Below are 144,179 nucleotides of genomic sequence, written 5' to 3' on the forward strand. Positions count from 1 at the left end.
TTGCACGTGTGTGGCTGAGCATATGTGTGCATGCTAATGTGCATGTTTTGTATACATGTGAAGGTGTGTGTGACCATGCATGCATGTGCATGAACACATGAGCACCTTGCACATATGTGTGCAGGTATGTGACCAAGCATTTGTGTGTGTGCACACATGCCTGGGCATTCCTTGCATTTTGTGCTCTGGTATGTGTCCATGGAGTTATGTGCACACATACATGGGCACATCTCCACATGCGTGTGCAAGTGTGTGTGACTGTGCAGATGTATGTGTGCACCCAAATGTGTGCATCTCTCATGTATGTGTGCAGGTGTGTGTGACCACGTATGCACGTGTTTGCACACATGGGCACCTTGCACATATGTGTACAGGTGTGTGACCAAGCATGCAGATGTGTTGATACATGCATGTATGTGACTTGCCCATGTGTGTACAGGTGTGTGACCATGCATGTGTGCACACACACAGAAGTGTGCGCTGGCTTTGCATGTCTGGCATTTGTGTGTGCAGGTGTGTGATTGTGCAGGTGTGCATGTCCAGGTGTGCATGAAGTATGCAGGTCTGTCCACACATGGGCCACATGGGTGTGTCTTCTCGTGTGTGTTCAGGTGTGCAGCTGTGCAGGTCTGTGGCAGTGCAGGTGTGTGCACACACACATGGGCATGTCTTACATGTGTATGTGCAGGTGTACATGTGTGTGTAGGCCTGGGATCAAGCATATGTGTGCGCACATGTATGAGTGCGTTTCACATGTGTTTGCAAGTGTGTGCGGCCGTGCAGGTCTGTGCACACACATAGCCATGTCTCACGTGTGTGTGCAGCTGTGTGGCTGTGCAGGTGTGGGCGCACACATAGCCATGTATTGAATCACGCCTCAACCGGGCCAGGAGACACTTCAGAGACAGAGTCAGAGAAGCGGGTATTTGCTTTATTCGGCGCGCCGGGTGTGTGGGGATTGCTCCTCCAAACACACACACCTGGTGCTCTCTACAACACAGTATTAAGGGTTAAATTATGAATATTCATCACATTCCTTGGGACAGGTGTGGTTATACAAATTATTTCTCGGAAATTATTAGCATATGGGCCACGCATGCGCTGTGTGTCCTGGTGGTCGCGCTGAGGAAGACCTCTCCTCTTCCTCAGGGGTCTCTTCTGATGAAGGCCAGTAGTCTTCCTCGCAGTGAACTTTTCGCCTTTCTCCCTGGGCATGCGTAGTCCTTTGAGGATGATTCAGCAATCTCTGAGATGATCCTTGTCCCCTCTATCTTGACAAGATTAGGGTGAATTCAGCTTCTCAGGCTTTGTAATTAACATCTTCTGTCTGAACTAACATTTGCTGTCTCCCAATAGTTAACTTGTGCTTACATGAGTTAGTTAATGACTGCTCCTTCTTCAATCCCCCCTTTTCTTTGGTTATTTGTAATTCTTTACAAATCTTGTATGTCTTTAAAGTAAGAACCCTTCTCTATCTTATTTCTAAGTTTATACTTGTTTATATTGAGCATAAGCATCACAATTCCAAGTACATAATATCATACAACAGTAACTACTAATACAAACAATAAGTAAGAATGCAATAACACAAATAGCTATTACAAACAATTGTTTAAGCCAGGATAAGTTGGGTAACCGTGATGTAAGTTTGTCTCATACCTCTTTAAGCCTTCAAGAAGTGTCATCTAAAGTGATTTGATGCAATGTTCACTTTGGATAAATAATTTTAACAGTTTTCTGGATATGACTATGAGACCTTTTTATCTTAGCCCACCCATCTGTGCTAATAATTTTTTTTTTTTGTATCTAATTTAAATCATAATTAAGAGTTAGGGCTTGGATCTGAACCCTACTGGCCACTGCCTTTGCTGTTTTGTCTGCCATAGCATTTCTCAGTTCAGGGATAGTGTTACCCTGGGAGTGTCCCTTACAATGCATTATAGCCACTTTTGAAGGTTTTACCACTGCTTCTAGTAACTGCATGATTTCAGTAGCATGCTTGATTTCTTTCTTCTGTGAGGTTAATAAACCTCTTTCTTTCTAGATAGCCCCGTGAGCGTGTACCACCCCAAAAGCATACCTTGAATCAGTCCAAATGTGGATAGGTTTTCCTTCAGCCAACGCCAAGGCTCGAGTTAGGGCTGTTATTTCAGCCTTTTGAGCTGATGTCCCCACAGGTAACGGTTTTGCCTCAATGACAGCGTCTGTGGTTGTAACTGCATACCCAGCGAGCCGCTTACCATTCTTGACATAACTGCTCCCATCAGTGAACCAGCTGTCTGCATTTTCTAGTGGAGAGTCCTTTAGGTCCAGGCAGCTGGAGTAAACTGCCTCCATGGCTTTGATGCAGTCATGCTTTCCAGGCTCCTCAGTAGCTTTGCCTTGGAGGTAAGCTGCTGGGTTTAAAATGTTAGTTACTTCGATACTCACATCCTCCGATTCTGCCAGGTCAGCCTGGTATTTGAGAAAGCGAGATGGGGTTAACCAGTGATTTCCTTTTTGTGTGAGCACTGCTGACACTGTGTGAGAGACAAAAACAGTTATCTGCTGGCCCAGTGTGAACTTGTGAGCTTCTTCTATGTTCAGGATCACAGCTGCCACTGCACGCAGGCAGGGGGGCCATCCTTGGCTGACCACGTCCAGCTGCTTGGAGAAATAAGCCACTGGCCTTTTGTAGGGTCCCAGCTTCTGTGCCAAAAGTCCCAGAGCCAGTCCTTGTCTCTCATGTGAGAACAACAGAAAAGGTTTAGTGACATCTGGTATGCCCAGTGCTGGAGCTTGCATCAACTCACGTTTCAGAGTTACAAATGCATTATTAGTCTCTGGTGTCCAGCATAGGTGAGTTCCCCCAGTCTCTTTTAGGAGTTGGTATAAAGGTTTCACAATGAGTCCATAGTTGTAGATCCATAATCTACACCATCCTGTCATTCCCAGAAAGGTTCTTAGTTCTTTGGTTGTGGTTGGCCTGGGCAGTTGACAAATTGCCTCTTTCCTGTTGTCTCCCAAGGCTCTCTCCCCTCCTGCCAGTTCATACCCCAGATATGTAACTTTCTGCAGGACTAGCTGAGCCTTTTCAGGGGAGATTCTATATCCACTTAGTCCCAGAAAATTTAAAAGACTTACAGTCCAGTTCTTGCAGTCTTCACGGGTCCTTGTTGCTATCAGTAGATCATCAACATACTGCAGAAGTGTACCTTCTCCAAGTGGCAGTGTCCAGGCTTCCAGTTCCTTGGCTAATTGACTTCCAAATATTGTGGGGCTATTTTTGAATCCTTGTGGCAATACAGTCCATGTGAGCTGACTTTTTCTCCCTGTTCTGGGGTTTTCCCATTCAAAGGCAAAAATTTCCTGACTGCTTTCAGCTAATGGCAGACAAAAGAGAGCATCTTTTAAATCTAAAACTGAAAACCACACTCAGTCACTTTGTAATTTTGTGAGTAAAGTGTCCTCAGGTCCTGAACTAATCAATAACTTTCATTTGGCTTCTGTACTGGTAGAATTGGGGTATTGCAGGAAGGTCTACACTCTCTCAACAACCTCTGATTAATAAATGTAGTAATTATTGGTTCTATTCTTACTCATGTTTCATGCCTTAGTGTATATTGTTTAATTGACACTGGTTGTGCCCCTTCCAGTAGTTCAATAATCACTGGGGGAGCCTGTTTTGATCTCTGGAATTTCAACATCTCCTACTAATGGGATCACTTGATTTGTTATTTTACTATCTCTGGGTATTTCTCTTTCCTTTATCTAATCTTAGTGGTTTAACTTACACTTTAAAGTCTTAGTCAGGTATCTTCAGGAGGCTTCTTTGGTTGTAGCTTCTTTATACAGTTTTTGTTATAATAATATTCTTACTCTGCTGTATAATTCTATACATTATGAAGGATTAGTTTTTATGATACAAAACGAACACACAAAACATTTTCATACAAAATGTTCTCATGCAAACATATCTTTACATTAGGGATATGCTCTGTTTTCCAGGAGACAGATTATAGCACTCTTGTCATTTAATCTTGACACAAACTACAAACTGTGGCTTTATTTTGGTGGGATTAAAAATTAAATGAATTCTCTTTCAAACCTAGGGGTTTTTGTTTTTTGGTTTTTTGGGGTTTTTTTTTGCCTTCATCTCATTCTGCACCTACAACTGAGATTGCAGAATGTGCTATAAATCCTCTTAAGACATATGGCATGAGATTGAACAGCACTTTAGTTTGAGAGCTGGTAGAAGGCTTTTCTGTATCCCTCTTGGTTTAGGAAGGGGGATTCAATCATTTCTCATGTAGCATTTGCTTGTGTTTTGTCAAGATTCTTTAATTCACTAATTAGAAAATCCAAAAATTTAGCTAGATTATAATAATTTTGAAGCCTTCTGAGGCAGAACCAGGAAGGTTAGTTCATATTTGTAGGATTTCAAATATGTATAAATTCTTATACCAACTCTCAGGATAATATTGGTTGAGACAAATTATACATCTATAAGACTTTAACCACACCATTTTTCAGTAAAAAGACAAAACAAGTTAGACAAAAATTAAACTCAAGAATATGTAGAATGCTTTAACTTCTATTTGATCTCTCACCAAGTCACTTGCAATGAAAACACAAACAAATTACAAACATTAACCAACTGACAATGCGAGCAATTATGGTGACACTTTACATTTCATTGGTTTTCACACAGCTCCATCTCATGTGTTGGTAGATTCCTATAAAAGAAAAGTGAAAATTTGGCCCACTACACTGATTATTAAAAAGTAGTAAAACTTTTTGGGGCTAACACAAAGTGACAGTGAAGCAATGGTTATCACATTTAGATGTGATTTTGCTGCTTGCAGTTTCCTTGCTCTCAAACTGCTTTCTTTACCTTTGATGTCGGGACATTTGACATTCCTAGAGAAGAAAAAAGAAACAAACTTCCCCCCCCCCAAAAAAATGAAAAATATGTCTGAGTGAAACAGGAGTTTAATTGCATTAACTTATTCAAGTGGAGTTTTAGTATTTATTCTATGAAGTGCTTGTTGCACCACTTTTGTTGTCTCCCACAGGTTTTCGGTGGGGTTTCTTCCAACTGATTCTTCAGTGGAGGGAGTGAGACTGCTTTTAAAAGTTTTGCAAGAGTTGCAGTCTGTGAATCAGGCATTTGGATTGCCTTTTTTTTTTTTTTTCTTCAGGGTTTTAGTAGGCTTCTGCTTTTCGCCCTGGAGCAGTTTGCCTTATCAGTTTGCTCCCTTTGTTCTAGTGATTTTCCCTTTGGACAAGATCAAGTTCGGCAGCAAGCAATGCTACTGCCTAAAACCCCTTTTTTTTTTTTTTTTTTTTTTTTATTACCAAGTCCACCCCAGGAGTAGAGAGGTGATTAACAAATTAACCACGGAAGAATAGCAAAACATTTTCTCCATAGGTCTCTCTACAGCCCGCGCAGATGAGGCTGCATGACAAATACCTGGCCCTGCACAGGGACAGCACCATCCCCACAAGGCAGCAGCTGCAGAATTGGCTTCAGGATTAGAATCTGCCAATTCTAGTTTTCCACAATAAACTACAGACTGGTGGCGGGGTTCCCCACAAGATAGGAGCTCCGGATTTGCCTCAGGTCTGAAACCTGCCAATTTTGGCTTTTCACAACAAAACACGAAAGGCACAGGGGCACGGGTCCCCTCCAAACAGGAGCCTTTCAGCTCTGCACACCCAAACCTGTTAATCACGTCCACAATTCTTACAACTTCTGCCATCACCTTTGCCATCGCTTTTGCCTTTTCCTCATCTCTTCTTACATACACTTGCTGTACTTTTCTAACCAGTTTCTCTCAAATTTCTCACTATTCTCTGCCACTCTCCCCTTATTCTAACATTATCTGCACTTTCTTTTTTTTTTTTTATTCTTGCTCTTTCTAGTCTGATACCAAGCTCTCTCCTCTGGCAGCTTGGACACCACCCACTCCATCTAGTAGAAGTACAATACCACTTTCTCTCACAATTAATACATGCACAGAAATACAAGCTTCACAACTGTTTTCATACACTAAACACAGGATTTCAAAAGGGAAATCAGATGGAGCTACATTAGAAAGGCATTAGGGTCTGGATGTTTTCAATTCAATAGCTAAAATCTTTTCTCCTCTAAAATCTGCCCCCCCTTCGGACAGTAAGGTCCAATGGTTTATATGATTTATCCTCATTCACTCTTTGCCAAACGCTTCGCTTTTCTCTGGCCGAGCCCGTCGCCGGGGTACGGAACCGCAGATAGAGCTCCTCACTCGCTTCGCACTTTGACAGCACGTCTCATCCACTCTCACTCACACAGCAGCAGAATAGCAACAGACAAAACGCAAATAGCCGTAAAATATCGCATAACAGCGGGGCCCAACCCCTTAAAGGTACCTTTTGCAGTGGGGTCCAACCCCGGGGGGGTCCAACCCCCTTAAAAGTACTTTTCACAGCGGGGTCCAACCCCGGGGGTCCAACCCCTTAAAAGTACTTTTCCTCTTGCCCAGGACTAATTTTGGGAGACCCAGTCTTCCTCGGGACTTTCAACCCACCCTCAGGGACTCGAACCCTGGACCTGCAGGTATTTTGTGTTTAAAAGGAATAGCAAATACCTTAATTTGGTGCAGATGGTCCTTGTCTGCCCCCGCCGTGAGCCAAGGGACAGCTGAGCTCCCCCTGAAAATTCAGGGTCGCGACTGGGAGGTCTGCTTACCCCTGGATCCAGCAGCCGGGCAGAGAGGGTCCCATCTCGGGGTGCCAGATGAATCAGGCCTCAACCGGGCCAGGAGACACTTCAGAGACAGAGAAGCGGGTATTTGCTTTATTCGGCGCGCCGGGTGTGTGGGGATCGCTCCTCCAAACACACACACCTGGTGCTCTCTACAACACAGTATTAAGGGTTAAATTATGAATATTCATCACATTCCTTGGGACAGGTGTGGTTATACAAATTATTTCTCGGAAATTATTAGCATATGGGCCACGCATGCGCTGTGTGTCCTGGTGGTCGCGCTGAGGAAGACCTCTCCTCTTCCTCGGGGGTCTTTCTGATGAAGGCCAGTACTCATCCTCGCAGTGAACTTTTCGCCTTTCTCCCTGGGCATGCGTAGTCCTTTGAGGGATGATTCAGCAATCTCTGAGATGATCCTTGTCCCCTCTATCTTGACAAGATTAGGGTGAATTCGGCTTCTCAGGCTTTGTAATTAACATCTTCTGTCTGAACTAACATTTGCTGTCTCCCAATAGTTAACTTGTGCTTACATGAGTTAGTTAATGACTGCTCCTTCTTCAGTATCACACGTGTGTGTAGGTGCGTTGATGTGCAGACGCGTTGCGCGTGTGCATGCCTTGCCCCTGTGCGTGTGCAAGCTCCGCCCCCCATGCCCCGCCCACCTGGGGCGGGGCGGAGCGCGGAGCTCGGTGCGGAGAGCAGTGCGGTGTTCGGAGCGCGGAGCGGTTGTTCCCGGCGCGGGGCCGCCATGGCGTGGCCCTGCATCACCCGTGCCTGCTGCATCGCCCGCTTCTGGAACCAGCTGGACAAGGCGGACATCGCCGTCCCCCTCGTTTTCACCAAATACTCGGAGGCCACCGAGCATCCCGCCGCCCCCGCGCCCCCGCCGCGCCCCGCGGCCCCCATCGAGACCCAGCCCGGCGGCGAGGCGGCGGCGGGGGCCGCAGGGGGTGAGCCGGCTCCCGGTCCCGCCCGGCCCGGCCCGGCTCCGCACGCCTCTCCCCCGGCCGACTCGGTCATGCGGCACGACTACAAGCCTTGGAAGGTGCAGCGGCCGGAGCCGAGCTGCAAGCCCAAGAGTGAGTACCAGCCCTCGGACACTCCCTTCGAGAAGGAGACGCAGTACCAGAAGGATTTCCGTGCCTGGCCCATCCCCAAGAGGGGCGATCATCCCTGGATCCCCAAACCGGGACCTTCCCCCGTCCTGGCCCTGGACCGCGATCCCCCGGAGAAACCGGCTCAGGAGAAGCGGCGGAAGGTGCACCTCGCTCCCGAAAAGAAGGAGGAGCACTCCGAGGTGGAGGATGAGCATCCCAAAATAGTGCGGCCCGGGGATGGGAGAGAGAAGGGTCGGAAGAAGGTGGAGGAGGCGGGTGGGCAGCCGGCGGAGCCGAGTAGAGGCCGGGCGGCTGCCGATGCTGTCAACAGGCAGATCAAAGAGGAGGTGGCGGCGGGGGTCAGTTCGTCCTACAGGTGAGAGGGCATCTCCCCCTGCCTCCCATCCATGTAGATCCCCAACCTGCCGGCCCCTCTCCAGCTCGTATCCAGTCCCCTTTGCGCATCCCCGGAGGAGCATCCCACCTTGGGAGTGAGGCTGTGAAACATTCCAGGGGGGCTTGCAGATTTCCTGCCGGGGGGGAGGTATCCTTAAATTCCTCATTTCTCTGGGGATCGATGATGGGGCAGTAGGTATTGTGCAGGTAGTAAATACATGAACACTTTTTGTCGGGGGTTTGGCAGCAGGTTTGAGTTTCTCTGTGTCCCCCCTCCCACTGCATTCCAAAATTCAGAGACACCCACCACCTTGGATTTCCACAGGGGTAATGTTTGGGGTCACCTCCTTAGGATGTGCAAGTCGCCTCTGGTCCTTTCCAAGCACATCCCTGGCTGCCATGCTGCAGCCAACCCCCCGGCATCCCAGGGGTCCCATGTACGAGTGGGGTGCCCCACACACAGGAGCGTCCCAGGAAGCATCCCAGGCTGACCCAACCTCAAGACAAAGCATCCCGGGGGTGGGGGATGCGCCAGGATGAGGAACACGCATCCTAGGCCGCTTGGGTGGGGCAGCCTTCAGATGCTGCCATGTTCTAACGCAGCGCAGCAGGGGATGACACATCCTTCTGTTCCCCCCCCCCCCCCCCCCCACCTCCCCAACCAACTAGAAATGGATGCCTTTATTTCAGCTCAGCAGTAGACCTTGTTTGGGATTCAGAGCGTGAAACTCATTGCAGTGAGCTGCTGCTGTTGTTTCTCTCCGTGTCAACGGGTTCAATGTGTTGGGAATGCAAAAACAAAAGTGATGGGGTGGTTGTCCTGCATGTACGTTTGCAAGGAGGGTTTGCTGCAGTTGTGTTTTCCAGCACTTTCTTTGGCAGAGCCCACCGCTGCTGAGACCAGGGTTGAGGCGGCAGAGAGCAAAGCTGGGGGTTGCGGTGACAAAAGTGTGATTGCAGCCTTTTTGCTTTTCCCTATAGCTGTGTGAATGCTGAGGTGTTCATGCCTTTGAATGATTTATTTTCCTCATTGGGGAGATTTAGAGGTGACACCTGGCCATCAAACAGGTAGTACATTCATGCATATTTAAGATGAAGCTGGGACTTGATTCCTCTGTTCCACTGGTGGCACAGCAAAGCTGACAGTCATCTGCTTTGCCCCCTTCCTGAGTGGGAAACAGTTGAAGCAGTAAGATCTTGATTTTTGCTGTCATTTGGCATCAGCTCTAGCTCTCACTGGCTGATGCTGGAGGCTCAGGTGCATCCAGGTGTGATGGTGGTGCTTGGCTGAGACACAAGAAAATGGCCAGGGATTTTTGGGGCCTCTGTTTTGCAGGGGTGGAGAATGTGGGGAAAGGGGTTTCACAGCCCTTAAATCTGCTGTGATCTGAGAGACTCAGCTTTTTGTCTGCTCACCTTGCAAGGTCTGTGTTCATGCTGGAGATGGCAGAGCTAAAGCAGAAAGCTCTCCTGGAACTGGAGAGCCCTTGTGTTGCTTCTCTTCCACTGCTACAAAGGATAATTAGACTTATTTGCATATTTAAATACAGATAGCTCAGCTTCCTATCCCTCCAGTCTGCTCCAACAAATTCCTAAGGCACTGGGCTAGGATTCCTCCCCAAGGCTGGGTCAGCTGGGATGTGAAACCTAAGAAGAACTAGAAGGGTTCAGCTTTCTTTGTGTTGCTTGTTGGCTTTCACGATACTCTTAGGGCTTTTCTTTACACTTGGGAAAGTGTTCTCCCACTTCCATGTTTTTCTTCCCTTGCCGTATATTGCAGGAGAAATGTTTGCTCTGACGCTCAGCCCTAAAACGTAAGCACCTTTTCATTAATGCATAAGTGATGTTTTGGCTAATTGTTCTCTTTTCTGTTCCAATTAGGTATCTTATAAGTGTTGTTTATTGTTTGGGTTCTTTTTAAAAACCAAATTCTCCAAGTCTTTATTACTGCCAAGAACCTGGCTGCTGACATACTGAGTGGGTATTGAACATCTCCAAGGATGGAGACTCCACGGTGTATTGGGACAACCTTGTGGGCCACGCAACAGCCCAAAATTACCTCCTAATGACTTCTTGCTAGAGAGGAGCAAGGATGGCTCACATGGGGCTTTTCTTCCTTGTGCATGGATGAAGGCTCCCCATCAGCAGAGTCAGGGGGAGATTTCCTTACAGTCCTCTGCCACTGCTGCAAATCAGTGTCTCCAAGGTTGGGAAACAATTCCTTGGTGAAATCAAAAGAGCAGACCAGCAATAGTTTTTAAGCTCGCTCTGTCCCACTGGGTATTATTTCCATGTGAGGAATACCTGAGAGCATGGGATAGAGTAAGCAACTCACCCAAGGTCATGGGGGAAGTCCATGCTAAAGGGACTTTTTAACCTCTGTATACTAAGACAGATGAATATCACAAAGACCATGTGCCTGTGATCTCCTCCCAGGTCTGCCCAGAGTTAGAGAGCAGAGGTGGTACCAGATGGTGATGTCCATGAAAGATGGAGGTTCCTCCCAGCCAGAGGGATGAATGATTTGTTTGTATTAGCATTTGAGCCAGAAGCCTTCGGTGAGGCCAGAGTGGCAGGACTGTGGATGTCTGCCAGAGACTGCCTGTGCCCAGGGATCCTACAGAATAAATAGGATTTATTTCCAATATTTCTAGTATTTCTTTATCTTATTCATAGTATTTACATTATTTATATTTTTATATTGATATATTTATTAACAGTAATTTATTAACTATTTGCTTATACATGGAATTTATTTATGTACTTATTCCCACTGCTGTCACTGGGTGGGGCTTGGCATGACACAGGTTCCAGCACTGAGTTCTTGTCTCATTTTCCCTCCCCAGCACATGAGCTGCCCAAGTTTACAGGTAACCAAGAAAGGTTACATCTCCTTCACCCCCCCCTCTTCCCTGTGGTCCTGCTTCTCAGGGTGGCCCATGGACCCTGAGGGACCAAGGACCAGGGAATCCTTCAGTCAGGTCAGTGACCAATCCCTTGAAAAGCCGCTGGTGGTGGATGGAGCTGTTTCTTGTTCAATTTGTGATGTGGTGGCATCATTGAGGGCTTTATCTGTATTGGGCAAGGGGATTTCTGCCCCTGAACTTCTGGACAGGATGGGCAGAGCACTTCTCCCTGCTGCACCAAAGGATGCAATGGGCTGGACTTGGCCCTGGGGGTTTGGGACCAGAGAGAGCAGGCGACAAAATGTGCAGACAGTGGCATTTGCTGGTGGATGTGAAACAATTAGAAGCACATTTGGCAAAAATAAAAGAAGGAATGAATGAATGCTTTCCCTTTTTATTTGGAAGTTGTGGAAAAATGCCAGAATTAGTTGTTTCTTGGGTGTTTTTTCCCCCCTTCTTTGTCTTATATTCTGCCTTCTCTTGTTACCTTTATTCCCTGAAGAAAAAAGATACAAAAGGGAAAGGAACCACTTACCCCCTTTGTAAGATGTCCAAATGAGTACTAAGAAAATGCATTTACCCCTGAGAAGTAATATTGCAAAACCAGATTTTTTTTTTACCAAACCAATTATTTTTTCCATCCCACCAACTTCCTTTCCTAGCAGAGGAAACAAAACAATAAAGGCTTCAATGGAAAATTTTGGACTGCCTCTTGTATTAATGAATTGCCTGTTGCTAATGTTCTGTCATTCATCTCAAACCCTGGAGGTACTAAAGATGTGGAGCAAATGAGGATTTGTAGTAGCTATAGAGATGAATGAGTCAGCACTGGAGACTTGCTGTGTGGTTTTCAGAGATACAGCAGAGATAATTTAGGGAGGGATGCCCACACAGGAAGGCTGGACCAAGATACACAAGGGCAAGAAATTCATACTTCTCCTTGTTCTGGAGACAGGCTGGGAGAGCTGGGGGTGTTCAGACTGGACAAGAGAAGGCTCTGGGGATACCTTTAAGCCAGTGTCTAAAGGAACTGCAAGAGCCAGAGAGGGACTTAGAGCAAGGGCCTGGAGGGGCAGAACAAGGGGGAATGGCTTCCCACGGCCAGAGGGCAGGGTTAGATGGGATATCAGGGAGAAATTCTTGGCTGTGAGGGTGCTGAGGCCCTAGCACAGGTTGCCCAGAGAAGCTGTGGCTGCCTCATCCCTGGAAGTGTTCAAGGCCAGGTTGGCCACGGCTTGGAGCCACCTGGTCTAGTGGAAGGTGTCTCTGCCAATGGCAGGGGGTCAGAACAAGATGAGCTTTAAGGTCCCTTCCAACCCAAGCTGTTCTGTGTTTCTGTGATTTTATCTAACCTATTCTTGAAAATCTCCAGTGGAGGACATTTCCTGTCTTGGTGAGAATGCTAATAGCACTGCTTATGCTGTAAGATGGGAAATTTTCCATTGCCTTCTGAAATTTCTGATCAGATCTGTAGGCTATGTCTGTACTAGTAAATTAGAGTCCCAGGACATGTTCCTGGGTGTGGAAGCATCATGTTCACTCTAGTGCTTGGAACTGTCTCTAGCCCTCTTCTCACACTGAGTTTGGTAGCACCCACTCCCAAGCTAAGCTAAGCTAGCACCCACTCCCAAGCTAAGCTATCCCTACAAGCAGTTTGGATGCAACCACCTTGGTTTTAGAGGTTAAAGAGGTTTAATAGCATGACTGAGGGTATCCTAGACTCCACTGCCAGAGAACATTCCTTGGGAAATACCATTCTCCAAATCCTTGTTGTTTCAGCTATGAGAGTGTTTATTAAAGTAACTGCGTAGGCAGATGGGTCCGATTTTCTTCTCAGGTGGAAGGAAAGGGGCAGAATGTTTTCTTCTATCCAGAAAAGGCTGTTCAGAGAGGTGTTTGGCAGCTTTGGCTAAGGCTGAGCTCTGTCTCAGGGGTCACTTGATACATACCTTTTGTAGCAGGAGGAGACACAATGTCTGCTGAGATGACAGGGACTGGCTGCCCCAGTAACTAATGACCCTGGTGTTCACTAAGACACAAAGAGCAGGGAGATGGATGATGCAGGCTGTGTTGGTTTTGCATGGCCTAGTTTTTGGTAGTGGGGGGGAGGGTGGAGGCCACAGAGATGGCTTCTGTGAGAAGCTGCTGGAAACTTCCACTGTGTCCAGCAGAGCCAATCCCTGATGGCTCTGAAGATGGACATGCTGCTGGCCAAGGCTGGGCCAGTTAGAGATGGTGGTAACGCCTCTGTGATAATGTATTTAAGAAGAAGATCAAAACAAAGTGGGGCACAGGTTTTTTCTAGCCAGAGAAGAAGAGGAGGTGAGAACATGTGAGGGAAACATGGAGACACCAAGGTCAGTGGAGAATGAGGGGGAGGAGGTGCTCCAGGTGCCAGAGACGAGATTCCTCTGCAGGCCGTGGTGATGACCATGGTGAAGCAGCTGTCCCTGCACAGCACATTGGGATCCGCGGGGGATGCAGAGATCCACCCACAGCCTGTGGGGGAGGTGCCCATGCCAGAGCAGGTGGATGCCTGGAGGAGGCTGTGATCCACTGGGAGACTGGGTGGAGAGAGAGAGGGCCCCTGCTTCCAGGCTGGAGCAGCCTGTCCTTGGAGGACTGCACCCCGTGGAAGAGTGACCAACACCGCAGCAGTTTTGGGAGGACTGTCTGCCTGTGGGAGGGACTCACGTTGCAGCAGTTCTGGGAGGACTGCTGCTCATGAGATTGGAACCATGCTGGAAAATTTCATGGAGAACTGTCTCCTGTGGGAAGGGACTCCATGGCATCGCAGGGGAAGGACTTCTCTCCCTAAGCAGTGGAAGAAGATCTTGGGTGATGAACTGACCAAAGCCCCCACCCCCCATCTCCCTGCGCTGTCGGTGGGAAGGAGGGAGGGGTTGAGGAAAAAAGGTGTTTATAAGGGCTATTTTACTTCTCATTATCCTCCTCTGGCTTGTTAATAATAAATTCACTTTGTACTTCTAAGTTGAGCCTGTTTTGCCCTTGGAGTGTTTTCTCCCAGTCCTTACCTCAACTCATGAACCCTTTAATTTTTTTTCTCTCCTCTGCCCAGCTGTAGCAGGGGAGGGTGAGTGAGCAGTTGTTGTGGGTGCCTGGCATTTGGCCAGTGTCAAACGACAACATGCAGGCAGAGAGCTATTCTACCATGCTCTTGATTTCCTCTGGATGTAGTCCATCAGTTGAGAAAGACTGGTGGTGTCTCCAAGCTTGGGACACTTGGGGGTAGGTAGCTCCAAGCTGGAGTATGTGGCAGTGTATTCCCTGCAATCAGTTTAGGGGGACAACATCCAGCCCCAAAAGCCAACGGGGAGGTTCTCAGCAGTGTAGGCAAGACTGAATTTTGCTGCTTTGTGTGCAAGCTGGAACTGGTCTGTGCATGCCTTAGGACTGGGTGGAGCAGGAGGAAGCGGTGGAAGTGGCATTCAGGTGATGGAGTCAACATACTTGAGAACCTGTTCATCTGCTTTTGCTCAGCTGGGTCACCTCAGAGAGACCTTTAGGCACATAGGGCTGAATGGGACCCTCTGAACCTTGAAGTGCAATTATCTGTTTTGTTATTTAGTCTTTATGAGTAACAACCAAGACTCTGTCTCAGAAATGCAGAGTTTTTAGCTGCATTATGCCAGCAGGAAGGCTGTGCCAAGACCTCAGTGTCTGATAATTTGCAACTCATTTCCAGTCTGGATCAATGGAGAGGTTGTAGTTTGCTGTTTTATTTGGTTTATTTCTCTCTTATTTTTTTTCTGTTTTATTGGCATACTTAGTGACTTTCTCCTGTCCAAATGTCACTGCTCAGTGTCTCCAAGTACAGTATCCACATTGTTTGGCTCTTTAGCTAGGAAGTAAAAATTTTTACTTCCTGGGTATCAGCCTTTTCTCTCTAGCTCTTCCTAGATGAAATCTGTTTCTTAAATGGAGATGCAGACTATTGCCCTTTGGAGATGAGGTCCCCATTTCTACTGAAGACTCATGAGCCATATTTTTGGGCATCATGGATTCATTATGAATCCCTCATTTACTCTTTGATAACAAGGATGTCCATACTGTTCTCCTTCTTAGGCAGTCACATGCCATAGCAAAAAATCCTGGTGATTAGTATCAAGACTAGAATTAACTACTAATTTTCATCCCATTTTCAACATGACAGTCAAGGTCAATCCCCTCCTTCTTCTGTGATTTCCCGATCCTCCTGCACATTGGTGCTGCATATTACATTCTGTCATTAGGAGGTCCCATCAGTGTTGCCCTACTTTTTTTGTGCCAAAGTCAACCTTAAAAATATTAAACACTGCTAACCTCCTTCTGGGCTGCTGCTCAGCCTTCCAACACTCATCACCATCATTTTCCTTGCCTCGTTTTCCATTCTGCCAATGTTCATGTTCACTGGCTTAATTAAGAATTTCCCACATGGCCCTGGATAAAATGCTTTGCTGAAACCCAATAGTTTTCCACATTTCTTTTGTCTGTTAAGTCAGTTATGATGTCAAAGGACATGTCAAACATCTCTCCTCCTCCCCTTCCACACACTTCTGTGTCTGGTGAGACCACCAGCTTCTTTGGGATGCAGGAGCTGATGCTGTAGGGCAGATGCCACTTTTACTTGGTGACTTCAAGTCACCACTGTAACACAAAGAGTAAATAAAGAGGAGAGTGATCAACTACAACTAATTTAGATTACCTATCCTTTCTTTTTCAAATAAATCAGTAAGAGCTGTTATAAATTTGTCTCCTCTCACATTTAGAGACCTTTCCTTTTCCTGTCTCCTACCAGCTAAAAAAGCTTTCTAAGTACTTCTGCACTCAATCTTGCATCAATCTCACTGTTCTTTGCTCTGAGCTGAATGTATTTACATATATATATGTACATATATATATTCATATGGTGTCTTCAGCTAAGCCTTGCCCAACTGGGCAGAAGAGCATGGATGCTCTTCTGCTACCAGGATCAGCACCAGCCAGGAGGGAAAGGGCCATTTTAGGGAAGTTTTATAGGATGGAAGTTTTAATTCTCATGATGTAAAACTCAGTATTCTGGATATCCTTCCAATGTCATTCATATATATATATATGTATTATTATATAAAGGACATTGGAAGGAGATAGATATATTTGTAATTATATATTGTTTATTTTTTAGATTAATATATTTTATATACTAATATTTTATATCATATGTTTATATACATGTATATCTATTTTTATATATTATTAAAATACTATACACAAAAACTGGGCTGTTCACCAAGTTTTAATCCTTTAGCCTCCAATTCATTTCTCCTCCCCAAATCCAGCACTGCAAGTGTTCTATTGCAAACACATTTTGCTTTCTATTAATACCTGCTTTATTTTGATTAATAGCTCATTATATGGCAAACTTTTCTTTCAGTTAGTAATTTTTTTTTGATCAAAAATTGCCTCCAGCTGTGGGGACCCCACAGCACTTTGCACACACAGTGTGCATATAGAGAGACTATTGCTGCTTTGGTGAGTTGGCTGCAAGCTGTGCTGTTAACACTACGGAATAGGAGGTTTTGGTGCTGAGAAGGCAGGGAGGCTGGTATTCTTAAAAAAATTATAAATGTTTTTAAAATTTTAATTTAAAAATAAAATTTTACATTTTTAAGAATTAATTTTAAAATCCAATTTAATTTTAAAATTTTTTAAGTTTTAATTTTAAACTATTTTTTAGTTGTTTGATAGTTTTGGTTTGGGTTTTGGTGGGTTTTGTGAGGTTGGTTTGTTTTTTGGTGGAGCTGTGATTCAGCCTGGAGGCGAGAATATTGCGTGGAGACCTCACAGCACCTTGCAGTGTCTGAAGGGGCCTACAAGGAGCCAGAGGGGCACTATTCATCAGGAACTGTAGTGACAAGACAAGGTGGAATGAGTTCAAACTGAAGTAGAGGAAACTTAGATAAGATATTGGGAAGAAGTTCCTCCCTGTGAGGGTGGTGAGGCCCTGGCACAGGTTGCCCAGAGAAGCTGTAGCTGCCCCATGCCTGGAACTGTTCAAGGCCAGGTTGGACAGGGTTTTGGAGCAACCTGGTCTAGTGGAAGGTGTCCCTGCCTGTGGCAGGGGGTCAGAACAAGATGATTTTTAAGGTCCCTCCCATTCCAAGACATTCTGGGATTAAATAATTTGATTGATTAGTGTATAGCTTCACTACAGAAGGCCACTAGTTTTTTTAAGACCATCGCCTTCTATTTTTTTCCCCTTTCTGAGCAGCAAAGCACCCACACAGTGTCACACATCTTTAACCCTTTTAAAACACAAGAAAAGAAAAGCAGCAACCAAGCACCATTAATCAGGCACCAGCAACCTTGCAAAGTATTCCAGTGAGAAATCTGTTTTCTAAGACAGCATCTGCAAGGCTGGGCAGATAAACACCCTGAGAGAGCTAACAGTGTCTTTGTGCTGGATGAATGGGAAAAGGAGAGGTTATCCAGATGCAGGAGAAGGAAATTCTTCAGACCTGACAGCTGAGCTTCAGGCTCCCTCCCAAATTTCACTTTGCCTTTCACCCTGAAGGAGGCTGCGTGTCTGCTCTTGTGCAGGGAGCTTTGCCTGAAAGGAATCAGCATCACACACTGATGGGCTGGAAACACAGGCAGGGGTGTGAACCCTGACTAGACCCATTCCCAGGTTTAGGCAGCAGTCGGGCTGTTGGATGGTTATTGGACAAGACCTTAAAGGAAAATTTGCAGATGCCCTCAGGATACCATTTCACTGCACAGGTGGCTCCTCTCCCTTTTCACATCCATTTTGACTGTGTAGTTTCATCACTGTGAGCCTCAGCAGGAAGCTGAAAGGACCCTTGGTATCTTGCAAACTCTTTTGCAGCCTGAGCCACACTTCCACCAGTGCATCAGAGCAGACTATCAGTGAAGTTCCTAAAACTAGGGAGGGAACTAGCTGACAAGGCCTGATTATTCCAGTGTGCTGGATTTGTGGACACCAGCATGCTGGGTTGCAGATTGGGACTTTGAACATGTTTTGTGCTCTTGTTACTTGGATATAGATGGATGTGCAGAAGATCTGAGATGAGGGAAGAAAGGTGGGATTGGAGGTTGCCCATGAAAGGTATGAAAGCCCTGGGTTGGGTTTGCCATGGCTGGGTGATAACCCCCAGCCAGGTACCCTGTGCACCCAGGGGATGAAGGCACCGGTCTCAGCCAAGCAGCAGAGCTTGTTAGAGTCAACAGCTATGGCAACTCAGAGAGGATTCCCAGAGAGGGAAGTGTTGGCAAGCAGCCCAGTGGAGGGAGGACACAAGGAAGACCATGTGTTCGCTTTGGGGAACTGGGATGGGTTTTGACAGCATCATCATGCAGAGAGCAGTGAAGGTGGTGTTGGAAGTTGCAGTGATTGAGCCTTCCTTAGTGCGTAAAAGCTTTTGACAGCATAGCAGCAGTGGAAGCAGAGCAGGATCAGGAATCCAAGCTCAGAACAGGATCACAGAATCACAGGGACCTTTAAGCTCATCCAGTTCCACTCCATGCCATGGGCAGGGACACCTTCCACTAGATAAGGTTGCTCCAAGTCCCATCCAACCTGGCCTTGAACACTTCCAGGGATGGGGCAGCCACAACTTTCTTTAAGGGGAGAGGTGATTTCCTGCTGTCTCATAGAAATTCTCCCTTGGCTCTGTGTAACCCACAAGGCTGAGAGGGTCTGCAGCATTTGGCTGGTGTGAACTCTGGGATGACACAGGACAGGTTGTTTCAGCCATTGACTGTCTGTAGCATCTCCAGCAAGCCAGCCAACCTTCAGAGGAGATATAAAGGTCCATTGCTTGATCCTGACTCCAGAGCTTGGGATGAATTGAATGTGTTCTTGAGATTCTCCCCAGCCCCGTTTCCCAAGATTCCCTTTCTTGCTTGTTCTAGGACTGCATATTAACATGGCATGCTGATCCCTGTACATGGAGGATTTTCATCCTCCCAAGAGAGATTTTTATGACCAGTTGCAATTTGTCTCCCTGGCTGCTCTGAGAATTGGAAACCCTCAGAAAACACAGGCACATTTGTTGCCTTAGAAGATGATTTTCTAGTTGGTTTTCTGCTGGTACCTCTAGTCATTGAAGTCTTGGCAATACTTTCATTAAGTGTTTGCAAAGCCCAGCTCTTGGAGTTAAGTAGTTTGGAGAAGCCCTCAGCTTCCTGTAGAACAAGGACCTTGCAGGGTTGTGCAATATCCAAAGCTGGCAGTGAACAACTGAAAACTCAACACACTGTGGTTGTGAGTTGTAGCCAGGTGTGTCGGTCCAGCCCTTCTTATCTCAATCTTTGGTCTTCCAGTGGATCTTAATGTCTAGTAGTCCATCAGTGGTGACATACGTATCATCATCTTTTTCACACCCTCTTGGGCAGTAGGGGTGCTCCAAGGAGTTAGTCCTGGGATCTAGTAACCAGGCTTCAGACTATATCACATTGATGTTTGATAGGGAAATTGGGTGGGAAGTCCTGGGATCTAGTAACCAGGCTTCAGACTATATCACATTGATGTTTGATAGGGAAATTGGGTGGGAAGTCAAACTGGATGATTGTGTAAAATTGGTCTTTTCATGTCAGACTTAGGACATGATGCAAAATAGGAGGAAACAGAGGTTGTCTTGCAGTTATGGCCTGGGAAGAGTGAAGATGTCTGAAGGTGGTGCACTGCTGTACCTCACTTTCATACCTGTGTTGCTCTAATGAGGGGAGGTGGAAGCACTGAAATAGAGGCTGTATTTAGTTTTAAGGTCTCAAAACACTTGCCAGCAATTCCAATTTAACCTGGTCCCCAGTCTGGATTTCAGCAGATACTATATTCCAGCCCACAGGAGTATTGCTGGGTACTAGACCAGAGCCTGGCAGTGTCCAGGTTCAGGACTATGCCCTTGATATAGAAACTGCCTGGATGTGCTATGCAGAAGGGGAAATGAGGGGAATCACCATGACCCCAATATTTGTGCACACTCTATCCCCTCTTTGCTGTGTGGAGACATCCCTTGGAAAGTTGCACAGGTGCTGGAGATGTGTTCAGGCTTCCACAGGAACAAATGATCAAGGATATTCTACTTATGAAATATTATAGGATATTACTGTATAATGTTCAGTGTAAGATCTCGTGGAAGAAGATAATAATTTACAAAATACATTAAAAACTAGCTTTTTCCTCTTTTTTCCTTTGATTTTACTCATTTAAACCCACCCTGCAGGTACAGAGATGTCCATGTTCAGGTGATCTGACAAGAATCATTGGTGGACAGCCTGACGGACACCAGCTTTCAAGTTCTTATGTCATTCCTTGGGTTTTTCTCAGCTGATGACTACAAACTCAGTTTTGGGCAGGTCTTTCATATCACTTAGGGGTTATTTATTTCAGATTCATCCTTGAATAGCCCATCAATAGGACTCTCTGATGCTGAACACTTCCAGGAATGGGGCAGCCGCAGCTGCTCTGGGCAACCTGTGCCAGGGCCATACAAGGAAGAATTTCTTCCCAACATCCCATCTAACCCTGCCCCCTGGCAGTGGGAAGCCATTCCCCCTTGTCCTATTCATCCAGATGCTTGTCCAAAGTCCCTCTCCAGCTCTCTTGGAGCCTCTCTAGGTGTAGGATGCCTTAAATATCCCACATGCAATTTAAATTTGCAGCACTATGTTCCTCCTGTAATTCTAACTGATACCTTATTACAGGTAAGAGATTTGTAAGGGCAGAATGTGGCATTAGGACTCTCCCTCCTGAGGGCCTGTCCAGAGCCGTATTTCATCCATGTAATCTCGTGCTGAGTCCTTCACTTATGTTTGGCTAAATCATTTTGCATGAATTGGAATTCAAAGAGATCTTGACATATTGAAGAAATAGCTTGAAACAAAGAAGTGGCAGTTTAGGAGAGGTGAGGGCAGGGAATGACAGAGAGGTAGGGATCAGCAGTGGTGCCAGTGCATATGGGAACAGCTGGTGGAGGAACAGTTCTGCAGGGAATCACAAATCACATGTCAGTAATGTTATTTCATCTTAAAAAACAATAAATTAACAACAAAAGCACTCAAAAATAAATACTTTGGGGCAAGTAATGTACTGAGATATATGGAGAGGATGTGATATCTTTCCACATTAGTCAAGACTCATGTAGATTTTTTTTGTTCAGGTTTTGATTTTGTACTTGAGCAGTCATGGATCAGAGAAGGTTCTGAGGACACCCATTAGAGAGGCCAGGAGTGCAGCAGACATGGTCGTTGCAGGAAGCTGGGAAGTATGGAATGGTTTTGGAAGAGAGAAATGGATTATTATCTTTGCATCTATGAAATGTAACAGTGGGTTAGGATGCTCAAACCTGCTGTTGTCACAGCCAAGAGGAGCAAAACTTGGATGTCAAAAGTTAAAAATGTATTAAGTGCATTCCTGGAGAAAGTCCAAGGGGATATGGCGTATCTCTGGAGATGCCAGGAGGATATCTCCACAGTCCTTCTCTGTGAATCTAGGAGAAAAGAAGTCACTATCACTCATTCTTTGCATTGATTTTTTTGTCTGCAGTGACCTTGGTGCTGCTAGCTTTTCTTTATGCTCCCCAGGGCACAGGTTGGATCAAGCAATTAGAGTTTTAATAAAAGCTGCCTGGGTGTATGCATGGTGACATTTGATTTCTATTATTTTGATGGCTTCTGCTGATCATCAGTCATTGTCCCACTGCCCTCTCTCCTCCCTGCCATGTTCTTCATCCTCTAGCCCATGTTGGGGTCCAACTGTTGGGAGTCTTACCCCATGCTGTTGGACCTTGTGTATCTTTGCAACCAAGACAAAATAACCTGTTAGTGGGCTCACAGCCTCCTCACATTCATGGTGCCTTGAAATCAAAAGCATCATTTCTTGACAGCAGAGCTTAATATGGGACCACTGAACCTGCCCTGCTTGGCTGGAAAACGTCTTGTGGTGTTCAGAAAGTGTGTGGATGTGGCTCTTGGGTCATGGGTTAGTGGTGGGCTTGGCAGTGCTGGGTTAATGGTTGGACTTGATGATCATAGAGGTAATTTCCAATATAAATGATTCTATGACTCTATGACTCAAGAGCAGGCTTCATGTAGCTGTTGCAGAGATCAATGGAAAACACCCTATTCAGAGCAAGATCAGGATTTGACCCAACAAAGCAAGAATGACCCCATTTAACTGCTTTAGCAGAGGAAATCCAACGTGACGGCTTCCAAGCAATCATTTCCCCTATCTTCCTTTGGGTTGATTTTTCTCTTGCCTAGCATGTTAGTTTGGGGGTTTTTGCAATGCAAAATTGAATTATTACTTAATATAAACATTTTATGAACTGCTGCAGGAGGTGAATTATTTATGGGAGGGGAAGGAGTGCTTTTTCTGAACCTTTCTGCTCTGTCAGTTGCAATAAATATCAGTCTAAGAGTGTGTTTAAAGCTTGCATGCTCTGCCTGGGAGATGAGAACTCTGCCTTTTTCCATCATCTCTTCTCTCAATTAAATACCTGCTGCATACTTTTGTCCCTAGCATGTTTTATTTTTCGATTAAGCTTGGAACAACTTCAAAGGAAGAAGTATTTGCAGATTGCCTCATTTTCAAATGAGACAAATTATTAAACCCAGCAGGATACAAATGGTTTGGAGAGGCTGTAAACATTTGCTGTGTGGAAAAAGTGCATTGTAACAACAAATCCTCCTTCTAGTTCTTCTCAGAAGACTTATAAAAGTGGTGCTTTTAATTTTTAGTTCCTAAATTTACTGCCTGGGAGCTTTGTTTTCTTAAGGAAAGGGATTGCTGGGCACCCTTTTGTGTGCTGGCAGCTGTGTTTGGCAGGTAGGTCTGGCATGGGTGGTGAATGTGGAGAGCGTGCAGTGGAGGAGTATTTTTATTCAGTTCTATGTTAATGATACCTTTCTTGGAAAGTGGGTTTCCATGATCCAAATATATTTTTAAGGCTATTTACAGCTGCATTACAATGGCACCATCCTCTAGACCAGGTGAGGCACCATCCTCTGGCCACATGAGCATCAGTGCAGCACTGTCTCAAAGCAAGTGGCCCATTTTGCAACCTCCTCTGGATTTTTCAGGCTGGGCCTGGATGTGCCAAAAGACCCCAGGACATCCCTGCATGATAATATCCCATCAGCTTTGCAAATCATGACAATGCAAGATGCTCCCCAAAATGGGAATAGGCTCTGAATCTCTTGAGTGTTTCTGGGGTTTTGTCCCATCCTGTGCAGCTCTCCAGGCTTTGTTTCCTGCACACAACATGTCAAGAGCCCCTTTGCTGGCACAGGTAGCTGTGCACATAGCCTGGGATTTTCTTTCTCATGTGTGTGTGAATGGTGTGTCTCCCTGATATTTTTGGTGTGCTCAGCATGATGCTTTTGATGGAGCACAGTGGGGCCCTCTGAACATGAGCACCTTTGATATAAAGACTTAATCCATTTGGTCTGAGCTTTGTTTTCAGAGCTTCACACTCCTTGCAAACACTGAAGGAGCCCTTGAAAATAACCAATTAATTATAAAACAACCTTCTTCCACAACATGCTTTCTCACCATTTTCCATATAAAGCTTTCCTACAGTCATCCTTACCCCTTTATATTTCACTGTGACAGCTTTGGTGTGGACAGCGTGGTACCTGCAGATACCACGAGCTGCTTCGTTCACTCATATCAGTCCTCCTTTTTAAGTAATTAGGAGGAGATTTCACAATAGAGCCATCTGTTCCAGTGCCTTCTGCTGTCTCTTCCCCATACTCCCCAGACACAGCTTTGGTGGTCCCAGTATTTACAGATTTGGTACCATGCAACTAATCCAGTTCATAAAGAGCTGGAGTCTGTGAGTCCTCCCCATAACATGATTGATGCTTAAGTGATCCTGGCAGTTTCCCAAGCTTGGGGTGGAAAAATGCAGAGCATTCTATCATTTCCTGCAATTCATCTAACTTTTGTGCCTCCCTCTGGCAGGGATCACTTCTAAAGAAAGATACGTTATCTGGAAGTGGAATGAACTGAGTATTACATGTTAAAAGTGATAAACTTTAATGACCCTTATTCTGCTCCCCATTACACCAACACAGTCCCAGTGACTTGTGCTGGTGTGTTGTATGGTTTCCTAAAAGGATGCATGGGCATTTTAAGCTTTGTCTCTTCCCAAAGCTTTCCCACCTCCCAGTTCTCCCACACTGTTCTCTGAAACTGTCTGCTCATCCCACTTTAGTCACAGAGTCACAGAAGGGTTTGGGTTGGAAGGGACCTTAGAAGGCCACCCAGTTCCATGCCCCCTGCCATGGACAGGGATACCCTTCGACTAGACCAGGTTACTCCAAGCCACATCCAGCTTGGCCTTGGACACTTCAGGGATGGGGCAGTGACAGCTGCTCTGGGCAACCTGTACCAGGGCCTTAACACCCTCACAAGGAGGAATTTCTTCCCAATATCTAATCTAAATCATCCTTCTTTCAGTTTAAACCCCTTCTGCCTTGTCCTAGACTTTCATGGTGCTTTTTACAACAACCTTCCTCATACCAAGGGCAATTTCAATGGAATAATCCACATTTCCTCTCCAGTAATTCCACGTTTGTTATGCAAACACTGCACCTTAATGTCTACAGCACAAACCAATTTTATAACTGGATTTTGCAGTCTTTGCAATAACACAGTATTTAAGGGTAAAGATGGGAGGGGAAATCCAACTCAGCCTTTCTCTTAGGTTAGTAATCCTTTTTTTAAAGATCTTTGCTCAAACCTCAGCTCTCTTCTTTCATCTACTTAGATCACACCCAGATCTGTTACAGTTTTTCTAGTTGAAAAGAATTAGTGTCTCTTAAGTTCAACAACAGAAACATTCAATGGGGGCATTGCGCAAGAAAGCATAAACTGACAAGCAGAATTCAGTCAAAGCCAGTGACTGGCTTGACACTTTTGAATGTTAAAAAATACTTTAGATTCATTATATATATAAAATTTTGTAAAGAAATAGGACAAGCTCAAATACACACACACACACACAAGCATGGCAGAGGCAGGCGATCGGACCAAATGTAGGTTAATCTGCATTCATCCACATCTGTATTGCATTATTCAAGGCTGTGTTGTTGTCACACTGCCTATGTTGTGTGTAGCATGTCTCACTATTCCTGACTTGTGTTACACACTTGGAACATGGCTGAAAATGGGGAAATGCAGCTAATCAAGCTGCAAAAATGTTTGCTGTGGAATATTCATTGTGTTGGACCTGGTGCCCCAGTGGATGGATTCAAGGGTTTTCTGCCAGAGTAGTTCTTGCAAAAAATATCTGCAACAGTATTTTTATTACTATGCATTTTATACAGTATGTATAAATATTTATATTGTATATTTAAAAAATTATGCATTTTACTAGTATTATGCTTTTTTTAAATTACTTTATTTTTATTTATCCCCATAAACCATGACCTGATCTGGGCAAGCTGATCTAGTTGAAAATATCCCTGCTCATTTCAGGGAAGGTGGACTATATGATCTTTCTCTTCCAACCTGAACTATACCATGATTCTATGATTTTAAACCTCTGCACAGTGGGAGTGCCACTAGAAGATGTGCCTTGAGGATGGATAAAGCATCATGGATTTGAATTCTCTTTCCATTTCGAAGAACATGATATTATGCATCCAAAGCATATATAAATACAAGAAGTTGTGATTATATGTCTGTATTGTACTTTATACACTAAAATGGGATAAAATTGGGTGTCTTTGGACCCTAAGCATGTGTGTGTGCTTTGCTTTCACAGGAGGTACTTTTGGCTTGGAGGCTCTGAGATGTTAAAGATGTTAAGATCACTTAGGTGGTACCTGGTTGTTAAAACAACCCCAAGTTCAGTGATCAAACAGAAAACAAGAGGCTATCCTGGTTGCTTGGTCTCTGAGCCGAGCTGCAGGCTTGTCCATCCTGTAGGCATCCATTGGCACGAGAGCAATTAGAGCTGTGACCTCACATCAGCATCTCCCTCAGCTCTGCAGGGTCACTGAAGGTGGAGGCAGGAATGCCAGACCACTGCAGAGTTAGACGATAAATTTACCTGTCATGAGCAGTATGGACAGAAGAAGTAGGTGGTATTCAAAACTCTCTTTGCATTGGACTTTCAGCAGTGTGTCACTGCTCCAGCCCAGTGCCACGAAAAACTTAATTACCACAGGGTCAAGGCTCTGGGGAGACCTTAGAGCCTCTTCTAGTACTTAAAAGGGCTTCAACAGACACAGAGAGGGACTTTAGACAAGGGGTGACAGGACGAGGGGGAATGCCTTTACACTGACAGAAGGCAGGGTTAGGTGGGATATTGGGAAGAAATTCCTTCCTGTGAGGTGAGGCCCAGGTCGCCCAGAGAAGCTGTGGCTGCCCCATGCCTGGAAGTGTTCAAAGCCACGTGGAATGGGGCTTGAAGCAACCTGGTCTAGTGGAGGGTGTCCCTGCCCATGGCAGGGGGCTGGAACAAGATGGTCTTTAATGTCCCTTCCAACCCAAACCATTCTGCAATTCAATTGATATTCTGGGTGCTAACTTTGCCACAGGACTTGATTTACTGCTTCTTTTGTTGAGTGCTCAAGATCCTTGTTCCTCAAGGTCTCCGCCATGAATATTCATAGTGATCCCTATCCATTACCTCCCTTTTCCTCTCATTTGCCTTGTTGCCACCTCGGACATGTAAACTGTTTGAAACCAGGTGACTAGTTCTTCTGTGAAAGCCCATACTGGAATTGCTTTCATATATTAACTGAAACTCAGATTGTGATGTCTCAGTTTTGAGACAAATTTAGGAGAAGACACCCCTCTAATGAGTCGTCTCCTCTAAAAGGGCTCCCTTTCCACCAATAGGAAATTAATATTAATAGATGAAAGTAAAAAAAACCTCAAACCCAATAGTTTATTAACAAACAGAATGCCCACAAGGCAAGGGGGAAAAAAGTAAATAACTGATAAATATTAAACTGTCAGACCTTACCCACATACACACACCGAAACAAAAACCCAAAATGCCAAGGAAAATACCTGCTCACGACATGCAGTACAAAACGGCAGCCGGCTTCTCTCTCAGGGGAAAAAAACCAAACAGGAGCTTCACACAGCAGTTTGAGCAGCAGATGAAAATTCGGTGACTCTCTGGCACTAACCTCCTCTCCACGGCAGACAAAACAGCTGGGCTGGAGCCTCTTGCTGTGCTTTCTCTCCCCGTCTCGGCTTCCCGAAGTTTGGGGGCTGGAACGGAGCAATCCGTCTCCCGGCGCCACCGGTCGCGCTTCTCTGGTTTCGGTCTATCAGCTGTTCAGTTCACCTCAAAGGCAGCTGAAAGATTGCTGCTGCAGATTCTCCAAGGCCAGGGAAGGAGAAAGATTCTCTCCTGGGCCAACAGAACCAAGCTAGCCATGCAAAACCAAACCGCACAGGCCCATGGAAAGCCTGGGTAGTAAGGCTTTGGACAAACCAACCGAAGAGCCCAAAGCTCCCCCCTCCCCGGTCCCGCACACACCCGATCCCGGGCCTTAAAGATACAACAACTATTTTTGGGCGTAAAGGAGAGGATCATGGAATAGACGATCATCATAAATCACTACAAGACATGTGATTAACTAATTTCTTCATTTTTAATTTCTTCATAAATTAGGACACCTGCACAATCAGCATTTAAAAGATATAGAGATACAGTCCTATAGTAGCTACTGCAGTGAGGAGCAAATAATATTGCCCAAATCATCAATGGAGTGGCAAAACAATATAGCAGCTATTTAATTTTCACCATCTTTCTTCTTTACCCACTTTACTGGTTAATCTATTTCTACTCCCATGTGAGCAATTACACTGTCATGCAGACTAGAAATGAAATCAAAGAGCAACACTGAGGAAGAAGGGAAGTAATGATTCCCTGCAGGGAGCAGCAAAATACAGCAAGTCGAATTATATTGCTGCATCAGAAAAGCTACTTCTTGTCAAACAGTGATGTCCTGACCTTTCTCCAGGGAGACCCATCCTTCTGTATCCATGATTTGGATGATAATTGAAGAAATTCAGACAAAATCTTACTGGTGGTCACAAACCCCAGCCATCTCCATCTTTTGTCTCAAGGACAAACTTCGCAGTTCCCATGCAGTGGACTGCAGTATCACATATTGGAGAAGGGCCAGGATTTAGGAAACAGGAGCTGACAATGGGCTCAAGCAGCTTCACAGCAGACCTTCCCATAAAGTCTCGGCAGGAGGGTATCCCCAGCAGTCCCTGCCCAGCACTATAAGAGTAAGTGGACTTAATGAACTCCCCCCCTAGCAGTGTGAATGGACACTGGCACAGGTTTCCCAGAGAAGCTGTGGCAGTCCCATCCCTGAAAGTGTTCAAGGCCAGGCTGTGTGGGACTTCTGGCAATCTGGTATAGTGGAAGGTGTCCCTGCCCATGGCAGGGCAATTGAGTGACATGAGCTTTAAGGTCCCTTCAACCGTTCTAGTATTCTATGAATTTCGACCAGAGCTGTTGTCAGCGCTGCCAGTCAGTGAGATGCACTTGTCCTTCATCTCCTTGGGCAGTAGTTCTTCAATTCTTTAACCATCCATCTGTCCTGTCTTTGCTGAAAGGTGATGCCTTTGGCTTCTCTCCCCCTCCTGCTGCTGGATCTCTGTCAAAGACTGATGACACTATGAGTTTGTGAAATGCAATTGCTTCATTTGGCCTAACAATCTTCATTTTCCTATGTGTTCATTAGCACACCTTGCTGCACCAGATTCCCTTCTTACAAGTCACATCATGGATTCACATGTAGCTTTTGCAGTATGAAGCTCGATTCAGGAAGTTGTTTATTGTCCATATTTACATCTATGGAGCGGCTAAGGGCCACTATGCATGTGCTGAAGTTTTTTGATGAACTGAAATAAGGCATTTTTAGTTCATCTGCAGTTTGTGTCTTCAGACACTTTAAATGAGGTGCTGAAAACATCTCTCTGCCAAGAATCCCACTAGAACCAAAGGCTCACAAGGCCATCAGATAAGGGTTGTCCAGCCTTGGCACACGCTGCCCAGGGCAGTGGTAGGGTCCCCCTCCCTGGAGGGATTTAACAGATAGATTTAACAGGGCCAGGTAGATATGGCACTTGGAAACATGGGTTAGTGGTGGACTTGGCAGTGCTGGAGGACTGGTTGGACTCAATGATCTTAGAAGGCTTTGTCTTTCTTAAAGATTCAGTGATTCATTGTGCCCTTTTTGCATGGGGATGAGCAGAGGCAGGCAACTGACAGTTTCTCTGCATCCCATTGGATATTTGAATTAGTTCATTGCATTCACCATGAATTGCACTAAAAAATCTCTGCACTTAAAGAGGAGAAGAATTTCCAATGCTATGTTGTCTTTGCAATTTCTTCCACTTTTCCCAACATGAAGGTTTCTTCTCAAGGGTTTTTATCCCTGGGACCCTAATAGATGAGCCTACTTAATTCACATGTCCGTATTTCTGTGCAGTTGTGTGTGTTGTCTTGAACAGAGAGTCATATATGTGATGCTCTTTGGCCCAGCAAACTCTCAAAAGAGCACTTTGGCTCTGTTACGGATCAAGTGAGAGTGTTAGACAAGCCCTGCCTTAGGTTCAGATTTTTGGCAGCAGCTTTACTCAGGTGACCTCCACCTAAAAAGCTCTGGCTTGCAAGTTCTTAAGAATGGCCAATCAGGTCTATTATAAAATTAGTTATTTATTGAATAGACAGGAGATTAGCAGACAAAAGGCCTTAAACAGAGTTACTTACTACACAGGATAAAACAAAGAACTACTACTAGATTACATAAAACAGTGCATTATATAAATGTATCTATATTATGGCTAGCAAAGAAATAGTATAGATTAGGAATCAATGTAACTTACCACCAATTGATGATGTGGTACATAAAGTCCTTTCACTCAACCCCCAGGAGAGTAACCATGAAAGTCAGCATCCCGACTTCAGGAGAAGACTCCACACATTCTGAGGAATGTGCAGAAGATTTCTGCTTTGTGAAAATACGGTGTAGCTTTTATAGTTTGTAAAGTGAAATGCCTGTCAGTCAGAAATTTCAGCTTATCTTCCCACATCTGCTTCCACAGCAAGATGTTTACTGTCAGCTGAAAGCATCAATCCTATGGCACCAAAATAACTCACAAGGCAAAACTGTCTTTCACCAAGGCTTATGTGGTGCTCTGAAGCAAGATGCCCTGAGTTATTGCGCCTGCTAACAAACAACAGATAAGCTTTCCTGTGGCAGGGGCAGAAGTCCTGTTACAGGCTCTCTTCATGCTCTTCAGGTTCCTGCAGCCTATCCAGATCAGCCTGTGGCAACACTTTTCCCAATCCTACACTCTGTCAATAAAGATGCTGTTGCGTCAAAGCATCCATGCTGTGAACTGCTTTGTTTGTTTGTGTGGCAGATTTTAGTCATTTGTCCTTTTGGAGGACATGGGGGCTGAGTTGCTGCTCCTAGACCAACCCACTGGAGAATAGACATACAGGCATTTAAAGGGGATGTTGGCAGAACTTTGACCTGATCCTGACCCATTTTCCAGGGGTGAACATGACATTTGCAGATGGATTACTTCTGCAAGCAAGCTCAGGCTGTGATCACCCTGGGAGCTTTTCCAGCAGGCTGGATGGGCTGGCTTCTTTGTTGACACCAATATCGAGTTTATCATCTGTACACTGAAGAAGGGGCAGTCAATAACTAACTCATGTAAGCACAAGTTAACTATTGGGAGACAGCAAATGTTAGTTCAGACAGAAGATGTTAATTACAAAGCCTGAGAAGCTGAATTCACCCTAATCTTGTCAGATAGAGGGGACAAGGATCATCTCAGAGACTGCTGAATCATTCCTCAAAGGACTATGCATGCCCAGGGAGAAAGGTGAAAAGTGCACTGTGAGGAAGACTACTGGCCTTCATCAGAAGAGACCCCTGAGGAAGAGGAGAGGTCTTCCTCAGTGCGACCACCAGGACACACAGCGCATGCGTGGCCCATATGCTAATGACTTCCGAGAAATAATTTGTATAACCACACCTGTCCCAAGGAATGTGATGAATATTCATCATTTAACCCTTAATACTGTGTTGTAGAGAGCACCAGGGTGTGTGTGTTTGGAGGAGCAATCCCCACACACCCGGTGCGCCGAATAAAGCAAATACCCACTTCTCTGACTCTGTCTCTGAAGTGTCTCCTGGCCCAGTTGAGGCATGATTCAACACGCTTGAGCCTATGTGGAGACAGCATGAAAACTACTGTATGGAATGGCCAACATGTGTCCCTTTCTTAGCAGGACCCATAAGCTTATAATATGCAGGGAAGTTCAGAGTGGTATAAACTGCAAGATTTCCACAAGGTGGTGATTCACACCAGGAGGTCTCAGTATTGTTTAGTTTAACCTCTCTCCAGATCCCCAGATACACCTTGTCCTGGTTTCTGGGATTTCTGCTGTGGGATCTCCCAGTGTTATGCTCCCAGAGTCCATGCTGCTCCCTTTGGCAGGTGTTTAGCTGCCAGGATGTAGGGATGGCTTTGGGCTTCTGGGCTGTTGCAGGTGCTGATAGATATCTTTTATGAGGCTCAGACTACACTCTCCCTGTGGCTGGGGAGCACAAGGAACTGGGTGCAGGGGAAGCTGGAGAGCAGATCTAACGTGAAGTAGTGGAAAGAAGGAAACAATCTGGGGGGTGCTGGTGTTTACCCTGAGGTTCACAAAGTTGATTTTGTGTGACAAAGCTGCCTAGATGAGTCTGAGTGTGAGGATTTATCTCACCCTTTTGCATCATACGTGCACCTCTCCACACTGGCTGGGCCGTTACTCATAGAGTTACTCACCCACAACTATGTTTCTCACTCAGCTCTTTGGGCTTCTGCAGTGTTCACCATCACCTTCAGTCCTGGTTTTGTGATGTTTTAGTCATGACAACCTGCACAATAATTCTTCCTTCTTGAAAGCCCACATTCCATGTTCCTCAGGTATAGGAGAAAGTTTCACGAAAGATGTCTGGATTTCAGGCGGCTCTCTTGAAAGCTGTTTATTGCATAGGCGAAGTTACAGCATTTCAGGGAGTGGGTATCCAGAGCCAGCCCTACAGCTGCCAGCTCCAGCTGTAGGCATACCTGAAGCCGCTTTCTGTTCAAGTTACTAAGCATTATATACTTTTCTTTGCAGAGTATCTTAATACATAACAACCAATAAGCACCATACACAATACCTTTACATTTGCCTATAGCCTATCATAACTACTACCATCACCATATTACAGTCATTATTATCCAATCACAAGAGTAAGTAAGTTACAATTTAAGCTTACAATGGAAAATCTCAGACCTTTCTTCTTGCTACATCAACATTTCTTGTTTGCCTGCCATATCTCTCTTTTTGGTAAAGACATGTTTTCTATTTACTTATGCTCTACTTGAGACTTATTTACTTGGTGAAAAACATGTCTTTGTAGTCACATACCTTTGTCCTATTCATAAAAATCTCCTTCCAACTCATCTCCAACCTTTGCCTTTTCAGTTACTCAGCGATCAGTGTTTCAGCAAAACATCTTTTACTCTATATCAAAACTTGCTTCCTTTTCTACCTCATCCTCAGTTTCTACATTCACAGATCTTTCTGCCAAGCCTACATATCTGTGAAACTTTCTTACCAAATTTTCATCCTCCCCAGCACTCAGGCAATGCAATATCCATGATTAAATGGTTGGATCACAGAATCACAGACTAGTTTGGGTCAGAAGGGACCTTAAAGATCATCTTGTTCCAGCCCCCTGCCATTGGCAGGGACACCTTCCACTAGACCAGGTTGCTCCAAGCCCTGGCCAACCTGGCCTTGAACACTTCCAGGCATAGGGCAGTCACAGCTTCTCTGGGCAACCAATGCCAGGACCTCAGCACCCTCACAGCCAAGAATTTTTGCCCAATATCCCATCTAACCCTGCTCTCTGTCAGTGGAAAGCCATTCCCCTTGTCCTTTCACTCCAAGCCCTTGTCTAAAGTCCCTCTCCAGCTCTCTTAGAGCCTCTTTAAGTACTGACAGGGGCTCTAAGGTCTCCTGGAGCCTTCTCCAGGTGAAAACCCTCAGCTCTCCAGCTTGTCTCCAGAGCAGAGGAATTCCAGCCCTCACAGCATCTCTGTTGCCTCCTCTAAACTCATTCCTACAGCTCCAGTGTCTTGGGGTGCAGGTGACGTGTTGCAGTAAAATGTCAGGCTGTCAGCAGAAGCAAGGAATCACTCCAGCCCCAAATTTAAGGTTTATTTCTCTGGGAGGCAAGAGCACGTTGCACTGTTTACTATGGCATGAGGGACCTCAGCATGGGGCAGCATTCCTTTGATGCTGGAAATGAGTTAGGGGGCAGGTTTTGGCTCTTTCAGAGCAGAACTATTGATCAGGCTGTCTTTAAAATCAGTTGTGTTTGCAGGAGGATGCACCTGTTTATGTTGAGTCCAAATGTATTTCTTCCTGTTCACATTAGCAAAGAGAACAGCTTTAGGATCAAAACACAAGCCTGCTCCTCATCTGAGCAATCCTTTCTGAGCTGAATTTGCCTGGAATCCATGTAGTCTGGCATCTTCAGTCAATCACAGCCAGAACCAGACAACCCGAGAGAGGTTGGAGGAGATTCCCACATCATGGAATAACTCCTGCTTTGGCCTGTGGTTTTTTGGGAGCAGTTAAATGCTGAAGACAACTCTGAATACCCCAATATCCATCTAAACAACCATGACTGAATTAAATCTCATTATATACTGAAGTTCAGTGTCCTCCTTTAGCACTGAGTTCAACCAGCCATTATCATGGATTTGGGTTTCCCACTATTTCATTTCACCAAACATCTCTTTTCCTGCTTTAAGAGCTGGAGAATACTTAAGAGCAAGTGACACTGTATTCCAGGAAGGCAAAATAATTTGAAAATCCCAGACATATTTTCTACTTAGTTTGGCCCAAATGTATCTTCTTTTCATTGCTGTTTTTTTTAGAGAAACATTAAAGAGAAATCTGATGTTCTGAAATACTCCTTGTGAAGCACTTTGATGTTTTGCATCATAAGAGGATTCATAATCTTTGGTGTTGTCCTGAGTAGAATAAGGAAAAAAATATGGGACGGTAAAGAATTAAAGAAACTGAAAAAGAAAATTAAATTTTCATTTTAGAATTAATTAAATGCTTCAGGCCTAACATTTTGTAAAGTATCTTCTTTTTCAGTGAAAAATTTTTTCATCGAGATGTACTTTTCCAGATTAAGCTAGAAATATCCCTCCTGTGCAGGACTCCACCATGAAGTCCTCCATCTCCTTTTTCTGCATTATTCATTATTTCATATGTGTGCATCAAGAAGAGGGAATTGGCCTGGCTCAGACAGCAGAGCTGCTGTCAGGAGAATACATTTAAAACCCTGTGCTGTTGCTGAGCAAATGTAGCCTCTCTTTAAAGTTCTTCAAAGAAGGTGGAAGCCTTGAAGTGGTTAAACCTTGCCCTGTCCTGTTGTGCCTTCCCCCTTTTGGCTTTCCTCTGGCATCAGTAGATAAAGGCAATCCATGCCTACATGGGGCCTTGACAAGCATCTCCAGAGACAGCTGGGAGCTCATTTCAACCCCAATGCACCCTGGCTGGGCTGAAAGAGGGTGTTTATGTCACCTTCATCTGCCCCCACCTTCACCAATCCTCAGTCAAGGGGAAAATGCAATTAAAACAACCAGGGTGGATGAAACCTCACTCAAGAGCAGTGTTGTGTTCACTGATACATGTGGTGAGCAGGCTTGGCTTTAATGGATATAGATCAGGCCACTATCTCCGGAGGCTACTGTCATCTGATAAGATCTGCTGCCTATACATTTGTAAGGCGTCTGCCCTGTCCTGTACAGCCTTATGCTCTCATCAGGTCTGTAGATGGATAAACTCTCTTTAACCTCACTGGGAAATTTTCATGTTGAACTTGGCTTGCTGAAGGTCATCTGATGCCTCATACTCTTTTTCACTGAGTTTTATTTCAAGTTCCATTTCAGGTCAGCACTGCGTTCCGTGTAGATTCTAATTATTCTTTCTAAGGCTGAGACCAGAACTAGGCAGAAAATCAGGAGACCTGTAATTTTCCGCTATTTCAGTTCAACCCTCCATTTCATGCCAAGAGAGCAGTTCTTAAAATCTTCCTCAGCAAAATTAAGAGCATTTAAAATCCCTTTGATAAAGAATTTCAGAGCTGGACAAAGCTGTGCCTGTTGGCTACATCCAGACTGGAGCTGGTGCATGGTTCATATTTGCTGCTTGAGCAAAGGTTTAAGTGAGCTGTGAGACCGACCTCTTTTGGGATGGGTTCTAGCACATTCCTTGAATACTTCAAGAGCTAATTTGATGTGCAGAATTCTGCAAAGCTCCAGACACCACTATGACCTGCTGTTCTGAAAATAGGGGGAAAGCAATATTTTCAGGGCTTGTTTGAGATTGCCTAAGGAATTTGTAACTTTTGGGCACCTCCCCCCAAACTGGTATTGAAATGTTAAACAATAATGAGGGATGTCTCAGAGTGACAGGATCTTTCTCCAAACCAGCATAAGGTTTAGTGTTACAGGAGCAACCAATATGGTACCTTGGAGTACAGATATTTTTACTATACCCAGAATAAAAACTTTTTTAAAAAAACCTCTTAAAGCTGCTAAATTTCCTCTCACTTCTTTGCTGCATATAAGAAGTTTTTAAATGTATAACACAACATCTCTGAGTGACATAAAGATCCTGGTGAATCAGGCCAGTTCCAGATGATAGACTTACAGAATGGTTTGGGTTGGAAAGGACCTTAAAGACCATCCAGTTCCAACCCCCTGTCCTGCAGGGATACCTTCCACTAGACCGGGTTGCTCCAAGTCCTGTCCAACCTGGCCTTGAACCCTTCCAGCAATGGGGCATTGCACAGGAAGTACAGCCTTAAAAGAGTGTAGCTGTGCCATGCACTGTTTGGACAACACTACGTCATGGCGACATCAAACAGTATCAGACACATTTGATTGAGAGTCATCAGACTTGGAAGGGGGATTTAGGTTACCTTCCTGAGACATCCCCTTCATCTTTACAAGCAATAGAGATGCAGGCCCCAAGCAGGGCACCTGCCTCCTCATTCATACTCTGCGTTAGGAAATTCCCTCTTCCTGACACTCAAATATGGTGATCCAGGTTGCGAAGTTGCTAGCACACTCTTGGCTACAATTTTGGCCCATTGTAACTGATGCTTTTCCAAGCAATTGTTGGGTTGGATTCAGGAGCTGGGATATTCCAAGGGCACTTCCCAATAAGTTGTTTTCCCTCACTCATCTGTGGTGGAGATGAAGAGACTTAGGAATTAGTTCTAATTAACCATGTTGAGTTCCTGGGCACTGATGAAATCAGCAGAGAATAGCCTGTGTTTATTCTAGTAACACTTACTTAATGTGTTGCCTGAATATCATAAATAGGCTTTGACACCAGCCTGTTGCGCCAGCTGTAGCTGTAGTAAATGGTGGAGATTCTCTCCTCTTCCTGCTGTCTCTGTGTGCTCTGGATGGCAGATACGGAGAACTGGACACATTGGATGTTTCAGTGGTCTAGTGGGAAGTGTCCCTGCCCATCATGGCAGGGCAGTTGGAACCACATGAGCTTATAAATCCCTTTCAACTTAAACCAGTCTGATTCTGTGTATGTGGTAACAACAGGGAGTGGCTGGTCCATTCCAGGTGTGGTAGGACTCCATATGAATGTGGCCCATGCACTCTCACATACTTGCCTGAAAAGGATTTAGATTTAGATTTAGAATATAAACACAGAATCACAGAATGGTTGGGGTTGTAAAGGACGTTTAGAGGTCATCTTATTCCAACCCTTCTGCCATGGGCAGGGACAACTTCCACTAGACCAGGTTGCTCCAAGCCCCATCCAACCTGGTCTCGAATTCTTCCAGGGATGGGGCAGCCACAGCTTCTCTGGACCACCCATTATTTCTAGATGTGCACTGAATCCACGCGGCATACTGGTATTTAGAATTTGTCAACAAAGTATGGGATTTCTAGATCAATAGCCTTCTATCCTCCATTTCCAGAGGTTGTGGCTGAGCTACCCCAGAGCTGATAGACACAGTGCATCAGTGCGCATCCACCTAAGAATGGCTGTTATTCCATTCTTTGCCTGCAAAGCCTCATCTTGGGAGACATAATGTAGTCAAGGGTCAAGTCCGATCAACAAGAACAGTGGAGCTGAGTACTCACAGAATTGTTACATCTGCATTCAGACCAGCAAAGCAGGGTGGAGACAAGCAGTCTCATTTTTCAGTTAGATGAGACTTGTTGCATTAACAGCCAAGCTCTATTGCAGAAATCATTCCCTGACAGCCCATAGGGAGTACAAGGCTTTTCTGTGCCTTTTCTGCTAGGATCACAGGGGCTTGGGGGAAAAGCCTGTCACTTCCTGCATGTTTATGTTTGCATAATACAGCTGCTAATAAAGTTGCCAGGCACTACAAATACAGTCACGCTGCTTCAGAACTGACTTCTGTATAAACCAGCATTCTTTGAGCAGCAGAATGGATAAATCCTGGTTTGTGTTCCACCTTTAAAATCCACTCCCTGCATCCACAGTACAACAGCTTTCATCCTTTGTCTGTGGTTGACCTGATGACCAGGGGTGGCTGGTTGTTCAGCTGTCCTGAGACTGAGTGAGAAATATGAATTTTACCTCTTTCCCTCAGCTGCAGAACACTGTTTGGATGTTCCCCATGTGCCCATTCACTGATCTTGAGGAAAGGTATTGTGATTTTAACCTTTTGAGATTTCTACTTCTGCCACAAATACAATAGAAAATAGCTAATGGGTTCTGAAGTTGTTAGAAAAGAAATCTTAAGGACAGATAGATATGGGCAGAGAAAATTAGTCCACCATTTTATTTATTTATTTCCATATATTGAAAATGTCAGGAAAATTAATCCACAAACACCAGAGGTTTGTGTCCAAAAAAGAGACAGAGGAGTCCTGTTACTTTATTCAAATAAAGGGAGAGGCCATGGGGCATTCCCCTGGGGTCTCTCAAATTGTTAGAGGATGCAGCCTCCTTTCTATCCTAATTTCCCGGCCGCATTTCCCTCTCTTTTTCCCCATTGGCTGAGGTACTTGGGAGGTACAGACTTCCTGAATCGCCTAATACAGACCCCCTTCTAATGTATACCCACCCTTTTTCTTTTCCTATGGAATTTATGGTTCTTCCTATTGCTTCTTTCATCTCTCAGTATCTATCTTTACCTATCAGCAAATCCACAGTTTGTTTGTGTGAAAGATGAGGTTCACGCTCCTGTTAGGATTTAAAAGTTTAATAAAGGACTATAAGGGACAAAGATAATAAAGCAAAATTCATGGCTCCGGGTGCCTTGGCACTCAGCCAAGAGCACAGCTGTTATTTCGGAGACACCCTTTACATACCTGTCCTATTGCATCAGCCTAGTGCATATTCATAATCAATTATGCATATTCAAACTTTTCCTTAAACAAGTTCACATGTTCCAGGACGTTTGGCATGGCTCTTCCTTGGGTCTGCCCTTTTAGAGCATGCGCATTTCTTGGTTGTGCTTTTAGTCAGTTTTTATTATCGTCCTCAGAGTGGGCTTTGGTCCATGGTTTCTGCGGTAGTTGCTGATAGTTGGTGTGTCAGTAGCAGGGGTCTTTGACACACGTTGGTTGGATGTTATCCAACCAAGCAGACAGTTCAATTACCAACAAGCATAACTATATTAGCTATTTCACTGTTATGTCTTTATAACGAAGCTGCTTTAACATTATACATATAGCATCTATTTGTAACAAAGCTATTTTTACATATAGCATGTGTTTGTAGAAAGCCACTATTATAATATATATCTATCACAATAATAAAGCTACTTTAACATCACTCATTTTAACATTTGCAGAAAGCCAATATTATAACATTTATCTATCACAGTTTGTAAAGACAAATCCCTCTCACTCCTTTCATCAATCAGTGGAATTCCTCCCATTGTTTCTTTCACCTCTCAGTATCTCGCTTTTACCTATCAGCAGACCCACAGTTTGTAAAGACAAATCTATCTCATTCCTTTCAAAAATACATAGTCTACTTTGGAACACAAGTGGATCCTAGAAAGACACCTCTTATCTTCTGATGAGTTTAAGATTAACTTTGTCATTCTGTCTTGGTTTGAGACAATTTAAAGGAGAACGCTCTGGAATGAGTTGTCTGCCTTTATAGGTTCTAACAATCCCTTTCCACCAATAAGGAACATATATGAGTAGGTAACTGAAAAAGTGAGTTTACAAACAAGCAGAACAGCAACAGGCAAAAATAACCTGCTAGATACAAAATTGCTAAATCTCATAGACTCCCCCCAGAACAAAAAGACACCCGAAAATGCCAGGGACACACACACGCACACACCCACCAAGATGGGCGCTCCACAGCCGAGCTTGTGGTTTGAAGGACAAAGGGAAAGGTAGTATCAGTCTTTCCCCCAACCCCCCTGCTCTTCCTCCACGACAACTAGAGCTCCAACTTGTATTCTCTGGGTCAAGGGGCTAGAACTCGCGGAAGGACTTCGCCTTACTTGCAGCAAGAGACGACAGGGCAGGCAAGGCAGGGTGACTGGGCTAGGGCAACTCATGGTGTTCTGTCTTCAGCCAGGACAACAGATGACCTTTTGCAGCCTAGCATCCCTGCCTGAGCATCCTCTGATGGCATGCACATGTCCATACTTAAGCTTTCCTTATCCTCTGGGCTCAATCCAGTTGCTTATCTTCATAAAAGTGAAACCGAGTATCTCCATTCCCGTTTGTCAAATTTGGTAGAAGCTGATTAAGATGTTCAAAAGTATTACGGGAAGGGATTGACTGGCAGCCCACTTACACAGAGCTCATTTCCCCAGTGTTGGGGGTTAGGTTTTCTTTTTTTTTTCTTTAAGGAATTTTCCTCCATTTGTTGTCGTAGAGATGGTGAATGGACGTCGATTTAAAAGACAAAAGATGTAGCCAGGGCCTTGGCAAATCATTGGAATGGTTCTGGGGGAGGGGGAGAAGCAGTGTGATGGTTGGCAGTTTCTTAGCTGGGGGTGGGTCAGTCTTTGTCTGGCTTGGAAGGTTGTCGGTTGTGGGTTTTGGTGCTGGACTTCTCCTGCCCAGGAGAACTCGCTGCTACAACTGAGCCTTCCTTGCCATTTCTCCTTGCCGTTGGAGATCGCTGCTCGCAGAAGCGGCCGTTGGACTTTCGGCACCTGCCGTGTCTGGGAGAAAGACGATCCACCATCTGCATGGGCGCCTCAGGGGAAAACCGGGCCCCTGTCTCCTCCCTCTCTCCGGAGGGAGCACCTCGCGGCTGCTTACTGGAGCCTCGGCTGCTACTGCTGTCGCCAGGACACCCTCGGGACACGTGAGAGCCAGGGAAAAACCGAAACACACCCCCCCCCCCCCCCACCTTCTCTCTCCTCCTGGAGCCACCCTTACGCCCTGGGGAGACTCACAGCTTGCTTCGGCCGCCCTCTGCTTCACCAGGAGTCAACAGCGCCCACTGCCGGTTGTGATCGTACCTACACCAAAGGGGAAATGCTTGATGGGCGGAGAAAGGCTGTTATTGGGGATTTTTTTCTGTTTTGTTGGTGGTGGTGGTGTCATTATTGTTTGTCTGTGTTGTTTTTATACATATATATATATATATATATTCTAGTAAAGAATTGTTACTCCTTTTCCTTTATTTTTGCCTGAAAGCCCCATAATTTCAAAGTTATAATAGTGAGGAGAGAGTGGAAGGTTCCTACCTTCCTTGGCAGACACCTGTCTTTTAAACTAGGACACCTAGTAATCCAGGCTGAAAATGAGTAATACAACCCAAAAGTGGTTAAGTGGAACAGGCAGGAGGGGCAGGGTCTGTAACTTAAAAGGGTTAATGCCTTGGAAGTCATGAAATTAAGACAAGAGCTTGGAGCAACCTGGTCTGGTGGAAGGTGTCTCTGCCCATGGCAGGGGGTTGTAACGAGATGAGCTTTAAGGTCCTGGCCAACTCAAACCATTCTGCAATTCTGTGATTTCCCAGGAAAGTTCACCCCTTTGCAGAGGGTTTGTATCAGCACTGTTAGGACAGATCCTGGCTTCCACTGGAGTTTTAAGGATCTAAACACTGTCTTGATCTATGTCTGAGTACAACCCCCTAAGACAGCAACACATTTAGGGTTTCTCCTTCCCCATTCTCAGGTGAATGGTGATTTTCAGAGAGAAATTGAAATGGTTTGCTTCAAACTTGGAAGGTTGTTGATGTTGCATTGGGAAGAACTACAAAAAGCAAGAGGAGGCTGTGGATGGGAACCAGAATGTGTCCAGAAGATGCTGATCCACACTTTGAACTGTGTTTGGGGCTTTTTCTACCAGAAGTTGCAGTTCAGTCCAAAAGAAATGAAAGATGGTGTTATTTTTCCCTGTAATTCAGGAATCCACTATAATAATAATTATATTAACCATAGGTTAATAAAGAGAAGCTGTAGTTTTCAATGTATCTGATAAACTGTGCATTCCCTGCTCTGCTTGAGTTTACATATAAGTTGGTTTTGTGTTAATTAGTTATCTGTTAGTCTTAATTATTTATCTGTTAGTATGGAATTAACAAAACTGTTCTTTCTAATTTGGTGCAATATAGGTGGAATCATACAAATCTCTACTTACAGGTGTGGCTAAGGGCTGTCCAGGACTGGCTGATTTTAATAGACTGTGTTTCATTTGAATTTCTCATAATGTGTCAATGGGTTTTGGATGAGGTAAAAAATGAATTGTTGGGAGCCAGTTTCTATGTAAACCTGATCGAATGGAAGCAAAATCCTTTCCACATAGACTTGGTTGAGCAGTGCAAGACTCCATTCCCATGTTATCACTTCTCTCCTGTTGGTTTAATTCCTGACGCCTTTTCCTTTTTGATCTTCAGAAATGAGTTCAGACCCTGGATAGACGTCAAGCCTGTGAAAGCGATAAAAGCGAAGCCCCAGTACAAACCACCAGAGGAGAAAATGACCCATGAAACCAGTTACAGTGCTCAGTTCAAGGGGGAAACCAGTAAGCCTTCCCCAGCTGATAACAAATACCTGGAACGCAGAAGGATACGCACTCTCTACAGCGAACCCTACAAAGAACCTCCAAAGGTGAGAAACATGGCAGAAGGGACCCAGGGCCATCACTGTTCCTGGTGGCACATGTCCAACACAGTAAGGCTGGGCTGTACACTGCATGCTGTTGCTCCCCTTATGTGGCATCCTCATTCCAACCAACAGGTGCATTTCATGATCCACCTTGGAGATGGTGGTGAATAAAAAACTAAACATGTCCCAGCCACGTACACTGCCAGCCCAGAAAGCCAACAGGGTCCTGGGTTGATCCCACAGCGTGGACAGGGAGGTCAGGGAGGGTATTCTGCTTCACTGTCCTGTTCTGCCCCTCTGCTCCTTGAGACCCCACCTTTAGCACTGCCTCCAGCTCTGGGGTCCTCAGCACAGGAAGAACATGGATCTGTTGGACTGAGTCCAGAGGAGGCCTTGGAGACGCTCCAAGAGATGGAGCACCTCTGTTATGGAGACAGGCTGGGAGAGCTGAGGGTGTTAAGCCTGGAGAAGGCTCTGGAGAGACCTTAGGGCCCCTCTCAGTGCATAACAGGGCTCCGGGGGAGCTGGAGAGGGACTTCCGTCAAGGGCCTGGAGGGACAGTCGAGGGAGAATGGCTTCCCACTGCCAGAAGTCAGGGTTAGAATGGATATTGGGAAGAAATTCTTGGCTGTTAGGGTGGCATGGCCCTGGCACAGGTTTCCCAGAGCAGCTGTGGCTGCCCCATCCCTGGAATTGTCCAATGCTAGGTTTGAGGGAGCTTGGAGCAACCTGGTCTATTAGGAAGTGTCCCAGCCCATGCAGAGGGTGGGGAATTAGATGGTCTTTAAGGACTCTTCCAACCCAAACCCATAATTTTATGGGCTCTAGGACTTGAGGCACTTCTGAGACAATAGTGCCACACGTCAAATTGTATAAAAGTGAGCGTAGGGCCGAGATGAAGAGGTTTTTCAGTTGTCATTTCCTATGTGATTATCCAGGCAGCTTTTTCTTTCTCCCTCCAAAACTATAGCAGCCCCATATTACATTTTATGCCAGGAGCCAGACATCTGCTGTTAATTCAGAGCATTCTTCAGATTTTGACAGTATGCACTTCTGGCTTTGATCAGATCAAGAACATATGTTGAGAAGGGCCTGAGCTGAAATGTCATCCAGACTTTTTTTCTAAGAGCAGCAGAGGATCTACATATAAAAAGTCTGTGAAGTTTTAAACATAGGACCATACGTTGTTCCCTGAGTTGATGAGTGCTTAGAGTTGTGAGGATTGAGAGGGATTGCAGGGCAAGCATGTAGGAGATGGAGGCTTCTGTTCTCCCTTAATTTTGGTAACAGTCCTTCCTGTTTTGGGGCTGTAGAAACAAGACATTGTTGTGGAATTTTCTCATGTGCCAATCCGAGTTCTGCACCTCATATATCCCAAAGTAATTTTACTCCATTTTGGGAATCTGTTAAGGACAAACAAACAGAGGAGTCCTCTCCTGCAAGATGGAGAGGGACAACTATAACTAGCAGCCTCTTTGTCCTGAGCATCATTTCTCTGCTTCCAGTCCAGAGAGAGGCAATCCTCTGCGGCTTTGTAAAACCCCTCGTGAAGTCAGAGAAAGATGCAGAAATTGATAAAATTACTGATAATATTCCCTCTCCGATTCACCCTGCTCTATCCTGATCTGGATACAATGGGCTCTGCTGGCTCCAGGGGCACTGTGACTTCAGGGCATCCTGAAAGGAGCTGGCCATTTGCAACTCAGCATAAGCCCAGCTCCTCCCCTGCCTTTGTGGCAGGGCAGAGCTGAGCAGATAAGTAACATTTGTGCTGTTTAAGATCTAAATCCTGTTTTCCACCTGTCCTTGTGTCTCTCCTTCTCTCTCTCTCTTTCTTCATCTCTGTGTTGTTGTTTTGCCTATCGCCCTCCATGCAGGTGGAAAAGCCTAGCATAAAGCCTTCCAAACCAAAAAAGACCACAACAAGCCATAAACCCCTGAAAAAGGCCAAAGACAAGCAGATTGCATCTGGCCGGGCTGCCAAGAAAAAGAGCGCCGAGACCTCCAACACTGCAAAGCCAGAGGATAAGGAGAAAAGTAAAGAGATGAACAATAAACTGGCTGAGGCAAAAGAGTAAATGTCACTGCACTTTCCTTTCTTTCTCATTTTTTCCTTTTCTTTCTTCCTTTGTTCCTTTTTTTTTTTTTTCTTTTTGCCCCTTTGATTAAATAAAGGCCACAAAATTAATTAGAGGCTTCTAATCTGCTTTTTGTTCTGATTGTATTAGAAGCTTTTCTGTTTTATTTCCAAGGAGGATTAAGAAATCCTTGTTTCTGAGGTCAGGTTGTTCTGCTTTGCCTGCACAACATGGCTCTGCACAGAATGAGGGATGTGGGAATGCATAAGCAGGGTCCTAAGAGATTAAGGTGATGGATCAGCAGTGATTACATCCAACAGCTTGTCCCTTTCCTCGGGCTTGGTTCTTCAGTGCTTTGACAGCATCAAAGTGCCCATTGAGCCATGCAGGGGCTGTGCTCGCATCCCATGAGGTCCTTTTGGGTTGGCCATTGTTGTGTCATCTCCCACTGGTGTCAATGGGTAAAGGGTTTTGGAGGCAGAGAGGATCAGGTTAATTCGTGCTGCCATGGATCTGCTGTAAATCCAACAAAATCAGTGGTGTGGCCAAGAACAATTTCCCCTGGTGACACTGATGGGAATTCTGCTCCAAGAAGCAAAGGGTAAGGAGAAGGAAGTAAGGAGTCGAATCCTCCCCAGGGGTAGCTGGGAGTAGGTCTAGCTGCATCAAAGCAACTTCACTCATCAACACTACTTGAAGTCCTTGATTTTAAAAAAAAGTGAGTGAGGGAAGGTGCAGTGAGCAGTGTAGACTTTCCAAGCACACAGCAGGTTAGACTATTATCAGCAGGTTGTTCTTCCCTATTGTTTCCCCTAAGTTATGGATCTTTTTAATTATTCCTGTTTTGTTTTGAATCTTGGTCTGCTTTCTTCACTTCCGGGGTGCCAACAGAGCTAGGTTTCAGAAAGTGGTTAGTTTGCAGGTGTGACCTTCCAAGGGGTAGAAAGAAATGTGTCATCAAGGATGGCTAGAGCTGTCAGCCCCCGTTGCGTTTATTCTTCCAGCTGTTCGTGTTCATGTTGGCTCATGAGCATCCCAAGAGGGCCATAAAACAGTTGCTGGGATCCCTAGACTGCCTCCAGATAAGATCTCAGGGTTTCAATCATATTTACTGTGCTCTTACTCTAGGAAATCCCCACGACTAGTTTGGAAGCCCTAAACACAGCAGGACCATTTGTCAGTGAGTATGATCTGGCCCAACAGACTGGCATTGCATGCCACAGAATCTGGGTCATTGGATCGGTGGGAGAGTTGTGGTCCCAATCCAAATTTATGTGCCTAACTTCTCGATTGGGTCCTAAATACATGAGGATTAATCTTCATCCCACCAAATAGAGCTGTTAAACTCTCCCGTAGCGGAGTGGCTGCAAGTTATGATACAGGGTTCTTGTTACTTATTCTTGCAGCTCCAAATTTTCTCTAATATAAAGTCCACCTTGAAACTTCTAGAGGACAGCTGGGAAGCATGAAGAGAGATGGGAAATAGAGTAGGGAGGTGGTGTGTTGCTGCAGAGGTGGTGGAATAAGGAAAGTCCTACTGCTAGGGGTATTATAGAGATATCTAGCAGATAGTGAAACTATCTAGCAGAAAAATGGATGGGTTGGGAGAGTGAGGAGTCCTGATTTTGGGGTTTCATCCCATTAGAATTGGGTCTTTTGGAAACATAAATGAGTGGTGGGCTACAAGGTTGAGTGAAAATTTCCAATGAGGAGGAAAGGTCTGTGATATACAGATAGTGACATTTCCTGGCCTTAGTAATGAATAAATGCCAAGTTCAGTGTATCATGTGATGTGTCCTGTTTGTCTTGCGCTAACAGCCTAAACCTTTGAGTATCAGTAAGTGTAGTGTTCTGAATTCAGTGGTGTAATTCCAAGCTTAGCTTGTGTGCTAGAACTGTGTGCTATGAGCTAGTCAGGTTGTGTATGTGGAAAATATATATTCATATATAGAAATATATATATATTTAAACCTCCACTGTTTAGGAGGAAACCAGGGAAAATCCTCCAGGAAGTAAAACAGTGGAAATCTTTGTGAATGTAGTGCTTTTTTTTTTTTTTTTTTTTTTTGATGTGCATGCCTCATGGAGACACTGATCTGTCCATACTGATCATTGCTTTTCTGAGTGCTCAGAAGCCCCTGCAACACTGCTCAGCTCTGTCACCAGAGCAGCTCAGCAAAAGGCTTGTGTTGAGCTGGTAGAGATGTGCTGCTCGCAGCTCTTCCTACCTGTCACATAAGGGACAACTGGCCAGATAAGATGAGCTCCCAAGACTTTGTGTGATTCCTTAGCTTTTAAGATGCTTCATGTATCTTCACGCTCCTCAGTAACATCCTTTCCTATCACAGGATGTAGCATCATCTATGAAGATACGTCACAGTGGGCAGAACACATCAGGAAGGCAGTAGACAGTTCAAATAGCTCAACACACCAATCTTACATAAGGACAGACCATGCAAAACAATTCTCCCTATTATTTTTCAGCCCTAAGTTTCACATTTAAAGACACCACACTTGCCACTGTTTCACTTGGAATTCAATGGGAGTTTAGCCCTTGACTTCAAGGTGAACTAAATTTTGCCCAGGGAACACCACTGAGATGCTCAGACCACCTAATCCAAGCATCTCCATGGCTCTGGATGAACTGCTGATCATCCAACAGCTTCGGGATGGTTTCTCCTCAGTGAAGAGCATCCATCACATTGTTTGAAACATACATGGTGAGTGGTCAGAATATAGCTTTATGTTTCCATAATACATGAAGCTCTTTGGTGTCAGGGAGCTTGGCACTAGAAGACCTTTAAGGTCCCTTTCAACTCAAGCCATTCCATGAGCTCACTACAAAGCTAGGTGTGAAGTGTTAGCCAGTGGTTTTAATTCCCTCTCTAGTGAAGGAACTTTCCAAGGGCCATTGAGCTGCCTATTTTTAACATTTGTCTTTGGGTGGGATGAATGGTCCTTGAAAGGTTTTCTTTGCAGAAAGAGCCTGGGAGACTGGTAAGGCCTGAATACCTCCCTCTCAGACAGCAACAAAATAGGGATAGAAATCCTGGCCTGTGCTCCATGTGTACCAGATCTGCAGCATGCATCCAAGCACACACACATATCCAAGCACACAGGCTGGCACTGCATTGAATACCAGGAACTGCAGCAGAGGCAAGCCTCAGGGTTAAATCCTGCATTGCTCTACCTTCCACAGACTCTATGCCCATCCAACCCACTCAGGTTTGTCAGAAAGGAGACCAAATCTCTAACATTTCAAGTTCACTTTGGGCTCTGAGCTTGTCAATCCCACTGGGAAATAGTGCTCTGCTGTTCTGTGTTTCCAGCTACCACAATGCTGATTGTGTTCCACTGCTATTTGTAATATGTTTTACTTTTCTTGTAAAAAGAAAAAAGAAATGTTTTGCTTTTTACCCTGTGAGAGTTCCCATGCTATTGCTTGCTTTTGCATTTTCACTGTATTGTACTGTTACTCCTTTCTGCAAAATGGTGCTAATTGCTGACTGAGCTCCTGTTTTCTGACTGCTTCGCACACCGATCACTTGCTTCTTCATTTGCAGCACAGCCAGTGCCAAAACCTAGCACCCATGAATTCCACAAACTCTTGCCTCTTGGAGGCAGATAGGAAGTGTCTAATTAATATTTTGTGGCCTGGGTTTGGTTGCATATCACAAATTGTCTCTTGTAAACATGTGAAGCACACCTCCTTGTGGTGCTTTTTCATTGTTGGTATTCTGATGAAAGTCTCTCTCTCTCTCACACACACACACACACACACACGTTAATGTACAGCCAATTGATTGTGACGTGCTTGTGATCTTTGCTTGCTCAAAGGGTTCTTTTTCCAATGATAAATAAATGCTGAAGACAAATACCACCTCCTTGATCTTGTTTTCTCAATCAGAAGCACAGTTAGGTGAAAGAAATGCTCATCCAGCCAAAATGAGGCTTGTGTTGCTTAGAGTTGTCACTTTCATGCCTGCTGTAGGGACAGCTGGGATGGCACAGTTTGACTCCCTTTAGGTGGCTGCTAACCTCCGACCAGTCTGGCATAAGCACTAAGCATTTGCAAATGCAAAGATGGACAGTGAAGTCATGTGGACGGAGCAAGTTTTCTTTTATTTTCTATATAAAATATCTTTGAGTAGAGAGTCTGTGCAGTGCCCTGCTCATGTCCACCTTGTACTGGCTCAGGGAGCAGAGACAAACTCCACTGAGAGCTGGAAGGAGGGTAGATGATGTTGATCATTGGTAGATCCAATGTTAATTACATTTTTTTCAACTGCCTACAGGTTTTGTTTTCTCCCTGAACCAAACTTGAACAACCTGGTCTACTGGAAGGTGTCCCTGCCCATGGCAGAAGATTAGAACTAATTGAGCTTTAACGTCCCTTCCAGCCCAAACCTTTCTATTCTGTGAAAAACACCTGAAAGGCCAATGAGAACGGTCACAGGGCTATAAATCCTCTTTGAAAGGAGGTGGCAAGTTATTGGGTTGAGCACTTTCAGTGCACTGCAAACCCAGCCACTGCTGAATAAGTGCTTGGCAGAGTCTGTAGAAATGTAAAACAGTGATTTTATATTAATGAAAGCATTGGCTATCAGGAGAAAATGATACTTGAGAAGAAAGCAGGACTGAGGGCACAATTTTATTTTAAATTGTGAACCCTAATCTTAGCTTAATCTCTTTTTTCTTTTCATTAGCCTGCAATTCAAATTTTTAATCATGTTTTCTCCTTTAATGGATATCCCCACCAACCTGAAGAAAATTACTGTATTTTTGAGCAACCTGGTCTAGTGGAATGTGTCTCTTCCCATGGCAGGGGGTTTGGAACTAGATGGTCTTTAAAGTCCCTTCCAACCCAAACCATTCCATGGTTCTATGATTTTCAAAACTCTGCTCCACCATAACTCTGTTGACATCCATGGACCACCAAACCTTTTCTGCCTTCCTATTGCTAAGGGTGCTATTTCTCATCCCTGCCTGGTTTACAAATCACTTTCTGAATTTATTCCGTCTGTGACCACATGCTAGTAACAGTGCTGCTTTGTGATGTCCACTGTATCACCCTGCCTTCCTGCACCCTTCCCCACCAGCTTCATCCATTCATCAATCACACCTACCTATATGATCTGCTGAGTGTTTCACCTGGGCTGTAGGTCTCAGGATTTATCATTTCACTCTCTACAGCTGGTATCAGAGAAAATGCTCATTTTTAAAAGACTGGTTATTATTGGGGCTTATCTGGGACAACCCTGATGGGCAACAAAGTCCTTCTCCCATGACACAAATGTACAGGGTCTTTTCCATGCTGCAGCCTGGATAGGTAATCCATCTGCTCCCCTGCAGCTGCCCAGAGTGAATGCTGAAAAACATGCCTTTGCTGCCCTGTTGTTCTTTGTGCGTTTGGGCTTTGCAAGGCTGAGTGAGTTCAAAGGGGCAGGATGCATTTCAAGGGGACAATAGGACCTATTGGGCTGATGGAAGGCCTGGACTCCCTGGTCTTTAACCATCACTTTCTGAACCCACTGGTGCTGACTGACTCCTTAATCTTTGCCAAGTCACTAGTGACTGGCACTGCCGACCTCTCTCCAAGGGCTGTGCTGGGAGGGCTTTACGGGAAATAAAGTGTTTTGTCTTACAAGAGCATTTAGTGTGGAGGTGTGGAGGCACTGGCTGGAGGAGAAATGTCTTAATTGTCAGTGTTGGTGTCTGGGTGAAGTGAACAAGGAGGAGAGACAATAAATTGAATTTTGAAAGTTGAGTCCGCTTCTCAAATACTTAATTACAGAGCATCTTAGAGGTCTTTTCCAGCCTAAATAATTCTGTGATTTGAGAGTGGCTTTGCAGAGGTGTCGCTCTGACTGCCATGAGCAGTCTCATGAGGAGTTGTCTTCATGCTTCCAATTTTAATGAGCTGCTTTTAAATACATTGCGTTCACTCATCTAGGATCCTTGTGCATGGGTGGATGAAAAAGTTTTCCTTGACACTCTCCATCCTTCCACTCCAGCTTGGGCACAGAACTGAGCTCCCTTTGAAAACCTCAGTTATCATTTTTACATCCCTGACTGGTAAAAGGATGTTTCATCAGCTGACATATCAGCCCTTATACAAATACAACCTCTTGTGTCATGATATTCTTTTGATTTAGGGTTTATTTAGAGATGGGCCAGTGCAGGAGAGAAAGGGACTTTTAAAGAAGATGCTTCTGACATAGCTTGTACCTCCCAACATCCAAGGAATGACAACCATCCCCAACAGTGACATCAGATCAAGAAGAGGAGCCATACAGGAAGAAGAAATCCCCTAGTATACACATGATGATATGGATGTGCTCAGCTCTAAGAACAGTATCTTTTCCACATTTGGAAAATACTGTGATGTTCATACATGGGCTTCTGCTCTGCCTTGTTCCAGCAGTGCCATGGTAAGTTTGATCCAGTTGGGGAATTGGCAACTCACTTCCATTTGCCCGTATTCACTTGAGCTTTCTGGGTCGGGAGCAATTCCACTAATGCCACTGGGTCTACTTCCAAGCTCAGGGATGTGTGATGAGGGGTAGCACAGCTCTGAGTACTTCAGGACTGGTGGTCTGTCATTAACTCTGAATTGCTTATAAATACTCTTAATTTCTGTTGCAGGGTGCCTTGGGAATAACTCCCTAATCCTGTCTGTCATGTGGAGGACATGTGAGGCAAGAATAAAAGAAAATCCTACTACTGGACTGAAGGCATCTTTATGCTTTCTAAAATGCCAGCTTGCCCTTCAGGCAGTCTACTCCATGGAAGCCAATGACAAGGACCAACCACCAGAAAAAGGATGGATGGGAGTAGTGGCAGATCTTAGTTATATGTGAGAGCCCTGAGGAATGATAACTGTGCTTTCAATGTGTTCAGTGGTGTGAGATGGGAAGGGGAAAGCATTTCTGAACCCTCCTTGTTGTCCTCCGCCTACTCCAACCTAGCCTGTGGCATGCAACAACCCCAAGTCCTCAAACAAAGCTGAATCTTCCCCTATCTACTTGGAGAGACTGGTGTGTCCTCCCTAGCTCTGAGAGAGGTCTGGAGAACTGGGTCACAGCAAAGCATGAGGAGCACTCTGCACGGAACATGGTGGAGGGAATCTCCCACATTGATGGGTGTTAGATGGGTCTGTTCCTGTCAGTTAATAACACCCATGAGCACTTGGTTCCAGTACCAGATGGTCAAGGTAAGGAAATCCTGAGGGCAGCCCCTGGACGTTGGACTGACCTGCTCCTTGGCCTGGTTCAGGACCCAACTGAAGACAAGTTCAGCTGTAGCCACCTTGTTTGGACCCAAGAGATTTGCCCAGAGAAGCTGTGGCTGCCCCATCCCTGGAAGTGTTCAAGGCCAGGTGGGACTGGAGCTGGAGCAACCTGTTCTAGTGTAAGGTGTCCCTGTCCATGGCAGGGAGGTTGGAACAAGAGGATCTTGAAGATCCTTCCCACCCAAATAATTCTGTGATCCTGCAGGGACACAACCCCCCAGAGTACCTTGAATTTAATGCAACAGATAGTGCTTTGGAGCCACAGGACAGTGAATGTCTTTGCCCCCCTTGCCTCTGCTCCCTCCCCTCTCCCCAAGGTTCATTGCTGATCAGAGATGTCTCACTGTTGGCTCCTTCTCTTGCAGTCTGCAATGCCCTCACTTCCCCGTCTGACCCCATTTGCCCACCACACCACCATTCCTTCTTGCCTTCAAAATAATTTTCCCTCCATCCTCTCTGCCAGCTTTTCTGTGTCTCTCCCACAGCTGCTTCTCCAATCCTTTGCTTCCTCCCACCTCTCCCCCTCCAGCACCTTTGCCCTCCACATCACCCCAAATACCAAGCTCCATCAAGGACCTTCTCCTTCCCATCCTCCCCCCAGTTACTGTCTCATGTCCTGTCTCTCTTGGACTGTAAGCCTTTTTCTTTGCCTGTACTATGTGATATCACTCACTACTTGGAATAAATGATACCTCACCTACCAACTGCCCCTTCTCTCTCTCTCCTTTCTTGGTGTGACTTCACTATATGTGTCTGGAAGTGCATTGTGTGTCTGTTCTGGTAGCCAGTCAAGCAGTCGGCCTTGCTTTTACAGATCTGTCTGTCTTTTGGGATGACACTGCTCATGCTTTTGTCCTCTGGTACCTTTGTTTTTTTCTTTACAGCCATAGGGACAAGCTTTTTTGTCAGTGTAGGAACCTGGCATATTCAGAGCTGTAGGATCTTCTCCCAGCTGTTGAATCTGTCCAGCTGCTTTTCTCCCAGCTTCATGCAGAGATGTCCTGTGCTGCCAGGTGGCTCAACAAATGCAGCAGCCGAGGAGAATGAAGGAGAAATCTTGTAGCCTGGAGCAAAAGCAGCTGATGGTAAAGGAATGACATTCCACTGTAACAGAAAGCAGTGGGCAGAGATGTGTCAGTGCAAATCCAAGCAGATACATCTCTCAGGAGAAGCAGCAAAAGCTGGCTTAGCATGTTTCAGAGATGGATTCCCAGAAGGCTTCTTGTGGCTCAGAAGGTGCTGTGGACATCTGTTTCCTCCATCCTAGGTGAGGACTAAACCTGCCCGTGGTCCCTTCTACCTGTGAGTACAGCAAGGACCAGTTGTGAGTCAGTCTCAGATGGCTCCTTGCTGCCTCCTTGTCCTAATGTATGGCCACAAAGTGCTAGTTTGGTCTGTGCTGGCTGGAGCTGTTGGTGCACATGGAGATGGTGCTTCTTCCCAGGTGCTCCATACAAATATGGAGAGTTGTAGGAGCAGCTCAGTTCCTCTACCCTTACAGTGACCCTCACTGCCTGTGGTGTGACACCAGCCTGCCAGAAAGCAAAGGAGACTCCTGATCATGCTAAGTGAGCTCAGAGCATGGTCACCAGTCTGGTTTCATGGGCCATCTGCAGGAGGACCTAACAAGAGGCAAAACTGAAGCAGTTTGGTGGACGTGGATGTGAGAGGGATCAAGCAGTGCTCGGTCCCCTGGGCTTCCTTCAGTGCCTGTTCCTGTCCCATCATGCCTGCATGAGCCGACAGAAGAGATTAAATGTGTGGAGAGCTCAAATCCTCAGTGAGGAGCCTGAAAATGCCATCTAGGACAAACAAGAATTGCAGCTGGGTTGTGCCTGACATCTCCAGGATATCGAAATTTCAGTGTGAGTGCTGGAAAGAGGCATTGGGAAAGAGGATCAATCCCTTGGTATAGGTGATATCCTGCATCCTTTCCTATGTGCCACCATGACTTACTTCCACCTGCCTTGCTTCCACAGTGCTGCTGCCTCCTCCTCCAAGTTGTAGATTCCACCATTCAAAAGCACTGAAAAAAATCTCAGCCACAGTTTTAAGGGCTGACTAGTATTTAGGACATGATTCCTCCATGCTGCTGAGGTCCTCATCTGACTTGGAGGTATGCAAAAGTCTTCTAACATCTAGATTTCTGCTAGCAGAGCTCTGTAAGAGCTTGCCTATCTGCTGCTTTGAACTCCAAAGGGCTGAGCTCCTTGTTGCTCACTGCACCCTTACATCAGGCCAGATTTCACAACCAGGCACTTTCTTCTTCAGACCTTGCTGGCCCCAAACTGGTGCACATTTCCAGGTCTTACCCAACCTTTGCAAGAACAGCAACCCCTCTGCTTGCTGAGGGATAGAGCAAGGCTGAAATTCTGCATTTCCCTGATACAACTTACAGCATTACCTCTACTGCTTGATGTGTCTTTTCCAAAGAATGCAGCTGAGACCAATTATATAGTACAATGTTAAGACCATTTTGGGGACAAAAAAGGTTTGTATTTTTGTTGCTGTTTTGTAAAGACAATAAACTTCAGTGCACAAAGGGCAACACAGCATTCAGAAGACAGAAGTGACTTGTCATAACCTCTCATAATCTAACTGGGAATTGCATTTGCCCAGAAATCAATGAGTTTCTATCTTTGAGGAACATGAACCTGCCAATGTCCTCCTGGATAAGGACACTAACCAAAAGGTGGGTTCCTCCCCAGAATAGAGCTGTCTCCTCACCTGAATTCTCTGGGAAAGAACGGACAAACTTCTCATGGTTTTTTCTTAAAAATGTTCCTTCAGCACCAAAGTTCTGTGCCTGAGGCTGTTTGCTGTTTCTGAGACACTAGTAGAGGATTCCTGCTGCTTTTAGTTCTCTTAAAGGCAACTTTTAATTTTCCATGGGCCTATACAGACTCATAACAGCTCCCAAATAGCTAAACTGCTTTGAACTAAAGTAATTTTGCAGAAGAGAATACAAGTCATCAGCTCATTTTGATATGAAGCCACCAAAACATCAAGATGTGAATTCATAGAGGAACAGGGGATGAGATGTGAGCAGGTCCTCCACATCTCTGAGGAACAGGATAATAATTGCTGTCAGAGGGAAGTTTAGACCCCAAGTCACAAAATCCCAGCTCCATGTGGCTATACCAGGACCAACAAAGAGGAGATGGTGCTCTGTGTGCTCATGGTGGCCCATGAACATCCCTGGTTATTTCCAGACACCTTGTGCTTGCCTCTGAGAAATGAACCCCTGCTGAATTTCATACTCTTTCTGCACCTCTCTCAGACATAACAGAAGTAGAAATCTCCAATTCATCTCTTCTACATTTCTCACCTTCTCACATAATTAACCCAACAATTTGCCATCAGCAGCCCTCATGAGGGCAAAGATCTCCAAACTCTTTCCTCGCTTGTCTTAAACAAAGATCATTTACAAATGTTGCTGCTGCATGTGTGTTATGTTTCAGGATCAGACTTTCCTTTCAATTCTCCAATTTGCACACTCCCAGCTCACTCTTCCCAAGGCTGGTACCTAGGGCTAAACCTTGCTGTATAGCCCTGCAGAGAGCAACCAGGGCTTTGCTCTGCTGTGCATGCTCTGTTGTCTCTGAATACCAACTATTGGGGAAAATAATGTAATTACCTACCCCTCACACTCCTTCCAATTTAAAACAGGTTTGCACAGACAATCACACTGTTGTCTATATTCATGCAAACAAAGAGGAAGCCAGGAGATGAGATGGGACACAGTCTCTTTCTCCTCCTCAGGTTCATAGCCTGAAATCCATGGCTGAAGGATGCACACAGTCATGGGAAAAGAGTCAGTAGATTAAAATGAAGAACATTCACTGCAGGCACCAGCATTTTGACTGTCTCAATAAGGAGGGATGACCCCAGTGCTGCTGAGATGGAAGAATTCCCCTGGTGACTCTAGCAAGGGCTCAGGAAAATGCTGGTGGATTAAAAACAGTTCATGTTGCTTCAGGGAGAGATGATTTTTGGCTTTTAAAGCTCTCTTCTGAAATGCAGGGTAGCAGCAAGAGCAGGGTTGGATACCAAGGAAGAGGTGGGATGGCTCTGGTGTTGACCCACCAGGATCCGGTTGAACCTGGATCATCATGTACGCACTGGCACAGGACAACCTGAGATCATGCCCCATAGTTCCTGCATCCTCTCTCACTAAATGAGGTGTGAAGATGTGCTGGGTATCTGGAGTAGCTGTTAACAGCCTTCAGCCTGCAAGTGCAGGTGCCCTTGGGGCACCATTTCCACTGGTAAGGATGTGCAGGCATCTCCAGCCTTCTCCAGAGACCAGGCAGTGGGTCCTGTCCTAGCAGATTCCTGTGCATCAGTAGTATGGACCCGGTCTACCCTGGCAGTGGGGCATCTTTACAAAGAGAAGCTGCTCTGCATTTTCCCCCTAATCCTTTGGTTTATGATGCTGGGCTCACCTCATTCCCATAGGAACTCGTGGGCTGAAAGAACTCAGCAGATTTCCTACCAACCTCTGCCAACAGCTTCTGGCAGCAAATGTCTCTTTGTGGCAAGCAAAAAGGGCAGGGTGAGGGTGAGTGTTTGAGAGAAAGCTGTCCTGCCAGGGCTCTTCACATTGTCCTGCCCCATGAGCCTCTCACATAGAGATGGTTTCGTGTCTCATGTGTTCACGTGATCTTGTGTCTTGGATGGGCTGATTTCATAGACCAAGAAAATGGTAACCTGCCACTCCATGGTGTCAGCCCCTCCTTCCCTCCTCTAACCTGGAACCATTCCCTGTACAAAAATGATGCAAGACTGGGGGACAGATGGGGATCTCCACAGTCCCCTGATGCAATCACCATGTAAAGCTGCCCATTTTAAATCTTAGCAGGTTTCTTGTGCCTTGTCAACTGCTTTCTGCCTTTCTGCATCCTCACAGACCCATTCCCATCCATCCATGTCTCTCCTCATCCCTAGAGATCCTCCTCCTCTTTCCTAGTGAAGACTGATTCCCTTGTTCCCTACAGGTCTTTCCTTTCCCATCCCTCCCTCTGTGCTTCCTCAAGACCTGGCCTTCATTCCAACACATGTCCAGAGCTTCTACTGGTAGCATCTACCCTAACTCCAGGGTGCCTTTGTTCTTCTACACTGCCATCCAAGACTGTCCAGGTACAGAAGTGACCCTACCAGGCATCCAGTACCTTGGTGCCACCATCACCTCCTGGTGTCTCCAGGGGGTATCAAAGAGAAGGGGTGTTCTCAAATTGGGGCTACTATACATTAGCTGAGCTTAATTTCCTGCCGGTTGTTTTAACAGGCTCCAGGTGCTTCCTGAGCAGCACAAGAGCTCGGTTCCACTGTGATAGACTTTTACCACCCATCATGAGGGAAACAAACTGCTTCTTTGTGAGACAATTTTACAGCAAGGTGCTTGTTTGATGCAGGTTATAATCAATTGGCAAGCGTTTTTTGTAGCTGATGGTGGACATGATCGTGGTCACAGTTAAACCAAGGGCTGGTCAAAAAATCCAGCCCAAGCCCTCACAGGTTTTGTGGACATCCATGCATTTTGGACCAGTTCCTTGCAGGGACCAGGACCATTCACTAGCCAGCCTGAGGACGTACCACGTGTGGTTGATTGGGGAGCACTCAGCAGAGCCACTGGTCATGGGGCAAAGTCCAGCCCAGGGGCGGCATTTTGTTGTCACAGGCCAGCTGATTGCTCTGACAGCTTTGCAATGATGCTCTTTCTCTGCTTCCAGGACCCCTGAAAAAAAACACTGGTGCTACAGACCAAGAACCAAGTACCTTAGTGCAGGACCAACTCACATGAAGTCAGGAACTTTCATCTGAACAGCAGCTGAAGTAAATGTATAGTCCGCATGAAATGTGTATTGTCTGGCTGGCATAAAATAAAGCTGATGATGAGAGCTGAATGACAATTTCTGTTGTCTCTCAAGCATTTTGAAGTTACTGTGTGATACAGTTAGCATGTCTGTGCCTTGATTTATGTATAGTAAAGTTACAGAAAAAGATGGGTCCCATTCTCCCTTTATTCATAGATGGGAAGCAGCACCGGTTTTAAAGGTCTCCCTATTTGATGTGGGCAACAGAGATAGATTCACATCCATAGCTTGTGGAAATATCACACTGGATTTCAGAGATTATGCCAGAATCCTAGTTGATAGAAGCAACAACTCTCTTCAAAGATCCTTGGAAGATTTAATGCACTATACATTCTTAACCACTGTCAGGAACTTATGTTTGCATATTGCCAGGTGAGGCACACATTGTGCAACATCTGGCAGATCCCCTTGTCACTGTATTGTAGCCAAGAATATTTCAGACCTTCTTCTGAGGCTGCTAATATTCAACTGATCACAGATTTGGGTATCACTTAAGGCAAATCAGAATTATTTGGGTTGGAAGGGACCTTTTAGATCATCCAGTTCCACCCCCCTGCATGGGCAGGGACATATTCCACTAGACCTGGTTGCTCCAAGCCCCATCCAACCTGGCCTTGAACACTTCCAGGGATGGGGCAGCCACAGCTTCTCTGGGCAACCTGGGCGAGGGTCTGCCACCCTCATGGGGAGGAATTTCTTCCTGATATCTAACCTAAATTTTCCTTTTTTGAGTCTGAGCCCTTGCCCTGTCACTACATTTCCTGATGCAGAGTTCCTCTCTGCCTTCTTTGTAGGCTCCTTCAGATACTGGAAGATGTTCTGAGGTATCTAGGCAACCTTCTCTTTTCCAGGCTGAACAGCACCAACTTTCTCAGCATGTCTTCTTAGGGGAGGTGTTCTAGAGTCCTTATGAAATGCTGGACAAGACATCAAAACTTGCTGGCAAATTAGTATTTCTTCTCAGCTTATTTTCTAAAAAATGTTTTACTGAAAAGTTGTGAAGTTGTTCACAGTTGGAAATGTAGGAAAAATTTAGTCAATTCATGGTTGTTCTGTATGTTCATATTTTCTGGGTGAGGTTCTGTATGTTAATAAGATTGGACTTGATGATCCTGGAGATCTTTTCCAACCTTTATGATTCCTATAGGATGCATACAGCACCATGAAGGGAGATGCAGTCCAGTCTTACAGCCTGTCCTGTACAGATGGCATGGAGTCCCCAGACTGCAATTCCAGCAAGGCAGTGGCTCAGCACACTTCAATAAATATTTCTAGGTTTAGGCTGAAGTGTTCTAACACTTAGAGCTGAGATTAGGTTTACTTTCCTAAAGTGGTAACTTTAGGCAAAAGGCTGCTCTTCCTTCACAAATTAGTTATGCATGGAGGTGGGGAGAACTCCATGGAGCCTGGCAGCTCCATAGCCTTCCAGATCCAGAGGGTGTGGCTTGCTGGGTCTAGTTCATAAGAAAATTTCCTTGGGGTTGGAGAAGTCATTCATGTATTTCAAAGTGAAAATGCAAGTCCATGATATGCCTCCTCCTCTTCCACCTCCTCCTCCACCTCCTCCTTCTCATCCTCCTTGTCCTCATCCTCATTTTCCTCCTCCTCCTTCTTCTCCTCCTCCTAATGTTCCCATTGTGGTGAGTTCTCTTTCATAGCAGGAAGGTTGGAAAGAACCTCCTTGTTAAAGGGATTAAATACAGAGGAATATTTGTCACGACTGCCTTTCTACAACCTGTTATAGATCAAGTGAGAACCTTTAGACCAGCCCTGCCTTAGGTTCAGATTTTTGGCAGCAGCTTTACTCAGACAACCTGCACCTAAAAAGTTCTGGCTCACAAATTCTCGAGAATGGCCAATCAGGTCTATTATAAAATGCATTATTTATTGAATAAACAGGAGATTAACAGACAAAAGGCCTTAAAAAGAGTTACTTACTACACAGGTAAAAACAAAGAACCACTAGTAGATTTACATAAAACAGTGCACAACATAAAGGTACCTATATTATAGCTAGCAAAGAAATAGTATAAATTAGGAGTCAGTGTAACTTACCACCAACTGAGGATGAGTCAATCACACATAGAGTCCTTTCACTCAACCTCTGGAAGCGTAACCACGGAGCGTAGTCCTGACTTCAAGGAAAAGCCCCACATATTTCCAGGGAATGTGCAGAAGACTTCTGCTTTGTGAGTTTTGTGTAGCTTTTACAGTTTCTAAAGTATCTTTCAGTCAGAAATTCGATCTTATCTTCCTTCAATCTCACTCTCAACGCAAGATTGTCAGCTAGGAATACCACCTCAATAGCACCAGAAATAACTCACTACCAGACAGATGTCCAGCTTGAGTTACGTCACCATTTAGCAAATTCATGCAACGGGGAAGATGCCCTGAGCTATCGTACCAGCTGATAGGCAGAACAGGTAAGTCCTCCTGTGAGGAGTTACTCTGACAAGAGTAACTAATAGTAACTAATGAAATATTTACTACAAAGGGATGGAGATTACATGCCTATGAATAAGTGCACTGAGTGTGTGCCTCACCAGTAGGTCAAGGATCCTTGTTACACATGATTAAAAATTAACTGTTCCTGTATATAATTACCATGATTGCACAATCATTAAAGAGGAGACCAGTCCAAAGGTCGAGTGCCAGATGTTGGTTGCCTGCAAGAGGTTTTGCTCTAGTTCCCTGGAGCTGTTGGTGTCCAGTTAGCCAAAGATCTTATCTATACACAATTATTTGAATTATTTGTAGTAACTCAGATATCCATGGTGGAAAACTTGAGAAAAAAAAGCTTGTTCTTCCATCAGTATCTGATTTTCAGGGAGTCGCTTGGAGAGGCAGAAAATCCAACCCAAGCATGCACCAAAAGATATTTTGTATCTGCCTCTTCAGTTTCCTGAAGGTGAGAGCAGGAACAAGTGGCCACCAGCTTTCATTTCATCAGTGGAAAATGTAGGGAAGTGTGTCTGAAGTAGGAAGGTGAAATTTCCCAGAGGTAGGTTTTGAAGCAGTAGAGTTGATTCAAATGATGACCTAAATCACAGCAGAAAAAAGCATTTGTGTAACCCATAAATAGTGACATATGTTTTTTCCACCAGACTGGGTACAGTATTTCAGACAAACCAAAAAAACTTAAAACTCTAATTTCATTTCATATAGTACTGCAGTGTTCTTACTTACCATAAAATCATAGAATGGTTTGTGTTGGAAGGGAGCTTAAAGACCATCTCATTCCACCCCCCTTCCATGAAAAGTGACACCTTCCACTAGACCAGGTTGCTCCAAGCCCTGTCTAACCTGGCCTTGAACAATTCCAGGGATGGGGCAGCCACAGCTTCTCTGGGTAATCCATGCCAGGGCCTCAGCACCCTCACAGCCAAGAATTTCTTCCCAATATCCCATCTAACCCTGCCCTCTGTCAGTGGGAAGCCATTATCTTTTGTCCTGTCACTCCAAGCTCTTGTCCAAAGTCCCTCTCCAGCTCTCTTGGAGCCCCTTTAGGCACTGGCAGGGACTCAAAGGTCTCCCCAGACCCTTCTCTTGTCCAGTCAGAACACCCCCCGTTCTCTCAGCCTGTCTGCATAACAGAGGTGCTCTATTCCTTGGAGCATTTCCATGGTCTCCTCTGGACTTGCTCCAGCAGCTCCGTGTCCTTCTAATATTGGACCCCAGAGCTGGAGGTAGCACTGCAGGTGGGGAGCTCATGAACGGGGCAGAGTCTCTGTCTCCTCTGCTGCCCACGCTGTGGGGGTGCAGGCCAGCATTACCTCCTTATCACCTTAAAATTTTCGTTTTGCCACAAGCTGGAATATTTACAGTTTATTAAGAAAAAGTAGTTATTTCTCCATTCCCAGTATTTCTCTCCCCTCCCTCTTGGTGTCAGCTGCTATCCTCAGACACCTACTTCCTTCCACTTTTTGTTCCATTAACTTTTCTTTCCCTACATATTGTGTTCTCCTCAGGTTCCTCCTCCTCTCAAACATAATCAAGCTACTAACTGCACTGAACATCCCATGTATTATAGGTTATTTCCTTCCTTGTTTTTCCTTTTAGATTGCAAAGTCTTTGCAGCTGGAAGTTTCCCTAATTTTGTGCCCTGCTCATCTTGATCTTATCCTGAGGTATTACAGTAATACATGTGATTATAGAAATTATCCTCCCACCAACAAGCTTAATTCAATACTGCTGAATTTTGCATGCCTGCTTTTTTCTGTGGTGTATGTGGCACATTCTTCCAGCCCTGGCTGTGCTTTGTGTTAGCAGTGGTGTAAATGTGTAAGGCTGAGGGAGAGGAGGGAATCCCCAAAGCAAAAAAAAAGCCAAGGCTGAAATAAGAGCAACACAGGAGACCAGAAATTAGAGCAATGAAAGAGAAGTAGTATTTCAACCTCAGAAATTAATGCAATGGAGAGAGATAGGGGCAAGAGGCAAAGTTTTCTGTTCCTCCACCCAGGAGCTGGGTAATAATCTGGTCCAGGGAGTACATATCCCCTAGAGAAGAGGAGCAGCAGTACTGAAAAATGAAGGAGATGAAAGTGCTTGGGAGAGTGTTTCAGACTGGATTTCACCCTTTGTAGGCTCCAGGCCTCACAGCTTTGACGGTATTTGCTGATTTTTCAGGGAACAGCATTGCCCAAGGATGAGGAGATGTGTAAAGTTCACACTGGACATGCTTTGCTCACCAGCAGCACTGGCAGCATGGGCAGGGATTAATGCTGCAAAGTTCCTTATTTATGGGCTGTTTCTTTTTAATGAGGCAGTGACTGAAGTTGTTCAGTGGCTAAGGAGAGCTCCCATACAGATCCATCAAAGACCTGGGCAGAACTGAGGGAGGTTTCAATTAGGATTTGACACCAACAGCACCTGTGGTGTAAAGTGACCAGAACTGTTGCGATGAGAAAGGCAGCTGTTGAATCTGTCCTGATTTATGTGTTATGTCCTCGTCACGTTCCACTGTAAGGGAAACAGGCCTCTTGGACGAAATCAAGCACAAATGAGGCAAATATGACATGTGAGAACTGTTTATTCATAAGGAAGGGTATGTGTCCCGACCAGAGAAGGACAGAAAGTTAAGCAGAGAGAGGAAAAGAAAGACAGAGAGAGAGAGAAAGGACAGGGACAGAACGCTACTACCAGGATCCTGGGATGCACCGTCGGTATCGGATCGGCAGCTGGCGTCTGTGCGCTCCCTGCCGGGGGAGCTTGTGCAGCTTTCGCGAGAGCCATGGCTTCGATGGTCGACAGACAGCGTATCTCCCCCCATCGACGGGCGGCGGGATACCCGGTGAGTCGCCGCTCGGGCCGAGTGGCGGGCAGGACAGGCTGCGGGATCGCAGTGGTGGTCAGAACTCTCGATAACGTCCCGACGGGCTGTGGCGAGATCGTGGCGGCGATCAGAACCATGAACAGCGTGGCAGCGGGATCGCGGGCAGCGATGGGCTGTTGCTGGGCAACGGCGGGAACAGCTGCGGTGGGAGCGGGCTCGAGGCGCAGCGGGTTGTTGCCAGTGGCGGCGGGCAGGCTCGAGGCGCGGCTACTGCAGGTAGCGGCGGCATCCAGGCTGTTGCGGGGAAGCAGCGAAGCAAGGGTAGACGGAACAGGCGCTGACAGGGGAGACAGGCGGGGAAGAAGCAGGATAGCAAGGAGAAGGCGAGCAGAGATCGAACGAGCCAAACCTCCACTACAAGAAATTGAGATGGCGGGAACCAGTTATGACACAGTTAACATATTTTATGTGCTAAGGCTGCTCTCATAATCCGGTCCTTTGAGGATGACCATTGGCTAGTCAGGGAAATTTTTCTCGGGCATCAGGGGTTTGCCTGCAGGGGGAGTCGCTTGCAGACCAGTGGTGAAAGTTTTCTCTCCGCTGATCGGCTGTCAGGCGAAGTCCCCCCAGAGACAGAGCTTCCCTCCATTTTCTAAAGGGGTTGCCTGCTTAGAGACTGTAATGTCGGCAGTCTCCACCCTCCCCACACACGTGTTACCCACCTTCTACACATGCCACGTATTAGGGCTCAGCCCATGTAGTAATTTTCCAGCCGATGTCAGAAAATGGGTTTGTAACATAAAATGCGGACAATGTTGAGGCATAAATAAATGCTCCTCCGACAATTACAAATTTCAGTGGGCTTATATAGCAATTTTACTAAAATTACCATACATCCTTACACTTCAAAGGTTAGTATTCGATAAGCAAGTGGTTAGAAATACATTGCTATACTTTAAGCTAGTGTCCGCGAGCTGTCCACGAGCAGTCTACATAGCCTAAAGCAGCTAGTCTTCCTTATCGCTGCCTTGCACAGGGGCGATTCCCTACTCGCCTGTTAGCTATTCCGGTATACTAAGTCTAAAGCTTTTTGTCAAGTCACACTCATGTCAAGATAGGCCTGCCAGGCTTTCTTATGCTAACTTGTGCTAAGCACTGACGTATACTTGTGCTAAGTACATGTTTACTTATACTTATTGCTTGTGCTTGCTTATGTAAAACAAATTCCTTTTTCAATGGCACAAAATATCCAACAGCTCTTTTTAATGCCATAAATGGCATGTTGGTTTTGTTTGGTTCCCTCCCCTCCACCAGTGATTCCTAGATGACTTATGCTCCCTTGTTTCCTCAAGACTCTTATAAATCCTAATTTGAATAATTTAACCCCATTCACTCCCCCTTTCCTCCACTGACTTTTATCTTTTGTTTCCTTTACATTGATATGTTTATTTTCTGCTCTGTCATTCCAGTCACTTTATTTCTCCTTCTACCCTTATGCATCTTTCATAATTTACCCCACTTTGCTCTGGCAAGGGGCAGATTTTCCTACTGGGGGCAGTCAGGTTTTGTGGCATGTCTAGGTTACTGTCAGGACTCCTTCCCTGCGTAAAATGTCTTTCATTTTGTATGAATCTGCTTTAATAATTTATCCCACATCAAAAATGTATAATGAAATCACCATCCTGACATGGCTTTTCCATGCTGAGGTAATGAAACAGATGGGCTGGAAGGTATTACTCCCAGATAGTATTTTGGTGCAAAATAAGCCACAAGATTCAGGGGAAAGAGAAAGCTGGAACAGCTGAGAAGATGCTAATGTTTGGGGTCTGGATTAGAAGAGAAAGGAATGGACCCACCTTTACCTTGCCTTATAGTGGAGAACATCAAAAGCCTAAGAACAAAATTATCCCTATCCCAGCCAAAACCAGGACAGACGTGAACCACTGAAATACTTTCACTGATGACCTTTGTCTCAGAGCTAAGCAGCACAGAGATGAACCACTCTAAAGAGAAAGACCCAAAACATCTTTGCTATAAAATCTTATTCACACATCTCAGGATTCCAAAACCACTCCATTACATACCTTTCCTGAGCTGCATATTTCCCCATGCTGGGCCAAAATGGATCACAACATGTAAATGAGGCTTATGACCCTCATGAATTCACAGTAATGGGAGAGCTGCTGTAGACCTGGTATCTAGGGATACCTGTGAGGCAAGGTTGGTAGCTGTTTTATCTTTTATTGGATTAATGTATTTGGTCTGTCTGAGATTGAGTTCGTTTTCCCATAACAGCCTTCACAGTGCTGTGTTTTGCAGTGGTAGCTAGAAAGGTGTTGATAACACACCAGTGTTTCGGCTACTTCTGAGCAGCGCTGTCTCTCTAACGTTCCCTTTCCCCATCAAGGGTCTGGGAGAGGCAAGATCCTGGAATGGGACAGAACCAGGCCAGCTGACCAAATTAACCTAAGGGATATTCCACACTGTATGATGTCAGCTCAGATATAGAAGCTAAGGGAGGGAGGAAGAACAGGGGGCATTCATTATTCTACAATGTTTGCCTTCCAGAGCAACTGCTATGTGTGTTGAAGCCCTGCTTTTGGGGAAGTGGCTGAACTTTGGAAGTGAAGATTAAACTTTCTTCCCCTTTGCTTATGGGTGCAAAAACTTTCACTTTCTTTTTTCTTTATTAAACTGCCTTATCTCAACCTACTAGTTGTCTTCTGTCTTATTTTCCCTCTCCTGTCCCACTGAGAAGGGGGATAATGAAGTGGCTTGCTGGGCACCTGGCATCCAGCCAAAGTCAACCCACTACAAAGAGGAGCATTGAGAGGACATTTTCTCAGGATCAGAACTGCTGCACCAAGTTGAGTTGAGGATGTTGGTCCAGACCCTTCAAGTGTCCTTGGATTAAGAAGTCAAATGTACACATGCAGTATTTTAATAGGCACAACCAATTACAAGGCACAAGCAAAATACTCTTAGTTTTCAGGACGGTGAGGTCCTGGCCCAGGTTGCCCAGAGAAGCTCTAGTTGCCCCATCCCTGGAAGCGTTCAAGACCAGGCTGGATGGGGCTTGGAGCAACCTGGTCTAGTGGAAGGCATCCCTGCCCATGACAGGGGTTGGAACAAGATGATCTTTAAGATCTCTGTCAACCCAAACCATTACGTGATTCTATGGTTCTATAGTTCTACACATGAGTAAAGGCAACCAGGAGCTGAAAGTTATCACCAGAGCCATGTTTTATTCAGATTCTTCTAGGTTTACCACAAATGCCTCTATTGCACTTCACTTGAAATTAGAGTGACTGGGGACATCCTGAAAGGATGACTGGTCCAGCCTCAGCCTAGAATGAGTGGAAAGAGAGACAGATTTCCCAGCAGGCCCAGGCACTGGTCCAGGCAGTGACCTGGGAGACTGGCAGCAGAAGAGAAGGGCAGAAGGTTTGAAATTGCAAGGAGGGATTTATCCAAGAACAGAAGTCCACTCCACCCGAGATGTTCACTCCAGCCTTACAGCCAAAGGAAAGAAACAAGAACTTCTGGGAGACAACACAACTCATCCTAAGGGAAACGGTAAAAATAGCTTGCATGAATCATGTTCCAGAGAACTGAGCCAGGGATGATAATCTCAAATATTTAAATTTTATTTACATGTCTGATGTCCAGGGAATTGAACTCCCTAATGTTGGCATCCTGTGGCCCATAGAAGCATATACAAAAGTCTGGAAACTTCTTACATGAAGTGTGCAGGATTACATAAAAAAATGGAGGACAAAGCCTTGCTACAATAGCAAAATGTGGATTCTTTGCATCTAAATTTAATACGTACACACATGAACCCCAAGCAATGCCAGGGCTACATCTATTAACACAACATTAGATCATCTGCTCTGATGCTGTAGAAAAGCAAGATACTGTTTGTTTGTTTGTTTCCAAGTAGAAAACCAAATCACAAAGAATGTATTCACTTTCACGCATTTGTATAGTATAATAATGGCACATCCCAGCCTTAGAAATGAGCAAGTAATGGATTTCCCGCTTATGTCTAGATACACACAAATTATTCATCATTACTACAGCAACATTTTTATTTGTCTTAATTTGCATGGCATTATATACATGAGATGCTGGATTCCCCAGTAAAAAGTGCAAGGAAAAGGTTAAACCAAAGGTGTACTACAAAGAGATTTGGGAAGAACTCAATACTCCTTATCTATCCACCCTCCCCACAGTGCTCACCACTTCTTCCAAACAGACTTTAGAGTCAAAACCTTAGAAAACTTCTCAAGTCACAAAATCACAAAATGACATGGGTTGGAAGGGACCTTAAAGATTGTCCAGTTCCACCCCTTGCCATGGTCAGGGACATCTTCCACTAGACTGACGCCATGAAGATTTTTTGCCTTTTCTTTTATACCCCTGTTATACCTTTTCACAACTTCTGTATTCCTAGTGCTTTTTCCCTACATTCTTGGACTTGTTTGTCAAGCTAAGAGACTAAACATTTTAGAAGCTTCGTAGCTAGAGATCAGTGTGCCCCAGACCCCAGGGTCCTCTCCAGAACACATTCTGTAAACCAAGATGGAACCATCCAGGGGAAGGTTCCTTGGGGAGGGGGGCTCACTTGAGTCTCTCATTGGGGAATCTTTGATAGATGTGCTAATTAGTAAAACGTATGTTATACCCGATCTTTTGGGTGCATTTCGATGCATATGACCTGGATGTGTGCACCTAAGGATTCTTAAAATAAATACCAAGGTAAAATCCCTTTTTCCCTTCTAACCATGTATGACTCTTGATTTTAAGACCAGGAAAAGGCATCAAGACCAGGTTGCTCCAAGCCCCGTCCAACCTGGCCTTGAACACTTCCAGGGATGGGGCAGCCACAGCTCCTCTGGGCCTCACCACTCTCACAGGGTAAAATTTCCTCTTAAAATCCAATCTAACTCTGCCTTCTAGCAGTCGGAAGCCATTCTTCCTTGTCCCGTCACTCCAGGCCCTTGTAAACAGTTCGCTCCATCTCTCCTGTGGACTCCCTTCAAGTAGTGGAAAGCCACAATTAGGTCATCCCTAAGCCTTCTCCAGGTTGAACAATCCCAACTCTCTCTGCCTTTCCTCACAGCAAAGGTGCTCCACCTCTCTGATCAACTTGGTGGCCTCCTCTGGATTTGCTCCAACAAGTCACTGTCTTTCCTGTGTATACCTTTATGGACCTGTAAATATGTGCTCTTGCTTCAATTAGGATAGTCATTTCTTCTCATGATAAGCTATTTTTGCAATGTTCCTTCTAGACTGTTTTTCCCCCAAAATATCACACATCAAGCATTACGCGAGATATAATGCACAGCAGGGGCAATACTTTCACCTCCAGAATAAAAAAAATCCAGTTCTTTACTGCTGGATTTCCAAGTGTCTGAAATCTCTTGTGCCCGTTACTTAAAAGAAAAACTGGGGGCCAGATTTCCAGTGGGGGAAAATAACGAACCCACTGCTTGTTTATATATGAATTTCCTTATACTTGGCATAAGTAGATGAAGTTTGGATTAAAAGGGTGAAGGAAGAAGATCTTTGTCCATACTCCTCTGAATTTCAGTGGAACCCTGCTTTTCTATGCTTGAAGATCCCATTTGCACGCTTCAGATGTTGAAGTCACTTCATGTTGGAGAATGGATTTATTGGGATCAATAAAGGAGCTGTGCAAGCTATTAAGCTGAAGGGTTTTTGGGCCTGAGTGCGTGAGACACTTTCTGTGGGAAAGTCTCTGTGAAAAGCAAAACAGTTCCAGCCTGAGAAATTTCAGGGAGTAACGTACTTGCAGGTGTGATATCTAGGAGCATAAGGGAGGCAAGGGCAAGATTCCTTTGAACATAACAAGATTGTGGAAGACTGCCAATGTAGCCTGATTGTGTAGAAATAGAAAAATATCCTGATAAGTAAGCCCCTTAGAAGCTAACAAGCTGGTATACTATTTAAGTGCCTCGAGACTGCTAATAAATCGGAGTTTAGTTTTCAACCATATTGGCTGCTGTCTGTTCTTCTCCCCCCGCCGGGGATCCGAGCTCCCCGTACCGCCGCGGCTTTCGACCTCTGGCTTCTTACATCTGGCGCCCGAACTCGGAACACCGAACTTCGCGGAGTACGGGACTTTGGACTGGGACTGGTATTTTATTCCCGTTGCCCTGGCGGGAGCCTAATGCGGTGCCGGGGCAGCGCCGGCGGGCGTGGAGGGGTGGCCAACCTCTAGCCTGGGCCACCTTAACATCGGTGGTTCGCCGCTTGGCTGCTAAAGGCTTGCCTGGACGCTGCAGTACCCTGATACTTGGGGCGCGCGGAGACGCGGGTGGTATCAGAGTAGTCCGCGGGTTTTTCGGTTTTTAGTTCGCGGTTTGCGGTTCGCGGTTTGTCCGCGGTTTTGTTTTCCGCGCTGAGGCGCGGGTTCGCGCTGATCGCGGGTACGGCTCGCGCTGGACGCGGGTTCGCGGTTTTATCCGCGGGTATAGTTTATGCGCTTTGTGTTTCGCGCTGAGTCGCGGGTTTGTGGACGCGGTCATGGAAACTCAGGCAGCCTTTAATGTGTTTTTACGCTTTTTAGAAAAGCAGGGAATTAAGGAGATAAACCTTTATAAGGAACTAGTTAATCCAAGATCGTTTAAAATGAAAGCTACAGAAACAAGAGCTCCCAAATCCACCTGGAGAGCAGTAATTAGTACTTTCTCAGAAGTAAAAACAGGAAAGACAGTTGCCGCGGTTGCCATAGAGACTGTAGAGAGCGGCAGCACGAGCTTTAGTAGCTCCGGGAAAGTAACAGACGCGGGACTTACAGAGCAGCGGCCAGAGACCGCGGCGGAGTTCGGGGTAGCGCGGTCCTTCGGGCTGGCCGCGAGAAAAATCATTAAAACCACGGCAGCGCGCGTCAGCTCATTGCGAGAATTACTAAACCCGACAGAGCCGGATATTAACTCTCCGACGGCCAGAAGAGTAATGGCCGCGAGAGCGGAAGCACAGACACCAGACCCAGGGGGCGGGGCGCGGGCGGGCCAAAGAGACACCGGCAGCCCCGGTGCCCGGCCGAAAGCAGCAGCCCGGCCAAAAGCGGCAGAGGGTGACCCCCCCGCGCCGGACTGCGGGACAGCCGGCAACAGCGCGGCTTTTACAGTTTCGTCGCCTGCAATGCCAAAGCCGGCCGGGGCGACCCGAAAACAGCCCCAAATGAAAGAGAAGTACCAACAAGTAATGCAAAAACTCATCAAAAAGCTTGCTAACTTATCTATACTAAGCATTTTTCAGTTTGTCTTTACAGCAGATGTCCTGTGTTCAAAAGCATTACATCAGTATCTTACAGTTGTTAACCCCTTCACAGTTCCTGCTCTGGGAACGAACGTAGACTGCAACACTGCAGAATGTCCTGCAACAACAGGGACAAGTCATCGCTACATCACTGACCAGAGAGGTACCCAGCAAAGTGGTGCCATGCTACAGGACCCCGAAACAAGAAAGCACAGTCAGCATCAGCTCCTGAGGAACGTGATGCCACTACCGTGACAGCTGGGACTGTGAGACCTGTCCTGAGGAGACGTGGCTGAATAAAGGAGCTGAGGACTTGCCAGATCCACCACTCTCCATAGCAGGAGAAATAGTGAGACTCTGGGGCGATAATAACAGCTGCCCTAGGTGGTTGCTAGTGACTGGTGGTGGGTGTCGGGGAACTCTTTCCAAAGACAAAACTAAGAGAAATAATTGCATGAATTTTTGGGTATATTGCAAAAAGTTTTTGAGTATAACACCAAACTCAGAAGTAATGTCTTGAAATAAGAGTACATTTAAGTTCTGTTAAGTTTACGTGATGTTAAAGTTAATTTCTGTTAAAGTTAAGTTCTCTAATTTTAAGTTCTGTTAAGTTTAAAGTTCTGTAGAATTTAAGTGATAAGGTTAAGTTGCATAACGTTTAGGTAGTGTTAAGGTTAATTCGTGTTAAGTTTAAGCAAAGTTAAGTTTAAGTAAAGTTAATTTTAAGTTCTGCTAAGTTAAGTTGTGTAGAGTTTAAGTGATGTCAAAGCTACGTAGCCATTAAGTTTAATATAGCCTTGCAAGTGCTTAATAAGTTAAGTGTGTGTTATTAATGTTAGACATGTAATAATATAAAGTTAAGTAGCTATTGATCTTCTGCTATTAGCCACAGCCACGGCTGTGAAAGGTTTAGAGGTTTATACTGTTTAAGTCTTTTAAATCATTTTTTCCCATTCCACTAATAGATAAGTAAGTTACATCAATTAACTATATGATTATAAAAAAAGACGGTCTCAACTTAGAGGGATAGTTAAAGTTGTTAAGTTTAAAATTATAACTAGTTTTATTTGTATAGTATTTGATTACTGTAAAACTGGCAGTGTATTCACCTTGCCTCCCGATGCTTGCAATAGACAATATATAAAGTCTACAACTGTGATCCCTCCAGCTTTGCTTGCACAAAAGAAAAACGGGGAATTTGTTGGAGAATGGATTTATTGGGATCAATAAAGGAGCTGTGCAAGCTATTAAGCTGAAGGGTTTTTGGGCCTGAGTGCGTGAGACACTTTCTGTGGGAAAGTCTCTGTGAAAAGCAAAACAGTTCCAGCCTGAGAAATTTCAGGGAGTAACGTACTTGCAGGTGTGATATCTAGGAGCATAAGGGAGGCAAGGGCAAGATTCCTTTGAACATAACAAGATTGTGGAAGACTGCCAATGTAGCCTGATTGTGTAGAAATAGAAAAATATCCTGATAAGTAAGCCCCTTAGAAGCTAACAAGCTGGTATACTATTTAAGTGCCTCGAGACTGCTAATAAATCGGAGTTTAGTTTTCAACCATATTGGCTGCTGTCTGTTCTTCTCCCCCCGCCGGGGATCCGAGCTCCCCGTACCGCCGCGGCTTTCGACCTCTGGCTTCTTACAACTTCATGTTATTGTTCCGGTTTGGCCAAATTTAGAAATATATATTCTGAGAGAAGGCACAGCCACCCCTCCCCCACCAGGTTCAGGAAAAAATAAATTTTCCTCGAAGGAAAGTGAAGGAGATAAAACTATTTATTTACCAAACACATGGGAAAAGGAAAATAATGCTACATAATAAAATCTCTCGCTGTGGAGAAAAAACCTGGGAAAAGTGTTAGAGTCCTCCTCTTGGTCTCCTCGGAGATGGGGCTTGGCCCAGGGCCAGGCCCTCTCTGCCCGGTGGAAAGTCCTCCTGATGTGCTCCAAGGTTGAAGCAGTCCAGTAGAAAAGGGAGAAAATCCAAAATTCCAGGGAAGGAAAAGCAAAGTCCAACTCTCCGTCTCTCTCCGGAGAAAAAGAAACTGAACAACTGGCTAAAAGCTGACTGGAAAACAGCAAGCCGAGTGCTTCCTCGCTCCCCTGCCGCAGCTGGGGAAAAAAAAGTTGCTGTCTCTGTGTGACCTTGAACAAGCTGCAAACTGCTTTGAAAAAGTTTTGCTCCATTTTTCCTTCCCCCTCTCAGGCTCAGTTTAGAGGCATAGAAAGGCACAAAGTTAATTTCTGGGAATAGGGCAGCAACATGGGATACACATCATAAAGTCACCCCAAGACAGTTATCCATGGCAGGAGTCTCAACAGCTTTCTCTTATAGTGAGATAATTTCAGATGTGCATGCAATGTGATCGAAGTAACTGGAGAAAAAATGCTTACAAGCACTTCTGTGCTGTCAATCAATGTCCAGCCTTGTAGATTCAATCATTTCTCCACAGGGACACTTGTTACTGGCTTGGCTCATGGTTAAGCTGGTGTCTCCATTACTGAATTTGAACCCTGATGTTCTGGCTTTCTACAAATTGTGCCATCTACAGATTTGTGCTGTAGGACAACCTGGCTGGAAGTGCAGGAAAAGGGACATATATTCTTTCTTAAGAACAGACTGAGTTTGGTCTTAAGAGACCACAAAATGAGGAAGGGCTCAATGGAGTGAAGTAAACTTCAGATCTTCTGTGAGTCTATGTTGTCACTGTTATTCTTTCATTGCTTTTGCTGCTTCTCCTCTGATCCCTCAAGAGCTGGCCTCATTAGTACTAGGACACTGGAGATATGACCAGTTTTATCCAGCACAGCAATTCAGTGATTTCCACCGTCCTTGATGGGATTTCAAGGCAACGATACTCCTCCATTGCTCAGTGACAGCCCCTAGAAGTGTAATAGCCACAACTGCAAAAGAAATTTCTCCCAAGAGGGGATTCCCACTGCAAACAGTCATTTCTTATACATCCAGTCATCCAGAAGACCCAATCCTGCAAGGCCTTATGCCCAAGTGGGGTTGTTGTGGTCCACAAGTCCATGCAAACAAGTATCACCATTCAGCTGGTGGGACTGCCTGTGACAGTGGTGTCCCAGACCAACCATTTAGCACCAAGTGAAGAAACCCAGGTCTTGGTTTCACCATCAAAGCTGAATTAATATCAGCTTAATTCCTCAGTTCACCTTTCTGGGCTAGTAGCAACAAAGGCCCTCCATCCTGCCCAATATGTAGTATGAGGTGTGTCTGTCTTTGGTTTGTGTGACAGGTGTTAGTTTTTGGAACAGTTGCATAAGGAGGAAATGTGATATGTGTACAACTGTGCTTGTGGTTCAGCTTTCCAGTCATACAGAAATAAAAATAGGTTAGCGGGTTCACAGAAATACGAAGATCCTGCAATCCCCTCCTCATGGCAATGCACAGTCAGATGATTCCTCTCTGGACAGGCTCTGTGGCCAAATCTTTTCCACCCTTCCCAGTTATGCTCTGAACAGAGCTCAGAGTCAATCCTTCTCGTCTAGCAGGGCATCTCGATCTAATATCCCCAGAAATGAGCAAGTCACACCTTACCTCACAAAGCTCTTCTCCCTTGACACTTACATATGCATTGCTTTATTTTGTCTGATAATAAACAGCCCCACTGAATCTTTAGGAGCTTCTCTTGATGGCAATGGTTTCCTCTTTTGAAGGATTTCACTAGCCCCTTTTCCTCAGAAGATAACACTTACTGCCTGCTCTTGGTGACCCCCAAAGCCTATTCAGAGCCCTTCTTCCCAAGAAATCATGTGCACATTTCAGGCCACAGCCTCCTGCATTTCCCCAGATTCCAAGATCTTTTTGGCTTTACTAACATGTATTTTGACTGTACGGCCCCCAAGTGATCCATGTGACTCACCACAGTGGTCTCTGTGTTGTCTGTGCATTGTATCAGCAATAATTTTAGATTTATTTTCAGATGATTGAGGAAAACGTTGAAGAGCATCAAGCCTAGTAGCAGCCTCTGTGGATCTCTGCTCCAAAGTTCCACAAGCAATTAGAGATTTCAAGTCACCCAGCTGGTATCTGCTGATGGAAACCTGCTGGTCTCTTGGATCAACTTTCCTTTTGCTGATGGCATAGAAATACCTTGTCATTGTCCTGCAGGTGAAATACAGCATCCAACATGACTTTTTGAGAGTTTCACTAATTCTTAGTGACAGCGCTAACCCATTCCTAGAATTCCTCCATTCCTGTTGCAGCACATCTTTGCTATTTTCTCCCCAGTTGTCATGGTTTGTTTCTTTTTCTTTTCAGCATCCATTTTCTCTCCTCCATTTTCTCTCGTCTTTTACCACTATACATAATAGAAGATACAGGATTTACCTTTTGCCCTTGCATTTTAGTGTTTCTAATTGTGAACACCAGAGAAGGTTTTGATAGTAGGTGTCCCTCTCTGTGCTACAAACCAAAATATTTTGGAATCTCATTGTCTCTTGCTGAAAAGCTTCTAGGTATCATCCACTTTTTCTTAGGCTGAATTTTCCCTCTTGGTTTATCTTATCGCTATTGTTCCTCTGTGCAGAGAAAAGACACATCTTGAACAGTTCATTGCTAAGCCAGAGAGGAAAAAAGGCAAGTTATTTGAAATTCAGAAGGATGAATGTTGTGTTATTAATGGGCTTAAAAATACATGAGTTGAAATCCTTAACTCTGAGTTCTTCAATCATCTGGTTAGATGTGGTTTGGATTTCATTTTACTGCTTGTGTGAAGCAAGCCAAGAGTTCATCTGTGCAGAAGGAAGTACCTTTTTGGAAGAGCTTATTGTCTCCTGAGCTGTAGGGTGATCTGGGCAGCACAGATAAGTCACATGATGTTTCTGAAGCACCTGCTTCAGAAACACCATGTGACTGAATGCAGGCTGACTTCTTTGGAAAAATTATCCTGCCACATTTAATCATGACAAGCAAACACAGGATGAGGGCGTACGAGCTGGTGCCATCTCCAGTGTGTTCAAGGAGCTCTGTAAATAGTGCACTTGGAAATGAACCTTTGCCTCAGGCAATATTTTAAATAGGCAATGGCCTTAGTCATGCCACAAATTATGTATCTATTTGGAAATGAGAAATGGTTAGTATAATACTCTAAATCACAAGAAATGTTCCCGTGGAGGGTTTTTGTCCGTCTCCTTTCTCTACAGAGAAATGCAATTTTGTAGCAAAGATTTCTTTTCTGCAAAGGTCTGGATTAGAAACAGAGAGAAGAGAAGGCTGGCAAAGAATAAAGCGGAAACAGAGAAGGACCTGGGGGTACTAGTGTATAAAACCTGGACATACCCCAGCCATGTGCGCTGGCACCCTGAAACCTCTCATGTGCTGGGCTGATCCCACAGCATGGGCAGCAGGGGAGGGGGGATTCTGCACATCTGTGGTGAGACCCCACCTGCAGTGCTGCCTCCATCTCTGGGGTCCAACATCAGGACATGGAGCTGCAAGAGTGAGTCTAGAGAAGGCCACAGAGATGCTCTGAAGGCTGGAGAACCTCTGCTCTGGAGACAGGCTGGGAGAGCCGGGGATGTTCAGCCTGGAGAAAAAAAGGCTCCAGGGAGATCATAGAGCCTCTTCCAGTGCATATAGGGGCTCCAAAAGAGCTGGAGAGTGACTGTGGACAGAAGCCTGAACAAAGGAAACTCCAAGCTTTTTTACACTCACATCTAAGTGTGAAAGTCTGGGATCATGGGCTCCTGCTGTGCCTCTTGAGTGTCCGGTCACCCTGTGCCCTTTGCTTCCCCAGGTTGCTGTCCCAGAGCTTGACCTGCAGCTCACACTGCAGCTGCACACAGAGCTGCCTGGGCTGAATGTATTTCTCAAGAGCCCTCACTTTGTTTTAATTAAGCACTGCTGCTAATACACTGAAAGGGGAAAAGATAAATTTTAGTGCATTTAACCCCTGTTCTTCCATACAACTTTAATTCAAGTACCAAGCATAACAGAATTAAGGCCAACAAGATTGCCTTACAAGACTGGAAATGATTATCAATATAAAATCACATAGCAGTCTCAAAAGTCAGTTACTGATCAACAGGTTTATCATTCACTGCTTGTTAAAATACTGGGTCTAGCATTCATCTCCATCCAGCTGGGTGCTTCCTAAAGGATCTCTCTATCCCTAAAGACTTACACAGCTAATCAATTATATTTGCTGTCAAATGACACCACTGGCTGATTCAGTTGACTGTGTAACCCTGTATCTAGGTGCACTTTCCTCTAGCAGGGCTTCTACTACTCCTCCTGTGTTAGTCCTTCTTGCTGGAACAGCTTCTGCCCAGCCTGATAGCTATCTACTATCACTGGAAAATGCTTGCACCCAGCATAGTTGGCATGTCCCAGAATTCATTTGCAGTCTGTGAAAAGGGAGGTAGGTCCATGGTTGCCATCCTGACTCTGAGCTCAGTCGGATACTTGAGAACTTCTGGCAAGTTGGGAAGCAGTTTGTCATTCTTTTTGTGACAACATAAATTCCTGGAGCTAACCCTAAGATTTTAATTTAGTTAGCTATTGCCTCTGTCCCTCCAGGGGTTTGATTATGAAACCATCTTGCCACAATGAGTGACTAAGTATCTCTTTGGCAGAGTTTGCTTTCCCCCCCCCTTCACTTCCTGGAAGAAAATGAAAGTTAATATAAATAACATTATTTTTAAAAATAAAAACATGAACAAGTGCACATAGCAGCAACTCAGAGTGAACAGTTCATTCAGTGGAAGTTCATTCTCTCCAGAGACATGGTCCATCTGTGTATCCATTGCATATTTGATAGTTGAGAAAGAAATTCTAAAGTGACTCGCTTTCAAGGCTGTGATTCTTTAATCACCATACATTAAAACCCTATCATGCACAACATAGCACCACGTTTTAAGTAGTTTCCCACTTAATAATTTCAAATACTTAAACAATTTCCCTATCAATCTTTTCTCTCAGTTACATCCTCAAATCATTCTGCAATGCTCCCAGCATTGGCAGGTCATAGGCTGTTCACCATGCAGACCTGCTGTGGATGTGCTCCCTGCATGCCTTACGAGACACTCCAAACTAACAAGGCTCCCTTGCAAGTCTTGTGGGGCAGCCCAGCTCCCTGAAAAATTTGGCAAGAGACCCCAAAGCCCTGCTTGCCTTATTGGGGAATCCCAGGCCCTGGAGGCCTTGGGAGGAACCCCAGATCCCCCCTTCTGTGCACCCTACAGGCTGACCAGGCTGCACACTTATAGTCAGCCCACTCCAGCTATTTCACCCATTGCACCAACAGAAAGACCAAAATCAGTGGGGAAATTTAGTAGCAATTTAGACTGTTATAATTCAGATGGAATCTGATCAGGGAATTTTAACATGGATCCTTTGGCTCCAAAGTTCCAAGGTGAACTCAACTGGTGCTGGGAGTGAGGTGTTTAGAGAAGAGACTCCGCAGGTAGTGGCCTAGGGTCCCATCTGAGTCGGCAGACTGCTGAGGAAAGTTCCCTGTTGGACCATCCAGGACCCACTCTGGCAGTCACACTCGCACCACCTGAGCTGGGACCGAGACCCCTTGGCAGCTTCACACTCCACACTCACACAGTCAGACTGGGCTTCCTTACTGGCTCAACCACTGGTTTCCCATAGCACAGTCTCAGACATCTGGATCCTTCAAATAATTTAATTGTGCAAGAACAAAATAACAGCTTGGGGTGAGAGCCTCCAAAAACAAGGAGGAATCCTCAGGAAAAGAAATCCTGGATCTATGGGGACTGTGAGGCCTATGAGGGCTCAGAGGGATATGGGGGCTGTGCTCACCAAGCTGCACAGGAAAACCCTTACCCAGCAGGACAATTGGATGCAGGGGGATGCATTGTTCCAAAGGATGATGAACAGGCTGAAATAATTAACGGTGTGTCCCCAGGATGTGGCCATTCACAGCATCCTTCTTATGGTCTAGTGGAGTGACTGGCCTTAGGCTTCTTGTCTTCAGGTGGTGACATCCCCTCACTGCTACTGCTTCCCTGAGTTTCTGTGAAGTAACAGAAAGGAAATGACAGTCAAGGAAATAGCATCCAAGGAAAGCCTCAGCACTTCCTGTATCAGAACAAGAGCCAGAGAACAAGCATGGGTATTGGTGCCATCACACTTACTTCTCCTCTACTTCTTCAGCTTCTTGAATGTCTCCTCCCTGGCTCTTCCCATTGTTCATCCTGGACACTTGACTGTTATCCCAAGTAATGGAAATGATGTTCATTTCAAACGAAGGAAATACCCTTGCATGTCTTGGGTGAGAACCTTGGAAAGCACCATGATTTCCCAGTACTTTGGGGCTGGAATCTGCAGCATCTGGATAGCACACCTGAGGAAGGAGAGAGACTTACAACATCAGGCTTTCCTTGTCAGGCTCTGCAAAACAAGGGAGGCCAAAAGGTTCTTCTTCCAACCCACCCCATTCCATACACATGCAAGTCTGTGCCAGCAGCTGTGTTTTTAGAAAGCCCATTCTCCCTTCCCAATTTACCGACTTCTCCCTGCCTCTGGAATGACCAGAATTCTCAGAGCTCTCCTGTTATCATTGCTGCATGGCTGAAGGCAGGAGAGCAAAGCAGAGCTGTGCAGTCAGGACAGATGCCAGGACAAGCTCCCTCCAAGCAGGCTGAACCCTGCTGAGGTGGGGGGTGTGGGTGTTGTCACAAGTTCCAGGGTTAGCAAAACATCTCCTGTGCTACCTGGCATGTTCACAGACATCCACAGTAGCTGCCAGGGGCTCATCCACTGGGCATAGCTGCTACAAAGCCTGACTGACCGCTGTCAAATGAGTAATTGGCTTACATGGATAACAAACACATCAGAATCAGGCGGCTGAAACACACCACTATTTCAACCAACATGGAGAGGTTGTGCTCTGTATTCTGCCAGGAAAAAGGAAAAGGAAACCAGGAGGTGAGAGGAGCTTCCTCCTTCCACTGCACATTGCCCAGAAGGACACATCCAGCAGTCCCCAGTATCTCTTCTACCTCTCCTGTGGGTTCCTTGCCCTTGTCCAAGGCCAGGTCTTTGAAAATGTTCCCTTGCTGAAGACACTGGTCCACGAGAGCAGAGGCTCCCTGGTTGTCTTACCTCTCACTGAGCAGCTTTACAAGCAGCCCGTTCTTCAAGATCATCTTTCCACAGGCCAGGAGAAGCTCAGGCAGGCTGCAGTACTTCATCAGGACTCTTGCCACGTGGACAATGAACATCCAAAGGGCTTTGTCTGGCACCAGCAAGCGTAGGTCATGATAAACCATGGCTTCAATGATGTCTTCTGGGCTGTCAGAGCTACCCACTTTACTAGGAAGCCAGGACTCTTCCTTTTGTTGCTTCCAGTACACACCTGGAGAGGAATACTCTTTTTCAGCAGTGTCCTCTCCCATGTTCCTTGCAGTGGCACGGCTGTTAACCAACAGGTCCGAGAGAAAGTCCAAGTTTCTGCTTAGACCATGCTCAGCTTTGGTTTCTCTTGGTGTAGGCTCTTCCTCTGCTTTGACATTGCCTAACACCTCATAGAAAAAAGAGCTGTGTCTAACCTGATCTTTGGTTTCCCTCTGCTTGAGCTTGTGAATCTGAACATACTTCTGTCTATGGGCTGAGTCTTCTTCTGCATCTCAATGTCTGAAGGCAGCATCATTGCTAGTGGGGTTTAACCCACCACCTACTTCCCAGGGGCTCAATACTTGCCAGTTCAAACCTGAGTTGTGCTGGTTTTGCTGCTCACCTGTGGTCATCTTTTCCTTCAGTGCCAGGATCTTGTTCACCCTCTGACTGGCAGGAGGTGGTTGCTGTGAGACAATGCTTTTCACAGTCATGATGCTTTGAGCATCACACAGCTTGTTCTTGAGCTCAACTGCTACCAGCTCTGCTGGGAAATAGAGTTTCCTTATATCTATGCCTCTAGTCCAGCCCATGTTCTGAATGCTGTGCAGCATCACCATCAGATCCTCAACGGTTTTGCTTTCCTCTCTGGACTGGTGCTTAGAGGAATATGAATTTGCCCTGGAATCTTTCTAGAAGGCTGCCGAGATCACTGTTGGTGCTAGTCCATTTCAGGGCAACTGCAAATGTTATGGTTCCATGGTCTCCCAGCAAGGGCTCCTTGGATTTGACATTCAACAGCATGCTGGTTTTGAGTTTTCCACACTATACTGCTTCCCTTATTTTTTCCTGTCTGTGTCGGAGAACCTGTGTGAACTGTAAAACACCAAGAGAGCAGATCAGTGACTCAACATCTCAAGAATCTTTCTGCCAAAACACAGGGTCTGAGGTTTACCCCAAGCAGCAGGCACGCATCTTTAAGGTGGAGCATAGTCTGAAGCTTCTCAGGTCTCACCAGAGCTGCCTGCACTGGCCTTTGGGCTGATTGAAAGGCTTCGCACAGATGAAGTTTCTCGAGAGAGACTGCCCAGGTTTAGTGTCCCTGGGACTGGCCAGGAGCTGCCAGGCTGGACTGATGCCATCAAGGTGGTCCAAGGCTTCCTGGAAACATCCACAAAAGGGGGCCATGATACAGCATCTCCTCAGTCTGGAGGGAATGGGACGGATTTGAGGTGCACATCACTGTGATCAGGACATCTACGACACTGGGGAGTGCTGGTGCTGCACAGGTTCTCACAGAGGAACGGGATGGTCCTGCAAGGGGTTTCAGTGGTGCCATGTTCCTTGCAGAGGCAGCAGAACACATCACTAGGCAATTTGCTAAAGACAAGAGGTTATTGAAGAAAAACCTAGCATCTCAATCCACATATCCCAGTCCAAGTTGGGAAACAGCAACATCCTGTTTGTGCTTCGGTGTCTGCCACAGCTCTTTAAAACTTCCCTCAGTCCCACTTCCAGTGGAAAATTATGTTCTTCTAATTTCAGAGAGGTTTTCAATTAGACTATTAGCTTCTCCATTGATAGCAACATGGTGATTTTACCTCTGAAAATTGAACTGGTCCCAAAACACAATTTACAAGAAAAATGCACCCCACTTTGATTTAAAACTCCCCTTTTGAAAAGCCTGAAGCATGTCACCTAAAGGGGGACATTCTGCTTCTAAGCAGGTGAGTCTGTGAGGTTCCCAAATTTAAACAGCAACTCTCAAGGTTTCCAGGGTTGTTCTGGCTTAGTGGCAGACAGATTTGTTTCCCAAAAGACGCCTTGTCCCAGCACCTGTTCCAGTCTGCTGGTGGCTGGAACTCAGCCCCACATACTCACAGTTTTTCCAAGCATTGTTGTCTGGAGGAACACGAGGAGCACCCATGGAGACACTCACATTGCACTCAGGTCCCTGCAAGGATTTGAAAGACCCCATTAAATTCTCAGCTGACATTGCCAGAACTCTGCTCTGAGAACAAGGTGCCTGATGATGGTGGTAGTGATGGCAGAGGGAATCTCTTCTTCCAAATCAAACAAATAATTGAAAAGCCAACCACCTCGCTTTGACCTGCTCTTAACAATGGGATCTGAATCAGGAAGGGATCCTGCTAATCTCCTTGGGAGTCAGATGTAAACAGAAAGGATTCCCTGGCTCAAACCCCTCTTCCTGCTCTCCTCTGAGAGCAGCTCCAGTCCTCAAAGGGAGATGCTTCTTGCCCAAGAGGACAAATTCAGCACGACCTTCGTAGTTTATAGCAGAGAAAGGAGGAAAGATATTGAGCAGAAAGAAAAGGCTATCGGTGAGATAGCAGACCTGGGAGCAGGAAGGATCTCTGCAAAAAGACAGGACTTCTTGCTCCCCTAGGAGTCACACAGATATGAGCAGGAGCTCACAAGACACTGTGAATCCTGACCAACACAGAGCATCAAGAGCCCTCAGCAGTGTCAGGGCAGCAGAGTGGAGATGCATGGTGGGCAGGAACCCTGAACTGCTGACACAAGTGCTCAAGCAGGAGTGGAGGCATTCCCAGAACCCACCAGCCACTCTGAGGCTCCAGACCTGGTCAGCCTCTATTTTTTTAAAGCTTGTATCCCAGCTCCTTGGGTGCTTTGTATCTGAGGACACATCAGAAGTGTGTGGCCTTTGCCTTGCTCTGCTGGTGTCTCCAGCAAAATAAAGCTGGGAGAAGAGTGAGCTTTGCTCCTGGATCTCTGCTCTCCTGAGAACACGACACTGGAGAGAGACAAAGGTCTATATCAGTTTGGTCCAAGATACTTGACAGAAGGCAGTTTGAAGAATGCTCTGTCAGCAATAACACTCAGGTGGGTATGGCTTAGGATCCTGAAAAAAACAACAGACTGCTGTGAGGGGGTGTTATGAGTTCAGGAACTTGCCCGTGCACAAGAAACTCAGGACTTACTCAGAATTGCAAAGCAAGTTAATTTTATTAGTTGCAGTAGCAATTAATACATACCAACCCCTGGATCCTGGAGAAGCCACCGAGCAAGAGAAGGAGATCATGGCTTCTGAACAGAAGCGGTAGGAAGGCAGTGCACTTTCAGGTTGTTCCCTGGATGAAAATGGCATGTATCTTGTCTTCCTCGCTCCTCCACCCCAGGACCACACCTTATATCTCCTCCTCAGCAGTGGCCAGTTCCAACATCATCTCACGCAAGGCCAGCGCGTGAGATGAGGTCACAACATCCCATGATTTCACCGCCATGCCAACAATGGCTTTATTGTGTATTATTCTCCTTTCACAGGTTGAATCCCATCTATTACTATCCCTCTGGCTCTGTGGGCTTCTGTGCTGGAGCACGAGGTGTAGCGATCTCTAAAACGTGTCTCCAAAGCAAAGCAACGAAGCAGGATCAGCTATATGCACTCACGCGTGCACACATAAACGCATGGTTAGCTTCAGTAATATAAGTCATCAGCAAAGAGACAGGAAGGGTCTTGCATAGATTTCCACAGGAGCAGTTTATTGTTTCTACACTGTGAAGGGGTCTAGAGGCAAAAGACTGAGAACAATGGAGAACTCAGGCTTAAGTACAGGGGTGAGGCTAGCACTAAGAACCAATGGTGTGAGGGCACAGGGGTGGTACAAAGGCAGGACTAGGGAATGGGGACCCACGGGGGAGCTCTGGGGGAGTGGAGAGGGGCAGAGGCCAATGGGGGGAAACTGGAGTGGAGAACTTTCTATGGCATGGAACATAAAAGGCAGCAAGGGGGTGGAGCGGCCGACAGCCAACCGGGGAAGACAAACTGGGGTATATTGCCATAATGGAACAAGGCATTCTGGAAGAGGCTTCTCTTCTCATTGTGACTGCTAGGTGTCTGGCACCAGGGACTGTCTTACAGAGAACTCTCTCTGTCCCTTGTACCACAGGCTAACCGGCCACCACACCCACCAGGTGATGGATACATAGTTTCATTTCTGAAGATTAAAGTCCTATCAACTAACACTAAGGTCTTCTGCATTACCTTGTCATTGTGCACAACAGCAGACCAAATATGGCAGGCCTTAGGCACGTCTTCAGTCCCTGACACATGCCACCACATGAGTCTGCAGTTGAAACACATTGATATTCTACCATTCAAACAAAAGTATGATGAAACATGCTATCAATTAAAGATTCATTACATATATGAAACAAGGCATACAACAGATGATAACATAAAAACCCAATACTGAAGGCACAAAGCAATGCTACTCCTTTCTTTAATCAATTCCAACCTTATGTCCATCTAGCAAATGGATTCCAGCCAGTATTCTCTACAAGGCGTTGAGTGAGTGTCCAGATTTTCTGTTACTGTGCATGAACAGAGCTATGAATGGTCACTTAATTTCTTACAACATAACCCATTGAAATCTTTGCATCCGTGCCCATGTGCTAAAAGCAAAACATCAATTGCTGCTTGATTTTGTAGCGTAGCATGTCTAATACAGTCTACATCAATTAACGAATCAGATACAGCTATGCTAGTAGAATTACTATATTTTGCCAACCAACAGCCAAATCTATTCAGGCTCTTGAGGGCTTTAGCACTAGCAACCCCAGGAGCCAATGAAGAGGCAGCAATTATCTTGGCAACATTCCTGAAGTCTACTGTACCTCAGCAGTCAGGGGAAAAAGCAGGTATGTCCCAAATGTGATGGCGGTGAATTTGGTTTCATTTGCTCCATACTGCAGCAGTCATGTTAGGAGAGGAAAGAGTTAGTTTTCCTAAAGTGCATGGTCCACCTTTAATTGCCATTGGCACTCTGTCCCAAGCTCAGTCCCTGAAAATTAAAAAGATACCTTGTGGGAGTTGCATATGTGTATTAAAACTTAAGGTTCACTGTATTGTAGTTGAATTACACCAGTGCAAAACATTTTGATATCCCAGTATTATGGCAAAAAGTAGGACCATTTCTTGTGCTGACAAAGTTAAAAGTAGTGCAACTATCTGTATTCAAAGTGCCTAAAATCCACAACTCTTAGGGGACAAAGTAGGAGATTTTCCGAGATGAGACAGTTGTCGCCACAGTCCTGTAGATGAACACGTCACAGATGCAGGAGTGCTTTTATATTACTGTTGCAGCTCATGGGCAGTAAGAGGAACGCCGATCAAATACGTGAATGGGTTCTGGGGCATAGCAGTGCTAAGGTATATGGTATCCTGTCCAATTGCCTTAGCCAATGTTACCCAGACGTTTTCTTTCAGAGGGGTGTGAGTTTCAGGTACCCTGTAAAAATACAAGCAGAAAAAGTTACCTTCCCCCTCCTCCTGCTCCCTCCCATTACTCCCTCTGACGTAAGTGTTGAGCGGGTACTCTGTGCCATTGCTGTTCCCCTGGAATAGCAATGGTAACTGCTTGGTTTGCTTCTGCTGCTATCACCTCAGCGGCAATAGGACCATGTTCCATGGGAGGTTGATACCATTCTTTGGTGCTACAGTGTGGATACTGCAACACGTATATCAAACAACAAGGCCCGTGGAAAGAAATATATATGGATCAATTCTTGATAGGTGTTTCAGAGATGTTTATTTCTCCAGCCGCATGGCCGGAGCTCTGCCGAGGAACTGCAGCAATCACAGGACCCGAGGGTCCTTGCCTGCGCAGGGGAACACAAAACAACCAATGGGGAACAAGGCTGACCAGGGGCTAGGGAAACCCTGTGTCCCCCCCAGAGCCCCTCTCCCAGGACTACATGGCGGGGGGGAGGGCCCCAACATTTCACCCGTTTATTTTTTACAAAAAGAGATTTAAAACGTAACATTGAAAACAACTGGATAAACATGAGATAACAAGGACAGTTTCAAAACAAAACAAACCACCCTCCTGAGTCTTTAAATGTCCAAACAGATTTTCTGGAACATCTTAAGGCTGACAGAAGGGAGACAGGACTCTCTGGGAATGCTTTGTGGGGAAACTGAGGCAGGAGAGGGTTTCTTCTATTTGTAGCTGTTGGAACTCTAAACAACAATAGTTCATTTCTTCCCTCCCCCTCTTCATCCCCTACTAGGCATTGGAAAGGGATTTTTGGGGAAACAATTGGCAAAGGCATGGTTTTGTGAGGGAAACCATGGGTGAAAAAATGGATTGGGAATACACTGGGGGTAATAGGATATAGGGTAAAAGGAAAAGGTGGGATTGGGAAAGGGAGACTGTAGGGGGGCTTATAATGGAGATATTGTCTAACATGACTACGATTTTTAGCATATATACTGCCTTTTACAGAAACACCATCAGGCCCAGTGACCTCTGCTGCTTATAACCCTTTTCTACCTCGTACAATTTTGAATTCCACCACCTCTCCATCTCCCAAGCTTGGGATGCATTTATCAGGGTTATTCTTTTTAATAGCAGTTCTATGAACAAATATGTCTTCTTGGTTGTCACATCTTGTTATAAAACTATAATTTTGTTTAACATTATACCATTTTACTATTCCTAAAACCTTAGCTACAGTGATTATTTCCTTTTTTCGAGTGGTTGCTGTTTTCTGTCTCACTGCATTTTTGCTTTCTCTTTTGCTTTCGCTCACTCCCATGTTGGAATTGCCAGGGTTGTCAGTGCTGCCGGGGTCACATTTGGGGTCGCCCAGGCTGGGCCGGGCCGGGCCGGGCAGCGCCGCTCAGCTCCCTGCGCCATCTCTTCTGCTCTCAGCTGCGCTGCTGCTGCCTGGTGCGGCACCCACGTCTTGGCTGGGCCCCCGAGCAGCGGCCCCCCCACGCCCTGCTCCAGCACGTGTTTAGGCTAGGCACGGCTCCGCTCCACCGCCACCGCTGCCGGCCACCGCCCGCACGCCACCCCTCTCTGTCATCTATGTATTGTAAAATCTGTACCTCAGCAGGTGCAGTATGTTGTGTTAAAGTGTGGTGTGTTGCCTGGTGACAAAAGGTAGAACTGCATTTATATCCTGAGGAAGGCATGTAAAGGTGTATTGGTTTCCTCTCCAGGTAAATGCAAACTGATCTTCAGCAGCACGGGGAATAGGAATTGTGAAAAACACATTAGCTACATCAGTCATTGCATACCATGTTCCTGGGTGTGCCTGAATTTGGTGTACCAGTGTGGTGCCCTCACGGACAGTAGCAGTTATGGGGGGGTGTTTTCTTGTTCAATGCTCTATGGTCCACAATCATTCACCAGCTATCATCTGACTTTTTTACAGGCCAGACAGGACTATTAAAAGGAGAGTGTGTATAACAAACAACTCCTCCTCCATTAATGGTTGAATTTCTGCATCTCCTTCTGAGATCTTACAATTTCTATAGCTACTGGAATATCTGCTTCCTGTTGTATAAGTCCCACAGTGATGGCTCTGGCATGTAGCCACCACGTGATGCCAAAAGCCCAATAGGTACCATTAATTTCTAATGTGGCACCCCGTAACACATCCGTGCCTAGGATGTATTCACCAACTGAAGTAACCATAACAGAATAGGTATGAAGGTTCCAATCTCCAATCTATAATTTAAATTTGGTCGTTTTTCCCACTACAGGTTGTTCACCTAACCCCCACACAAGAGCAGTTGTTCTCCATATGCTGTCTGGGTTACCTGTGTATGATAGTGACCTCCACTCCTGTATGAACAAGAGCACGGACCCCTGTTTATTTACATTTGACCAAATAATACATCCAGTAAAGGGACGGGGGTCTTGTCACAACACACAGCAGTCCAATACAGGGGCTTGGTCTATTCCCTATTCAGTTGTTATTTGTCCCTCTGCTGCAGCTACAGCTTCTATAGTGTCTTCCCACAGATAAAGGGGTGCAGATGGATTAAACGCTGGGATTTCTGGCACCCCCAACCCTGGGTATTCCACCTTCTGCACACTCCTACCCTGGGATTCTTTTACTTTTCTTGTATAGGTAGTCCATCTATATCTTTCTTATCTACCCCTCCCCCCCTCTGTTGAGGAGTAAACTGAATAATCAGGTCCATTCACTTGGCTTTTCCTTGCCATCTCCCTGTCAGTTTTCCTGTCTTTCTGTTCTTCCCTGACCCTGGACTGAATCCTCTAAGTCTAGTCCCAGTAAGTCTCCAAATTCATTTAGTTTTTCAATAATCTGTTCAATCGGATTCCCTTGTTCAGCTAAGAGTATAGTTGTAAGGTAGGCTTTCCACTCTTTTGGGCATCCCTCTAAGAGAATGTTCCACATTCCAGGAGTTACGGGTTGAGCCATATAAAGGTCAGGAGACCCCATCATGATGCTTACTTTCATGCCTTCTGCTTTGAGTATATTCCATGCTTGTCTTAAAGTAGTCCATTCTTTGGACATAACCAGCCAAGCAGCATCATTGCTATACTGATCTGAAAATCCTTCCCCAACAATTGCAACCACAGTAACACTATTCTCCCCAACACAGTATAAAGCAGATTGCACATATACGTCAGAAGTAACTCCCATAAACATTTCAGCATCTCCACTATCCAGCAAGACACTATCAGCGCCTTCTTCCACAAGGTGTACTAGCCAGTTTTGGGGTTTTTCCCTGGGCCTCTGTCTGTATTTCTCCAGTAAATTCTTAACCTCTGCAGAGCTACAATCAGTGAGTTCATCTGTCTGAACAGCCTGTCCATTTTCTTGAGTCACTAGTGTTCTCTTAAATATAGGAGCAACATGAACACCTCCCTTTTTAGCATCAGACTCTTCCTCAGTATAGGAGTCAGAGTCAGTGCTCCAGATATTTCCATCCCAGGTTTCCAGGTCCAAATCTGGGTTTGCAATGATTGCATGGACCCATGGGCCAGCCGCCTTTCTGTCTTTCTTTTTCCCTTGTTTCTTGGTAACCCAAACATCAAAGTGTTCTGCTAAAACTGCACATTTTTTCCCCAATTGCTCACCCTTGTTCAGCAGCAGCTACAAACACTTGTCTTTGCAACATCATGTCAGCTCTCAGCTGCTCTATGTCCTTGCCTTGTTCAATTAACTGTTGTTCTAGCTCTTCATTCTTTTCCATTGCAACTTTGTATGCAAATAACAGGCAACCTGCCATTCAGCCAGCATGAATCAGCTGCTCTTTAGACCGTGTCTGAGAAGTTTGCACAAACTCTCCCCAGTATTTTAACACCTCCATGAGGTCCTTAGCCTCCCATGGTTCTGGTCCAATATTTGTACAAGTTTCTAGCTTATGCCATAATTTACTCCACAGCTCCTGAGTCCACCCCAGTAGCTCCATTGAGGGAGCCATTGCACGAGGCTCTTTTTTCCTAAACAATATGACCACTGCACAAGGTTGTGATAATGACAACAGAAATAGTAAGGGCAATAACTGTTCTATTGGTGTTATCCTGCAACACCACAAAGGACTAATGGTTTTTTCTAACTCAATTTCAAAAGTACTCCAGTTATGTCTACAAAGTCCACACCGTGCCACAACAACTGTATGACACCAATTTCACTTTGGACACAGAAAAAGACTGCTAAGTTCCCACACACAACTGGGTACCCAGGTTAAATCTTGATCTCCCATATATCATACACACATGTAGAATAGCATCTCTCAGTGCAGCGATGCGCTTCACTCCCCTTGTGCAGCCCCGTGCTTCGTTAAATAAGCCCCGCTCCCATACAGAACAGTGGTGCATTTCACTCCACTGGTGCAACCACGCGACCCACTGAACACAGAACAGCCTCTCCTGGTGCAGCTATGTGCTCCTCTGACTGGGCTCACACACATAAATGAAACAGCATCTCTATTTTTAGCAGCCACACACACAAAGCAGCACTTCTCGGTGCAGCTACACACGCCACTGCCCAAACCCTGTTTTTTCACACACGAAACAGCATCTCTTGGAGCAACTGCACACCCAGTCCCCTGGTGCAACCATGTGCCCCACAGCCCAAGCCCTGTCCATGTTAATGTGTACTCAAACCAGCATTAGTTTCTCACACATACACACTCAAAACAGCGTCAGGTTTTGTGCTCTGGGCATCCCATCCTCATTGACAATAATGTTACAGGTTTGGGAAGTGCACAAAAAACTCAGGACTTACTCAGAATTGCAAAGCAAGTTAATTTTATTAGTTGCAGTAGCAATTAATACATACCAACCCCTGGATCCTGGAGAAGCCACCGAGCAAGAGAAGGAGATCATGGCTTCTGAACAGAAGCGGTAGGAAGGCAGTGCACTTTCAGGTTGTCCCCTGGATGAAAATGGCATGTATCTTGTCTTCCTCGCTCCTCCACCCCAGGACCACACCTTATATCTCCTCCTCAGCAGTGGCCAGTTCCAACATCATCTCACACAAGGCCAGCGCGTGAGATGAGGTCACAACATCCCATGATATCACCACCATGCCAACAATGGCTTTATTGTGTATTATTCTCCTTTCACAGGTTGAATCCCACCAGGTGACAGATACATAGCTTCATTTCTGAAGGTTAAAGTCCTACCAGCTAACACTAAGGTCTTCTGCTTTATCTTGTCGATGTGCGCAACAGCAGACCAAATATGGCAGGCCTTAGATATGTCTTCAGTCCCTGACACAGGGGGTGATGGGAAAGACATGAGCTGTGTGGGTAGTGGCATGTAGGGAGGGCCTGTCCAAGTGTCGTCCTATGTACGTAGACCCACAAGTGTGGAAAGCCAAGATCAAGGGCTTCTTGATAGAACCCTCTATGTATTATGTTAGGTTTTCTCCAGACATCAAGTTTACTTTTTGTCTATGTTTTAGAGATCTTTCACTTTTAAGTGCAAAGTGAAATTTCTGACTATAAATCTTGGTCACATCCCACAGCCCTTGTCACCCTGCCTCTTCTCCCTTCTTTCTTATCTATCCTCCCAGCCTCCCACTGCTGCTGTTGGAACTTGATGCTGGTTCAAGGAAGCTCTGGGGAAGATAAGCAGGTCAGGAGAAAGTGGCTTTCCAGCTGCAGACTCCTGGTGCGCCATGGATGTTATCCACAGTAGGAGTCAGTACTTTACACAGAGCAAACATGCAGAGTCTCACTCTGATGAGCTTTTTGACCCTGTTACACTTACAGCTCTTGTAGAAACTGCATTCCATGCCATGCCTGGAAAGTGCCGCTGTGGATCTGTGTGAGGTGATTCTCAGAAAGGTTTCTGGAGAAAGAGAAGATGACAGAAATTAGTCCTACAGGAAGCTGGGGCAAAGCAGTATCCACTTACTGGAAATTTGCAAATTCAAGGTAGGATAGGGAGGCAATTGCTGTTTTCTCCATCTTTATAACTTGTTCAGGCAAGGGAATGAAGAGCACAGGTGCTTCATCTATTTCTGTTCCAGGATACAGCAAAGCCTTCAAGAAAGATCTTCTGTGATGGCTGATTATGGACAACCTCACTAGGATCTGTTATCCTGGCATGGGTCATCCAGTCACCTTCATTGATCCTTTCAGCACAGCAGTCTTTTAGCAAGAGAAACAGTTACTGCTCTCGAAAATGCTACTGTTATTTTTAACAAATAAAGGCTTCTAGAAGCAAAAAGACTTCACTAAATACACTAGAAATGTTTATAACTCACAGATGTTGCAAAAAAGGCAGTGGCTCTGATGCCATGATGATTTTTTGCCTTTTCTTTTATATACCTTTTTATAACTTTTGTATTCTTTGTGGTTTTTAAGCCTACATTCTTGGACTTATTTGTCTAGCTAAGAGACTAAACATTTTAGAAGCTTCATAGTTAGGGATCAGAATGCCCCAGACACCAAGGTCCTCTCCAGCACACGTTTTTTAAACTAAGATAGAACCATCCAGGGGAAGGTTCCTTGCGGAGGGGACTCACTCGAGCCTCTCACTGGGGAATCTTTGATAGATATGCTAATTAGTAAGACCTATAATGTGATACCTGATGGATCGTGTGTGTACATTGCAGTGTGCATTTCAGCGCATTCCACCTGGACGTGGTGCACCTAAGGATCCTTAAAATAAATACAGAGGTAAAACCCCTCTTTCCCTTCTAACCGTGTTTGATTCCTGATTTTAAGACCAGGAAAAGGTTGCTGGTGACTCTGGTGGGACCCTAGAGACCTTGAAACTCGCAATCTTGGGTTGAAATATATCTTGCTTTGCCCCTCTCTTTCTGGTGGCGAACTACAGAAGCCGAAACGACAATCCAAGACTGGGACTGTGACTAGGGCTTTAAGACCCACCACGGAAAGGCAAAAGCACAGAAAGGAAGGTGAGTTAAGAGGGACCGGTATTGTGCTAGCACTAAGGAAAGGTTAAGGTTTGAAGGCCAAGAAGCCCGCAAAAGGGGAAAGCTTAAACCCTTCCCCTACAGATCTGTAGAGAGGAGGGGACACCCTACATTGAATCCACAAGACCCCAGAGGCTACAGTCTGCACAGTCACAGGAGTAGCTCAGAGGCTTGAGAAGTTAGTTGGTTAGTTGAGAAGCTGAGGGTTTGAATCCCACTTAGACCAGATTTTCATGCACATGCTTTCACTGCTTGCTAAAATAAGTTGCTTTTTAGTATTTTAAAGTGCTGTAGTTTGTGTAGTAAGCTAGATAAATTGCCTGGGAAGTGGGAATTTCAAAGCTGGATTTCAGGCTGAATTCTGGAGTTAAAAGCTTTTCTCCGGCAGAGTTTTTCTGTTTGTGAGTAAACATGAGCGGTGTTTTTTCAGACAAAAACGTGAAAATTCCCGATAACAGTCCTTTAAAGTTGATAATAAAACAGAAGAGATGGCTGACAAAGCAGAGAACTACTCTAGACACCCAAGAATTGATCAAGTTGTTGACACGAGTTTGGCCAACTTTAAAGTTAAGTCAAAGAAGTTGGCCTGACTTTGGTAGCTTGGAGAATGATCTCATTACTGACCTGATGGTAGAACTGAGATCATTACACAGGTTTGATGAATTAAGATATGCAGAGGTTTTTACTATGTATCTGAACAACAAAGAAGCATATGTGATAGAGAAAAACAGTTTAAAGATGACTTTGAGAAAGAAGGGAAAGAAAGCAAAGCTGCCGCAAGCTAGCTTAGATACAACCAGAGAAATCGATATGACAGACCTAAATATGGTAGCCCCAGCCTTGCACGACGGGTGGGAGGGGGGTCTTCCTCCCCACCCCGTTCAGGCACCGGGGCAGCCTGCACAGGTGGGAGGAGGGGATAGAGAGCAAGACCGCCAGTGGGAGTGGGGGTAGGGGGTGGAGGAGCCGCACCACCGTCATCCCATCCGCCGCCACCACTCCCACCAACACCCCCACAGTCCAAGGAAAAGGACAAGCGGGCAGTGGTTTCACAGCCAGATGCAGCTGGCCAAGCAGCTGTGGTGTGCAGCCAACTCCAAGCCAGAATCGGCTCAGCACAGAGCCTCCCCCCTCCCTCTTCCTCGTCTGGAGCAGAGGAAGGACCCCCCCAGAGGTGGGGAAGGGGCAGACTGGCCGCCACTCCCCGATTTCCCCAAATACAAAAGTGAAAGCAGAAATGTACACGGGCGGTTCCAGCCGCGTTCCCCAATATGGCAAACTGCAAGCTTCAAAGCTAAAGACAGGCGCTGCCGCTCACATTCCCCACCCTGCAGCGCGGCCAGTATTAAAGCTGAAGGTGGATGAGATGGCCCCAACCCAAGCAGCTCTTGTGGCGCTAAGGACAGAAGAAGCTGCTTGCAGCCCCTGCCCCCCTGCACCTCCAGCACCGTAAAAAGTGAGGCAGTCCCTGATCAACATTCAGCTGAGATTATCTCTAATATCAATGAAGCAGTTTCAATTAAAAGCAAATGAGATTACTCCAATAGACATAGTTCCTGCAGAGAAAGTGGTAGAAAAAAGGGGGAGATAGCCCAAGAAGTCATGAAAGCAGTCAGTCCCATTGCTAAACACACAAGGTCAAAAGCAAATAAAAAGGGGGGAAAAAACCTGTGTTAGAAGTACCTCTAAGACAAGCTGTGAGAAATCAGAAGGTGATTTATATAAAGACACCATTGTCCCTCAAAGAACTACAGCAGTGGAAAAACTTGATTGGAAGATACAAAGACAATCCAGAAAAAGTAGCCATACCTGTAGAAATAGTCATAAAAGCCCAAAACACAGATTAGGGTGATCTGAATATTATGATAGATGAATTACTAGATAACACAGAGAAAGAAATAGTCAACAAAGCTGCTATATCTGCTATAGAAACTCAAATTGCAACTGAAAATCTCCAAAGGTCAGTTAATGACATTTATCCCCTAACAAACCCTAGCTGGGATCCCAATGTCCCAGAACAGATAGAAAAGCTGAAGCGACACCAGAAATTGGTAGTTGTTAGGTTAAAATGTGCCATTCCTAAAGCAGTGAATTGGGATGAGTTATATGAGATCAAACAAAATCCAAATGAGACCCCCACAGAGTTTCTGAATAAGCACAAGGAAGCTGCATGAAAATACACTACCCTAGACCCTGACTCACCTGAGCAGCAGTTCCAAATGGCCTACCTGTTTATAGGCCAATCTGCTAATGACATAAAGAAAAAGCTGCAGAAGATAGATGGGGCACTGGATGTCATACATGAAATCCCTATTTGTGCTTGGTCTTTGCATATTAAGTGCTTTAATTAATTAATTTTGAGTTAAATATTTTTAAATTGAATGTTAAAATTAACCCATCTGCCCAGGTACAAAAATCAAGCTCCATTATCAGTGTTTTCAATCATTCAAAGTAGTTTATTAAGAGAGTTGCACCCTTCCCAGTTAAAAATTCCCAACTTAATGCTCCCTTTTCAAACGTCAAACCACCTGTACACCATAAGAGTTATCTTTCCTGTGTTTACTGTATACTTTTACAAGTGTTTTAAGATGTGTTGGAGGTATTTTAATACTTTTTTTAGGTGTTTTTACTTGTCCTTTGGTTCCAAGGCTAATTCCAAAAACCCCAGTTCTAACAGCCAGCAGCTATTTTTAGCCCCATAGCCATTACCCTGTAGGCAAGCTCCATGACAACCTGAATTTTAATGAAGGCATTTTAGCACCCTTATCTCAACTAATACCACCCCTCTGACAACGATGAGCCATTGGTGAACGGAGATGATCTGTCAAAGGGAAAGAACCAATCACTTTAAACTGAAGGGGCAGGCTGTGGGTGGGCTGTGGGCAGACTGGGGAGGAGCAAAGGTACTATAAAACTAGGAGACAGACAGAGACACGCCTTCTCTCTCTCTGCAGGCTAGGTGTGGTGGACATCAGTGCTGGGAAAGCCTTACTCCTATTAAAGCAGTCTTTAGTAATTTTTTTACTTTTGGACCAGCCAAAAGCCAGCCCAGCACTGCAAGTCCTTTTTCTCTACCTGAGGTCCAGTGCTGTCTCAGCCAGAAGATCTAAAATCCCTGCGCTCATGGGGCATGCCATCTATCGAGCCATAGGATCCCAAATGTTTATATTTTTCTAATTTCTGTAGTTTTTCCATTTTTCCGTTTTCAATAAATTATTTTAATTTTTTATTTAACTAAGAGTTGTCTCATTTCTCACACTGGACATAAGTAAATTGTTGAATGTAGCCTAGAAGGTACACCAGAACAGAGATTCAGCAAACAAAGATAAACATAATAAACCCCACCACAAGAAGTATGATAAGAGAAAGTCATCTGACACATCAAAAAAGATCCCCCTTTTCCCCTAGCCAGGGACCAGTGCGTAATTTTCAAGAACAGAGGCGTGAGAAAAATGAGTGTCCAACACGAGAAGAAAAGAAGCCCCCAGTTACAGAATTAATTGTAAATACAGACTGACAGAGACCGAAGGAACTACCCCAGCAGAGCCTTCGCTTGTAGCTAAGCTGGGAAACAATGATGTTGAATTTCTGGTTAATACAGGAGTAACATATTCTGTGTTGAATACTTAAAAATGTAAACGGAGTCAAGACACTGTGGATGTGGTTGGAGCTACTGGAGTAAGGAAACAAGGCCTTTTTCCCAACCTTTAAAATTTAAATTAAGAAAACACTGAGTAACTAACCAGTTCCTGAATATGCCAAATTCCCCAATGCCATTATTGAGCAGAGATCTATTAGAGAATTTGGAAGCAGAAATTAAGTTTTCCAAAGAAGGAAGAATGAAAGCTATAATCCCAGAATCTAAAATTATTGAAGCAACTGCTATACTCGTACAAGAATGCCATGGAAAAATTCCCAAAGAAGTTAAAGAAGCTGTCATTCAAATAGTATGAGCCAATGATTTTCGTAAGAGATCCAAAAGAGCTGAACCTGTGAATATCACACTCAAAGTAAGAGCTCCACCAGTAAGGCAAAGAAAATACCCTCTGAAATTAGAAGCCCACAAGAGATTAGTGCCTGTGATTGAAAAGTTTCTCAGATTTGGGTTGTTAGTGGAATGTGAATCCAGGTACAACACACCAATCTTGCCAGTAAAGAAAGCTGATAGTAAAAGGTACAGATTAGTACAGGATTTGAGAGAGATTAACAAAATAACAGAGGACATACACCCAGTGGTAGCGAATCCCTACACACTCTTGACAACATTAACAAATGAATTAGGGTGGTTCACTGTTTTAGATCACAAAGATGACTTTTTCTGCATTCCTGTGCATAAGAATAGCCAAGAACTCTTTGCTTTTTAGTGGGAGAATCCTGAAACAGAGAGAAAGACCCAGCTCACCTGGACAGTTTTACTACAAAGATTCAAAAACAGCCTGACCATATTTGAAAAACAGCTGGCAAAGGAGCTTGAAGACTAGAAGAAACAAAACCCAAGAAGAGCCGTTCTCCAATATGTTGATGACATCTTGATAGAAGCCAAGATGTGAGATGACTGCATCCAGCTTGCTGTAAGTCTGTTGAACTTTTTAAGCCAAAGTGAGTATTGAGTCTCGAAAGAGAAGGCACAGGTTGCTAGAGAAACAGTAGTTTACCTGGGCCTGGAAATTTTCCATGGACATCAACAACTCAGCAGAGAATGGAAGGAAGCCATCTGCCGACTTCCAGAGCCCTACACCATAAAGAAGATGCAGGCCTTCCTAGGGATGGTAAGTTAGTGTCACCTATAGATATCAAACTCTGGATTATTGATAAGACCTCTGTATGAGGTCCTTAAAGCAGCCAGAAACGGGAAAATCATGTGGACAAAAAATGCCAAGGCTGCATTTAAACAGCTGAAACATTCCTTGATGTCAGCCCCAGCTCTGGGGCTGCCAGACTTGACTAAACCTTTTGAACTCTTTACACCTGAGCAACTGAATGTTGCTCTAGGGGTACTGGCACAGCATCTTAGAAACCAGCGAAGAGCTATGGCCTATTTTTCAAAACAACTAGACAGTGTAGCCCAAGGTTGACCAGTGTGCTTGAAAACTGTAGCAGCAACAGTCCTTCTAATACAAGAGGCCTGTAAATTCATCCTTGGGCAACACATTATCATGTATGTATCCCATGCAGTGATAAATGTGCTGGAGCAAAAAGGAAAACACTAGCTATTCCCTAGCAGAATGATCAAATATCAATCTGTGTTGTTAGAACAAGATGATATTACTCTAAAGACAACTTCTACAATAAACCCTGCGGTGTTTTTATCATCCATGTTACTTGACAGTGTGCCTGAGCATGATTGTTTGCAGACAATAGAAGAAATTTATTCCAGCAGACCAGACCTAAAAGGCATTCCTTTAAAGAGCCGAGACTGGGAATTGTAACACTGATGAGAGCAGCTTCATGAGAAACAGTAAGAAGATAACAAGTTATGCCGTAACCACCTCAGATAAAATCACTGAGGCAAAAGCCTTGTCTCCAGATGTATCATCACAGGAAGCTAAACTCACTGCACTAACAAGAGCTCTAGAACTGAGCAAAGAGAAAAAGGTGAACATATGGACTGATTCCAAATACGCCTTCAATGTTGTTCATGCCCACAGAGCTATTTGGAAAGAACGTGGCCTGCTGACTGCTCAAGGTAATGAGATTAAGAAAGTTAAACAGATTCTTGCACTCTTTACAGAGTATTTGGAAGCCTACAAAAGTGGCTAGCATGAGTTACAGAGGTCATCAAAAAGAAAAAACAGCCCCTGAACTGAGAAATCATTTTGCTGATGAAACAGCAAGGGGGATTGCAGAAAAAGGCATTTTTGCAATGGTACCACAGAAAAAGATAGATTTGTCAGAATTTACCCCAAAATACAATCAGAAGGATCACAAATTAATTTAATTAATTAATTAATTAAAAGCTAAGATCAAAGAAAGTAGGTGAGCTGTTACCCCAATAAGACCAGTTTTACCACCCCTGCTCCTCCAGGAAATAGCCCAACGAGAGCATGAAAGTACCCATTAGGGAACAGAAAATCTTTTAAAGCATCTGAAAAAGGTAGTGATAAGAGAGAAAAATGACTGATATTGTACAAGCAATAACAAGCATGTATGAAACCTGCCGTAAAAACAACCCTGACACAAGCAAGAGAGCTGTGTTGGGAGTGACAAAAACAGGACATCTCCCGGGAGATTATTGGCAAATAGATTTTGCTGAGATGCCACACAAAGAGGGATGCAAGTATATGCTAGTACTGATTGACACCTTCAGTAGATAGACTGAAGTGTTCCCATGTCGCACCAACACAGCAAAAGAAGTAGTGAAAGCTTTGCTCAATCATATTATACCAATATTTAGAGTTCCTTTAGGGATGTCATCAAATAAAGGACCACATTTCGTTGTGACAGTGGTTGAAGAAGTTAGCAAGATTCTAGGACTTACCTGGGACCTGCACACACCATACAAGCCCCAGGCAAGTGGTAAAGTTGAACGCATGAATTGAGACCCTCAAAACCCAAATTTGCAAGATTTGTCAAGCGACATCCATGACATGGGTTCAAGCCCTGCCTATAGCCTTGCTGAGAGTCCATGTACAGCCAAGGCAAAAGGACAACATAAGTCCCTATGAAATACTATATAGCAAGCGATACCGAGTTCCACACATCCCAATGAAATGAACAGTCAATCACCTGAACAGGTTTAACTGATTTATTAAACAAAAACACAAACAACAACTGGAAGCAGGGACCCAGGATAGGCCCAGGACCCCAAAGACAAAGCAGAAAGGATCAGCACTCTCAAGAGTGCTGGGTGCACCCCACATGCAAAGGTAACTGTAAAAGGACATGGGGGGGGAGAGGGTGAAACCCAGCAAGAGTTCTTATAGTCTCTGGTCCACCCTGATTGGTTTGTTTGTCAATCCACTTTCCCATTGGTCCTTTTAGGGTCTTCTCATTGGCTCATTTCAAGAAGCGTTCCTGTCCAATCATTTCCTCCATTCTCCTTCCCATTGATTCTTTGAGTCCACCAATCATGCCCCAGGATGCTAGGATGATGTAAGACACCTCAGGGCTATTGGCATCTAGTGGTTATATGAGAGCGTTACACCCATACACTTCGAGCATGGACATTACTTAACTCTTATAATTAACTGGTCACAAAATCCAGCCTCAACCTAACCAATTAACAATATAACATTTAACAACAACAAACATGTTTATAACACCAAAAAAAATTCATGAGAGGCAAAAATGATTTGCAGAAGTATTTAATGGCTCTGAGTTCCACTTTGCAAAAGCTCCAAAGATTTGTCATGTTATCTAAACCAATAGGATTGGACACACCTGCTCATCCATTCCAGCCTGGAGATTGGGGTCTACATAAAGTAGTGGGACAGTGACCTCTTGCAAGCCAAGGGGAAGGGACCTTTCCAAGTTTTGCTGACCACTTTTACTGCGGTCAAAGTTTCTGGCAAAAGACTGTAGATTCACTTCTCCAGGGTGAAGAAAGCTTCTGCTCCTGAAACCACCAAGAAGACAGAGACTGATACAGATCAGAAGGATGCAGTTTAAACTGTTTTTTACATGTTTGCTGTTTGCCCAACTCACAACCATGGTTCAAGGTTCACCCCATGATTTGCATAAGACTGTAATCCACAATGTGTCCAAGGTTCTTAATAAGAGCAATTGCTGAATCTGTACCCAGTTACCACCCCTGGATGGGAGGGGTCAGTGGCCATTGATTGGCATTTTAATGGAAAAGAACTGCACTGAAACGTGAGAACCAATTGATAGCACCCTTCTGCCCCCCATACCCCTGAGTGGCCTAGTAGAGCATGCAAACTATAAAGCTCCTTGTGCAATTGTAGACGCCACAGGAAAAGCCATTCTTCCTTCATACTGTCATAAGACCCATTTCAAAGAAATAATAGACCCAAGAACTGCGGCTAAGATGAAATTGACAAGGTGGAGACTGGCTCAGCCATTTAAAATGAGGTTGTATTAGATATGTGGCAATAAAACCTAGAAAGTTATGCCCATGAACAAAGACCAGGCTTGTGCCATTAGGGCTGTAATCCTTGTATAACAATATTTGACCATCTTGAAAAAACCAAATGAGAAAAGAAAAGATCTCTTAATCCTCTCATTGAACATCCCACACTTTTCCATAGTATAGTCAGAGCCCTCGTACCCTCTTAACAGAGTAGTTGAACTAGAAAGAGCAATTGTAAACATCTCGGCTGTCATTGAACGTATTGAACAGCATACTGCAGATGCAATTTCAGCCTTAGAAAAAAAGGTTAAGTTTGTCCCATGCAAACAATATAGCTCTCAATTTCATACTTGCTGCACAAAGAAGTGGATGTGCTACTGTCAATACCACCTGTTGTTCTTATGTGAAACAAAGTGAAAGAATTAAGAAAGATTTAGATGAAATTTGAAAAAGAACTCAAATTCTCCGTGAAATAGCTTCCATTAAAATTTGATCATATTTTTGAGACCTTCACCTCATGGTCACCAAATTGAGCCTAGATAAAAGAAGCATTTATAATAGCTGTAATTGTAATCATTTGTGTAACAGCTTGTAAAGCAGCCAGTTGTATAAACTGGTTCTGCTAGTAAGGTAAAGTAGAGACTAGACAAAGTAGAATTTTGTTAGTCTCTAAAAAAGAGAAAATTATGCCATGATGATATTTTGCCTTTTCTTTTATACTCCTTTTATACCTTTTTATAACTTTTGTATTCTTAGTGGTTTTTTAGCCTACATTCTTAGACTTATTGGTCAAGCTGAGACTAAACACCTTAGAAGCTTCGTAGTTAGGGATCAGAATGCCCCAGACACCAAGGTCTGTTGACACCTTATCCAAGAGATGGGACAGTCACAGTTATCACAATTTATTACTTAAAAATCAGCAAGGCATAAGTCTCAGAGGGCGTGATTTAGTAACAAATCGCCATAGCTGCAGACAGTCACAGGTTTCAGAGTTACATGGCAATTTATAACTTTTTAGTCCAATAAGCAATTAACACGAAACTTTGTTTTGACTCTATAACCTATCACCTTTGGTATTTTTTACTGCATTGCATCTGTTCCACAACCAATAACTTGCTAGCTCACATACACACATGTACTTCTATTATAACATCTACATTCTTAACTTAAACTATAAAATTATATTACTATACTTAAAAACCCTTCACCATATCACCCAATACATTCTCTTACTTATAGAAACCTAGGTTTATAATTCTTCTGCTTAAAATCTGTATACCTTTGCCATTACATCAACCCAAAGCTCTTTCCAGGGCTGTAAATCAAACTCCTTAATGCCTGTAGAAGTTTCTGCTTCTCTGTTTCCCACAAAGGTCCTCTCCAGAACACATTCTGTAAACTAAGAACCATCCAGGGGAAGGTTCCTTGAGGAGGGGGGCTCACCTGAGCCTCTCACTGGGGAATCTTTGATAGATATGCTAATTAGTAAGACCTATAATGTGATACCCGATCTATCATGTGTGCATTGCAGTGTGCATTTCGGCACATTCGACCTGGACGTAGTGCATCTAAGGATCCTTAAAATGCATACAGAGGTAAAATCCCTTTTTCCCTTCTAACCGTGTTTGATTCTTGATTTTAAGACCAGGAAAAAGCATCAGCTCAAAGGCACATTTCTCAATGAGCTTGATCTTATTGCCAGATAAAAATCCCTCTTACAATTAGAACACCAAATGTTAATTCCATTTGCACTGTTGTGTTTACTTTCATTTGCTTTGACGCTGGCAGCTTCTGTTCCCTGGCTCTGGTTTCACGCAATGTTTCTCTCTGATTTGATCTTGCAGTGGTGTGCAACCTGTGATGACCCTCCTGCCCAGTGGGGGCTTTCATCTCCAGGATTTTTGTTCTAGCTCTGATCCCACCAAAATTCTTTTAGGGCATGCCTGGATCTTGCTATGCTCTGGGCAGTTCCCACCCCTCAAAATGTTGGTCCTCAGAATAAACAGGAATTCTCCCTCCAGGAAATACTGCAGTGCCAAGAGCCCAGCTCTGCTCTGCCTGCATCCATAAACCCAGGAGGAATAAAGTCCACTTGCCCGGGGGTGGGCTGAGCAGCAGGGGCCAAAGGGAGGGGGAGGCAGAAGCCCACTGTGCTAAAAGGTGCTTCATCAGGAACAGCCCTTCCAGGGAATGGTGCTTCACTGCCTGCAGGTCCTCTAGTCCTTGAGGATTCTAGAATGACACAAACAGACTTAGTTATACCAGCTGCTTGCCAGGCAGAAATGGAATTTTCATACTATATCGTTCAGCAGCTTTATTGGAACATGTCTTTGGGTCACTGCAGGGATTGTCCCTGCTCATGGCTTGAGCAGGCAGTTGTTCCAGGATGGTTGCAGCTGACCGTAAACTGATCCCTTGTGTAGCAGACACAGGGACAATCTAGTAGGATGGGACATGACTCACAGATCATGGCATTTCTTGCCATTGCAGGAAGCCCTGGTGTCAAGATCCACTAATACAAGCGAGGGTCACGATGGTTTGTTTATCGATCTCAGAGTGTAAAAGGACACAGGGGATTTCAGTTTTAATCAAAACAGTGCACCTTTATTAAGTGCCCACAACACAGTAATGCGATAGAGGAGAGAGAGAGAGAGATAAAGAAGAACAAAGTAAAAGAGTAGAGAGGAAGAAAAGGGGGGGAATAGCTACCAACAGATGAGATGAAGTCCTCATGGTCTTCTGCCAATAGATTCATCTTCTTTCCATGGGGAGATCTCGATCTCAGTTATTTCAGAAAGTTCCTTTATAGTCCTTTTCAGAAGCGAGGGGCAACTGGCCAAGACTATATCTATGTTACGTAATAACATTGCAAAACTAGGAGCTAGCACTATCACAGGTACATACCAAGCATGCCTTTTATAGGCTGTACTGCCTGCCATGGTTTGCAGCCTAGCAGCATTAGATGACATGAGTTTAGCAGTGCCCTCGCTTCTGCTTTCTAGCTGTATCTCCACATCTCCCCCTTTTCCCCAAGAGGTGGCAAGATCTGCAGCGGTTGTTATGAGGCCTGTTGCTTTGGGAAACAGGTACAGGACAGGTGTACAGGACAGGTCATTCCTTTCCGCATCAGCGCAGTCCTTCCCGCCTGGGCAGCAAGAACGGTGCAGTCCATTGTGACCTGCACTGGTTTCAGGAATGCGTACCAGTTCCAAGCGGGCACGCCTGCAGGCAACACTTGGCAGACACCCCACCTCAGCCAGGCCAGGACTTCTGTGTTCAGTCTCTGTCCTTGGTGATGATCGTGAGGCAGATGAGGGATCTTCGGGCCGTCTCTTACACCTGGGGATTCCTAGCTGAGCAGCCCAGCTTTGAATTCACATGGAAATGAGTCTTGTGGGTGCTGAAAAACCAGACAAAAGGATGGGAAATACTTGAACTCCTGACATTTTAGATGCTGGAGGGTACTTGCAAGGTCTCAGTCCACAGATACTCCTGCCACGTTTGCTTTCCGAAAGTAGAAATAGAGTTGTCAGTGAAATCTCTGCAGAGAAATGATTCCTCTCACCCCTCAGGAAAACCCTTTTCCCTGCAAATTCAAGCTGCTGAGGTAGGAGCAGAGTTTGCCTGGAAATGCCACAGCATGGCCAACCTGGTTTCACCCTTGTGCTGTAACACAAGCCTCCCAGAACTACCAAGTCTTCTGCCAGGTTCTCTTGGCTGTCCCAGGAGGGGTTACCATCAAGAACAAGCCAAGGAGAGGAACTTGAAGGGGCTCTGTGGGTCAGTGGGTACTCACAAGATGGTAAGATCCCATCCACTGGTGGCTAGGGACACAGTGGTTAGGCCAGCATGGCAGCAGCCCAGCAGCTGATGCCGTGGAGAGATGCAGGCGTGCTGGGAGGGCTTCCCTAAGTGCCCTGGGCACAGGGCCACTGCCAGTAGTAAGGCCAGAAGGAGCAGAACACACATGGGATGTGTGAGCAGGTCTGAACCACAACTGGCTGGAATCGCCTGGTAACAGAGGAAGCAGAGCTGGGGCATTGTTGTGGCAGTGCTCATGTCATAGCTTGGAGCAGGACCAGGGCTCCGGGGATAATGGACTGGCTTAGAAGGATCGTCCAGTTCCACCCCCCTGCCTTGGGAAGGAACACCTTCCACTAGACCAGGTTGCTCAAAGCCCTGTCCAACCTGGCTTGAATATTGCCAGGGATGGGGCAATCACAGCTTCTCTGAGAACCTTTGCCAGGTCTTCACCACCTTCATACTGAAAAACAAAGATTAAAACCACAGCAAGACATTTTCCCAGAACCTCTTCCAAACAGATACCTCTGAAAAGTGTTCTTTGGGGATACAAGCCCATCCTACCTTCTCTTGCACTTTAATTCTTTGTTGCACTCTGTTCCTTCAAGCCTTAAATCCAGCCCTGAGTCCCAGCTCTACGTGTTTTGGTCCAACTTTATCCCTTGCAGCCCAAAATCCACCCCCTAGTCCCAAATCTACCCTCAGCACAAAAACCACACTCTAACTCAAAATCTGCACCCCCTAGTCCCAAATCCACCCTCCTCAGACTCAAATCCATGCTCCAGCCCCAAATCTACTACCAAATTGCTCCCCAGCTCCAAATCTACCCACAGTCCCAAACCTACTCCCCAGTACAAATCTATCCCCAAATCTGCTTCCCCTGCCCCCACAAGCTCTAAATATGTTTCCTTGATCCCAAATCCATATCCCAAGCCCCAAATCCACTGTCTCACTGGCCGCTCCTCCCTCCCAGCCCCTCACAGTAGCCTGTCCCACCCCAAAAATCAGAGACATGTTGGCAGTAGCAGGTTTATTCTCCAGTTTTCTTTCAGAGGAGGAGGGCAGCCATGGTCAGCAAGAGGCTGGAGTGAGAACGGAGCTGTGCCCAGTGTCAAATGGTGCAGTTCCCCTCTCCATAGCGCCGGCACTTCATCACCTTCAGGTAGGTCTCCACCTTGTGGAGGTCCTTCTTGAAGCAGGAGAGCAAACTGTAGTTCTGCAGTAGCGCGTCCTCGCTGCGCAGGTGGATGTCAAATTTCTCGTAAGTGGGTTTTAGGATCTGGGGACCCCGTGGGCTTCGGTCCTGAAGCTCCTGAAAGAGGATTGAGAGGTGCTGGGGGAGGTGGTGGGGGCCTGGGAATGAGCATGGGTAACAATAACCTCATGCAGTGCTCCAGGCTGGGGCAGAGTGGCTAGGAATGGCCCTGGGAATACTGGTCAACAGCGGCTGGACATGAGCGCATGTGTGCCCAGGTGGGAAAGAAGCCAATGGCACCTGGCTTGCATTATCCATGGTGTGTCCAGCAGGACCAGGGCAGTGATGGTCCCCCTGTCCTGGGCACTGCTGGGGTACCTCCAGTCCTGGGGGCAGTTATGGGCCCTTCCTGACAAGAAATACATTCAGGTGCTTGAGCATGTCCAGGAACGGAGCTGGGGAAGGATCTGGAGCACCAGGAGCAGCTGAGGTAGCTGGGGGGGGGGGGGGGGGGGGGCTCAGACTAAAGAAAAGAAGGCTCTATGGGGACCTTCTCGCTCTCCACAACTCCCTGATAGGAGGGTGGAGCCAGGTGGGGGTCAGGCTCTGTTCCCAGGGAACAAGTGACAGGACAACAGGATACAGCCTCAAGCTGTGCCAGAAGTGTTTCAGGTTGGACATCAGGAGTAATTTCTTCACAGAAAGGATTGCTAAACATTAGAAGGGACTTCCCAGGGAGGTAGTGAAGTCACTGTCCCTGGAGGTGTTCAGGGAACAGCTGGACAGGGCACTCAGTGCTCTGGTCTGGTTGACAACGCAGTGATTGATCTTGGAAGCAGTGATCTTGGAGGTCTTTTCCAACCTCAATGATTCTATGATCTTCCACAGGCCCAGTGCCTCGGTTCCCGTTGAACTTTAAATGTGGTCAGGGGTTTCTCCCTCCAGCCTTAAAGCACATTTCAAACTTATTTTTGAGTGTATGTGTTTGCAGGAAGAGCAGTGATGCAGGGGTGATGCTACAGTGAGAAGGGAGCTGGGCACAAGGCTGCAGGGAGGGAGGAGTGTGTCTTTGGGGTCTTAAAATAAAGGGAAAGTTGTAGGGTCTCTCTGTACCTCCTCCAGTCAAGGAGACAGGGAACTGGGTAAATAATTCTCTCTTTTCTCCCACTTTCCCAGCAAACAAAATTCTAACCCAGACCCAAGCCATATACATCTGGCGCTGAGAGCTGCAGTTAGCCACTCCTCCTGCCCTGCTGTAGTCACCAGCTGTCACAAACAGAAAAGTTTTGGTTAAGGAAAAGGTGCCATAAATGGCTGAAATATGATTATTTGGCTGGTTTCTGTGTACCATTTCCTAATGCCCAAGCACATACCAAACGGAAACCAAAATCATAGAATCGTGAAGTCACAGACTGGTTTGGGTTAGAAGGGACCTGAAAGACCATTTCATTCCAAGACCCCCTGCCATAGGCCAGAACACCTTCCACTAGGTTGCTCCAAGCCCCGTCTAACCTGGCCTTGAACACTTTCAGGGGTGGGCAGCCACAGCTTCTCTGGGCAACATGTGCCACAGCCTCACCACCCTCACAGTAATTAATTTCTTCCCCACACAAAGATCTGGAAGTGGTACTTATACCTATCCCTATTTTCTCATGCTGAAATGCCAGGACAGAAGGTCTCTTTACTCTCTGAGCCTGACTTTCAGAGTCATTTTAATGCTAGAAGATGTAAACAATATTCCAGACTCATTTCTCACAGGTGCAGGTCTCAGAGCTCGGGGTGAACCTGCCAGATAAACTTAATTAGAGAATCAACATAACTAAAAACGTGTTCTGGCAGAGCATACACAACTTCTTTAAAACAACAAAGCAAAAATAAAGAAGATTATAAAGGGGACTTAAGAGCAAAGGTAGAGAGTGACTTTTTATATGGACAGATAGAGACAGGACAAGGGAGAATGTTTTTTGCTAAAAGAGGAGAGATTTAGATTAAGTATTAGGAAGAAATTCTTCACTATGGGGATGGTGAGACCCTGGCACAGGTTGTCCAGAGAAGCTGTCCCTGCCCCATCCTTGGAAGTGTTCAAAGCCAGGTTGGACAGGGCTTGCAGCAAACTGGTCTAGAGGAAGGTGTCCCTGCCCATGGCAGGGGAGTTGGAACAAAATAAGCTTTAAGGTCCCTTCCAACCCAGACTATTCTGTGAATCTATGATTAGTTTTTCCTTGAAGAGGGTCACGTCTCAGTTTTCAGCTCTCTGGATGCTGTATTAATATATGAGGGAAACACCAGAGTACAGGTTTCCATCTGTACAGAGATGTTTTTATAAAATATTGTGAATCCTCCCAGAATTTGCCACATTTTGAAGTGTTTTGCATGGAGATGTAGCAAACATTATTTTCCTGTTAGTGCAACTGAATATTATTTTGTTGCTGGGTTTGGGAAGGCTTTGTATGTGGATTGTTGTGATTCCTGATCAGTAGTGCTTTGCAATGGGTGTTAACATCTGTTCTGTTTTCTTATCCTCCCTAGTGATGAAACCCAATGTGCAGTGTCATGATCTCATTATCTAAAGGTAAACAAAGTCCTAAGGATGCCGCTGGTCTTCAGAGTGGAAGGTGGTGAGATTTCTCATGGTCTTTGGATCCACAAGAGGTGAGTGCCCTCTGTAATTCTATAGTCATGCTACGTGCTGCAACTTACCCTCATCAGAGCTTGGATCCCTTCTTCCAGGTCCTTTAATTTTTCATACACTCTGTCTGAGGTGCCAAAAACCAGATTGTTTGTGAACATCTTGCTTAGGTACTGCACCGGGGTCAGCCAGGACTGGATGAGAACCAGGGAAAACTGAAGAAGCTCCATGTCCTGAAATTAAGACAAGAAAGGGTCAAAGCCATGCAGGGGTATTTGGTAGCATGTCCTGCTCCCCCTGGAACACCTGGAGACATGCCACCACTCCTGCAGCTTCAGTAGACACAAAGTTTTCAGGCTGGGGAGCACCACCCAGGACTGTGTCCTGTGCAAACAATAGTTTTTCTCATCTTTGGGGTGGGAATGTGATTATAGTGTAGCCCAGAAAAGTATTTCTTTCTTCATGCAGGGTTCAAGTAATCAAAAAGGGAGGGGAGGGATGAAGCACCCAAGTGTTCACAGATGAAAGCCCTCTGTTCCTACAGTGAAGTACAGCTGGGCTCTTCAGGCAGGTCTGTGCTTACCCTGAGGGTGAAAAAAATTTACCGATTTCTGCTGGGCATCGTCCTTCTTCATGGGAGCAGGAATGGTTTCCGAGTAACAAAATGCTACCTGGAAATTCTTGTTTGTGTGTCTTTGGTCCTCTGGAATATAGGTGCGTTCCTATGGAGACATCCCAAATACACTCAGATCTGTTGCCCATGTTCTGGAGAAGACCTCAGACACTTTCCCAAGCTGTTCTGAATGGTTACTCTTTCCAATAAATAAATGAGGTGCCTCTAGACAGGGTTGGCAGGTAGGAAGCAGGAATATCATGTGGGCACAATAGCTACTGGACCTAAAGTTCTTCCTAAGACAAGGTGCTGAGGTGAACACAAACCACATCTGGATTAGGTTCTCCCAAGGAGTAAATGTCCCCAAAGGACAGCTCCTGTCAGCAGAAGAAACTAGATCATTTTAAGGACAGACTCTCCCAGGGCCAGAAGTGACCAACACAGGAAAGTCTTGTTGCCATGTCCCAGCTGATCCTGTGCCGTCATGGTCCTGAGAAGAGGGATGTGCAGGATCAGAGTAGGGGGGCAGAGGGCTGACAGGGTCCAGTCTGATGTGACATAACCTGTGCTATCCTGTTAACACCCTGTCTCCTTATTGAAATGAGGACAGAGGAGACACCAATAGTTGAAGGGAGCCTGTTACACAGTCCTGAAGCCATCAACCTGAAGTGGAGGAGATGCCGCACCACTTACAAACTCCTTGTATGTCTCGGCAGCCAGGAGGTGAAGGTGCTGAGCCCTCAGCACAGCGTTGGCAAACAGGCTGGAAAGGGGTATGGCTGGGAAAGTGGCAGCTTGTTGTGGCCACTGCAGTCCCAGAGTGATCATGGCAATGGCAAGAGGAGAGAACCATGACCCTGCAGCAAAGCACAGAGGAAGATGTTAGCAGTCCTCAGGAAGCTGGGTTGAGGAGGGAGTGGCACCTGGGAATTAATTCCCAGTCTCAGCTGTCTGTGCTGGCTGAGGGCTCATCTTCCTTGGTGCCTGTTGGCACCAAGAGTAAACTAAGCCTTCTCCAAAATTCTTTGAAACTCTTTCACCAAGACCTGCCCCCAGAGTTTGTGCTTCTCCTAGTTTTACCAACAGTGTCTTCCAGGCTGGAGTCATGGTTGCTCCATGAAAACTAGTGTGTGTCCCAATGTTTTTCCCTGATACACGCATGTTTTTCCTTTTCTCATGAGTCCTTGCCCATATGAAAAGAGCATGGTGCACTCTGGTTACATGAGCAAGCAGGGGATGATGAGTGCCAGGTGAGGGCCTGGGAGCACCTCACTGTAGCCATGACTTATGCTGTACTGCTGATATGACGCTGGCTGTCTGCCCTCACTGGGGTGAGAGATGGTGACATTACCTGTGCTCTGACTGGCTCTCTGGGATATGACTGTAGAATTTGATGATCTTTGTCAAGCCTAAATGTTTTCAGCCTGTGACATCTGACTCACACTCGTGTCTGTCTAGTGCAAAGACCACAAACTTAATCTCAGACAAATACCCCTTGGAGGAGAAATGCCCTGGAGCATGCAGGACTTGGCCTGTTTAGGCTAAAGATTAATTCATGGATTAAAGTTACACTGCAGGGAAAGGTATTCTTTTTCATTGGTTTATAAATTGCCATTCTTTAAGTTTGGGTTGTCACAGAGTGTGTGTATCCCACCACGTACCACCCCATCCTCATCTCCTCTCATCTTACATGCATGGCAGCACTGACAAATCCTTTAAAACTGTAATAAAAAGTACCTGGAGCCATTTCTGCCTGGTGAGTTGCTCAGGTGTTGCTTGACAGTGAATATTTCCTCCTTTCGTCTGGCAAGGGGAACTGTTGGGCCACCCTTTATATAGCAGGGGGTCTGTTTAAAATGGATCTGTGTGTCTACGATCACAACAACAACTCTGCATCTTCTCCATGCATAAATGCACAGATGTTCACAGTGGTGCTGCCTCATTGTAGTAATTTATACACAGATGTACAAGTTGGGAAGGTTGTTTGCCTCAGGATGAAATCAGTGCCCAATGATTTCACCATATCCTGCTGTTTATTGCAAATGGAAGTTTCCTGGTGATTGGAAGACCCATCCCAAGTCATATCAATGCTTTTATATGGTAGAATTTGTTTTGTCCACCTGATTTTCCTGCCTGGCTCTGCAGCCTTGGCTCAGAGTTCACAGGCCTGACTGAGCAGTTTGGGAGATTTCTGACTTAAAGCAAATGGCAAATTGTGCCAGGGCAGGTTTAGGTTGGATATGAGGGAAAATGGCTTCCTCAAAAGGGTTGTACAGCCCGGGCACAGGCTGCCCTGGGCAGTGGCGGAGTCCCCATTCCTGGAGGGATTCAAAAGCTTTGTCAATGTGGCATGTGGGGACATAGGTTAGTGGTGGGCTTGGTAGTGCTGGGGGAACAGTTGGACTCAGTGATCTCAGAGGGCTTTTCCAACCTAAACAATTCTGTGATTCTATGATATTTTTCCTTTTATTTTTAGTGGGGATAGAGCTGGATGGATGTTGTCAGATTAATCCTATTTCTTTCAATTTCTACCAAAATATCAAATATTCAGCAAATAGTATTGCTGAGCTTGTTTGCTGTGGGTGTGACAAAGAGCTGTCATGCCTAGGCACTTGTTTGGGTTCCAGCCTGCCCACTGCAAATCCAACTGCCAGAGCTCTGGGAGGTTTCTTTCATCCTCAGTCTGTGAGAAGATCTGGTTATGAACATCTTCCTGCTCCTAGGCAGATTAAGCAGAGGGCTGCTGTGGAAAGGCGGTAGAAGAGATAGGGAAGAGAAGATGGGGAAGAGAATCATAGAATCATGGGATGATTTGGGTTGGAAGGGACCTTAAAGTTCATCTCGTTCCACCCCCCTGCCATGGCACACCTTCCATTAGACCAGGTTGCTCCAAGCCCCATCCAGCTTGGCCTTGATGAGGAAATGCCCCAGCATGCCTATCCTTTCTTTTGAGCAAAATGAAACAGATGGGCAACTTCAGGGGGATCTTAAAGGCCTTTTACTCCTCATAAGGCACTGATTACCCCAAATCACACTGGTTTGAACTTCCATTTGGAGTTCAGGGTCTCTTTCTTTCTGGTCAAGTGGTGATTTGTCTTCCCCAGACCCTGTGTTTGCCATGCCTCCCCCAGCCCCTGCATTTGCCATGCCTCCCAGTGTGGGTCCAGTTTCCAAGAGGCAGCATCATCCCTGGGGCAGCTGGAGCAGAGGGTGGAGAGCTGGTTAATAAACATGCTGGGGAGAGCATGCTCTGTTCTGAAAAGCCCCCAGGGTGGAGATGTGGTGATGTCACAAGGTAAATGTCAGTCCTTGGAGAAGTGGGAATGGCTATCAGGTATCCAGTCACCCAATAGCCAGCAACATCTGGTTGTGTTTTTCTACTCCAGATTGTGTTTAAATATATCAATATTTGTCAGAGATGAGCAGAGCAGCAGCACATCAGCACAACCCACACACTGCTGCCTGTGAATGATGATAACGTACCACTGAAGCACCTTGCACCCATGTCCTGCTGCCTCTTGTCACTGGCTGGCTCTCTAGTTTTGTTAGTGAAAGCTTGGTGCTAAGTCAAAACTTTTTATGCTGTAGACAAGCATGAAGATGCTGGGATGATCAGCCTATGTAGTTTCCCTGAGGCTTGGGTTGTCCCCAATAGTTTCTGGGCATAAAGGAGAAGGAAGCATTGTGGGGAACGCAGTGTGTGACTGAAATGTTGGGCTGGACAAACACACACCACTGGCAGAACTGCAGTTACATAAGCTCTCAAATCTCAATTTAGCATTTTTCTAGGCATTTGCAACCTAAAGTAGTATGTCTTAAAAGCAAAATATCACTCTCTAATTTCCAAGTTCCTTTTCATTTTTGAAAGAGAGACAAACCCCACTTCTCTTCAGGATGTTCACACATCCACCCACCTTACCCTGAGCATCACTACTCTAACAAGTTTCACTAAAGAAGTGAAACAACTCTACTTGGAGGTGCATGTGCTCCCTGATTCCTGGGAAGCCCCCAGGAATCAGGGTTGGCTGTGTGGAGAGGACCTTCCCAGCCTGACCTTCCTTACCTGGACCTTCCCAGGTGAGCACAGCTGGTAAGTCCTGACCAAAGAGCCACTGCCAGCCCACATCCTACACTCTGTGTGTTGGAGGGCAACGACATGATTGACAGAGGTTTGAAGTGGCAGATGATAGCTCTTCTAGCTTGTCGGGGTCCCTCCCCCTGCCATGTAGCCCTGGGAGCCCTGAGGGAGACACGGGGTTTCCCTGCCCCTGGTCAGCCTCGTTCCCCATTGGTTGGTTTGTGTTTCCTGCGCGGGCAAAGGAGCTCGGGTCCCATGACTGTAGCAGTTCCTCAGCAGAGCCCCGGCCATGCGGCTGGGGAAATAAACATCTCTGAAACATCTAGCAAGAATCCGTCCATATATATATTTCTTTTCCATGGGACTCCTGCTTTGATATAGGCGTGTTACAGCATCCCCACTGCAACAAAATGGTGGACATTGTGAGCAGAACGATCCCCGATCCCTAAGCGACTGATTTGTGTGAGTAAACCCTAGAAACTTTGGATTCCTCTTCTTGGTTTTGTTTTGCTATTCCATATCTAAACTATGGAAGAATCGTGGGAAATGGGGCTCTCTGAGCCACAGAAAAAAATGTATCTAGAAGTAAAAGGAATCCTTGAACAACAAAACAAAAAAGTAATGCAACCGGGAGATCTTGAACACTTTTTTATCTGGCTTTTCAAAAGGTTCTCCTATATTTCTCAAGACTTACTTTTTGATATCGAACCTCCTGGATCTTGTCAGGGGTGTTTTTGGAACGAGATCTACGATAAGCTAAGGGATGGACTAGCGATAGAGGCTCTCCGTGCATCCTTTATAATCAGTGAAGCTCTTCAGGAGCATTTGTATGGTCCCATTACCCCTAAAGCAGAAGATCATACTTCTCCCGTGGCCGAGACCGCGCGGCCGCCATCCCGGGAGCACATGACTGAAGCCGTGCCGGCGGAGGTGTCTGTGCTGGATGCACCTGGCCCCCTTGGGAGCACGTGCCTTATCGTGGACCCCATCCCTGTCTCGGGGTCCCCGGCCACGTGACCACGAGTGAGGGAGCGATGCCGCAGGCGCCGCCGGTGTCGTGGGCCACGAGCAGCCAGGAACCGGGGCTCGGCATGGAAGCCCGCTCTGAGCATACGGCTCAGAGAGCCCTGTGGAGGGAGAAGCGGCGGTTTCCACAGCGACACGAGAAGCCGCGCAGCGTCGAGCCGAAACAGGGCCGCTCTCAAAGCAGCGTGGAGTTTGCGGAGCGGAACCACTCACAGGCCACGGAGCCAGCGGCGATGGCAGCACGGGGCCACACAGAGCCCAGACACACGCCGGAACAGCACCACTCAGAGAGCACAGAGCAGCCTCAACGCGGGGGCTTGACCGAGACGTCGGAGTCGGTGAGGCGGCAGCCACGCGGGACCGGCACCCACAACAAACACGCAAGCACGTGATAGGAGAAGTTCTAGCAACGAAAATCACAGGAACTGTGAAATGGTACAATGTAAAAAACAACTATGGATTTATAACACGAGATGATACAGGGGAAGATTTATTCATCCATAGAACTGCCATTAAAAGGAATAACCCTAAAAATTACCTGCAAAGTGTAGGAGATGGGGAAGTTGTTCAATTTGATATAGTGAAAGGAAAGAAGGGTTTACAAGCAGCAAATGTTACTGGGCCTGGAGGTATTCCCGTCAAAGGCAGCCGTTATTCACAAAATTATAAACAATATCCATTCCAGCAATTTCCCTACCCACAGCCTAATTTCCCCTTTTACCCTATACCCAATATGAACCCTTTCCTAAGTTTACCCTATCCCCAGTTTATTCCTAATCCGTTTTTCACCCCATGGCTTCCTTATACAATTCCATTTCCCTACAATTCCTCTCCGATGCCGATGGGGGGATGAAAAGGGGGAGGGAAGAGATTGAACCCTCTCCTGCCTCAGTTTCCCCACAGGCATGTCCAGAGAGTTCTGTCTCCCTTCTGTCAGCCCTAAGATGTTCCACAGAATCTGTTTGGACATTTAAAGACTCAGGAGGGTGCCTTGTTTTGTTTTGAAACTGTTCTTGTTATGTTTATCCAGTTGTTTTCATTCTCCTTTTATTAAAATAAAACGGGTGAAATGTCGGGGTCCCTCCCCCTGCCATGTAGCCCTGGGAGCCCTGAGGGAGACACGGGGTTTCCCTGCCCCTGGTCAGCCTCGTTCCCCATTGGTTGGTTTGTGTTTCCTGCGCGGGCAAAGGAGCTCGGGTCCTGTGACTGTAGCAGTTCCTCGGCAGAGCCCGGCCATGCGGCTGGGGAAATAAACATCTCTGAAACATCTAGCAAGAATCCGTCCATATATATATTTCTTTTCCACGGGACTCCTGCTTTGATATAGGCATGTTACAGCATCCCCACTGTAACACTAGCTCACTGCTCGGAAGGTAAATTCCTTCTGGAATTTATGGGTTTTGTTTATTGGAAGTAGGACTGCACAATTTCACTGAACCCATTTGGAAAGATTTTAGAATCATAAATTCATAAAATGAACGAGATTGGAGGGGACCTTAAAAATCCTTTTGTTACAACCCCTGCCCAGGGCAAGAGACATCTTCCACTAGACCTGGTGGCTCCAAGCCCCATCCATTTCAGCCTGGAACACTTCCAGGGATGGGGCAGCCACAGCTTCTCTGGGCAAGCTGTTCCAGGACATCACCACTCTCACAGCCAAGAATTTCTTCCCAGTATCTCATCTAACCCTGCCCTCTGTCAGTGTGAAGCCATTCCCCCTTGTCCTGTCAGTGTGAAACCATTCCCCCTTGTCCTGTCACTACACTGCCTTTTAAATAGTCTCTTTCCATCTTTCTTGTAGGCTCTCTTAGGCTAAAGAGGCCCAGGACTGCAACTCATTCTACGCAAAACTAGCCACCCTAGTTCAATCAGCCCTGACTCCAGTCTCCAACACCTGGAAATTATTTTACGATTATTTTTTCTGAAAACCCTCCTGTTTTCTGCATCCATAAATGTTGGTTGAAGTTTTCAGCCTGGTTCCTTACTAAACCAATCTAAAACATGCTGGTTTTTTGCTTTACCAGTCAGCCTGGAGGTCCATGGCTCATGCTTATTTGCCACATGGACCATTACCTCTCTTCCCTGCTTCTGAAATTGTTTTTCCATGATAATTACCCATAAGAAAAGCCATATCCAGAGAAGTGTGCAAAAGCAGTCAGTAAGACTTATCTATGAAGTGCAATTTCTGTGTGACTGGCTTGGGACTGAAGCACAGGAACCAGATAAAGGGATTTCATATCCCAGGAATAATCCCTGCCCATGTCCTCGGGAATGTCACAGTCACTGCTCATGCCTCAGTTTCTCCATTAGTAAAATGATGGTCCTGACACTCATTGGCAACACAGCTGGAAAGCAGGTAATGATTGCAGAGAGAGAGGTAAATTAAATCGCATCTCTTCTGCTGAAAACAAAGCAAAGCCATTCAATTTAGCCCCTTTCCAGTGATTTTAAAAAAATAAATAATTAATTAAATTTTAAATTGAAATGCAGCTACAGCAAGTTGTCCAGGAACAGGCAGCAGTAGGGAATAAAAACAGACTCTGGGAAGAGTCATTCATTGCTGTTTCTTCAGTCTCTCTCTCCACCAGTGGATCTGACACCATCACGTGTCTCCTAGTATGATCTGCCATCCAGCAGTGGATCTGACACTATCATGTGTCTCCCAGTATGATCTGCGACTCAGGAACCATCAGCCTTAACCTTCCTGGGCTGAATTGCTTGGTCAGCTTGCTCTCCAAATGAATGCACTGTCCTAGGGGATGCTAGTGAGGTGGGGAGGGAAGGTGCTGAAGCCAAATCCCAGCTCTAGCAGTGCCACAGCCCCATGGAAATTCCCAAAGCAGTTTATGCTGAAGGGTTTATTGTAGGTGGGTGGGTGTGGAGAGGAGCCATCCCAAGGCGCACAGTATGAGGAGGACCAGAGCGTCTCTGATCTGGAGATAGGCTGAGAGAGCTAGGATTGTTCAGCCTGGAGAAGAAAAGGTGCTGGGGTCACCTTAGAACCCCGTCCAGTGCCTAAAGGAGCCCCAAGAGAACTGGAGAGGCACTTTGGACACGCTGACAGAGGGCAGGGTTACATGGGATATTGGGAAAAAATTCGTGGCTGTGAGGATGGTGATGCCCTGGCACAGATTTCCCAGAGAAGCTGTGGCTGCCCCATCCCTGGAAGTGTTTCAGGCCAAACTGGATGGGGCTTGAAGTAATCTGGGATAGTGAAAGGTGTTCCTGCCCATGGCAGGGGGAAGGAATAGGGTGTTTTTTGAGGTCCCTTCCAACCCAAACCATTCTGTGATTCTGTGGCTTAGGGTGTTCAGCACAAGCTGTCACATATCTGCTGATTGCTGGGTGCTCAATTTTCATTTGATCTTTGTGGCTTCCATTCAGGAAAAAAGGCACTTTCTACTCCAGTGGTGCTACTGAGGATGCTCAGCAAATACAAAGGCTGCCAGCATGGTTCAACTGCAATTTTATCTGCAAAAGGGCTGGCTCAGTTTGTAATTTAATTTTGAGAGTCATCATACTGCCTGCCTCAGTTTCCCCATGTATGAAAATGGGTTTTGAAAAGAACTCACTCTCAGAAACATTCCCCACTGCTTCAGCTCCCAACTGGCACAGTAAAGAAAAACCCTTTCCCAGGACACTCAAGAGGTGCTTAGGACCAGCCCTGAGATGGAAAGGATGTTGTGTGACCACACACCTAGCTTCTGTGCATTTCTCAACCCATTTACAACCACAAGCTCAGAGCTGGTAATATTTTATCCATTTATTAAAATGCATTTTTGGGAAAAAACCACAAAAGTCAAAGGTTTGGTCCTTGAAGATTCTGGTCACACTGTGTTCCCAGTAGGTTGCTTCTTAGGGCATTAGGGTTGTGACTCCTTTCCATTCTGTTGTTATTGTTCACTAATGTGTATTCATGGTCTAATATCTGCTTGGTTTTGTGCCCTGATTTTCTTCTTCCTTCCCTGCATCACTGTTTTCAATCTGACTCCATCTCATCAGACAAATTAAATCTGAAATGCTGGCAAATGTTTTCAAGTCAATTGAAAATTTTATTTATATGGTGCTTTGCTGCCTCAAGAAAGGCCATATATTTTCCTGATATTATGGGGAAATGGCTTTGAATTTATGAGAAAGCCAAGATCAAATTATGGTTATTGACTACTTCCATTAGCAAGACTCTCTGCAACCATGAGATTTTTCTTCTTCATTGCTTAGGGAGAAGCTTGAAGGAAAACCCTGGGCTGTTCAGAACATGATACATGGAAAATTTGGCCCTCCCTGAACCTTCAGTGTTCTCATGCACCCAGACATCCTGTGCAGCAAGAATTTTCTGTTACTCCCCTCCAAAGGCATTATTTATTTATTGCATTTAAATCCTTAGCTGAGATTTCCAGGACCTTTAATTGTCTTTATTTTTGCTGTGAGTTTCAACACAAGTGTTTCACCCATTTCCCAGGAAGAGACTGCCTTACACTTCAACTACCGTCTCCCAAGCTGCTTTCCTCTTTCTTCCTTGCACGCTAATATTTCAATGTGCAGCTCTAATTTCAGTACTAAAATCTTGCAACTACAATCGTTGGTCTTCATAGGGAAAAGCTATCTGAATTTGCACGACAGTGGCAAATTCTTGGGGCAAACCCATGAATTTTGTGTCAGATGTTTCACTGAGTGGGGGAACTTGGCTGCTAAATTCTTCCAAGATGGCATCTTTGAAGGAATCATGGAATCACAGAATGGTTTTAGGTGAGAAGGGACATGAAAGTTCATCTCATTTCAATCTCTGCCATGGAAAGGGACATTTTCCATGAGACCAGGTTGCTCCAGGCCCTGTGAGCCTGGTTCTAAACCCTTTCAGAGGTGGGGCATGTGCCATGGACATGTCCTACTCTCACTGTGATCCCATGTGCATGGCTCATTTCCTCTGGACATGACAACCAAATTGCTTGAGGACTTCGTGTCACTGAATTCTCTCACCTATTGATCCCTCTTTTAAGTCCTGACTGTGCCACTCAGGCTGGGTGGAAAAAGGTGCTTCATTCAAAATATTGTGTAAGGGCATTAGAGATTTCCCAGATGCTTTTCAATCTTAAGAGCATCCAAGCAATTTGGAGATAAACTGCACTTTGTGTCTGCTGCTTGGCAATTAATGAAATAGTCTGGATGAATTTAGGCGGAATAAACAATATTCTTCCTTGGCGGAAATAAGTTTATTGCTCTAGAAAAGCACAGTTATACAGTGATTACTATAAAAAATAATTAAATAAAGGTAATTGGTACAATTCTACAATAGCTTTTGGATACTGATGGTAGTCAGGACCAGCCCTTGATGATGTCTCCAGACTTCAGCAAGGTATTAATGCACAATACACTTACTTCCTATTCTGTGAAACACCTTCTCATGGTTTTATAGCTCACTAGTGGTCTATTAACCACAGATTAACACTGAATCAGTGCAGCAGAGCCTGTGCTTTACCACATGAGACACTTCTGCTCACATCTGTTTATTTCTAAGGTAATTTCATTGATGATGTGTCAGAACAGAGTCATAAATCCATCCAAATGCAATTAAGCACAGCTGACACCTTTACAATGCTTTTTGCAAGTTGATCAATATCCTGGGGTGACTTTATGATACTGTATTCCCTATTGTCTGCTCTATGCCAGACATGAGTTCTGTGCCTTTAAAGCTAGTTTCAGGAGAGGGGGAAGGTGGTGGAATTCCTTCAGTGCTGTGTTCAAAAACAGAGAGAACTTGTTCGCTGGCTTCTCAGCTCTCGCATTCTGCAGCAGGGAAGATAGTGGCATTCTCTTGCTTTTCAGCTAGCTTCTTGTTCATTAGCTGAAGAAAGAGGTTTTCCAGGGACTTTGGCTTCTTCTTCTCTTCTGGACTGTTCAGCAGCACCAGAACAGCATCCAGGAGGCCCTATGCCACAGCTCAGAGGGGCCCGCACCGAACCCCAGCTCTGGAGAGGAGAGAGCCACACCTGCAAGGACTTTGAATTTTACCAGGTTCTCTCCACAGTGAGAGGTTTTATTATTTAGCATTATTTTTTTTCCCCCTGTGCCTGCATGCACTCTGCTCATTAAATAAATAACTTTTTTCACTTTCTTCTGAGGAAAATTCCTTCTGAACCTGGTGGGGGAGGGATGGCTATAACCTGCCTTCTATCAGAGGACATTCATTTAGGATGTTCCTCCGAATTTGTCTCAAACTGGGACAATCACTCACAGCTTTAATGACTGAAATGGTCATTGCTTTTATAGTCAGGATTTACCCTCCCTTTAAAGGAGAGTCTGTGAATTGCTTCTGCCACCACAGGAGAAGGCAGAGGGGAAGCATTGACCCAGCAGAGGCTTAGTGAAAACCAAGAATCTAATACCTAAATTTTTCCAGAGGAAACATATTTATTATATGACAAGCAGGGCAGGATTTTCCCAAAAGTGAACTTGGCCCTTGGGGCAACACCAGATTGGGAGCTGCTGGTGACCTGTTTGTGCAATCCAACATCTTGTAAATGTCAGACCGTGAGCAAATGGAAAGGGAATTCCAACACATGCCCAGTGGCTGGAAAGTTGGGGTAAAACTGGATTGTGCTGTATGAGCATTTCCCCAAAGAGCCTGTATTTACAAGATTTGTCTTTTTACAGACACAGCCATGAGTAACCCTGTTCATTCAGAGTGGAAATTCATATCAAAGCCCTCTCTGTTTTGATGGTGGACCACATGGCCTTTCCCTCTCCATCCTCTAATACAAATCTATTCAGATTGTCTCAGCTGCTTAAGTATTTGGTCATTTCTGCTGGCATAACTGTCTAATTGTCCTCATTTTTCATGGCTCTCCTGGATGGGATTGCATTGTGAATTTATAATTCAGAGCATCGGTCAGAGGCTGGGGGGAGATAAGTGTGAGATGGGGAATGGACAGATGTTTTCTCATCCCTCAACCCATAATTGGCTGCAAAACCAAGTCATAATTCATTCCCATTACAGCTTATCGGCTCCTTCTAAGCTGGGAGTCTAGCCAGGCAAATAGAAAGATCTGGCTTCTAGTAAAACCTGCCATCCCTCAGCAGAAAAATTACCTTGCTGAATTTAGCAATTTAAGTTGCATCTTAAACTATATATGTTTTTTGAAAGGTATTTTATATGGGTTTTTTAATAACATTTTATAAAGGGTCTTTATAACTAAGAATTACCCTATTTCTTAACTGTGCTTTCTTTTTATCACCTCACAACTTCCCTTAATGACCATCTTTTTCCATCTCATTTCTTTCCTACAATTCCCCACACAGTTAGTTTAAATCATAACGTTTCTCTGGAAATCATCCCTGCAGAAACACTGCCTGCAGGTAAAGGCATGTGCAAATGAATCATAGAATGGTTTAGGTTGAAAGGGACTTCAAAGACCACCTAGTCCAGACCCAACAGCCTGGACTACCTTGTGATCTCATGAGGGTGCTGGTCTGTTGGTCACAGTAGGTCCCTGCCCAGGAAGAGCTGGATTTTAATCTGGAATTTAGTCTATCCTTATCAACTCCTTCCAGTGTCCCCAGAAAATAATTATTTACACTGCTCTTAGCAGCATCTGAACACCAACTAGTGGCATGAGAAACTAAAGCTTCTCTCACTTTTAGTTCCATTTTGCTGTCAGAGAGCACCAGCAAACTATCCCCATATCCTTTGCTTCTCCAGAATAAATACACAAGCAACAAAAACTGTCATGAACAAAGTAAAAGCAAGTGGCTTTGAAAACATGCCATCAGTCTCTTTTCCCATGTGTCATTTTTCAGCATACTCCAGTGTCAAACATGCTCACAAACATCTCTTCCTCAGTGGGATTCCTTCTGTAGATGCTTCAGGATTCCTGGGTGTATCTGAGACCAATCCCATTTATCTGCCGTATCATAGCAGAACTGAGAGCAATCTGTACCTGGGATGGGGCTTAAACATTGATAAACGTGTGGGTTAAATCATTGTTGGAGGGCATGGCTTGTTCCCCGTTTGCTTTCTAAACTCATGTTCATGGATGAGATACCTGTGCTTGTGCCCTGATGTAATTCAAACTGCCTGTGCAAGCTCCAAGATATATTAAAAAAAAAAAAAAAAAAAGTGTAACGAAGAACTTTGTTGGCTTTGTAGAGGTGGTCCCAAAATTGCAGTCCTGCCCATCATGTGAGGAGGAGGCAGTATGTTCTCCCATGCATCCTTGAACATCCCTGGCAACTGTGTGGCTGCATCTTTCCCTCCTCTATAGAAAAAAACAGCAGAAAGCCAGCTTGGTTTCTGCCCAGTGTTATTGATTTCTGCTATAGGCAATGCTATAGCAAAGGTCTGGGAGCTGAACTGGAAAAGCTCTGCAGATTCTTGGTGAATCAGGGCTGCTAATAGGCCATGAAGGATGGTGTTAGAGACTGAAATATTATAATTTATGACTTAAACATTTTCTTGAAGGACTTTCAAAACTGTATTACAAAAGCTGCAGAGAAGACTACCGAACCCTAAATGGGGCCCTGACTGAGGCCTTAAACTGCTCACTGATGAAGAGAAGATAAAGTAGCACCTCAGGGCTGGGGACATTCACAAAGCACAAGCTTAACACCTCCAAGGTGGAGACCACAGCCCCAGGGCTATCAGCTGCCAGGCTCGAACAAACCCTCGAACCAAAAGGGTGGAGGGAGAAGAGGCTTTGGGTATCTTGGAAAAGCCTGTGGTCAGAGGCGCAATGACTGCTCATCCTCTACTGTTGGGGAGGATGAAAGTTTGGTAAGAAAGTTTCACAGATATGTAGGCTTGGCAGAAAGATCTGTGAGTGTAGAAACTGGGGATGAGGTAGAAATGGAAGCAAGTTTTGTTATAGAATAAAAGATGTTTTGCTCAAACAGTGATCGATGAGTAACTAAGAAGGCAAAGGTTGGAGATGAGTTGGAAGGAGATTTCTAGGAGTAGGACAAAGGTATGTGACTACAAACAAAGACATGTTTTTCACCAAGTAAATAAGTCTCAAGAAGAGCATAAGTAAATAGAAAACATGTCTTTACCAAAAAGAAAGATATGGCAGGCAAACAAGAAATGTTGATGTAGCAAGAAGAAAGGTCTGAGATTTTCCATTGTAAGCTTAAATTGTAACTTACTTACTCTTGTGATTGGATAATAATGACTGTAATATGGTGATGGTAGTAGTTATGATAGGCTATAGGCAAATGTAAAGGTATTGTGTGTGGTGCTTATTGGTTGTTATGTATTAAGATACTCTGCAAAGAAAAGTATATAATGCTTAGTAACTTGAACAGAAAGCGGCTTCAGGTATGCCTACAGCTGGAGCTGGCAGCTGTAGGGCTGGCTCTGGATACCCACTCCCTGAAATGCTGTAACTTCGCCTATGCAATAAACAGCTTTCAAGAGAGCCGCCTGAAGTCCAGACATCCTTTGTGAAACTTTCTCCTATACTCTACTGTGCAGAGGAGCCCAGCTGAGGGACCCTCACCGGGGGGAGGAAGCTTATCCACAGCAGAAGGGGATGACATGGCCCATCAAAGGGGCCCCCCTCAAAGGGGTCCCCAGACCCTGCACCAGAGCACAAGAGATGATGCAACAGACCCTCAGTGTTGCAAGGGACAGTGTGTCAAGCCAGCCCCTGCAAGGGGAGACACATGGGCATTCCCACCTGGCCCAAAGTGTGTATTAATCCACGGGATTCTGTACTCTTTGGTGTGTGGTGTAGTGGCATGTGATGGAGTGTGGCGTGTGGCAGCATGGCCACGGTGGCGACGGGGGACCCTCAGCACCAGCAGACCAGAAGGAGGGGAGCAACGAGACATCGTTGGGACCCTCAGATGGGTGATATGCTTCCACCTAACCCCTGTCACCTCTCCCTGTCCCCCCAGCCCCCACGCACACTTCTTTTTTCCATTTCTTTCTTTCTTTCTTTCTTTCTTCTTTCTTTCTTTCTTTCTTTCTTTCTTTCTTTCTTTCTTTCTTTCTTTCTTTCTTTCTTTCTTTCTTTCTTTCTTTCTTTCTTTCTTTCTTTCTTTCTTTCTTTCTTTCTTTCTTTCTTTCTTTCTTTCTTTCTTTCTTTCTTTCTTTCTTTCTTTCTTTCTTTCTTTCTTTCTTTCTTTCTTTCTTTCTTTCTTTCTTTCTTTCTTTCTTTCTTTCTTTCTTTCTTTCTTTCTTTCTTTCTTTCTTTCTTTCTTTCTTTCTTTTATCTTCCCTTCTCTTTGCCTCTTTTACTATTAAATAAAATGCATCAGTTTTTTGGCATCAACATCTAACCTCGTTTGGTTTTAATCTCATTTTTGGGAATATTTTGAACCTTCTAAGTTCTTTCAGTTTTATGCACAGAGACTTAGCTTTCTTTGCTTTTCTAGGTTTAAACCAGATCGTAACAGATGGGAATGTCCTCTCAGCTGCCTCAGCACTTGGAGCCATCTATCCCAGCCTTTGGGCTCTTCTGTCTCCTTTCTTGTCCCTCTGGTTTGATAGTCACAGGGAAAGGAGCCTTTTAATCTCTATGTCTCAGCCTGCCCATTCCCAAAACACTATTTGAATTTCCCTAGGCCATGTTGATGTTCTGAGCCACAACCAGGATGTGGATGGACCTTCACATGTAGGGCACGTCCTAACTACCACCCCCTGCCATAATATTTTTCCTCATTCTGTATTTAACACTCCAGAAAATTTTATATTTAATTTATATGGGGAAGGTAGGGAGCTGGAAGGAAATAGGGAACAACAGTATAAATGAAGGGATAAAGACCACAGACACCATGAAGGAAATGACAATCTGGACAGGAGAGGAGGCAATGCTCTAAGAGGATACTTATTAAAGGGAAAAACAAAGCCAAAGTTAGGAGAAGGACTGTGGGGGGGTTGTAATGAAATGATCTTGAAGTTCCCCTTCCAACCCAAACCATTCTTAGATTCTGTGAAGACAAAATAAGTTTTTTGCATTGCAGGAGCTGGCCTGGTTTTGATGTGATACACAAAGTCCTAGAACTGGATATTCCATATCAGCATTGCTGGCCAGATGGGCACCACAGAATAAATGACCCACAAAATTATGGCTTTAGCTCGAGGGTGAGATGTGCTGTGACATCACTGAGGGGTGCCTACTGAGTGGGCACACAATTCACTATCATTATTTAGAAGAGAGAAGGCATTTTCTTCAAGGAAAAAAAGATACCTCCCTATTCAGAAAGAGTTAAAAGGTTCTGCTGCTTAGGAAATATAACTCCCTTCACAGCTGTCAAAAGTAAAAAAAATTGTAAGATAAAAAAAAGTTGGGGGAAAGGGAGGAAAAAAATTACTGGCAGGTTGGTTCCTTCTCTTTGGAGTGACTGAGACCCAAGAGAAAGGCTAACACCAGGATTGCAGTTTCTTCTTCAGGTCCAAAGAAATCCCTTCAGAACAGGAAAACAGATATAACTGTTGTGATCCAGTTATTAAAGTTATTAGAAATGTCTCTGCCCTGTTGAAATAGCATGTTCTCCACCCGTTGGAATAATTAATTATGAGAGAGAGGACTACGCGACTAATCGGATTTATTGCTTAAGATAACAAAACACATCAGTCTCGAAACGGGAGATTTTACAATACCTCCAAATAATGGCGACTAGTCACAAGATTTAAAGTTACATCATAATTTATAACTTTCTAATCCAATAAGCACTTAAAATGACACTTTGTTTTGACTTTATGACCTATCACCTCTGGCACTTCTCACTGCAATGCAGATGTGTCTTGACCAATAACTTCTCATGTCACGTACACACAGATGTCTCTGTTATACGATCTACATTCTTAACTTAAACCATATAAAATCACACTATTATATTTAAAACCCTCCACCAGAACACCCAGTGTACATTTTTACTTATACCTATAGGAACACAGGCTTGTGATCCTTTTGCTTAAGATCTATAAATCTCTGTCAGTTAAGCCAGACCTAGTCTCTTCCAGGGTTCTGTCATAGGTTAGCAAGCATAGTCCCGGAAGGGATATCCTTGCTAAGGGGTGCTTACAGCTTCCTCTGGGACCTGATAGAACCTATCAGCTGGCCAGTTTGAATATGGACAATTCTTTAAGCCACTTAAAGTTGTGACCGCCTCTGTGATCCACACTTAAGAATAGACAAACTCCCCCCCCAAGCTCTCTCTCGTTTCCGGCGCTGGGACAGGTGGCTGCAGGCCCCGTGCAGGGGCCAGCAGGCCTGGCCAGGCCCTGCTTGGGCCAGGCAGGGCTGGGCCACGGCCAGCCTGGAGCCATGGGCCTGTTCCAGCCTGGAACCCCCCCCCCACTGCCTTGCCGTGGGCGGCCAGAGAGGCTCGGAACCCCCCCCCCCCCTCCACTGCGGCCGAGATTCAGCAAAGCAGCACCTCTGTCCGGCAGAGGTCAGGTGACCAACAGCGATAAGCCACATTCCAGCTGCAAGGCCGAGGTGAGATTAACCCTTTTATTGCTGTGAAGAGCTGAAAACCTGAGGGAAGAGAGAGAGGAGATGCTTAAAGCTGAAAGTCTGTTGTGAAGCTATGATATATCAGAGTATCCCGTTGTAATGTCATGAAGATATGGGGGGTGGAGTGTTCAACTCATAAGCAGAAGCACCTGCGCTGAGATAGGCAGATGCTGACGCAGCTGTAATTTCATGAGAAGTTTGGACAGAGAGAGATGAACCAGATGAACCAGATGAGGACTTTTGCTCCAAATGCGAAAGGAGAAAAACCTCAATTCCTAGAGATGCTCCCAGAGATAGTCCTAATGATGAAGATGAGAAAGACCCTTTGCTCCCAGGGAAGGAGAAGGGCCTCTGTTTTTTTTTGTTTCTGAACGGCTCAACCTTAAAATTGTACCCCAGTAAACTTCAAGAGTGGACCCTCGAAAGCAGTTGCGGGAAAAGCTGCAAGTCGGGGGAAGGGACTCACATCACAAGCAGAGAGACTCCTCTTCCTAAATGGACTGAACAATATTTGGAAGTGGGTGGCTGTCTCGGTGTGATACTGTTTTCATAGCACGAGCAAAAAGAGACTTCTCTTTCTAAATGGACTGAACAAGGTTATTATGGAAGTGTGGTAAACAGACTGAACATCTTAAGGGTTGTCTTTTTTCCATTGTCAGTGGGAGAAGGGAGGAAGGTGGGGGGAGGAGGAGAGTTCTGAAGGTGGTATAATTTTTTTCTTTTTTTTTCCTTTCCTTTTCTTCTTTTAGGTCTGTTAATAAACTTCTTTATATTCATTCAAGTTGGTGCCTGCTTTCCATTTCTCCTAATTCTTATCTCACAGAAGATAAACAGTAATGAGTATTTTAGACCAAACCACTACACTAAATTGGTGTTTCCGCCCGGTTACAAACCCAACCCGCGACAGGTTCTAAATCAAAACCTCCCTTAATTGCAGGAGTTTCTACTGCTCTGTCTCCCACACTGCCCGAATTAAGGTGCAAATGGGACCACGTGCCAAAGTCAATGGTATGGGTTTTATTTGATAGTAAATATGAGAGAGAAAGAGAGAAAAAGAAAGAAACACAAAGAAATAGAAAATAGGTTGGGGGGACAGAAAGAGAGTGACAGAGACAGAATAATGAAAATACCACTGCTCCATGAATCCCAACAATGTTCCATTGATCTTCTCCAGCTGGTCTTCTTAGTGGTGAAGGTCTCCCCCCAAAAAGCATAGAATCCGATGGGTTAGTATAGCTCAGGCTAGGTAGGAAAACCCAGGGACCTCCCTGGGCAGGGGAGTGTTTGCCACTGGCTTTTACAACAGACTCTGGCTTTGTTGAATCACGTGCAGTCCTTCGGTGCAAGGCCTCAGGAATGACTCTGGGGAGCACTTCAGGGGGCCTTTGATGGATTAAGGCACCCCCTTAGTTGCCTCTCATGTGAATGTCCCATGGATGTAGCCTTCCCGGGGTGGGGATTCCATAGCCAGTTTTGTAAGGGATGATGGGTTCACTGCCCTTGAGCAGAGGTTATGACACACCAAAACTTCCTCCCCCTACCTGGCTGGGGGGGAAATCTGTGCAAACCTGCTCCCAGCAAATGGGTCTGTGGGCTATGGCCTCCCCCACCCCGAAACGAGCCAGAGATGATTCTTAGCATGGCTGCTGGGTTTGGCTCACATTCCTTTCCTTGTTTACTTGTTTGTTTCCTCCCGGGCCTAAGGTGATTGAAGAATGGGTTTCTCTTTATCTAATCTCAGCAGTTTGACTTACAGTCCAAAGTTCTTCAAAGGGGTTTCTGTGGTTGTAGCTTCTTTATACAGTATTTGCTATAATGAGCAAAACTTTATATCAGTGTTTGAGGCATGAACTATTTCAGTCTCTGACAGCAACTACTACTGCCCTGAATCCAAAATCCCTGCATAACCTTTGTCCTCACTTACTCCTCACCACAGTGGGATTCAGCTCACTTGTGACCCCACAAAAACCCACCACTTCAACCAATGTACAAACCCTAATTTGAATCATATATTTGCACCAGGAATCTCCTTTTGGGTGCAAGAATCTAATGCAAACAAATCCTCTCCCAAAGCTTCAAAATTCATAGAAGTAAAACAAAAAATGAAAAGCTCCAGTTTTCTTCTGATTCCCAGCCTACTCTGTAACAAGCCCTACAGGTACAAACAGGTATTTGAGGAAAAGTCACTTTCCCACTCCCTACCCTCCAGCTCTTTATCTCTGTTTTTTCCATGGCTAGGAAATCAGAATTGCATGGGCTATAGAGCACAGAGATCTTACTATGTGTTGTGCTCAGCTGTGCTGATGGAGATGGAGATGGGTGAGGGTAGATGAGAGGAGAGCTGAGAGCACTTGCAGATGGCGAAGGGAGGGGAGGGGAGGATAGGGGAGACAGGAGAAAGAGGTCTCTCAGGGGAGTAAACCTAGCTCAGGAAAATATTCCTTTTACTCTCTGGCCTAGCCAGCTGAATTTAGGTGAAGTGCAATTGGTCTTTCACCTGTTAATGATGTGCTTTTGAAAGGAAAGAAGAGAGGAGCCAGTCAGTTGAGGTGTAATTGAGGGTTGACTGATGGAAACACCTAATGCAGGTGCCTTTGCTGCATTGCAGTAAAATAATACATGGATGAAGAAACTCCCTCCTTTCCTGATGGGTTGGGTAGGATTTTGAGGACACCCCGTCTGCATCTCTAGGCATGCAGCTATAGAGGTTGAAGAGAAACAGGCTGGCACAGCACCAGTCAGGATGGGCTGAGACAGCACAGCACATCCCCCTTGGAATTCTCTGCTAAAACACCTTCCTGCAAATTTGGGTTCTTATTTCCAAAAATTCTTGGGTCCAGAAATCACCTGTTGGCTGCAAGAGACCAACATCTGCTTGCTTTCCTTGCCAGTTCCACCACATCCTGCCAGGACATCTTGGTTACTGAAGGAAAGACTTGGCATCATCCTTGAAGTACCTGTGGGTTGCGTGGCTCCTGAGATTTTGTATGGATGGGGAGGACCATCATATGGACCCCATCACAAGGACCCATCCAGCTGCCCAAGATTTGCAGCTTTGGGTCCTTGTGAGCTAGAGATCTGCCTGAGTTGGCCCATAGCTGCTCAAACATGGTCTGGGCCAGCTCACAAGGAAAACAAAACATGGTACAGCTTTCTTCCCCAGAGGGGAAGGATTCCTGTTGCATTTTTCCATTCAAGGACAAGGAACTGCTCTTGTCCCAACCCAGCTGTGTGGTTTAGTGCTTGACAAGAGTGTGCTCTGTCATTAGCTGAATGAGAGGACCAGGCAAAAAGTGTCCTGTTGTGGAGGACGATGGTCACTCAGAGACAACAGGCACAGGAACAAGATGTGCAGCCTTTCCACAGCGCAAATATACTCATTAATTATTATTACAAAATCCAGGCAGTCATGGGGACCATCGAACATGACAGAATAAGAGAAGGAAGGGGAAGGAAAGCAGCAAGTCAAGGAATCTCCTTGCTCCAAGGCTTCCAGATATTCTTGAGCTGGCCTAGTGCTTTCCTAGTAATGTCACTGTTGGGGCAGTCACAACACACACAGACAATGCCTCCTTCAAGGGCCAAAAAGCTGTTTATTAAACAAAGCAGCCTCTTTTATACACCTTTTGTATGTTATCATTCGTGTTACAGATTCATTGGCTGCTAAACTACTACAATAGACTCATTGGCTATTACTAACTACAACATACTACCATTGGCCACCTATGGCATCAGCATTCAAGCATTCAGAAAAATAACAGCTGCAGGTATGTTGCTGTTTTCTTCTCCTACTGTTTAACTTTCTTGCTTCTGTTGATACTACATTCTCATGGGTAAAAACTAATTGTTTTTCTTCTCACGGACTTTTCTCACAGTCCTTCTCTAGCCAAAGTAACAGGCCTGAGCCATAATTTTACAAAGGCAACAAGGCCTTAATTTTGTAAGGTTTTACTTAAATGCTACATCTCCCTCTTTTTTGTTTTTTATGCAAAGGGTTCATGTATTCTAATGTTAAAACAGTCTGCACCTGTAAAGCCACCACCCCACCATGACCGCCACTGGCCACCTGCCAGCCACAGTACAAAACACATGGAATACAGATCACAACCAACAAAACCAACCAAGAACAACCATGCCACTGACAAAGAGACTCATAACATACGAAAACAAAAAGATAGTGTCCAATGTCTCCAGAGAGAAAGAGCTGCTTCTTCTTCTGCACTTGGCAATAAATAGCTACTGTTCCAAAGCTCCCATGGCTGGAGCTCAGGGGCCACGCTGCCCGGACAGGAGGGAGTCCACCAGCTGGAAACACAGACCCCAACACCACCGAATGTCTCTCTGGAAGCATGGAACAGGGAACAACTGAAGAAGGTCAGCAGGAACACAACAACATGATGGTAGATGCAGTAGGACACAAGGCAGTTGGCAGGCTGCCTCCACAAGACCTCAGGTCACAGCCATGTTCCTGACAGTCCTACTCTTGCTCCTGTCTTGGCCACAAGGGCTGGATGGTGATTGGGTCATTTTTCTTCTCACCGGGCCTCATTTTCTCATAGGCAATTGATGTTTGTCAGGTCAGGCAGGTATACACACTAGACCTGTTGGCAATAAAACACATATGTACCTTCCCCCCTAGGTTAATGGATAAGCTAGGCCTTGCCATTGTACGCCCAACTGTGAATCCTTACGCAAAACCTATTAGAAGTTGGTTCCACATACGCAAATCTTCAGACCGATATCACTCTGCTGGGGATCAAAATTGATGATCCACCTGCAAAAACTTTAGTGAAAATATTGCATATTCCCCCTTTTTGTTTTTATGATGACATGTGTGTTTGTCACTATGAACATGAAGGCAACATAAAAGCAAGGAAATACATGTAATGAAACAATAAACCTACACCCAGCAAAAAAGCAAAGTAAGACATGTAATCAGTATCACATGACAAAAGGATAGTGTTTTAGAACAATACACTTTGAATTGCCTACACACTGGACCATCACCCAGAGTCTGCCGTAGCTGGTGAATCCTGTTTCACAAAAAGGACCTGGAGGACCTTCCCGGACAAGGCCTCCAAGTGTACCTCGAAAGGGGTCCAGCTTCCATACATCCCAATCAGTAAGTCAAAGTGACTCAATTACATTTTTAGTGCAAGAAACACCTGGGTCTGTTGGCATGCTTCCCAACCAGGTAGGGCCAGGGCTTGGCCAGAGCCAAGGCCTTAACTGGAAGGTTCCCCTAACATATCCTAGAAACAAGCTTGTACTAATAACACATGGAAAAGTTTCTTAAAATGACATGTCTTGCAGATAGCTACATAACAGTATGTGAAAGTCTGTAAAACAGCCGGCTTTATCATTCATCCTTAGCTAAATAGACAGTGGTACCACAAACAAACTGCAAACAATCAAACAAAGGCATATACATAACATCAAATAACATCTTATGGATAATGCCCTTTATTAAAGTCAGTGAATTCATGCTATGATATTAAGAATATATTCAGAATCAATAATACATCTACAGTAACTTATTTTAAAAAATCGAGAGTATACTTCTTCATACATGTATGCACATGAGATAATAAAGGAAAATAAAAGCAAGCAAGAAAGGACTGAACAGCTTACAATCAATAATATCCATAACTTAGACCTGTTAGTCATTCTTCTGTGTTACCTGTGAAAATTGGAACAGCAAAGATTGTTATGCATAACCATCCCAATTGGTCAATGCAGAACATTCAAACCCATGGAATTTTCAATTAGTTTAAGGATTTAGCAAACCGAATCTTCACATATTTTTACAACTTATTATTTCATATTCTTAAACAGTTGTTTATCAATTCTTGATCAGAATTGTTTCAGTCGGTTAAATCTTATCTCTCTAACAAAAGAACTGCATCTTTCAGTTTAAACTAGCATATTCCAGCAGAAGCCAAACTTAACATCACTTAAGCTTGTTGCTTAAAATAGCAGAGTTAACCAGACAGAACTTGAAAGTTGACATCATTGAAACTGAACAGAAATCAATCTATGACTTAGACTTAACAGAAATTAAAATAACAGAACTTAAACTTAAGACTGAACAGCAGTTAAACTTGTCAGAAATTAACTTCAGCAGAACTTAAGCCTAACAGAACTTAAATGTAACAGAATATCAAATTAACAGAATTTAAATTTGACATCCCATAAATTAACGACAATTAAACTCAACAGAACGTAGCCTTAGCCTCATATAAACTTACAACACTTATATTTAGTAGAACTTAAAATTATCATCACTCAAATTTTGACAGAACTAAATTCAGAGTTGAGAGTGTTCTTATAAAATTTCTGATACAGAAGAATGTAACTCATCTTGACTTCATCAGTGCAAGAAAGCTACCAAAAATTTGTCATATAGCAGCTAACATCAATGAATGATATACAAGCAAACAACTGATGTATAACTGAAATAGCAGCAACGTGGATTTACTAGAGAAACTATAAAGTGTGGCAAATCTGGACATTTACAAGGATCCTGTGTCCCTGGGCTGCAGCCACACCTCTGCAGGGGCTGCACCAAGCAACACTCCGGTGCCAGCAGAGCCCTGCCTGGTGCCTGCTCTGCCAGTCCCCTGTCAGGGAGCTGCAGCCCAACTCCCCCCCTCCGCAACGTAGTGCAGAAGTTTATGGATGCTCCTGCGCACCAAGAGGAGGAAAAGCAGGAAGTGCAATGCATGTGGAAGGGGGAAAACTTGGGCCAGCCAGAGAAGGTGTTCCTGTGTGATTCCTGCCTCCAGGAGCTGCAGCGCAGCAGTCTTGGGAGGACTGTGTGCCCGTGAGAGGGAACCCAAGGCCCTGAGATTAAGAGGCCCGTGCTATACCAACTGAGCTAGCCGGGCTGTCCCGAGCACGGCAGACTGCCAGAGCATCTCTGCAAGAATACTATCAGCCTGGAGAAGGCCTTAGATGAAGTCCAGGTATCTTTTCCTGGAATTTTGGAAACACTGAAAAACCACAAAGCTGTACTGGATCAAGCCATAGCAAAACTACTGAAACAGGAAGAAGGACCAAATGCTGAGGAAAGCCTGCAGAGGGAACGGCAGAAGGCCATACTATACAGATGTGATGTGACATAATTCAGTTGTGAGAATAGGTCCTGGTAACTATGAACATGATTGAAAATATTCGTTCACAGTCAGGACTCCTCTGGCACAAGTCCGCATGATTTTCCAAGTAGCAGGTGTACTCAAAAAAAAATGACAGTATCATACATCCCTCAGTACTTTCCTGGTATAAGCATAATTTTGCTAGATTTTTTTAAGATACAGCTTTACAAGGCTTATTACAACCATTAAATCTCTGGCAATCTTCAATATGTGCTGAAGAATACCATTAATGTTTTTAGTCAGAAAACAGTGTATATATTTAGACAACAGTGTATATATTGGCAAATCACACTTAAAACCTGCTCAGTTCGCAGATGGCAAGACAGGCTTTTGTGATTATCAGTACAATAGATATGACCGCGGACTATTAAAGGCAATGATAAATACCGAGGGCTTAGTCATATAATACTGCCCTGAGTTTTGCACATGCAACTCTGTGGGTGCATAGAACTGACAAGTGCATATAAGCAGCTACAAAGCCATGGTTTCAGATGATTCCAAAGGAGTGTACTACTGTTTACTGTTTTCCTGTCTGCATAAGAATAGTGAATATTAGAAACTCAGCCACTGAGAAGATAACACATAGAGAGCAAGTCTGTTTTGTAAGGTGGTGTCACTTTTAGTCACTTTTCTGGCCCATCACTGTATTTTTTTTTTTTAATATCAAGTCCAATTTTAATTTTGAAGTGGCAAGGGAAAATTTTACACTTGAACCACTAAATAGCTGTACCAATTTGAAAAGCTGTTGCATGTTTATTCATGGCAAAATATTCACAGTAAAATTACCTTAGTAAATCTGTGGGATAAAAGAGCAAGCAAAATGGTAAAGCTGGGACAGGTCCCTCTGCTTTTGCAGTGGAGAGTCATGAGCCAATTATATGAAAACCTTGAATAGTTTATGTAGATAACGTTAATAAGGGAGTAAAGAAAGGAATTCAGTCAGCTAACTACTCTCAGCAACCCTGTAAATCATTCAAGGTTTCAACATCAGACCTTAAAGTTGATTGCTCTTTTCAAGGAGGGATCTGAAGGTACCAGTACAGATAATCTTGAAACTCTCTAGTAAACAATCCTATCAGAATCCACAGCTCACTGAAAATATAAGTTACTTTTAACAGAAGCCACGAATGTTCTTGAGATGCATAGTAAAACATATTTTTTAACACGAGTAATATGCATTTGGAAGGGCACTAAGGTTGGGACAAAGCAAGCATTTCTCGTAAGCTCTTCCAATGGTAACCTTTCCATATCACGAACACTGAAAGGGAGAGGAAGAGCAGGGCAGAAGCTGGAAGCTGGTCTTTCCCTTTCTTCGAGTCGAAAAAATTCCCTGCAACTCAGTTTCACTAATTAAAAAGCACCTTGAAAAAACATGCAGGAATGGAGCTGCCCAGCCCCGAACGAACCCCCCCGGGCCCCTTCCGCAGGTGTCTGGGTCCTCCGAGCAGAGCGTGGGGAGGATGCCAGGGCTCGCCTGCGCCCCCCCTCGCTGCCCTCTTCAGCTCGGTGATACACAGCGAAAACGCAGCAGCTGGGGAAGAAGGGGGGGGAAAGAAGCTGCTGCTGTTCCTGGGTGCTCTGCCAGGGCCTCAGACGGAGCCGCTGCAGCCGCCACTGGAGCCACCCTGTCCCAAAGAGAGTACTGGAGGGTTCCAAAGACAGTACCAAGGGTTGTTCCAATCGCTCCACTCATCCGCAGGCAAGGGTGGATAAAGCGGTTTGGCGGGAGCGGGAGAAGTAGGGCAGTCTGTCCTAGGGCTTGTAGGTGGCACAGCCAGGTGGTTCAACACAAGGCTCACAAGCGGGCTCGGTCGGCGCTCCGTCATGCGGCTCTTCGCCAGTTTTACCTGCCTGCGCTCTCACCCCCCCTCATCCACAGAGGTTTGCAGTTCTAAGTCCGGCTCCTTTTTCACCGCTTTTAATGTCTCCAGCCAGCAAAGATTCACGAGTGTCATCACCCCGGGAAGTAAAATCAAGAATTCGCGGCCCAGTTTTTCCCAGGTTATCACCTTAAAAGCACTCGAACAAGTGGCTTCAAGTTCTTGGCTCTTACACCACGGCAATAAAGTTTTTAAAGAATGTTTGTCATACTTAGTATCACGCTTGTTTAGCATCAGCGTCCATATTTACTACAGCCTTCTCTTCTTGGGATATTTGATTTCCCATGGTCCCCTGTAGCCGACCTTTAATATTTTGTCGCCCCGGGACTTTTGGCACCTCTTCCGGTTGCTCGTGGCTACAGAGCTCCGCCCCCTCCGCTCTGCCGGCGGTCAGTTATCTTGCAGTTCCTCACACAGGGCACCAGATGTCGCTGTTGGGGCAGTCACAACACACACAGACAATGCCTCCTTCAAGGGCCAAAAAGCTGTTTATTAAACAAAGCAGCCTCTTTTATACACCTTTTGTATGTTATCATTCGTGTTACAGATTCATTGGCTGCTAAACTACTACAATAGACTCATTGGCTATTACTAACTACAACATACTACCATTGGCCACCTATGGCATCAGCATTCAAGCATTCAGAAAAATAACAGCTGCAGATATGTTGCTGTTTTCTTCTCCTACTGTTTAACTTTCTTGCTTCTGTTGATACTACATTCTCATGGGTAAAAACTAATTGTTTTTCTTCTCACGGACTTTTCTCACAGTCCTTCTCTAGCCAAAGTAACAGGCCTGAGCCATAATTTACAAAGGCAACAAGGCCTTCATTTTATAAGATTTTACTTAAATGCCACATAGTAATACTTGGAGAGTTGGAGGTGATACATACATTGATCTTCCTGTTTCATTTTGTTTCATTTTTCCTTTTTCTGATCACTGTTTCTTGGAAGATGTGCTCAGGGCATCCTCTCTGAGGGATGGCACTGGAAGATCCACAGTCTGCTATGGAGAAGTTCTGAGCTTTTCTTGAAAGCCAGAGGGTCAAAGAAAGGTTCAAAACATTTTTTTTCCCCAAGAAAGGGAAAAAGGGGTTGTATATGTATTTGAGTATTTCCAAACATCTGGTTCTTACCAGGGACAGTAGTCCCAACACACCCCCACCTGCCCAGAAGGCTGAGCTTTGTTTTCATTTTCAGACCTGGGCTATGCATGAGCATCGTGGCCTTGCGCTGTTTCACCCACCTGCTGACAGTCCTGGCTCAGCTGTTTCCATGGCAAGTGACAGTGGGATGCTATTAGAGGCTCTTCCTTCCTGAGTCAGTGGGATACTGACAAAAACAGATGCAGATGCAATGTCCTGAGATACCTCTGAGCCTCTCTCTCTGCCCTGTAACCTGCCCCACCTCAACTGTTAGGGGATTTGTTATCATGAAACTTCTATCATTAACAAATTTGAGGATTTTTTCATGGAAAGAGGCTCTGTTGAGCTATAGATCCTCTTCTCTGCAAGATGCTGCTGTGACTGTCTCTTTTTTGCAGGTGAGGACCCATCTATAATGAGGCTGAGTGCTTTGGCCAAGGTGAGATTTGTAGTGGAGCTGGGTGATGAGCCTCAGTGCTTCTCCTAGGGGCCCAAAAGCCACCCTTCCTCCCCTCCATGTTCCCCTCATGTTCACCTCTATGTACCTTTAGACAAATGTAACCAGAGGTGAACTTGAGCTGGTTTTGGCAAGGCATCTGGGCCCATATTCAGTGTTTGGGCTGTAATCAAACTCCAGCCCTGACCCTTCTTTTTTCCCATAGTACGTCCATGCTCTCATTGCACCCATCTGCTACAAAGTAGGGACATAAGTCTGCTTCAAACTTGTCTGCTCGAGGTGCTAAAATCCTATACAGATAATTCTGTACTGAGAATTCTATGCAGACAGCACAGGGTACCCATGAAGGGGACTATTCACATGTAGACCCTTTTCTAGCACCCAGTAATCTGGATTAAAACAGCCTCCAGTGTCTTGGCCCCTCCAGTGGATCTGCTTCAGGAAAGCCACCTCTGACCTAAGTTTTTTTAAAACAAACCTCATTAAAAAATGTCCCAAGCACACTCTTTTCCCCAGCAGCCATTTCCAGACTTTTGCTGCCATTACTGTGACTTTCATCGAATCACAGAATGGTTTGGGTTGGAAGGGACTTTTAAAGATCCTCCAGTCGCAATCCCCCTGCAATGAGCAGGAACACCTTTAACTAGTTCAGATTGCTTAGACCCCCAGCCACCTTGATCTGGAATGTTTCCAGGGATGGGACAGCCACAGCTTCTCTGGGCAAAATGTGCCAGTGCCTCACCACCCTGAGAATGAAAAAATTTCTTCCTCGTATCTAGTCCGAATGTATCCTTTTTCAGTTTAAAACCATTCCCCCTTGCTCTATTACTGCAGGTCCAATAAAAACTCTGCCTCCATTTCTTACAAGCCTTCTTATTCACATGCTCTGTGCTGTACAAACCCAGACTGCTGGATCTCTGCCTGCATTTGCAATTTTAAGGATACCCATAGCAGAAGGGAGAAAAGGACAGCACCCTTTCAAGAAATTCCTGCTGGAAAGCAGACCAAGAATGGGCTAAAATACAGCCTGGATAAAGCTACAGAGTCCAGGACTGGTGGTTTTGAGGTGACACCCAATGGTGAGGAGCAAGACTGCAGCCGAAGTGTTCTGGCCACCAGGCCAGGAATAACCTTAAGGGTACAAACTGTCCTTAAAAGATACCAGATTTAACTAGAACAGCAAAACAAATACAACAACAACAATAAAAGTAAATGCAGGTGTAACTTCAGCCCACGGCTGGTCTGGGACTGCCTATCCCTCCCATCTTCAGAGATGTCCATGGTGGTTTTCTAGTGATTCTTTTATTTTATTATCAGCTGAACACTTAAAAAACCTAAGCATGGACAACGGTCTTCATACTGTCCAGTGGAGATAGATGGTCACCCCCTCAAAGTACAAAATAGGGATTCCTGCCCCAGAAAGGCTTTAAGCAAGGAGAGAACAAGTAACTGATTGCGCATGATTGAGAAAAAAAAAATTGGGGGGGAAAGGATGTACCATTAAAAAACACCAAGAGGGAAAATATTTGGGCAACCTGGACTAGTAGAAGGTGTCCCTGCCCATGGTAGGGAGGTGGAACAAGATCTTTAAGGTCCCTTTTAACCAAACCACTCAGCAACTCTATAAATACTTCCAGCAGGAGGAGCTGTAATATATGAGCTCAGGAAAAAATTTTACATGCATGGTAATGTCAGCATTCAAAGCTGATTTTCCAGATCAGGGAACAAACTGGACTGAGGCTCAGGAGGACCCAAGCTGAGGTTAAACCCATAAGATTACACTTTTGAGTCTGTCTGGGGCTTTCACTGGGTGTTCTCAGTGGCCAGATGGATTCCACAGAACCCTGTCCTGAGCACAAACATATCATAGAGCAAGTAGAGGTTGTCAGCTTTTGTGTGGCATATTAAGATTCTGAGATAAGCGGATCTTGGAGCTCTTTAAGATTTTGAAGAACTAGACAAAATTTTCTCGTTCTAAGGCTTTGTGCCTCCGTTTCCTATCTGAGCTTTATTGTGACCAGCTGAAGTAGAATGCTTTTCCAGACTTTTTCTTTCTCACAGAGAATATCCTGACCTCCTCCAAGCCAGACACGGGAAAAATCTTTGAGCTGCACAGCCAGATTTCACCTGTGTCCCCAGGAAGCCATTTGTATGCTCCCACCCCAGCCAGGCATACAATTTCCAATAATGTAGATTTTTGCCCAAAAAAAACCCAGGTTTATTTGACAAAAGGGGAAGTTTAGCCTACATGTCCACTGACAAAGTGAGGGAAGGGAAGGGAAGGGAAGGGAAGGGAAGGGAAGGGAAGGGAAGGGAAGGGAAGGGAAGGGAAGGGAAGGGAAGGGAAGGGAAGGGAAGGGAAGGGAAGGGAAGGGAAGGGAAGGGAAGGGAAGGGAAGGGAAGGGAAGGGAAGGGAAGGGAAGGGAAGGGAAGGGAAGGGAAGGGAAGGGAAGGGAAGTATGGGGAGTGTTTGTAAGGCAAGACAAGGTCAAGGAAAGCAAGGGAAGGCGAGTCAAATGAGAAGCCTGCAGGGCAAAGCAAGGAGAGTATAAAAAGAGCAAGAAAGTACAGGTGGGACATAAGTGAGCAAGGTAATGCAAAGCAAAGGAATGGTAGAAGGGGAGAGGGAAGGACTCCTGAGAGTCGGTAAGGCAATTCAAGGTTGGGGCCGGCAGGGAAAGAAGGGAGAAGCAAGGCAAGGCAGGGCCAGTCAAAAAGGGTGTCGTGGTTTTACGGACCTAAGCGTCAAGCACATGAAATCTGTTATTTTCATAAGGGAAAAATAAGAAAATATTGAGGAAAACTAGAGAGCTGCGAGGCAAAACACGTTCAAACTTAAACGGTTGTGGTACAACAAAAGAGTTTTATTACTAACAAAATTAAAAGTAAAAAGAAATAACAAGAAATTAAAGCACCCCCCCCCCACCTTCCAGCACTTCCCTCCTTTTACCCAACTTGCACAAAGGATAACAGAGCATGGGATTTTAGTCAGTGTTGCAGTTCTTGAAAAGTCTCTTTCATATGCTTAAGGAAAAAAAGGATTTTCTTCAGCTGCACATGGTTCCCAAACTGCCACCACCAGCAGACAGACCCGCCTGGAAAGAAACAGTCTGCTGTGGCATAAAACATCTCTCCCATGAAAAATCTCACAGTTCCTTCACACTGCCAAACATAGGCTATCGCATGGGGTTATTAATCTTTTTAAGGATGAGTTATTTTGGCCTGAACACAAAGGCTTTCTCGCCACAAGTCTCTAAAAAGCCTCTCAATGCTTCTATATAGCCTGGCATAGGCATTCTTCACAATTTTCACGGGCCACACGTGAGTTCTCCATCCCCCCATGTACTTCAAATGGATTAAAGAGACAAACAGTTTGTGATATTACAGTTTCTTACCACGGCATGCAAGAAGTTTTTTTAAGCTATGCGCGAGAAACGCGGCACCGCCCTCTTTTCTCCCGTCGCCATTACCAGCTTCGTCTCACATGACTCACTTTCTCTTCCTCTCTAACTCTGAAGCTGCCGTGTTAAAGAGTGTTCTTGTTCAGCTGTACAGTGGAGAAAGCCTCGGTCCCTTTGTGCTGCTGGCTGCATGGTGTCTTCTTCAGTTCAGCGCAAAGTGTGCTGGCTGCAAGAAGGAGGCTCCGCCGGCTCCTGCTGGCTCCACCAGCTCTGTGTGGAAAGGAGAGGGACCTGCCAGTCCCAAGAAGCCGCGCCGGATGGGTTTAGCTGTGCGGCAGTCCATGGCTGGTTTTAGCTGCCTGCGGCTCTGGGACAGTTCCCCCCCGCCTAGGGTCCGTGCCGCGGCGTTGGGAAAAGGGGGCAGGGGGCAGGGGCCCGGGCCCAGGCCCAGCCCGGTGGGCCCGGAGGTCCCCTCCCCACCTTCCCGCAGATGAGCTGGAAAGAAAGGAAATTCCCGCCTTTCCGCATAGTTTAAATATGTAAATTGTGAGAAACGTCATTAGTTTAAAAGACTGTCCATCAACTCAGGTTCAACCCACTACAAAGGGATCGGGAAGCCAAGGTGGGGATGGGTGAGGAATGTTAGGCAGCACAAGGCGGGGCAAAGCATAGGTGTGCAAGGTAAGTGCTAGTTAGGCAAGGTAATGAGTGTCCTAAGAGGAAGAGGCAATGCACAGCAAGGTTAGGAAAAAAGTAGTAGGCAAGCCAAGGGGGATGGGTGAGCAAGTCAATGCAAGGCAACGGAGTGTAAGGAAGGGCACAGGAAGGACACCGAGCTTCTAGTAAGGGATTGCAAGGTTGGGGTAAGCAAGGCTAGACAAACCTAAGAAGGAGCAGGCAAGGCAAGACAAGGCCAGGGAAGAAAGGGGTAGGAAAGTCAAGGTGGGGCATGGTCTCCTGAAAGATTTAATTTGACGTGGTTTCCACTCCTCAGAGGTGGTCTTCTGAAATTCTGGCAGTGCCCATACTTTGGACAAGGTAAGCACTCTCCATGCTCAGTGCAGCTGATACAGTGTCCAGGGCAGGTAATGCCCAGTAACAGTGTTCTGGCACTTTGGTACGGGATCAATCCCTGGATGTTGTCTGTTTATGAGGAAGGGATGGCATGTCTTTTGAGAAGGGCTCCGAGTTCCTCTCTTCCACGGGTGCAGTTGGATGGGTTCAGGTGAAGCTGTAGTCAGCAAGAGCTTTCTCAGCTGGCACTTTTGTGAGTTGTATTTTTTTCCCAATGTTTTCAAGTCTGTGGCCAAACTATGCGAGAGAGAAAAGATTTAATAGCGCAAAGGATTTATTAGTGTTGCTGTTTGAGTGTGGTGCAAATACGAGTCTGCACTTGGAAGATCAGCAAACCCTTTTTGTCCTGACACAGTTGATTGGAGAGCAGTGATGTTTTCACCTCGGATCTGCCCTTGGCGTGGTTTAGAGCTGGGCAAGATGCACGTCGTTCTTTTGCAAGTCGACAGCGCCATCGTGTGGGGTTTTTTGTGAGCGCTCTCGGTGCCCAGAAGAAAGCCAAGTGCTTTTCTATCCGGGCGCCGGTAGTGTGGGAGCAGTTGGTGTAAGAGCTCCGTTGTGGATGCCGGCTCTTCGTGACCCAAAGAACGTGATCACACATAGCGCTGGGAAGGAACACGAATCGTTTCATTGTCTGCTGTGCAGCTGGTAGGATATTGGATCCTGCTCTTCGGGTCTCCTGTTGGATTATTAAGAGATGGACTATGCAATTACACAGGATTTATTGCTTAAAATAATAAATAAGGCATCAGTCTCGAGGTTTGAGATTTGCAATAAATCATAATAATGGCGAATAGTCGCAAAATTCAAGGTTACATTGCAATTTATAACTTTCTCATCCAACAGGCACTTGTGCCAGTTTGGCCAAATTTAGAAATATATACTCTGAGAGAAGGCACAACCACCCTTCCCCCACCAGGTTCAGGAAAAATACATTTTCCTCAAAGGAAAGTGAAAGAGATAAAAACTATTTATTTAACAAACACACAGGAAAAGGAAAATAATGCTAAATAATAATATCTCTCGCTGTGGAGAAAAAACCTGGGAAAGTGTTACAGTCCTCCCTTTGGTCTCCTCGGAGCTAGGACTTGGCCCAGGGCCAGGCCCTCTGCGCTTGGTGAAAAGTCCTCCCAATGTGCTCTGATATTGAAGCAGTCCAGCAGAAAAGAGAGAAAATCTGAAATTCCAGGGAAGGAAAAGAAAATTCAGCTCTCAGTCTCTCTCCGGAGAAAAAGAAGCTGAACAACTGGCCAAAAACTGACCTGGGAGCAGCAAGCCGGGTGCTTCCTCGCTCCCCTGCTGCAGCTGGGAAAAAAAAGTCGCTATCACTGTGCGACCTTGAACAAGCTGTAAACTGCTTTGAAAAACCTTTCCTCAGTTTTTCCTTCCTCCTCTCAGGCTCAGTTTTGAGGCATAGAAAGGCACAAGAATTAATTTCTGGGCATAGGGCAGCGATATGGGATACACATCATAAAGTCACCCCAAGCACTTAAAGGGAAAACTTGTTTTGACTTTACAACCTGTCACCTATGATACTTTTTCACTGCACTGCAGTTGTGTCTTGATCAAGAACTTGTCAGGTCACGTACACACAGACACTTGTATTATAACATCTAAATTCTTAACCTAAACTGTAAAATCACATTACTATACTTAAACCCTCGACCATAACAACCAATACATACTTTTACTTATAACTATAGAAACATAGGTTTGTAGTTCTCTTGCTTAAGGCCTATAAACCTCTCTCAATTATGCCAGACCTAGTTTCTTCCAGGACTGTAAATCAAACCCACCACTACCTGCAGAAGATTTCACTCCTCTGTTTCCCACAGTAGGATTTAAAAGAAAAGAGAATTCTAGCACGGCCCCTTTCTCCTAGGATCTTCTTCTGTGGGACCAGCTGCTGAACATTTGTAGTCTTGTAACTGGACTCTGTAAGACTGAAAGTGCACAAGGGTGTTAGAGCTGAGCACACAGGCCTGCATGTGCTGCTCTTTAGAAGCTGCAAGGGGAAAGAGAAGGCCAGTGCTTACTTTTTCCTCTAGGCACATTGGTACTACTGGATGTAGTGAGCTTTGAAGCTGGGCTCTGCAAGAGAGAAGAAAAGTGATGGGACACGTAGCTGAGCAGGAAAGTGCATAACTCCAGGAGATGCGTTGCTTTTCAGAGAATATGAGTTAAATGTGGAGTCAGCAACAGCTTGCTGTGCAGGCCCCTTTTGTGGCCAATATTGACACTGGATCTGGTAGGTTCAGGGTCAAAAGTGCTGCAGGATTAAAAGGAAAATTAGATCATACATTTAGTTTGAAAGGAAAGCTCATCGCCCCAGTTCGCGTGGTGTTGCTCCCCTTCGAAGTGACTGTGAAACCCGGTCTACTGTTTCCAAATGAAAATCATGGAGTTGGAGTCAGGGAGGGAGCAAAAACCAAACGGCACGTGCAGCTGAAATCAAGAAGTATGGTACACACGTGTGTTGTGCAGTTCCAAGCTGTGTAAGAAACAGGATGGCCAGCACTGCCTCTTTTCTTCTAGGACGTTTTGTTGAAGGCAGCAGATGCTGAAGGTCTCTGGGCAAGAGAGATTCAACACGCTGCTCACAAGACACCTCTCCTTTCCATTCAAAAGCTGTAATTAGAAGCACGATCCAGGTGCCAAAAGAATTCCCGTGCCAGAAAAGCAACGGTTGCTGGATAAGGCCTTCTCCTCGCAGCTTTTCAGATAGAAGCCTCGGCATCGGTCTCCGCTCATTCCTTGCCAGCTGTCACTAAGTATCGTTCGAAGCCCAGTGACAGGATTGCAGAAGTCCACATATAACCTTGTACACAGACAGTGACAGCTGAGAATGCTCTCGCTGGCATGACACAGAATTCGCAGCCCTTGCATTCCCTCAAAAAAAATGGAGACATGCACATTCATTCACCAGAGCTGCAGAGTCCAAGCGGCTAGATCTGTGAGTCTGTAAAGGGAAAGTATCTTGTCACCAAATCTCTCTGTGCGAGACGTAGACGAAAAGCTTTCCGTTTCGATTCAGACGATAAGAGAGGCACAATGTGGTGCTACATAGCGCTTAGAAGGAAGGATGCACGGCCCAGGCGTATTTTGACAGCGGCAGCAGCAGAAGCAGCTGCAGCAGCAACAGCATGCTGGAGTGGTTCGCTACTGGCGCAGTGTTCCATGGGAGAAGGAGACGACTGTTCACCCCCGGGAGAACAAAGCTACAGCATGTTTAGCAAAGGCGAAGAGTGAAGCTGCAGAGCACCGGCCTTGTGTTGCATATGGTATGGGCTTGCAAGACGAGGGTGGCCGTCACTATCCAGCCTCTCGAATTCACGTTACAGCATTCAGAGAGAGGCAGTTGCTTGTGCTGCGGCCTATTCCTCTTGCACCTCTGTGTGGAAGCACTCGCGTTTACCTTCTGAGTTTCAGAAAACAGTATGGTGGGATGCAGCAGAGAAGGGAGGCATGGAGTGCACTGGCCAGTTGGACGTGCATAACGTGCAGAAGAAACCTCAGCATCGGTCTCCGCTCATTCCTTGCCAGCTGTCACTAGGTCTCGTTCAAAGCCCAGTGACGGGATTGCAAAAGTCCACATGAAACTTTGTACACAGTGTCAGG

General features: G+C 45.2%; 2 protein-coding genes and 1 long non-coding RNA gene across 9 annotated transcripts; 1 reads left to right on the plus strand and 2 right to left on the minus strand.

Annotated features, from left to right (window-relative positions):
- The first annotated feature begins 925 nt into the window (after positions 1-925).
- MAP6 (microtubule associated protein 6) lies at positions 926-62,225 on the plus strand. Of its 7 annotated transcripts, none has more exons than XR_011146849.1 (4): positions 926-8,200; positions 42,080-42,293; positions 44,168-51,581; positions 62,162-62,225. XR_011146849.1 is itself a non-coding variant. In XM_068998419.1 (3 exons), exons 1-3 carry the CDS (start codon positions 7,377-7,379, stop codon positions 44,366-44,368), a joined length of 1,239 nt encoding a protein of 412 aa, XP_068854520.1. In that variant the 5' UTR covers positions 926-7,376; the 3' UTR covers positions 44,369-57,261. The 7 variants fall into 7 exon arrangements, 1 of the variants encoding a protein (XP_068854520.1); XR_011146847.1 differs by lacking the exon at positions 62,162-62,225 and adding an exon at positions 57,392-57,479; XR_011146846.1 differs by lacking the exon at positions 62,162-62,225 and adding an exon at positions 56,657-57,261 and having other exon boundaries at positions 44,168-53,775.
- LOC138100551 (uncharacterized) lies at positions 27,015-60,053 on the minus strand. Its single transcript, XR_011146851.1, has 2 exons — positions 59,591-60,053; positions 27,015-27,447 (listed from the first exon to the last, which is right to left on the minus strand). It is a non-coding gene; the product is annotated as an uncharacterized lncRNA (long non-coding RNA).
- Positions 62,226-104,527: 42,302 nt separating the features above from the next.
- On the minus strand, positions 104,528-109,684 carry LOC138100558 (somatotropin). The gene is made up of 5 exons (XM_068998427.1): positions 109,629-109,684; positions 108,585-108,748; positions 107,884-108,000; positions 107,350-107,511; positions 104,528-104,766 (listed from the first exon to the last, which is right to left on the minus strand). Exons 1-5 carry the CDS (start codon positions 109,636-109,638, stop codon positions 104,566-104,568), a joined length of 654 nt encoding a protein of 217 aa, XP_068854528.1. The 5' UTR covers positions 109,639-109,684; the 3' UTR covers positions 104,528-104,565.
- Positions 109,685-144,179: the final 34,495 nt, after the last annotated feature.

Source organism: Aphelocoma coerulescens, unplaced genomic scaffold, assembly GCF_041296385.1.
Source record: "Aphelocoma coerulescens isolate FSJ_1873_10779 unplaced genomic scaffold, UR_Acoe_1.0 HiC_scaffold_105, whole genome shotgun sequence".
Taxonomy (NCBI): Eukaryota; Metazoa; Chordata; class Aves; order Passeriformes; family Corvidae; genus Aphelocoma; species Aphelocoma coerulescens.

Bases quoted from the DNA above. Each gene is read 5' to 3' on its own strand.
- MAP6 (XM_068998419.1), top strand. From the start codon at position 7,377: ATGCCCCGCCCACCTGGGGCGGGGCGGAGCGCGGAGCTCGGTGCGGAG. The intron at 8,201-42,079 runs GTGAGAGGGCAT...TTTGATCTTCAG, and splicing joins GGGGTCAGTTCGTCCTACAG to AAATGAGTTCAGACCCTGGA. The intron at 42,294-44,167 runs GTGAGAAACATG...CCCTCCATGCAG, and splicing joins CCTACAAAGAACCTCCAAAG to GTGGAAAAGCCTAGCATAAA.
- LOC138100558 (XM_068998427.1), bottom strand. The intron at 108,001-108,584 runs GTAAGTGGTGCG...ATGTCTCCATAG, and splicing joins CCGAGACATACAAGGAGTTT to GAACGCACCTATATTCCAGA. The intron at 104,767-107,349 runs GTAAGTTGCAGC...ATCCTCTTTCAG, and splicing joins GGATCCAAGCTCTGATGAGG to GAGCTTCAGGACCGAAGCCC.